Consider the following 144,179-nt stretch of genomic DNA (forward strand, 5'->3'; position numbering starts at 1 on the left):
CCTTCATGTCAGGTTCATCAAAGCAGGGGAAGGATTTCCTAGCATCTACTGGCTCCATCTGTGTAGTAGCCAGGTATCTACAAAAGACAGTTAAATAATTAACATGACCATTCTATGATGTTTGATTTGAGAATGTATCTAATTCTAATTTAGGAGGAAATGGATGTCGGGAATAACCAGAAGGATATTAAGCAAAAAAATGGTAACCTTATTTCCCGTTTTATTTTTGTTCTTTTCAACCGAATTAACAGCTAATGAGTTTAATAAATCAAAAGACTTAAGTTTTTTCTCATAAAACAAAACTGTCACGAGGTGAATTCAAAATGTGTTGGTTTTATTTTTACGACAGTGATAGGGTGAAGTTAGCACTAAGAGACACAAGCCCTGAATACAGTATTCTACCAGTATTATACAATTAAGTAATTCACATAAATAGACAGTCACAATTACTGCCAGTAGTCTAGTACTTACACAGGCTGGTCGCCCCGTTTGTAAGCGCTGTAGTAGAGACCCGCCAAGTCATCAGTCAGCGGGCCGACGAAACTCATAGACACCTCGTACTTCTCTCCCCTCTGTAATGGCTGACTCAAGAAAATAATCAGGAACTGTCTCTCCTTGTCCTCCTTCATACCCTGGGTCTGAACAATACGAAAATCGCTCGCTTGCAGGACTCGGACACTGTTTGGGTTAACAGTGAGTTTATTGATATGGAGAGTGATATTGTTTGTGTTGTTTACAACATTGACCAAGATTTTAACGTTTCCTGAGAAAGTAAAATTTTCAGGGCTGGGTTGATATATATCTGGGAACAGCTCCAGGGTGTATAACTCTGGAAGAACAGATCGCGGCAGTCGGACATCTTTGAGAGAGCTTCCACCCGAGGATGCAGCTATGTTGTCATCCAGCCATTTCTCAATGATGTTGTAGTATTTGGTCATCCATTCAATGTTTGCTACCGTCTTCTCCATCACCTGATCAAAGGCGCGAGTCCCAGATCCCATGTCTGGGTACTTCTGTTTAAAATCTCTCAACTGAAAATATATATTGATTTTGTTAAAGAATTGTGTTTCATGGATCCATTGTTTTTGATAATTTTTAGGTTTTGAGTGTTTAGCCTTAATGATTGGTTAATACCTGTTAGTATGTAGAATTTTGATTGGTTTTATTAATAAGTTGTTGCAGATGATTCTGATTGATTTATACCTGTTATGTAGAATTTTGATTGGTTTTAACTTGAAGATGATTCTGATTGGTTAATACCTGTTGAAGATCTTGCTCTGTGTTAAAGGAATCCAGGACTCCATTCAGAAGATTCTTCAGGGCAAAGGCGGATGTCCCGTACCTACAGAAAATATATTAAGTCATTGTTCAGAAGAGCTACCAGTTTTCAGTTAAGGACAACAAGGGTCCAGCATTGACAACAATTCTTAGAAGTGATAAAAAAAAATTTTTGCAGACAAATTTATTCATCATTACATCTCCAAAAGCTGGTTAAAGTTAGCTTTCACAAAATTCCAGGCTAAATCTCGCCCAATAGAGTTCTGCGACACATAGATGATGACGTAAGTCCCGTCCTGTCGTCGGACTTCTGAGGAATCAAGGGACATGCTTAGGTATCTGAAAAACAAGGATGTTCCTATAATTAGTTTCTTACATAATTATGTAGATGTTCAGTCTCAAACTGATAATACTCTCATTTTCTTTATCCATTTTTTCTCTCTTTCGGATCCTTATCTTACATTTGATGCTATCACTCTCTCTCTTACTTGCTGAGAATCCAGGTTTGCTTTGTACAGGCCATGGCAGCCATCAGAGATCTACGTTCCGCGGCTACATTTGTCTCTTTGTATTGTTGGTACGCAAAGTTCCACTCCGCCTCCCCTCCCTCTGCAATGGCTGTACAGTACACAGCTGACTTCAGATCAGGATCCACTCTGAAAGATAAAGATGGATTTAAACAAACGTTAAACAAAGCAGATTATGGACTTAACATTCTGAAAATTGCATAAATTAAAATCAGCATGAAATTTCATTTTGGCTAGATTTTCATTCAAAGATACATTTCAAAACTCCCCCATTTCTCCCTACCTTCATCTTGTTGATGGGGTCGTTTATCCAGTCCGCGTACTTTCTAATCCTGAAACATTAGGACACTACCCCCCCCCCCCCCCCCATTCCTCCCTCTCTACCTCTTTTTGCTTGGGTCGTCTATCCAATTCTGATACATTTAGACACCCCCCCCCCTCCAATCCTCCCTACCAACCTCTTGTTTATGGGATCGTCCATCCAGTCCTGGTACATTCTGAGGGCCCCAGACATACAGCTCTCGATGTCATAGGAGCATGCCTCTCCCACCAGCAGTGACCGGGTATAACTACAACATAACGCACAATAACACCAGAGTATAGGCAATTCAATGCTTAAACACTATTAAGCCATTCATAAAGGCTGATTATCAAATTTTCAATTGTTTTGAGTATTACAGATAAAAAGTAAACCATTTATTCCACGGTACATGCTCGTTATACCAGATATGAATGTTTTTTACACAAAGTGACATCTACTTGGTTTAAATACAATGACTTCTACACAAAGGTCACCTACATTTCCAGATGTCCTGAGCCAGAGTTGTCCATTCCCAGTTTATCATATGGTTTCTTAATCAGAGTTTGCATGAAGTTCTACAAAATGATGAAATTATAACCATCCATACTTAAATACTTCATTAAACTGACCGTTTTAACAAGCTTTTCTGATTTGCAACTATTCCTTACACTAACAAAATAAAGGTAACCTTAGGAACCAAGGCCATGTTCAATTGATGCCACAACAATAAGCCATAGTGTGTTCAGTCATTTTAGTGTCCTGAATCAGCTTTGTTCAAAGTTTTAAGAAACAATTAGTTTCCTGTATCTACTGTCAGTGGAATCATCATATCTCATGGGGGACTAATGTTCGTGGCTTTCGTGGGTAACCCTTGTCCACGAATTTACATCCCCATGAACCTATACACAATCATTTGTATAATTATACTTATAAATATTATCCCGATTACGCAACCAACAAAATTATTTCCCGACAAACCAGGAAAACTTTGGTTACCCATGAACATTGACCTCCACGAATAAAAATGATTCTACAGTAAAATCTGTTCGCCATTACTGTACCTTAAATTTTCCATACAGGTTGCTTCTTGTCAACATTTTCTGTACATAAGAAAGCTCATGTCTCGCCGCATACCAAGGGACATAATCCATTTCTGATCCCAAATACTCCACCATCTTTAAGGCGACCTCCATATCAGCATCTCCAGATCTTTTAAAAAGAAAACATCAACGAAAGTTATTCGTTCTCTTTTAATTGTTGGAGAGTTAACTCACTGGTTGACCAATTAATTCATGATTTACTTACTTGGCCAAAGCCCAGGCATCATTAATTAATTGTCCCCTGTTAATTACATGAATACTCTGAAATAAGAAAAAGAAGCACATTAAAAATGGTTAAATGAGTGATTAATTTTAATTTTTCTTTTTTATTTCCTTTTAACATTAGAAAAAATTTCAAAATGAAGATGTAATTGTCTAAAATGTCCTAATGTCTAAATCTATCTGGAGAAAAACATTTTAATTAGAATCAAACAAAATCAATATTAATATAGAATTATATGAATATTTATCCTTAGTTTGGGATGTTTATTGTTTTTGAACTGTGAAAAAAATTAATAGGTTCTTCATATATAAATACCAACTATCAATATGATCTACTCAGATATGCTGATAAATGTTTTGAGCTGTTAACAAGATTTCAACGTACTGCTAAATGTTTAGATATGCTGCTTATTGTTTTGAGCTGTTATCCAGATATCAACTTACGGCATGATCTGTTTTGAGCTGTTGAACCAGTTTGAGCCAGTTGTTTTTATCATAGTTGACCCTGTAGTAACCATACTGTTGAACGTTTCCAATAATCCAGTCATTGGCATCGATCACACCTTGCCGTGGTAAATCTGTCAAATAACAAGGAAAACAGAGTGTTTTACATCACAGGTATGTACAGGAACCAACTAAAATAGAGGTACTGTGAGCAAGCTCATAATTGATACCCCCCGCTAAGAAAAAAATCATAACGCATGTATTTTTGCTTTTATAGAAAATATTAGATGAATCTATTTCACTGACAATTTTCTATAAATAACAACTGCTCTATTTTTTAAAACTGTTAATGCTAATAGGAGTAAACAAACCAATTTCTATCCTTTAATTCCATTTTATTTTAAGTTAACTGTTAATGCATGAGGACATTTGCATTCTTCCTTTAACAACCATGACTCAAATCAAACTCGAATCAAACGAAATCCACATGTCAAGCAGCCATTTAATATTTAAACATTTTGAATTATTGGTATACTGAGCCCGATTTTTTCCGAAATTTTTTTTCCACACATTTTTTTTTCCAAATAAAAATTTCATTGGGGCAGGCCTTCTCAGAGAAACGGGGATGAAAATCGAAAAATAATTTTATATGGCCTGAGAAGAGCAAGCTTTGTGTCAAATTTTAGATTCTAATATTTCCATTAATACAAGAAATGACACAGACAAAATTTAGCATTTTCGAAACAATGACCTTGAACTTCCTCAATTGACCTTGGGTCAAGGTCATGACACACCCTTACGTCATAAGCAATATTTGTGTGAAGTAAGAACATTCAATGCTTCTCCATAAGGAAGATATGGACCGGACACGAATTTGCATTTTTCTGCCAGTGACCTTGACCTTGCACGAATGACCTTGGGTGAAGGTCATTACACAACCTTAGGTCATAAGCAATCTTTGTGTGAAGTAAGAACTTCCAATGTCAATGTTTCTCTATAAGAAAAATATGGACCGGACATGAATTTTGCATTTTTTCTGCCAGTGACCTTGACCTTGCATGAATGACCTTAGGTCATGGTCATGACACACCCTTAGGTCATAAGCAATCTTTGTGTGAAGTAAGAACCTCCAATGTTTCTCCATAAGAAAGATATGGACCGGACACGATTGCACAGATAGACGGACAGATGGACAGAAGGACGGACGGACAAGGTGATTCCTATATACCCCCCCAAACTTTGTTTGCGGGGGGTATAATTAACACTTGTTCAGGAGTTTTATTTCTTTTTTTTGGGGGGGGGGGCATAATCACATCTATACTACTATATTAATATAATAGACTTGTATTTTTGGGCTTCAATACTGAGAAATCGGAAGAGTACTGTCCTTTGTTTTATATATTTTAAACATCATTGGTACTTGAAGATTACCAATATGTTTTCATTTTTTCTCAATCAAGCTTCGCTAATTAATAATCATTGAAAATTCCTTTGAAAAATCCGGAAATCATCTGGATTTTTTAGATTTTATGATCTTGCGCATGCGCAGTATATTCAGTTTAAGTTTCCACAATATCACATTTGCATGGATAAACCCAGAAACTATATTACAAACACGTGTAAATTTTCATTGAAAGATTGTCATATATTCTGGTCATTAAAAGAAATACGGGAGAAATACGGGAGATAAGTCTAACTCAGTGGATTTAATATGAAAAATCCCGAGAGTTCCGAATGTCAACATGGTGTGTAAATTCGAAGCGAGTAAAAATCGTTGGTGAAAAAGTGTTGAATTCTTCATCGATATGAATTAAATTTTTAGATGAAAGGTATTTACAGCCTCAAAATGGTTTGTTATGAATAATTTGACTGTTATTTTCAATGCAGCTTCATTAATTTTCTCCAAAATCGTATCCGAGTGATTCTGCGATTTTTTGCTACTTTACGGGTATATATGGGAGGCATTTTAATAACTGTGGTGAAGGCCTGTCCCGAAACACAGTTAGATTATTCTAACTATAAGCAGAGTGTAGTGAAATTAATAGCATTATTGTAGGCTAAAGCTTGGTTATGTAAATGTCAACAATACGGTGTATCGATGTATCTATTTCGTATATGCCCAATATCACCCAATGTCAACCTGTGCACGCACGGGTCAAAGTCTAGTCTATATAATGATAATAATGGTAACAATTAAATTGTCAAATTTTAAGGTGACTCCTATCATACACACTAAATCTGTAGCCATTGAATACTATATTAACACTGTCTCACCTTTCTGAGAGGTGTTGAACCAGTGAGCATTCGCCCAGTTCTGGTTGAAGTTTGCTTGTGATTTGGTCGTGTAAGTGAATGGAATCTGCCACAAGTACCTGTAATACACACAGTCAACAGAGGTTACAAAACTGTCCCCAAAAAAACAATGATACCAACATATATACACCAAACCAAACACAACAATTCCTGTACATGTATTCAGAAGGAAAATGTACCAGTCTATATGATTTATTTCAGAATAACAATATAAGTGGATATGACATTCATACTGTTCTGAATGATTAATCTCAAACTACAGCTCAAGTATACACCTCAAATTCATATTCTCTCTAGAATAATTCCACAAGTCTAACCGACACATCTCTCCACATAGCCGTCGCCTATACATGTACATTTAATTTACATACACATAGGTCAAGGTCACTCACCCAAAAGGAGAAGTATACTTCATTGGGTCCCTTGCTGTGGGGTTCTGTAAGAACCGCTTCTGTTGAACTCTGACCTGTCCATTGATGACTGTTACCATGACAACAGGATAGTTCATCTGTAGGGTCCAGGTGTCCATGACCTGTTTGACATCGGTCACTCTACCCCCGCCGTCCTGGACAGCTTGCTGTAAGTATAACATGTAACATGATCCCAGGTCAATATGATGAAGACACCACAGGCCAAAGGTTCATACAGAAATTACAAAACACCTTTAAACTGCCTAAAAACCAAACATATAATGGAAAGTACATATATGTAATCCAGTTTGGATTTATCTATTAAAAGTTTTTCAAATTATTTTGCATTCATGATTTTGTCACACCCTCATTTTTACTCCCCATTTTGAATTTTTTGAATTCTGAGTCAGTGATCTCAGGACAAAACATAACATCATGTCTACTTTGAGACTCTTTTGCATGACCATGTTACAAAACTATATTATTATTATAACATTGGGTCAAGGTTTCCATGGTTACCTGAGACATGGCGTTCCACAGATCATTGTGAGCAGCATTCCCATACTTCCTGTTGTCAAGGTAACGCTAGTCAAAGAAAATCAAACAGATTTTAAAACAACTGTATAAACATATAATTGTATGATACATCAACTACTAATTAATCTTCTTCTTTGCCATTAAGGTACTGCAAGTCTAGAAAACCATAAAGATTAAATATTACGAATTGCATGTTCATGTTTAATATATTCATTACTATCAAATAATTTGTTATGAACAGGTTTTTTAAAGAAAGCTTTATTTATATAACTACTCATATACGCAACATTCATTAAATTTACATTAAAGTTTTGAGGAATTAAAGAAAATACTGGTATTTAATAAGAAACAATTAAGATTTAGCCATCTAAATGTAAAATCAAACATAATTGAGCAGGTACATGTGCATGTAGACTGTGAGCATGCAATATCATTCCTAAAAAGATAATTACTAGTCTCTTTGACATTTGTTTTTTGTTTAATATTTGATTTTAATTAGATAAAAACTCACTTTTAGTCCATTTTTAAAAGTGTTATCGCCCAAGAACCACTGCATCATTCTGATGATGCTGCCACCCTGTGGTCAAGAAAGATCAGTTACCATAATAAATACCAGCACATTGTCCACTCTATAACTATATATATATATAAGGAGGCTGGAAGGTCAACAAATTAACCAACAGATCTACCTTAAACTTTTATAAATGAAGTTATAAGCTATAAACTTGTATTTGGTTAGAAAAAGTTCCATATATATTTGCTTTGAAATTTTATTATTTTCCTCAATCTTTATATAGAGTTCTTTTTCTTATGGAGATCAATATAGTCTAAAAATGGCAACGACCATCAAGCCCTCTTAAAGCAACAAACTATCAAATCACAGTCAATACCGTATATCCGGGGTTTTTTTTCGCACGTCACAAAATTTGCGAAAATGCCGAAAATCTGAAACATTTTTAATTTGTGTCAGTCATTTTTTGCGATTTAAAAAGTTCCTTACAGAAAATGACACTGGACATAATTTCTGCGTATTTAATAATTAGCGATCTAAAAGAGGTCGCGAAGAAAGCAAAAATTAGATCACCAAGAAAATTACCGGATATACGGTGTATCATTCCAATCTGATTGATGTCCAGGAAGAAAACAACACAGATATATAGTAATTAAGAATGTATCAGACAACCTTAATTTATTTGTCAGATGTTTGTCTGATATCTATTAGGAAAAAAATTTTAGCATTTAAAACCAATGATAACGTTAAGTTGAAAAATGACCTTGGAATAAGAGATGGTGTCAAAAATTTCATTGATTTCTGCGGGATTGTAGACTGGGGCGTAGATCGGATGTGAAGAAACCAGGCCATCGAATCCAAAAGCTGCCTGAACCTCCGCCACCGTAAACTGCTCAAACTGAAAATAAACAATAGACAAGTAAAACGACAGATAATAACTCAAACTGAAAGCAAACTATACATGTGGACATAACCAATTCCAACTGCTCAAATGGAAATTAAAAATATTGTTTAAGATGCAAAAATACGACTTATGGATAAGAATCTACAATAATAATGAATTGTGCCTTTCATAATTTAAAAGATTACTTTACCATTTTCCATTCTGGGTATTTATTGTCGGCTCCAAGGTATTCAACAAACGTGGCAAATCCCTCATTCAGCCATAGGTCGTCCCACCATTCCATTGTCACCAGATCACCGAACCACTGAATGCAAAAAATTCTCATGTTCATTCATATTTAAAGTAAAATATGATCATTCTAATATTCATTTAAAGCAAAAGTTCAGGACAAATTCACTTGATATACAGAAAAATATAACATAGGTCTTGAAATTCGAAGTTACAAAAACAAAACAAAAAAATCTCATTTTTTTTCAAAAACTTCAGACTCGGACTATTTTTCCATAGATTTCGGAAATGTATCTTTTTAAAAATGCAAATGGATCCGTTTGATTTTTTAAATTCAACTGTTTCAAGAAGGAAGGATGAGGATAATAAGAGATTGATCAAAGGTAAGACAAACAGAGCATCACCTGGTGGGCCAGTTCATGTGTGATGACGGTCACCACTCTCTGCTTATTGGTCTCCGAGGAGACGCCAGGCTGATACAACATGGCCGTCTCTCTGTAGGTGATCAGTCCCCAGTTCTCCATCGCCCCCGCAGCAAAGTCAGGGATAGCGATCATGTCTGGAAGATATGAAAGATGTAAAATTAAACTCACATCTCTATCTTCTAGAACATTTTTTTCTATTACTTCTACATCAGAGATTTTCTTCTCAGTGCATCTCTCTCTCTCTCTCTCTCTCTCTCTCTCTCTCTCTCTCTCTCTCTCTCTCTCTCTCTCTCTCTCTCTCTCATAACTTTCTTCAAATGAACACCTTGTTTTGGAAGTGGGAATGCAATGCCAAAGAACTCCTCATAATATGTAATGGTTGTCATGCCAACATCCAGGGCTAGCACTGTCTGGTTGTAGGCCTCCGGAGTGGACCAGGCTGAATACTGGAACGGTCCAACAAAACAAATCAAAACACAGAGACCCAACTAACCAAAGACTTAGAATATATGATAAAATAGATGTTAATTTAACAAACTAAAAACTCATTTAACACTCATTTTGTGAATGCCTCAGTCTGCAAAGTTTTATACCTTTTCTAAATAACAGTAAAACAAATGCATCACATCTGATAGATCCACATACTAATTTAAGCTCCTGGTGCAAGAGGTGAGTGTACAGTCTGAGAGTTTTCCTGGGTTTAATTCACTAAATTCTGACATAGAACAGAAATACTGATCCCCATTATAGCCTCTGTTTGGTGTTATACCTGGATATTGTTTCATGTTTACCTTGATGTTGTTTTTGGTGTTTACCTTGATGTCGTTTCATGTTTACCTTGATGTTGTTTTTGGTGTTTACCTTGATGTTGTTTCATGTTTACCTTGATGTTGTTTTTGGTGTTTACCTTGATGTTGTTTCATGTTTACCTTGATGTTGTTTTTGGTGTTTACCTTGATTTTGTTTCATGTTTACCTTGATCTTGTTTTTGGTGTTTACCTTGATCTTGTTTTTGGTGTTTACCTTGATGTTGTTTTTGTTGTTTACCTGGATGTTGATTTTGGCATTTACCTGGATGTTGTTTCATGTTTACCTTGATGTTATTTTTGGTGATGTCTGTCCTGGACACAAAGTCACAGACGATGATACAGACCAGGTAAGTGGACATCTTCTCCGACACCTGGTACACATCCTCCACAAACCCGTCACTGCTGTAACACAAAGGGCATGAAGGTCAAATAAAGACATCTACCAGTGACATCAATCTACTACACACCTACTATTGACTGAGGACACATCTAATAGTGACATCACTGATCTAGTACACATGTATCAGTGACTTCACTTATCTAGTACACATGTATCAGTGACTTCACTTATCTAGTACACATGTATCAGTGACATCACGTGTACACACCTACCAGTAATGTTATTGATCCTGTACATATCTATTAGTGACATCACTTATCTAGTGTCCAGCTATCATTGACATCACAGATCTAGTACACACATACCAGTGAAATCATGGTAAGACAACTACTTGTTACTACTCATCTATCAGTGACATCATTGGTCTAGTAAACAGCTAGCCATGACATCACTGATTTGTGTCATCTATGTACATGTCCCAGTGACATCATAATAAGACACTTACCTGTTCCGGTGCTCTATGATGGGCATGTTTGACAGCGAGATTTTATCTGGTTTGCGAGCCAGTGTGAGCTTGAAGCGGGCCTTCAAGTCTGGTTCATCGAAACAGGGGAAGGCTTTTCTGGCATCTGTAGGCTCCATCTGAGTTGTAGCCATGTATCTATAATAAAGTGAACAAATATTATCTAAGTCAACTGTAAATCAAATCTAACCATTTTTTTTTATCAGGAAAGGAATCTAATGGCTGAAACAGGAACTGCACCAACTATCCGCTGCTGTTCCATGCAGGTACAAAACCACAGGCAGAACAGCTTACCCCAACACAAGTTTTTAAAAAATTTCTTGATTTCATCATTGTTCATTTGTTTATAACTTTCACTACTGCTAAGTTTTTATCAATAACTGTTAAAGATGTGTGCTAAAATTACTTGTATAGCTATGACTGTGACTTACAAAATATTCCTTTTTACATCAATACATTAATCACTTCAAACTGAAGGAATATAGAAAAATTAACAGACAAATATCTCACACTTTTTGGTCGTCCCTCATGTAGGAGCTGAGATAGAGCCCTGTTAAATCGTCCGTCAGCTCGCCAACAAAGTTCATGGCCACGGTGTAGTTCTGTCCCCTCTGTAGGGACCCGTCCAGGTGAATGATGAGGAACTGTCGATCCTTGTCCTCCGACTGACCCGCCACCCTCGGGGCGGAGGATCCTGCGTTCTGATTGAACACCTGAATGTCACTGACCGTAAGCTTGTTCTTATGCATGGTGATATTCATCGTAGGTCCAACACACTCAAAACTGATCCTGATTCTACCGTAGAATTTGAATTGAGTCGGGTCCCCTGAATAAATGTCTGGCTTCAGGTAGATGTCGTACAGAGTCGGTATGTTGGAACGAGGCAGTCTGACGTCGGTCAGTTTTTGGACTGAGGAACCAGACCTCATTTTTTCAAGCCATGTTTTGATGGTGGCGTAGTTTGTTTCCATCCATGCTTTGTTGGCTTTGGTGTTCTCTATAGCTTCCTGGAAAGCCCTCTGACCAGTTCCTAAGTCCGGATGGGTACGGACGAAGTCCTCCAACTGTAACCAATAACACATGATGAACAAAGGGCAAAAACTGCTATGGTGTCAAACTTCAATGTTCATTCCAAATGTGTATGACGACAAAATTCAATTGAGATTTCATTAAATTCTGAAGAAATGTGTTGCCGAGTAGTTTTCAAATTATGGCCATTTTTTTAATATAGAAATGTTCAATACCTTCCTTGATAAAAACTCCTGGAATAGCTGGTAAATAAAAATCCCCCCTCAAAAGTATGTTGACTCTAATTTTGACCCAAAAATTCAATGATTATTTTCTCAGACCCATTGTGCTATGTCAGATGCTACCCCTGTCACTTGAGCTTTCAGCTCAGGTGAGCTAAAAATTGAGTCATCTTACATTACATGTATACATAAGGTCAACTATATATTCCTGACTGTCAGAACAATTTGAAATTTTTGGCATGAGAAACAAATTTTTTCTGACCAATTGTTGTACTATTTTACCTGTCTCAGTTGATGGCCAGTATTAAACGATTCTGTGACACCTTTAATCAATTGGGCAAACTTAAAAAACCCACTGCCAAATCTGCAAAACACAAGAATACATGATGATTTTTTTCAAATGTGAGCTGTACTCTTTAGGAATGATAATTCAGAATTCAGAATTCAAAAGAAAAGTGCTTTTCAGATTTGGACCTACTTTTGTCTTAAAGTCTCCCAGTTCTCTTGCATAAACTCCCATGCTATGTATCGACCAACCGAATTCCTTGACACATAAATGATGACATTGGTGACATCTTGACTGCGAATTTCATTTGGATCCAAGGAGAGTTTTAGGTAGCTTAAATATAAAATACAACACAATTGAAATCCTTCCAATTGTCAATAAACCAAATCTAAGGTTGTAAAAAAAAATAAGATAATGGTGAACAGTGTGAATTAACTCCCTGTGGCCAATATTCTTTTTTAATAATGGACATTAAAAAGGGCAAGAAAAATCATCTACACTACACATTGGCATTTACACTTAAAAAGAAACAGGCGCTGGCTATCAACACTGCAAAAGATACCTTGCATTTGAATGTGAGAGTGTGGCAAATCTAATCTCTTTATCTAGAGTGGAGATTATGATTCAGTGGTCATATGTGTTAAGTCAGTAGCCCACTGGTCACTGGTTTGAGCCCTGCTGTGGTCATTGTTGTCACTGTAGTGTGTTGTGTCTGTAGACAAGACACTAGTGCTTTATCTACATTATCTCAGTCCAACCAGCTACTATTGGGTACCAGTTTATGCTGGAAATTAACCGGCGATGGACTGGTGTCCAATCCAAGCGGATTCTGGACTGGTGTCCAATCCAAGCGGATTCTGGACTGATGTCCAATCCAGGCGGATTCTGGACTGGTATCCAATCCAGGCTGATTCTGGACTGGTGTCCAATCCAGGCGGATTCAATTACTCTTACCTGTTTAGCACCACGGAAACTGCAGATAAGCACCAGTCATTTATGCTTTCATGGCTGGGAGAAGTATTTAACTTTAACTTCTCTCTAAATCAAGAGCAGCCCAGAAAAGACATGAAGAGACAAAGTTGTTGGTGTGACACTTACTGACTTAGGAGCCAAGTTTGGGAGGAGCAGGAGAGTGCAGACAGGAGGAGGGACTTCTCCGAGGCCACAGTGGTCATCTTATATTGGTTATAGGCAAACTCCCACTCCCTCTGTCCCCCCTCTCTGATCCCCGTACAGTACACCACGTTCTTTATATCAGGGTCAATCCTACAACCAGGCAGACAGAATCTAATGTTAACACTTTGTTAGACACGTAGATCTAAGCATAGAGTTTATCAATAATAGGGAGTGGTAATTCACGTCACATAGCTCACAGTTTCTGCAGATAAAGTCCAATTCTTACTTGGTTATGGACAGAGAACTTTCAAAATATTATAATTTAATTCTGGTCGTAACGCGCTTTCTGATTGGCTAAAAAATTATTCTATATCGTAAAAAGAATGTTGCCTACATCACAGAAAGACTAACATCAAAAACATATCTGAATTTTGTACAATTTTACGTCATTTTATAGGTCAAATGACCGTTTTTATCTACAATGAAGAGTAAAAAAATTAAATTATAAGCAATGAATTCAATATTTATTAGTTTTACATGATATAAAATGGTTTGAAACAGTTTATAAAGTGTAAACTGCCTCAAACCATTTTATATCGTATGAAACAAATAAATATAGAATTTTCCTTAAATGAATATTTTCATTCGAAACTGAGCAACAATTTATTGAATTAATTTATCAAAATAAATTCAAATGATCCCACAATAGGAAAATTGTTTTTGAATAATTTTGTTTAAATACAACACTAAAAACACACACCATCAATAAACAAAAATGTATTTTCAAAAGAAAAAAAAAGTTATTCATCAACTTATCAGATAAAAAGACATCTGTGTACAATGATGAGGATTGACAGAGTTATTGCCCCTGACCTGTTTCTCTGTGGGTCTTCCATCCAGGCAGAGAACAGCCTGCTGGCCTCCGTCACACACGAGGGTATACCGTAACTGCAGGCTGCACGTCCCACCAATGAACGCAGCAAGCTAGAAAATTAACAAAATTTCAATCAAAGTACTGACAGTACTGAGAGTAGTTGCTGTCACACAAGAAGACAATATACCATAACTACATGAAGCTTGTCCTAATAGCAAACGCAACATTGAAATATCTCTGGATAATTTAAGGACAGACAGTACTTAGAGGCATCAAGTGTGGTCATAGAGATTATACATATACATCATCTCTTCATAAATTATCAGCCTGCTTTATTTTGTTGAAATGTAAGTGTACAGAGCTTACTCTGCTTGCAATGATTGTTCAGTAAATTCAACCGTCAATGTTTGGTATGAAATCCTCCACTGCTCTGAGCGACATTTCACTCTTAGGAATTCAGTAATTGCATAATCAAAAAGATTTTGTTTAGCAATCTTACGTTTCAATGTGAGTGGAATTGGAGTCGTCCAGTGTCAACTTCTTGAAGAGTTTACTCAACTTTTCCTTCATGAACATCTGCAGCAAAAAACACAGTTTACATATTCTACAATTTCAGTTGCGATCAAATCTATTGACATCCTTTAATATCAAAATAAGAATGAATGGAAAACTCTTATCTGAATAAGTGCAATTCACTGAAGTCTTCAATCAAATTAAAATGATCAGAATAAAAACATTTATTCAGTAAGTGGTAAACAAATATAATGGAAGGTTTTTCACTAATTTCTTACATTTAAATAGTTTTTCCTTACTTTTAATTAATTATCTTTTTTAAAATATCCGCAGTAAAAAATGCAAAAACAGCAAAGCCTTATTCATTCTTTAATTAATTTAACTGTATAACCATAAATTCATCAGATATAATGAATTACTTTTATAAAAAATCTAATAAACTTGTCCATAGCACTCTGCTTTAACCATGTTTTACTGTGCATTTTATTCTTTACACATTTAAATGCATACATGATATTGCTTACTCACCTGAAAGTCTCCGTAAGCCTCGGTCTCTCCGAGCATGTCGGAAAGGTATCCAACCTCGTTCATGGCGGACACCCATGGGACATAGTCGGACTCGGTGTCCAGGTACTCCAAACTGGGCAGGGCGACGCCCACCGACAGCTCCCCCGCCTTCACCAAATTCCATGCGTCATTGATTAACTGTGCCCTGTTGAGCAGGGGAATCCTCTGCAATGACATAAGGAGAAATATTGTTAATATGCATGTAAAAAATGATAGTAAGCTGATTCCAAAGAGCTTACAGGTAATATATAAAAATTAATATGGTTGGTATGTCATATTGTAATACTAGATTTTGTGAGAATCTTTCTCCCCTTATTTCAAACCTCAATGAATTATGAAACATTCTGTTTGTTCTCTTTTGATAAAAGTGAATAAATAAAATTGTGTAAACCTGTAAAAAATAAAAATATTTGAAAACTGGTGCCAACAAACTTCAATGTCTTCACACTAGTGAGGACAGTGATAAATAATATCCTGCATACAGCTGCTGTCTACATACCGTGTGTTGCTGCTTAAGCTGTGTCATTAGTGCCCTCCAGTTGTCTGTGTCGTAGTTCACACGGTAGAACCCGTACTGCTGGACATTACCCAGAATCCAATCCCCCTGGTTACTAGGATACATGCTGCCTTGGATATCTAAAATAAATAAAAACAATATCTGTTTGTCCTTCCTTCAATTAAAATCATTTTGGTGTTTTCTTTTTTTTTTTAAAAACAAAACTTTGTCAAAATTATTAATCTAGGATTTATAATCAGTGTCTTCGATAAATACATATTTACCAGGCTTAGACATCAGGATTAAACTTTCTCAAGACAAAGACAGAGTTAGCTATTTCATAATTTCTAAAAAAATCTAAGATTAGATTTTATAGCAAAACATCCTTAGTTGCTTTCGAAGGATTTTATTCACAGTTGAAGAAAATTTGTCCTTACCCAGTTCTGGTGACATGATCCAGTGTACATCAGAATTTGTAACATTAAAGTCCACATCTTTACTGGTCTTAAAGGTGAAGGGAATCTTCCACTGGTAGCTGTAGTAATTTATAACAAAATTACTGTATTTTTCGGGGCATATGTCGATGTGGGGCATAGGCCGAATTGCTAATTTTTAGACAAAATTCAAGAAAAATCCTTAGACTAGCCTAATTGGGGGATAAGCCGATTTTCAATCAATGATTACTATAGTGAAAGTATGACCGCTGATTAAGAAAGTCACCGTATTAAGTATATACTTTCAGAATATCGATGTAGAAAGTCAAAAGAGTAATTAAAGTTATTAAATTTGCTTAACATATATATTTTAAGCAATTTTTAAAAATTAATCTGTGTTTTGTGGCTGTTTGGTCTCTTCTGTATTCGTCGGTGTATCGTTGTGTATCGTAATTTTACATAGTGTAAATTTAATTGCAACACCAACCTCCGTGGTTCTGTCTGGTAGAACTAAGTATAATATTTTACCAAACCTTTTATATTTTATTAATAACTTATTGCTAAATCTCATTTAATCAAGTTATACTTTGAAAGCTACTTGTAAATACGGGGTATGGCGTCCATTAGCTCAACACGTGGTTTCATATTCAAATAGAGTTATCCCCCGTAATCGCTATGAATGAGAAAACGAAATACCAAACATAAAATATTTAATTTGTGTTCTTTCCATTAATTAATTAAATAGTGACTTGTCGTTATGCAGAGAAGTTGTCATGTTAAAAACACGGTTAATGCAATCAAGTGTAACGGTGTACACTAGGCTACGTGCCCCTAGGCTGTGTTTTAGTCACTGGTTTCACACCTTTGTATATACACACGACACCAGAATACCGTTATTTCATCCAACAGAAAATTAATTGTAAAAACACATAGCATTTGATTTATTCTACACCCAAGACCAGTGATTCCTACGAACGCAGACATGAAGAATTCACCAAAATTCCGTCATATTACATTCTACCCGGTTTCGTTTTCTTTTTTACTACGCAATAATAGTTTCCAGGGTTCATACACGAACGTGGGAAAAAAATTCTTTTGATTGGGATTGTAAAGAAATACCTTGTACAGTACTGTACATTTTATTACTCACGATGTCATTACAAAAATTATCAACGGGACAACTATCGAACAATAGTTCAAACGGATGAAAAAAATCCAACCCTCATAATAAATTGCTACAACAGTATAAAAACAGTGGATTTTATATTTTACTGTTAAATTTTTTTAACTTTGAGTCTAAGAATAGCCGATCCTGGGGGATAGGCCAGGGCTCGCTCATCGGAGGAAAAAAATACCGGCCTATGCCCCGAAAAATACGGTATATCACCTCATCTCTATTCTGCAAGAAAGTTAATGATTCAGTTGTTGACCGAAGTCAAGAAAGTTTCTTATGATTAAACCTGCTTCAAAATCTTTGACTGTTTGTAACTTACCCAGAAAAATCAACTGATGTTGTATAGATGTTTAAGAATGAAACTGAATTACTCCTTAATTCTTTCACCTGCTTATATCTTAATAGTGTTCCATGTTAAAGGTTCAATTCCACTCTTATGTATACAGAGCTAGCAACTGAGTATATATGAGGAACCATTATTACTCACTTAGGATGCTTATCCAATAGACATCAATTCTAGTCATACATTCTCTTTATACTCCATAAATAATTCTTACTTGAACTTTGAGACAAACTTTCCCGGGTCAGAGGAGGCGTCGTTGACAAGGAAACGCTTTTGTTGTACATGAACCGCTCCTGCTGAACTCTTGGTAACCTTGACAACCGGGTAGTTCATCTGGGAGATCCAGGTGTCCATGATGTCCTTGATGCTGGCAGGGTAGGTCACTCCTTCTATCTGGGCTCTCTGTCAGAAAAAAAAAATGAACGTATCTTGCATCTGGTGACCATGAACATACATAAAAACGTGTAATTTCTAGTATACTCTCTTAAAAAAAAGTCATTTATCTGTTGCTCTATATAAGAAAATGATCACATCTAGTCACCATTTACTCACAGAAATAATATGAATACAGGTTATAAAAATAACTTTTTTTCTAACATCAAGTTAATCATGCACAGACAGAAAAGAAATAAGCCTACAGCAAATACTAGTTTTAGATGAATTCAGCAATGGGCAAAATTGACAGACATATTGAAGGCACACACATTTCATCCATTAAGGGGGAAGGCGGTACTACAATTTGGTTTAATTTGTTGATAACATAGTAAAATTTATCTGTCAAACACTTTGAGTTTACCTGATCAAGGGCAGCAAACAGATCATCATGGAAAGCAGTGGAGTATTTCTTGCTCTGCAGGTAGTCCTTAAAAAGTCAAAATTCAACATGTACATTCCTTATTTTACGCATCAGTACTTAATTCCGCTAAAATTTAAATCATTTTCCATCATATTCCGACAATATACAATCACTATTATCATAGTTTCATGTGCTTTACATCTCTCCAAAAAAAAGCGAGATTTTAAAAATCACGAAATGTGCTTTTCGCAATTTTATGTGGATATTAATTCCGCCTGTTTAATTAGGTATCTGCACTAAGCATTGTCCTTCCGTCATTTTTTTTTTCTGTTCAGTTTCCTTTGTTGTAACATACAGAATATTTCATAGAGTATATATACACATCAGAGTAAATTACTAAGTTGACTAAATTCAGCCGTGGTTACCTGGAGACCTTTAAGGAACGTCTGTTCTCCCATAAAGAACCGCAGCATCCTAATTACCGAGCCCCCCTGTGTAAAACAATAATAATTTGTAGACACAATAACAATCTTTGAACACAGTATACACTTATACTGTCATGAAATAGTATCTTTTAATTCATTCAAAATCAGTTAACTGTTTCAGTTACTGTTAACCAACTATACTTTAGATGCAAGAAATCTCTGTGAAGTATGGCAAGTCTCAAACAATCAGTTCCCGTATATCCGGTAATTTTCGCAATGATCTAGTTTTCGCTTTTTTTGCGATCTCTTTCAAATCGCAAAATATTAATCAAAAAGACACTTTTAAATTCGCAAAAATGACTAACGCAAATTAAAAATGCTATGTTTTTCCCATTTTCGCAAATTTTGTGACATGCGAAAAAAAACGGATATACAGTATTACACTTAAGATACTTTCAATAAGACTTCTCTTCAAAAAAAAACTGTGATGGATATTGCCTTGACTGCAGTTTCAACAGATAAAGTACTGGCTAACCAATCAAGCTTTTAAGTGTAAACCAGCGCTGTATCTCTCTCTCTCTGATCTAACCTTGTTATAGATGATGAGTTGTATCTCTCTCTCATTAGCTCATGATCTAACCTTGTTATAGATGATGAGTTGTATCTCTCTCTCATTAGCTCATGATCTAACCTTGTTATAGATGATGAGTTGTATCTCTCTCTCATTAGCTCATGATCTTACCTTGTTATAGATGATGAGTTGTATCTCTCTCTCATTAGCTCATGATCTTACCTTGTTATAGATGATGAGTTGTATCTCTATCTCATTAGCTCATGATCTTTCCTTGTTATAGATGATGTGTTGTATCTCTCTCTCATTAGCTCATGATCTTACCTTGTTATAGATGATGAGTTGTATCTCTCTCTCATTAGCTCATGATCTTACCTTGTTATAGATGATGAGTTGTATCTCTATCTCATTAGTTCATGATCTAACCTTGTTATAGATGATGAGTTGTATCTCTCTCTCATTAGCTCATGATCTTACCTTGTTATAGATGATGAGTTGTATCTCTATCTCATTAGCTCATGATCTTTCCTTGTTATAGATGATGAGTTGTATCTCTCTCATTAGCTCATGATCTTAACTTGTTTTTGATGATGAGTTGTATCTCTCTCATTAGCTCATGATCTTACCTTGTTATAGATGATGAGTTGTATCTCTCCCTCATTAGCTCATGATCTTACCTTGTTTTTGATGATGAGTTGTATCTCTCTCATTAGCTCATGATCTTACCTTGTTATAGATGATGAGTTGTATCTCTCTCTCATTAGCTCATGATCTTACTTTGTTATAGATGATGAGTTGTATCTCTCCCTCATTAGCTCATGATCTTACCTTGTTTTTGATGATGAGTTGTATCTCTCTCATTAGCTCATGATCTTACCTTGTTATAGATGATGAGTTGTATCTCTCCCTCATTAGCTCATAATCTTACCTTGTTTTTGATGATGAGTTGTATCTCTCTCATTAGCTCATGATCTTACCTTGTTATAGATGATGAGTTGTATCTCTCCCTCATTAGCTCATGATCTTACGTTGTTATAGATGATGAGTTGTATCTCTCTCTCATTAGCTCATGATCTTACCTTGTTTTTGATGATGAGTTGTATCTCTCTCTCATTAGCTCATGATCTTACCTTGTTATAGATGACATGTTGTATCTCTCTCTAATTAGCTCATGATCTTACCTTGTTATAGATGATGTGTTGTATCTCTCTCTCATTAGCTCATGATCTTACCTTGTTATAGATGACGTGTTGTATCTCTCTCTAATTAGCTCATGATCTTACCTTGTTATAGATGATGTGTTGTATCTCTCCCTCATTAGCTCATGATCTTACCTTGTTATAGATGATGAGTTGTATCTCTCCCTCATTAGCTCATGATCTTACCTTGTTTTTGATGATGAGTTGTATCTCTCTCATTAGCTCATGATCTTACCTTGTTATAGATGATGAGTTGTATCTCTCCCTCATTAGCTCATGATCTTACCTTGTTTTTGATGATGAGTTGTATCTCTCTCATTAGCTCACGATCTTACCTTGTTATAGATGATGAGTTGTATCTCTCTCATTAGCTCATGATCTTACCTTGTTATAGATGATGAGTTGTATCTCTCCCTCATTAGCGCATGATCTTACCTTGTTATAGATGATGTGTTGTATCTCTCTCTCTGATCTTACCTTGTTATAGATGATGTGGTCAAAGATTTCATTGATCTGGTCGGGGCTCTCCACGGGGACATAGATGGGGTGAGAGGTCGTCAGACCATCCATGTCAAAGGCTTCAAACATCTCCGACACAGTGAACTTCTCCAGCTGCAAATGTAGACCAACATACAATGTATTATACCAAAGATAGGTCTAAATCTCAATATTCCATGGCAGATGTTGACCAAAAAAGTATTAAATCAAATATTACAGCAGCTGCTGGGATTTGATATTACTCTCAACCACTTTGCATATACCCCACTGAAATATTCTTATACTTTCTGTATGCATGTATAATTAATCTGTATATTAAACTTAATTTGATGTGATGGGAAAATACATTATGATTTACAACAGTTACTATTGTTGCAAACAGAGAAAGATGATATAGATATATGTGTTGCTTCTGATATAAAGAACTGTTAATTACATCTTAATTAGTTCAAAACCTTGAAAAAATTTAAAATATTTCAATCGATATCAATTCTTATAATCCTGTATTAAGAATAAAGAGATCTTAATTCAAACACATCCCAACAAATATTGCAATGCATGCCATCACAAAAATGTGATATGCCAAAAAGGCTGTTTAAAGTACAATCATGTAATTTACAGGAATTACAGTCAAGTCGTACCCAACCCGACTCGCACCCAAACCAACTCGTACCCAAATATTTGAGTACGACTTCACTAGTCAACTCGTACCCACGGGGAAAAATATACTTATACTAGGAAAATAAAATGAATGGCTTTTATTCGTATGTTGTTATGTTTTGTATATTATCGATAACATTAATATGCGAATTGTATAACAAATCTAAAAGAATTTGTTATAAAAATCTGGTATACTATAGTTCTGTACTTGAATGCGGACGGATCAAAGAATGATTATGCATGAGCAGGTTAACTATCATCAATTAAAATTAAAATTAATTGCTTTATGTGATTCCGTTCAACCGATCAACCAATGAGTTTGTCAGCACAAAATAAACATGCTGCTCATAATTAAGAAGAAACACACATTTTCATCACTTTTGGTAGATCAACATGGTTCGAGAGAGAGGTGTTTCCTGCAAGAAAATGGTAAGTAAATCACTATATTAGATATTGTTTTATAATTAAAACATATTTTTTTGAGTAATCAAATGGATTAGGCAACAGGCAAAGTTAATTTAAAGTTAAATAAAACATAATTAAAAAACATAACCTATGAATGAAAACTATTGTATTTTATTTTCCTAGTATAAATATATTTTTCCCGTGGGTACGAGTTGACTAGTGAAGTCGTACTCAAATATTTGGGTACGAGTTGGTTTGGGTGCGAGTCGGGTTGGGTACGACTTAACTTGACTCCATTTACAGGATTAATACGTGTATACAGTCTAGTTACCATCTTTAGCTCTGGGTGTACCAGGTCAGCTCCAAAGTACTCTATAAATGTGGCAAATCCCTCATTTAACCACAGGTCATCCCACCATCTCATGGTCACCAAGTTACCGAACCACTGAGAGAAAGAAATAGCCGTGCTATTGATGACGTAAGCTATATACATGTAGAAAGCCAATATTCATAATTGTCTTTCTAGCAACTTAATGATTTTTTTCTATGTTTATCTTAGAAAATTTGAAGCAATGCATTCAATTTTTTATCACAAAACAGTTCCTTACTTCATTATGACATACAATCATGATTGGATATTATAAAATGATCAAAGGGAAAATATGTCACATCTATTCACCTAACTTCTATGTATCTTGTATAGTCAGCTTGAAATGTGGGGAAAACCCGTGTTGATACATACAAACAACACTTGTATACAACAGGAATGGGTGGTTTCTGTCTTTGACAACAGTGACAGATTCTGATCATGCCTTGAGTCAATCTTTGACAAATGTTCACTCTTGAAAAATCAGAGCCTTCATCTCCAGACAGGTCGCTGGACAACATGAATCTAAGTCATTGATTATAAAGAGCAAAAGTTCTAAATGACAATAAATTAACATTTTTTTAAATCCAGGATATTGTATGAATGCACAGGTTTTCTCTTCCTAACTTTCATAACTATCGAATGATGAATGGAGTGTTGCAAAGAAACTTGTACTTGATTGAGATGTATTTTGATGTGAAGGTATATGATTGATTTGACTTGTGTGGCCCTTTAACCTTTACACTCTGACCCCATGTGAGAGTTCAAGAGTGAAAACTTATGTAACCCTTTAACCTTTAACCCTGAACTGATGTGAGCCTTCAGGAGTGATGAAATGTGTATTCCTTTGACATTAAGCCTTTGCCATGATGTGGGAGTTTGTGTGACCCTTTGACTTATAACTTCTAACCCAATGTGAGAGTTCATAAGTGATGACTTTAGCGATCCTTTAACCTCTGACCTAATTTGAGAGTTCATGAGGTGATGACTTTAGTGACCCTTGAACCTTTTATCTCTGGCCTGATGTCAGAGTTCATGAGTGATGACTTGGGTGACACTTAAAAAATTTAACCTCTGACCTGATGTAATGGCTAATGAGTGATTTGTGTGACCCTTTAACCTCTGACCTGATGTGAGAGTTCGTGAGTGATGACTTGTGTGACCCTCTGTCTGCTGGCCTCGGAGGAGATCTCTTTGTTGTACAGCATGGCCGTCTCTCTGTAGGTGATCAGTCCCCAGTTCTCCATAGCTCCCAGGGGGTAGTCCGGAATAGCTATCATCTCTACAGAATATAAATAAATATAAGTGTGTGTTGTTGTCTACAAGAGATAAAATAGATCAATAATTATCTCTACTGAATAAAATGAAATTATTGTTGTTTCGAAGGAGTGAAAGGGATTTACAGCTTTTATATCTACCAAAATCATAATTAAAAATCTAGAAATTTTATGATTCAGAAAGAAAATCTGGCCCCTGAATCCTGAATAATAGTCTTAAAGAAAAACCATCTCTACATAAACATACAGTGTAAATAAATAAATCTTTTAAAAAAAAATGGCATCCTCCCATCACAAGCAATATAGTGTATAGTGGTGAGCAACAATCATCAATACATTACAGAGACAACTTTGTAGATATCTGAGTCAGTTCCCCTAGTAAATTACAGTACAACAAGTGAATTCATATTCAATTTGCTTTCATTGATTCCTTAAAAACAAGCACCATCCTCATCCAATTATGTAGATTCCAATGAAAACGAAAATTATTAATACCTGCGTAAAACCAGAGGAATCACATTTTGTGGATTTTAAAAACTTGTTCTTAATTTTTGGACAGATGTAAATTAAACAAAAAAAATTGGTACTCACAATTTTATATCCTCGCAATTTGATGCAAAATTGTGAAATCACAAAATTAAATAATTGCATAAAATAATGAATCTTCAGTAGCCCGCTTAAATATGATCTGGATCAATAATACAGAAGTCTAGATAGTGTGGTACCTTGTTTAGGGAGAGGAAACTCGATGTTAAAGAAGTCTTCATACTTCTGAATGATGGACACTCCGACATTCAGCGCTTCCTCCGTCTCGTTGTAGGCGGCGGGCTGTGCCCAGGCCAGGTAAGGCTGTAAAGGTCAAAGTTCATGTTACCTGTATAATTTAACTACAATAATATGGTGAGTAATTCATTTATTTTATTTGCAATTCTGATTTTTACATCTTAACAAGCACCTGTTTATTGCAATTCAGATTTTTTCATCTTACCAAGCACCTGTTGACTGAAAATCAGGTTTTTTAAACCATTTGCTAATAGTCAGATTGTATCTTTATTTTTTTTAAAGCATTTGTGTGCCATCAATTTAAATTTGCCCGTCAACAACGAGGGTAAAAGGGGCAAAAGTATACTGGGGCAAAATTAAGAACAGGGTAAAAATAAAAGGAGACGAATATTTGCCTGCATAAAGTATTTAATGACTCACTTTTCCATTGGTGAATGTTCCTTGTCGTGACTGAAACTGCGACACTACAAAGGCGACCAGGTAGGTCGACATCTTTGGAGAAGTGTGGTACACATCCTCCTCTTCTGTCGAGCTTAAAAATTATATTCAAGACAAATGATTAATCATCACTCTGTAAATTCAACCTTTTTTCAAGTAATATCAAGTGTAGAATATACTCCCTAGACATTGTAAATCATAATTCACTTGGCAATTAAAGCAAGTTGGCAGCTGAACATTCTTCATATTTGTTAAGTATGGTGGATTATTGTGGACGTGGGATTTACAGTAAAACATGGTTATAATGTGTTATATGCGTATATTTGCATTTGCAAATATGCTTCCTTATATGAATCTATAGAAAAGCGAAAACGTTCAATTCTGTATGAGCGTTTTCGTGACGTCACAATGATAACTGCATGCGCTTATCTCTTGACGTTTGCAATAATATAAACGTAAAAACACCGTTATATTAATGATTCTGAACGGTTTGCCATTCTCAAACGTAAATATAAGTGATAAACAGCAATGTTAAAAAGTTCACAGGATTTGATCACGTGACCAACCAAGTTTATATCCCAGTGAACTTTTTAAATTGCTGTTTATTTCTTTAAAATCGTTATATCCGTCAAGTTTACATATAATATAGATACTGGGAATGAAAATCACTTCACTGTTAGTGTCAATTCATCATAAGCGTGTTTGCTATAACTGTGTTTTACTTTACTTAATTTCATTTCATTACAGAAATTTATTTCATAAACATTTGTTCAGAATGTCATAAAGTAGACATGGTAGTTTTGAACATCTTTATGTTTTAGAACACAATGCCAAGCTCATTGATACTATTGAATGCATACCTTGAAAATTGAAATTCAATTGAAACTGATTGGAAGAGAAATATTGATGGAATAAAATGTGAAAGGGTTCACCATAAATCTCAAGAATATAACCATTTATAGTCTGCTCAAAGTTATTGCTTCCATCACTTTTTGATGATTTTTAATAAAAATACACATACCTGTGAAAGGAATACAATTGAAATCGATGAAAGGGAATATAACCAAGATATCTTCATTGGACAATTATCATTTTTCACTCATTAAAGTTCACAGAAACAAAAACAAATTCTTACGGAGATTTATAATGGGAAAAGTTTACATTTTTTCTCCATTCGGAAGTACTCGGGATACCTCGCGCAATATTTCAACGTTATCATCCGGGCTTATTAATGCCTGATGCAATGCAAAATTCCCGTAGACTTTTTATTTTGTGATTTTTATTGAAACCTGAAGCGGTAGAGGGGGCGTTTCAAAACAGATAGTCTGGACATTTTTGATATTAGTGGATGAACATATTTAGTTTGAGCACAAAGGTATTTATGATTATCGAAATATCAAGCAAAATGTGGTGGAAGCAAAAACTACGGACAGAGTATAGACCATTTCTACTTTCAAATCTTTGGAAATCTGCATAAATTTCCTGTGAATGCATGTACCCATGACTCATGGTCTCCCGTATATTCATATTGGACAGGGACGTCCATCCTTTCGGGCGGATTATTTTCACGGAGAAGTTGGCCTTGAACCCTGGCTCGTCAAAACAAGGGAACGCCTTCCTGGCATCTGTTGGCTGAAACTGAGTGGTCGCCAAATATCTGTCACAGAATTAAAAGTATATTAATTAGTACATCTGTCTATTAACCATTATTTCAACCTTTTTATATGAAACACAGTTAGGTCATGTTATGTCATTTTGGATGGTTGATACAATATAATAATTGGTTTGTCAAGAGTCGAAATTCATGTATCTCAGCTGAGATTAACCAGACTACGTTCAAAAAAAGATACAAGAAGGAAAGAGTTTATTTAAGTAGCCTTAATAGAGCCTAAATGAATAATTTATGTAATTCAGTAGCCTAAATGAATATGCCTTCCCATAAAACACAGAATATTGTTAACGCTGAAAGCAGGATGCAAGAGTAATTCCACTTGATCTTTCATCATCAAGCTGCCGCTGTACGTTACGTATCCTATACCCAGTTATTGACCTCGAGGTTCTCGGTATAACGTTATAGGCCTAATAACCATGGTAATATAGACATATTGCAGAATCTTTTTCTGTATCGTTAATCGATCGAGACCCATTTCCGAAGCTCAATAACTTTAGGCATTCCAACTGTCCTAAGTTCGCGGGAGCAATGGCCGAGTGGACAGAAGACAGCGTGCATTCGACCACGTCACACAGCTGCAGCAGTAATTCAACATCCGGTGGCCTTTCAACGTTGGCGCGCATGTAGCATCCGCGACAATTTTTTTCTTCTTTCAGCAAAGTACAGGATTCATAAGAGTATCATCGCACTTCGAACTAACAACTATTTTTATTAACAATTAACGAAATAAATTAATTAATTAATTAACAATTAACTACTATTAACAATTAACAACTATTTGAACTAACAAATAGTATATTATAGGTACCTACTTGATAAATGTTATATAGAGGTGCTATTTTTATTTACAAACTCTTTTCTGACAGCTAAATGAATATATTACAAGACCTTAATTGTGAAATGAAATTATGATTGCAAGAAATGAAAATAAAAACATCTTCGGATTTTACAAACATTTTTTTTTTTACAATTAATATTGCTCGTGTGGATGTCATTGCGACATTTCACTATCTGCCGAGCTTACAAAAAACGCTTGGTTTTTAGGAAAATATAATACTATTACAAGTACGTCTGAATTCAATCCTATTCAGGGGCTGATATGACGATCACTCACGATTTTTACATCTTTTTTTTTTGCATTATTATATAGGCCTCGAAAAAGTCTTTTAGAAAGGCACTTTATTAACATCGTCTTTTCGCATTGCATCGTGTTTTGGAAAAGAAAGAGATTAAACAATGGAAATGCTAAAGGGAGTTACAGTGGATAAAAAGATTGGGTGATCCAAGACAGTGACTGATGTTTAATGCGGAAATATTATAACAGAGAGAGAGAGAGAGAGAGAGAGAGAGAGAGAGAGAGAGAGAGAGAGAGAGAGAGAGAGGGGGAGGGGGAGGGGGGAGGGGGTATTTATTTGGAGAAAAGATTTTACTATCCAGCACTATACCTGTTTCAAATTGTTTTGTGTCTTTAACATTGTTCCATTTCAAATCTATATTCAGCAAGTATGTGCAATCAAATTAAAAGTCTTTTATTAAATCATTGCTAATGAAAGTCATCCAAAATTTAAGAGAAAGAGGGCATAGTAGAAATAAAGTGCAGCAGTTAATCTGTGTTATCCTGTGTATCCAGACCATAAATTTGATGAGTAAAAGTAAGCTAATTATAAGAGTCGCCCAACTATCTTTTATTCTTTAATTAAAGTTTGTAAAAGGATCGTGGAAGACTATTTAAGATTTTTAATACATTTCCGATGAGATAAAAATTACGTTAAACAAAACAAATAATATATATTTCTTTTACTGATATTATTAATATGGAGAATTGAAAAAAAAATCCCATCTTATTTAGATTTAAGGTTTTCTTGAAACATCAACAATTACTAGTATACCATATGCACTAATATTTTGAAAGTATTATCCGATGATAACGATGAATCCTTTGTTGCGTCATCTCAAACAAGGAAACTTTTTTTAGTGCTACGTACTTGCTAGAGAAAAAGGATGTTTTCTTCTTTTGCAGGAAATTGACTTAAAATTTTGGTAAAACCCAGCAGCTTTCGGGGGCTTGGCCCCCCCCCCCCCCCCCGAGCCCCCAGCAGGGATTTGCCCTGGACTCACTGGGGTCCTCAGACCCCGACCGTTTCCTTTTCCATTCTGGCTAGTCGCCTGTTTATCATTACCTTCTTTACCCGTTGATGTAGGAACTACGTCTGCTACAATTATTTTTCTAAGTTTGTAGAATACATTTATCATTACCTTGTCTGGCCGCCGTGGCTGTAGGAACTGAGATAGAGTCCCTTCATGTCGTTCTTCAGTGGTCCCCGAAAGTCCATGCTGAGTTCGTAAGTCCTGCTGGTTTGTAGAAATTCATTCAACCGAAAGGTCAGAAACTGGCGTTGTGGGTCGAATTCAGGTACAGGGAGCGTTCTTTTAGAATCAGCAATTGCTCCGAATTTAACGTTACTAATAGTAAGCATATTGCCATGCAGAATTACTTTATTCGTGGGCGTTTTGCATTCTATTTTTATTTTCACATTTCCTTCGAAAGAGAATGAATCTGGATTTCCGTTAAACATATTCGGTTTGATAGTCACATCATACTCCAGCGGTATGACGTCATTTGGCAAGCGGAAGTCCACAGACACAGGTGGTGGTGTCGATGATGGCGTTGACGTGCTTAATAACGTCACTGGTAGTTTGGTCGTCCATGTTGGACATGTTGCAGGAGCTTGAGTTGGACATACAGTACCTGTCGTATTGTTCAAAAAACAAACATTACACTGTATAAGATTTGTGTTGAGCGAGATAGAAAAAATACATGGACATGGAGAAAAGGAACAAAAGACTCTGCATAAGAAAGGGTCATTGCATGTCGGACACCCACGGCATATTCGGTCTTATTCTCTTTTGAGAAGTAGTAGCCTACATGTATATAACTTCTCAAACGAGATTCGGTCTCGCTACACTTACCCGTGGGAGGTAAGAGAAGCGGGACCGACCGTGGGATTCCGACGATGAGAAAGGGCTTGTTAGTGGGGGGGGGGGGGCTGAATGGTCCATAAGTTACTGACCTTTTTTTATGATGTGTACACATCTATTGCATTTTATCTTTATATTGGGAGAGGAAGGTCTAAATTATGGAACTTGTGCCCAATCCCAATTGTATTTTTGTTCAATAAAGATGTGTTATAATCAAATCATGTAACTTGTCTTGACTCGCTATGAATCTAGTACATGAAAATCACTAATTAAAATTTTCTTAGCTCAGCATAGTTTACATTTTGGATAAGTGAAAATCTCGTGCATTTTTTTCTAAATTGCAGTTCAGATGAACATCATGTATACTGTAAAACTCATCAAACTTTATATGTTTGGATCTGAGGTAGAATCGATTATGCCCACGTGACCTTGTCATGTCTCGTTATATTAAGGTGGTACATGGGACATCCCCATGTTGTGTCGTACTATTAGTCGAAATAAAGAATAAAATCAAGTGTAGTTCAATTCTATAAATAGTCTCTTTCCCGAAATTGTTAACTAAGCTTAACAGCGTAGAGCAGTGGGTTAGAGAGTTCACTACAAATCTGTAAGCCATGAGTTGGAACCCAGCTGGGGATTTTAAAATTTTCACTTTTCAGAAAGTTTCTAAAACGTATTTTTGGGGGGTAAATATTGTATTGTAAAATTTTAAAATTCTAAACTGGTGGAAGTATCTAATTATAATTTACTTAATCCACATCAAAAATATTGGCAGATGTCCCATACTACCTCAGATGTCAGGTTGAACTACATTTATGACCATGTGAACTGAAAATACATGTACCTAACGAACCAATACGTTGATAAAATTCATTATTTGTGATAGAATTCCCAAGTTGTCATTGACAATCTGCTCTTGATACGACAGCTAGATCAGAGAGGCGAGTGTGGAGCGTGGGATATCGGGGTATCCTTCTGAATGTATTGATACTCTGGAATCGGCTGGAGACCCAGTTTTTTTTAACACTTGACAAATATTCTCTATTGATAAGGTAATCCTTACACACAGAATTCGAGGAGACTTTGATAACGGTGATCTAAATCACCGAGAAGTCTGATAACTTGGAGAGCGCTGCTCAGGGCTTACACACAGTTCCACGGAGACCGGCATCGCGCTCTATATATGCCATTGTCCTTACGAATTACGATATAGGATTGGGGTAGGGGTGACAGTTCCCACAAGAAAAAATCCTATAGCTTTCAAAATGTTGAAAGTGTCTTTAAAATCTGTAATATTTACACGTACATATGTAGCTAGAGTGCCGCGCTTGGTGCATAAAAAATTGTGTTCGAATCACTGTTCGGACGCATTTATTTGAGCACCATAAAATGACAGACACGTGACACCAGAGCAAGCCTGCAAGCAGAGTCTACTTGTTTGGGTCAGTGATGAATCAAACCTTTCTACGTAAATATTAAAGTGTTTCTCATTCAGAGACTCTTGTAGACATCATTGCTCAAATAGACATGGTGCACTTCTGGCATGTTTCATTACATTGTACATCACTAAAAATTAAGGATGTGTCGATTGTCGAAAAGAAGTTTATCTATCAAATTTAAAGCATGTTAATGAATATATTAGTATTCACTAGACTAAGTATTCGACACCGTATCCATATAATGTACATGTATGTCCACAAGAGCCACCCATAGACACTCCACATAGAATATAATGCTCTCCATACTACGAGTACTCTACCACGGAGAGCACATACATGTAAATCCGTGTACTTTTCCTAGATGGGGACAGTCTATAGACTGGGCTACTTTGTATCTATTTACTACAGATTGTTGTTTTAAACACGTCCAATTCTGGCTTTAGACATTCTTTATGATAACCATATCCACTAACACGTTCAGAAATTCTTTTGAAATGGTCGGTGCTTCGTATCTATATGTGACCTTGACTTTAAACTGCAAACTTCTAGCACACCTAATACCCATATCTTAAATAAACTCCGGCACACGAGCTGCAAAGACCGACAGATTGGTTGTTTACTTTAATCTTCTGACGACGAACTTTGATTTGTATAGTTCTAACAACAGTACTTTATTTTGAAAATCAGGCTCAAAATCTTATAAAGAAATCCTTGACCTTTTGAAACGTATCGACCGATAAAAGAAGATTTCACGTTGATGGGGACGGCATATAATGGCGCACGACATTGGTCGTCTCCATTTTATGTAATGCAATTTTTTGCTCTATAAACATATACGAAAGTGTTTATTTTAGTTTAACATTTTTTTTTTACTTTCATCAAAGTCGCAATCTATTAACGACAAAAGAGACAGCGCTTTTCTTGAGTCCATATTACTTTGTTGGGTATGACGACAATGGTTGAACTTCACACCGAGAGTCAGCTGAGTGTTGCAATGTATACACCTCTCTATTACAATATACACACTTTATTCATGTATGAATGTGTTTATTTTAGTTAAAGGTTTATTTTTTTTTACTTTTATCGAGGTTGCAATCTATTTACGACTATGGAGACAATGCTTTTTTTAAAACGTTAACACCGAGGGCCATATGAGAGTGTTACAATGGCTTTATGCGGACACCTTTCTACTGCAGGTGCGCTCTCTACTCTATATACTGGGACAAGATGTACAGGGAGATAACACAGAATCTTTTATTCTGAGTTGGGTCTCCTTTTCACGCCGTTATCATTCCTTATTCATTCCATTGAATAGTTTTTGCATTAGATAAGGGCAGGGAGGTTACTGTGGGCCAGAATGAAATATTTCTAAAGTTCACCGTACCTATAACGAAGATGTGTGATCAAGTTTTTAAGTCTGTGAATTTATCTTACATCACTAGTATGTATATATGCGAAATAATTCCGGATCAAATGTCCATTCAATTTATCTACATAGGCGTCAAAACCAACTTTTTTTTGCAAAGTTAAACGTAACCATAACGCCCCCCCCCCCCCCCCCGTTCAATTTGCTTCTGACGCCACTGCAACAAGAATAAATCCATATTCAAACAGAATGTGCAAATTCTAACAAAGTTGATGCATACTGATTGCTGAATGAGAATGGAAACATTATTCAGTGTCCGTTGTCCCAGTGTGAAATAAATGTGATATCTTAGAATTGTTTAAGGTGTCCGCCTTATGTACTTGTAGTTCTGTTTAACTCAATCTAATTAAGATTAGACGTTAGATTTGCTAGCTTACTCGCTACACAAACGGTGTTTGTGTGGCGAGTAAGCGAGCGAATTTAACGTATAATCTTAATTAGATTGGTTTAACTACATATAGTAGAGAAGTGCTATTGACCAAAAAAATTAAGATGGCTCGATGGTCGTGGTCAATTTTAGACTGTTGTTATCGCCTTTAGAAGAAGAGCTTTGTGTAAAAATATAGGTAGATATTCATATTGTAAAGCTATACTTACTTAATCATATATTAATTATGACCAAAACATATCATAATTAAAAATCTGATTAGCAACATATTGATGACAAAGCCTCTTATTTAAAAAGGACCAGTCTTAGGAATGGAACTGTTATTATTGTTGAATTTTTTTTTGTGTATACTTACAAACTTTGTTTTGGTCCAGTTTCCCTGATTCCGCCAAAGCCTCGCAATCACTTTTGAGTTTTTCCGCTGAGACACTTGTGACCTGTGGGTCATCGTTCGTCGTCTGTAAATTGTCCTTCTGCACAAAGTACACAATCGCCGCCACTCCGGCCACCAGAATTAACGCCAGGAAGACAAGGATAAATCCAGTGGTCACCCGAACGAAACATCCGGCCTCCTTCCGGCGGTATTCCGGTTCAAGCATTTCCGGAGAATTGAATTTTTGCAGCTCGTAGGTAGCCATATAACGAACCGCGACCTCTTAAATAACCCCCTGAAGCTTTATTGCAATGTTTCAGTAGATTGAGCCAATGAAGAAACGATTTATCAAAGAGCACCCGGAATCCGGAATCCAGTTCAGTAGGGGGATGCCCCTGCTCTCTGTATCTTGCGACTACAGATTGATGAGATCCCGACCCATTGTGATCATCTACTGCACTGCGTGCTTGGATCACCGATAGAAATAACAGGTATATACCCCTAGATTATATCCCCAGGCGTGGATACAAAAGACTATAGCAATCAACAACCGTACTGATAAAACGCGGAGTCCCTTCTATGTGCAGACAAGGTAAACGGACGAACTTTAAAAACCGAAATCCGGAATCATGTCAACAGAGCCATTTGGTAAATAAGCCCTTTTTTGAAAAAACAAATCGTACTTAATAAATGAAAACGTAAATCGCGTCTACATTACAAGTAAACATCCCTTTATTCAAAGAATGCAACAAATATTAGTATCATTTTTTCCATTTTTTTTTCACCTTGAAATCTAAATTTAGCATAGGAATAAAGAGTAAAATGCTAAGCTTGAATTTCTTTTTACTCTACCCGAAAATGAAAACAGTTTAAATGCGCAGATATTTATGTGGTCTCATCCTTTTAGGCATGTACGCAATTAATGAAGAGCGGCAAACATCAGCTGGTGTCAAATATCAATTCATGGTACAGTAGTGTCGTAAATTCATGGAAATGTTAGAAGGCATGTTTTCAGTTTAAATTCAATGTCTTTTAAGATCGTGATTTTTTTTTCATTATTCATCAGTTTAAAGCATGAAAGTGGTCGTTCACATGGTAAGATACGTTTTCCTAGACACGCTGTGTTAGATAACTATGAAAAATAAATTAAGCGATTTTCTAGTATCACCGAAAATTGAGTTAGTTAGATAAGTTTAGGACATTCTCAGTTTTGGATGCACAGACCCGGGGATGCAGTTAATCTGTTAATTGGAAGTTGGTGGGTTGTTTCCCGACCCTTTCCGCAGACCATCGAGTAAGTTAAATCATATGATTTTTTTATGCAATTTAATTGCTACAATTAACTTACTTTTACTTTTCCAAATGTCACCAATATTTTACTTCCTGTTGTTGCTACCCTTTTCCTTACTGTCGCTGTTTTTTTATTTTATTTTATTCATTTTGCTTTTTTTAAAGGTTTTGGGAAGGTTTCTTTGTTAGTTTGTTTTCTCTTTTTTGAGGGGGGTGGGGTGGTCTAATATATATTGTCACTCTTTTTGTCTGTTTATTCATTCCTTTTTTAGCGCTAATTTAAGATTAGGTAAGCAGGCACGTGGGGGGGGGGGGGGGGGTCTGGCGTAGTATATAACTTCAATTTCAATCCTAATTTCCTTATTTTCATTTTAATTTTTTACATCCTCCAAAAAAAGTGGGGGGGGGGCAACTCCATGATATTTCAATTTATTATATGTAAATTTTAAATAATTAGTTGCTGCGAGAAAAAGTGGGGCGGCCAGCCCCCCCCCCCCCCCCCCCCCCGATGCTACGTGCCTGGTAAGTAAAGACCACCAACAGCAGCCTACCTGCCGGGACTCGTCCTATTCAGTGTATATCTTCTCGAGTGTTCACCTCAGGTAACGGACCATTTGACCTAGATCCATCTTTTTCTGCTTTAAAAAATGTATTGTAACGATAAGCATGGGCGGGATGCCTTGATTACTATTAATATAGTGTGACCTACTGGACCCCCCTCCCCCTGGTCTGTCAGAAAAGGATGAAATTAGGAATGTCAAGGAGTAATCGAGTACTCGACTACCGAATATCGACTTAAAATATTTCTAAAGTAATATATTTAGTGTAGAAAACTCTTTACAATTACAGCATTGGTTGTTCCGCAATAGAGAAACTAGCGTTAACTTGTAGTTGAAAGTGCAAGTGATGCCGCGCCTAATTACGTCGGGGTCTACTTTTTTTCCCCATGTACGATCTACGGGCTTTCAAACCGCAATGCTTCAACTCGGTGTCATGCTGTTTGAGGGCTAAGCCTCCTTTCTAAAACATTCTCGAAGCAGAATCTAAAAATCTGTTTCGCAGATGGAGCAAACGGATTTGACAGTCTCTCCTGGGGGGGGGGGGGGTAACTTTAGGTCTTCCGATGCGGGGGGTCGGACACCAGTAACTCCAATGCATGGTAATGGTCTCCTGAGTTGTTCTGACTGTCTCTGCAATAGCGGTTTGGGACAGCCTGCTTGGAGCATCCCTCTATGGGACGTTCACGTTTATCATTAGATAATTGGGTCCTTGAAAAGTAGCTCTGAAATTTGACTAAATGTTAGATTCTTTTCAGGATTAAAGATAAGGATTTTCTAGGGCAAGAATTGTAGGGATACTCGACATCATCCTTTTCACTCACCGACAGTTAAAAAATCAATCCGATATACATACCTAATTTTGTTAAAGTCAGTTTGATGCAGAAATAGATGAATGGAAATGGAATATAAAGTAGAAACGAAAATATTGGAGCAGTCGCTACGTGTAAAATCATTATGGGTACTGTATTGTTGTCCAACATTTAAATCTGAACACCAGAGTCAGACACCTATACATCTTTACATCAGGGTAAAATGCGCTTTGAAATTTAAAAAAAAAACCACCCATCAGCTTTTTTCGTTTCTTATTTTTGTGTCAGTTGTGATGAGATGGTTGATATTGATATCCTGTCCCTTTTATACGAGTTGTTTTAAAAACGAGTATTGTAATATGCAGAACAGTCAGACTTAAATGTAACTGTATCATATTCGCATTAAATCTCATTTTGAAAAGCCTATCGCTGTACATTCAGTGATCTTATCAATGATATTAGCGACGTATTTCACTATTTTACATTGTATATGATAAAATGAGTTTGTTTAAAATTTTGTTAGAATATTTAGGATAATTTGGACAGCGAACTGACCATATATTACCAGCTATTCGCTAATCCAGTTATGATGAGTGACTTTAATCATAGTGTTTTTTTTTTAAATCAATCGTGAAATTGTATCATGTTGGTCCTTCTTCGGAGCTTACAACGTTTGTTTATTTTTTATGAAAAGATTCATTTCAAAGAAATATTTTCTTCACATTTATCCAACTCTGTGCCTTTGTGAATGCTCTGTATGACTGAATACTGATACCGCCTATTTGTATCCCGGAAAACGCTCCGTCATCAAAGTTATGTCTCTCCAATCTCTTACCTGAAGATTTTATGCTGAGAATTCAAGGACCTAAACTCCTAAACGACAAACAATTCGACCAAACCCAAAATATTATTTTTCTGTATTTGTTGCAAAGGAGTTAATTTCTCTCAACGAAAGTTGATAATGATTCTACTTGTATATACATGTAGTTAATTATTATCACACGTGCCACATGCAATATACACGTGGACGTTGCGAGGCTTGTCTGTTTATTACTGAATTGGTAGAGTAAAAGCCCTGTCACACCAAGTTGCGTCCCAACGGCGTGTTCATGGCGTTGTAAAATTCATGGAATCGCCGTAGGATCGCAAGAAAAAATCAGAAAAAATGTGCCGTTTTATTTGTAAATTTTACAACTGGAGAATTTACGGCGTCCTGACGGCGACCGGGGCGTTCTTACAGAGCTCCCACGGCGTGTAACTGCGTTTTCACCGAGTTCTATTTGGCGATTGACTGCGCTCTCGCTGAGTCTCCGCCGAGCGCTCATGACGTGCTAGGAGTTTTTACCGCGCGTCCACGGCGTGCTCTGCGCGCTGACTGCGTGCACAAGACATTCTTTACTTCTTGGTAGGTTAATATTAATTTGTACAATTGTATGGGAAACAAATAAAAATTTACAACTAGTAGATAAATGATTAAAAAATTCTTTTGTTTTTATAAAAAGGTTTTAGAATGAATTATAAAGACATATATTTAACATATATGCAGGTAAGTAAACAATAGAAACTCGTCTCGATTCCTCTTCTTTCACTCGCATGTCAGACGTCACGTGACTCGGTCTCCTGGAAACATAGCAATGCGAGGAGAGTCCTTAGATGGAAGAATTTTTTTTGGACCACAGTTATGGCTTATGTAAATAAAGCCAACATCAGGAGAATAGAGTTATAGCCACTATATTTTAAATAATGGACAGATTTCTTGTGTAAATCACAAACTTTGAAGTCTCATACAAAGGGGATCAACATTGCGTGAGTTATATATAATCAGTACCCCTTACATCTAAACATACATTCGCAATATTTTTCATTTCGGCAAATGACTGTTATATATATATGTCATTAAAAAGTAAGACATTGCACGACCATGACTAAGCGAAATGTTTAGCAACAAAAGCTCCCGGATTGCCTTCAATAAATTAGGGAAAACAAAACACATTTCACGAATAAAGTAGCTCTAGTCTCGATGATAAACATTTGATAAATACAATTTTATATACGAGAACTTGTTTGAGTTTCATTGATATATGTAGATTTGTTATACTTTCATGTTAAATACTGAAATCTGATTGGTTAAGACGCAGTTAATAATATTTATTGTTATACTTTCATGTTAAATACTGAAATCTGATTGGTTAAGACGCAGTTAATAATATTTACTATTACCCTCAGCGTTAGCAACGCACTTGGCAACGGGTAACATTAAAAAATGTTACATGCGCGAAAATTATGCGCGTACGGTTCGCTGTAGAATTCACGTTATTCCTATATAAAAGCAGTAAAATTTTCTTAAAAATTTTAAAAAAGACATTCAGTATAACAAAATAAATAGTGCCTGTTTGGGAGGATAACAGTTGAAATTGACACCCCTCGAAAACCATTGTCAACCTCCGCTTCGCGTCAGTTGACAATGGTTTTCTCGGGGTGTCAATTTCAACTGTTACCCTCCCAAACAGGCACTATTTATATACTATTACCCTCAGCGTTAGCAACGCACTTGGCAACGGGTAACATTAAAAAATGTTACATGCGCGAAAATTATGCGCGTACGGTTCGCTGTAGAATTCACGTTATTCCTATATAAAAGCAGTAAAATTTTCTTTAAAATTTTAAAAAAGACATTCAGTATAACAAAATAAATAGTGCCTGTTTGGGAGGATAACAGTTGAAATTGACACCCCTCGAAAACCATTGTCAACCTCCGCTTCGCGTCGGTTGACAATGGTTTTCTCGGGGTGTCAATTTCAACTGTTACCCTCCCAAACAGGCACTATTTATATAATATTAGCGACTGATGCAACACGCCAATATGCACCAAGGGTTGTCGCCATTTTTTAAAGTGCTCTATGTACCTTAAATTGTTATTGTTTTATTTTAGACTAGTTGATATAACATATATTTTTACCTATTTGTTTAAAGTGTTCGCACTCTTTGGCAGTTTATGACGTAAGAAATTACGCAATTAATTTCATTATTTATCAAAACCATTCAAAAATTGACATTTTTCTTATCTTTTTTTGAATGTAAAATATAGTGCGACACTTTGAACAAGGAAAATATTTTTGTCCCCTTTGATGGACACACCTCTGATGAAAATGTTTTGTTTGTTCGAGCATGCGCTCAATGTCTTCTAAAAGAAAACCTGTTTAAAAACAAGCCGAAAAATGACGAGAAAACTTTGTGATGTCATTTCTAAGTTGTGGGCATTTGGATCAAAAGGAAAATTATACAATAACTTTACATGTATATGTGTACAATGAAAACAAAGAATTACAGAAAAATGGAAAAATGATGATGTTTATTTTAGGGGGCCATTTTATAGTCCCATTTTATATATATATATATATATATATATATATATATATATATATATATATATATATATATATATATATATATATATATATATATATATATATATATATATATATATATATATATATATATATATATATATATATATATATATATATATATATATATATATATATATATATATATATAGTCCTTTACTTATTTAATGCAAAACATAGGCTGTGTCTGCCGCCCAAATCTTTTCAATGTTATATTGAATAAAATATCGTTTAATAAAAAGAATTCCCTCCGTTGGTCCCTGAACATTCACACATATTCGTTGATGATAACGGTTGCATTCAGACGTGATAATTTTGTCGGATATTGTTACGAGTATGGCGAGTTATAAGGAAGATAAGAACTTTTAATCTACCTATTGAGTGTCAATTAGATTTATTTGATAAAATTGTTGTACTAGTTTTATTGTATGCATGCGAAGTTTGGGGTTATGAAAATATTGAGATTATTGAACGTGTCCATTTAAAATATTTGAAACATATACTTAATCTGAAAAGTTGTACACCTAGTTACATGGTATATGGTGAAACTGGACGATTTCCTCTGTATATAACCATTTTTACTAGAATGATTCATTCTGGGCCAACATAATCAATAGCAGTGAAAACAAGTTAAGCAAAATCATATATATGTATGTACGTATTCTTTTTGATAAGGGACAAATATTAAATCCATGGCTATGCTCTTCAAAAAATGTTTTAGATAAATGTGGGCTTTCAAATTCATGGTGTGATCATGAATCGTACCATTATAACTCCAGTTGGATTAAGACAACTATTAACCAAAGGTTAAGAGATCAATTTTTACAAAAATGGCATAACGATATTCAGGAATCGACTAAGGGTGTTATATATAGAATTTATAAAACAAATTTTGAATGTGAACGCTACTTACTCTTGTTACCCAGTAAATTAAGAAAAATATTAGTTAAGTTTAGAACTACAAATCATCATCTTCCGGTTGAAATAGGAAGGTGGGGTATTGTTGAAAGAAGTAAACGTTATTGTTATTTGTGTAATTGTAACAAAATTGGTGATGAATTTCAAGTTATATTAGAATGCAAGGCATTAAGTAAATTACGAAGTCAGTTTTTAGATACATATTACTGTTCTTCTCCTAACACTAAAAAGTTTTATGAAATCATGTCTTCAGTCAATTATATCACATTAAGAAAACTGTGTTTCTTTATTTCAAAAATTAATCATACCCCACTTACTTTCTTGAACTTTACAACTATATTGTATATATGTAAATATGTTTGTTCTTCTTATGTACCTCTTGTACCATTATATGGTGTTGAGTGAAAATAAACTGAACTGAACTGAACTGAACTTCACGTTCAAACCCATGCGGACGCAGTTTCTTATGACGTACATGTATATTAAACATTTAAATTGAAGTTCTTAACAAATGTTAATTGTAAAAGACAATATGTCGTTTTTAGATAATAAGTGGCGGCCGCCAAATAATTATCTGGCGGCCGCCAGATAAAATATTTTTCCTACGTGGCACCAACGGGCTTCCGTAGCATTCCAATTTGAGTTGCATTATTATAATTATAATCTGATTACTCTAGTTTTTTTCCTTGGCCATGAAGACGGACTCATGCCGTCAGACAGACATTCATATGTTAACATGCAGATTGATCTAGATTTTGAATGATGTAAAATGTTTTATTAACTTATAAGTATACAAAGTTACAATGTAACTTAATCAGTTCAAAGCAAAAGACATCAAACATGCAGATAGCATACATGTCCACGTTTCAGACTTAATGTACCGCTTGGAATCCAGAGAGTAATTAACCATATTAAAGAAGAAGGCTGGTCTTTACATTACGTCCCATCAGACCTATCTTGAAATGTCTTTTGACATCAACTATTCTTTAGTAAAGAAAATCTTCCGAAACCATTATCTTTAAAACTGGAATATTTTCTATTAGTGATATCTTTATCCGGGGCCCCCTTTTCTTAAGGAGATTCATTTCGTATAAAATTGCCATGATCATCGATCCTTCTAAACTCGGAGACACGCGCGGCGGTGCACTTGCACATGTATCTTGGTATGAGGTCGAGTTGTTTCCGTTTGAGCCCCGCTTATGTCGTACCTACGTCATCATCTGGTCGATATCAACTGGGACCCTCAAAAGATTCTATCACAAAACAAGCCAAATTCATAATGAAGATTGTTGCACTTTTATTTTTTTCAGTGGGGTGGGTGGGGATCATGTGTTATTTTTGAAACCCAAAGGTTGTCTTGATTTTCGATTTAAAAAACACTGTCTTTTAAAAAAAAATGAGATTCAGAAGTAAAATTTTAAGCACGTGCTTACGGTGCGCCACCTGGCGTGATACGTTACCGGCTATGGTTTTGCTCACGTCACTATGTCATCAATTGAAAGCACTGTATTAGACAGTTCAGTGGCTTCAGTGCAAATACAAACCTCATGTTTTTCAAAAGGAGAGGCGCGAACGAATTTAGTCTTAGTTAAGTTTAACATGTAGCTGATTTCATCGATATCAGTCTATAATTGATTAATTTTATGCTTATTTATTTTGATTTTTTCTATCGAGTTTGTGACCTTGGTACTTCCAATGTGCCAGGACACAGAAATAAAAAACTTCCGGGTTCATTCTTAGTTGGTCAAAGGTTCAGACAAATTAATTAGAATGTGACTTAATGTAAACAACTTACGGTATCTACACCTATAGCATCATTCAGCAAATACCGGGTTTTCCAGGTAGACAGAGGCATGGGATTGTCGTGGACTAAAAGGTGTGCAACGCAGGTTTAATGTCAGGGAGGATGTCACAGGTGCTTGAGGACAGGATCCCATCCCCCATCCCGAAGTATCTAGAACCCCCGAACTTAACTTCTACATTTTATTAAAATATCCATTTATGATATACATGTATAATATCTAATCTAATTTATACCTTCATTTCACAAAAATACTTACAACAAACATTATCACACCCCATCTATTTATGGGGTATGATTTTTTTCTTCAAAATACTTAATCATGCATTCTCTTTTAATTCGGGATTGGGGGAGGGGTCCTGTCCTCAGGCGCCTGTGGGAAAATTGGACCTCAAGAGATGGCACTATACAGTAGAGCGGGCATACTCTAAAACCTGGCATGGTCTTGCCCCAATGTCCTGGCCTGGCCTCACTTTTGGCCTCTAATTTGGCTTGATACCCAATTTTGGCCTGACCTCAAACGTGGCCTCTCTAAAAATTCTTTGCCTCAATTTTTTATAGATTTTTACTAGACTTTGACCCGTGCAGGCACGGGTTGACATTGCATATGATAACTGGTATTTACAAAAAAGATACATCGAAACACCGTATATTATTGACATTTGCATAACCAAACTTGAAGCCTACAACAATGTTTAGGCTATTAATTTCACTACACTCTGCTGAGTTGGAATAATCTAACTGTGTCTCGGGAAAGGCCTTCACCACAGTTAAAATGCCTCCCATATTCCCGTAATGTAGCAGAAAATTGCAGAATCGCTCCAAAACGATTTTGGAGAAAATAGAGACAAAGATAACATTTTATTTATGTCTCTGGAGAAAATTAATAAAGTTGCATTGAAAATAACAGTCAAATTGTTTACAACAAACCATGTTGAAGCTGTAAATACCTTTCTTTAAAAACTTTAATTCTATAATTGCAGAATTTAATACATTTTTCAACAACGTTTTTTACACACTATGTTGACATTCGAAACTCTCGGGATTTTTTAATAAATGCACCGTGTAAGAGTTATCTCCCGTGTTTTCTTTGATGAACAGAAAATTTTCCAATGAAAATTAACACGCATTTGTTTTATCGTATCCAAGTTTACCCATGCAAATGTGATATTGTGGAAACATAAAATAAAGAGCCTCCCGTGGTTTAGTGTGAATGTAATGCGCATGCGCAAGATTGTAAAATCCAAAACATTCAGATGATTTCCGGAATTTTTTGAAGAAGTTTCGTTGATTATTAATTAACGAAGCTTGATTTAGAAAAAATAAAAACAAATTGGTAATCTTCAAGTACCAATGATGTTTAAAATATATAAAACAAAAGACAGTACTCTTCCGATTTATCGGTATTAAAGCTTAAAAATTCGAGTCTATTATTTTAATATAGTAGTATAGATTTACCTATTTGATTTCTTTCATTAAGTTATTTTCATTAACACATTAAATATCACACTAGATGGCTTTAAGGGTCTTATAATGATAATTATTTTGAAACATACCAGTATATAACTACAGATATGAGTGATTAATTCTCATAGAATTTGATTCAGTCTCTTTTTAAATTCCAATTTTTATTTTTTTCTCTGAGAAACTAAAAATTCAAAGCTTTTTTAATGTTTGAGGAAACATAATCATACGGAAATACATACAACTGATAAATGTACATGTGACCTGACTGATCAACGGCGTTACAATTAATGAATATAAACAATCATGACATATGCTTTTCCCATTACCAAGGAATGGATTATGCCCAATACTAAAGCTAAAGCTATCAGCTATAAAATTCAGAGCCCCCCCCCCCCCCAGTCCTCGTAATTCAAAGAGTAGATGAATTGATATTAGAACAACAAAGTAAAAAAATAATAAGAGACTGGCCTGATTGAAGGAACAATAAACATCCCAAACATTTGTAAACTGGTTCATAGCAGCAAATTTCTATCCCTGTGTAAATTCTGTATTTACTGTCATCCGGTAAATTCAAAATTTACAAGATGACATACCTGTTAACACCGATCAAACATATGGAGGGTAATCGTGTTAAAAAATCTAGGTCTGTAAACTTGTAAATCCGAAAATGCAATCGTGTTGGCGTGTGAGCCTTAGTCTGACTGTGTGTAATTCTGATCGTGTAACTTATAAAACTCAGGCCACAAACACTTAAGGATTTGACGCATTTCCTCGCATGATGCACATTTGCAGCTTAATTGTTTTTGTTAGTTAATTTAACCCGAACTTTGCACATTTTCAATCCGTAGTTTTTGCATTTTTATCTTCATGCTCGGATATAGCACGTCTGACATGTTACAAGTTTGTCGAATTTTGACATTACCTTATTTGGCAAATGGTTGCTACGTGAAAAGGCATGGGCATGGCGTAATCGCTGGAATGGACCAAAGAAGACAAATTCAAGATATAAATGCAGAACCTACAGATGGCAAATGCGTATAATAGTGACAGGTTACATGTAAATAACAAACTGCAATTTACAGCTGCAAGTGCATCTGTACGAAGAATTAGAGTGTTTACCCGTGTTTTATAGGTTACAGGATCAGAATTACTAGAACTCACATTCATTTAGTTACAGGATCAGAATTACTAGTACTCACATTCATATAAGTTACAGGATCAGAATTACTAGTACTCACATTCATATAGGTTACAGGATCAGAATTACTAGAACGCACATTCATAATGTTAGAGGATCAGAATAACTAGTACTCACATTCATATAAGTATCAGGATCAGAATTACTAGTACTCACATTCATATAGGTTACAGGATCAGAATTACTAGTACTCACATTCATATAGGTTACAGGATCAGAATTACTAGTACTCACATTCATAGGTTACAGGATCAGAATTACTAGTACTCACATTCATATAGGTTACAGGATCAGAATTACTAGTACTCACATTCATATAGGTTACAGGATCAGAATTACTAGTACTCACATTCATATATATATATAGGTTACAGGATCAGAATTACTAGTACTCACATTCATATAGGTTACAGGATCAGAATTACTAGTACTCACATTCATATAGGTTACAGGATCAGAATTTCTAGTACGCACATTCATAATGTTAGAGGATCAGAATAACTAGTACTCACATTCATATAAGTATCAGGATCAGAATTACTAGTACTCACATTCATATAGGTAACAGGATCAGAATTACTAGTACTCACATTCATATAAGTTACAGGATCAGAATTACTAGTACTCACATTCATATAGGTTACAGGATCAGAATTACTAGAACGCACATTCATAATGTTAGAGGATTTGAATAACTAGTACTCACATTCATATAAGTATCAGGATCAGAATTACTAGTACTCACATTCATATAGGTTACAGGATCAGAATTACTAGTACTCACATTCATATAGGTTACAGGATCAGAATTACTAGTACTCACATTCATAGGTTACAGGATCAGAATTACTATAACTCACATTCATATAGGTTACAGGATCAGAATTACTAGTACTCACATTCATATAGGTTACAGGATCAGAATTACTAGTACTCACATTCATATATATATATAGGTTACAGGATCAGAATTACTAGTACTCACATTCATATAGGTTACAGGATCAGAATTACTAGTACTCACATTCATATTCAGACTTGCACAACAACTCGATTGCATATTTGGATTTACAAGTTTGCGTGTCTGGATTTTTGAATATGATTACCCTCCATACAAGCCCAAATTTCCCTCCCGAACAGAAAATCGATATCACCCTCTTCAGTCGCTAATATGCGGGTCGGATTCATTGCCTGCACTACCGTTTGACTTTTCTCATGGATTTGTGATTGACTACAAGAATACTTTGTGTTGAACGAAGTTTAAAATGATACACACTTGATTTCTCGATTTAACAATGATATACACAAGTAAAGTTTGAATTGTTTTAATTGACTGTATATAGTTTTTTCTCTCATCAACAGATGCTTGGGTGCAATAAGAATTCGCTCCATATACCATGATATACTTGCAAAAGTAGATCTCAGTTCAATTCAATTTTCGTATTGCAGAAGATGCGTTGGTCATACGTCTTGTATAAGTTTTGTTTCATGATTATAATTATGATAGAACAATACAGACAAAATGGACGGTCATGGTCAGTCTTTACAAATCATGTCAGACACATGCATGTAATTATACTTGTGTTATTAACAGTATTTGAAATTGCGCGGAGAATGTCATACAGTTTAATGATGAATAGTAATGAACAGCTTCACGTTGGTCGATGTAAATTCAGGTCAGAGGGGCGTGACCGAGTCTAGCCTCCTTACTGCGGAGAGATTGTCAATGTGTATTTATTGGTATTTAATTAAACTGTCTAGTGAAAGACAGGTGTTGACTAGGAGTAAAGTATGTGAAAGCTTGTGATCCCCAATGTGTTAAAGATGCTGGAGAAAATGTGAGAACAATGTTGGCAAATATTCTATGTAAATCTAAAGAACGGGGATACTGTGTGTATCTGTTAATGAATAAATACAGCCAAAAGTTTAGTCAATTTAAACAATTTGAAGATTTCAAAATTGACACGAAGCAGAGTTGACACGTTTTCTTTTTTAAGATACAGTATTCCGTTAAGAAGGTTCGATGGTCGAGGCCATTTTTAGACTGAATTGTTCTCCTTTACAAAGAGAACTCTGTATGAAATATAGGAAATACCCAAATTTTTAACGTAAGAAATAATGATATTTTCTTTACTAACTAATGATATAAAGGTAATCAAATCATATCTTAAAATTGTTGGCAGATCTGTTGGTTAGACCATCCAAACTCCTTAAGAAAGACATTTTTAGATATCCTCCATGCGAAGAATCGGGAATGGAAAGAGGGTTGGTGGTGGAAGATGATTACCAAAATTGTCTCCTTGCAAACTAAAACTTCCCTCGTGTGTGTTCCTTTTTATGAAATATTTTATATTGGCGAAACATGTGTTTTACAAACCTTCTTGAGTATCCATAATTGTTTAAATAATCAATTAATTAAGGTGGCTCTATACACCACTTTTTGATGACGCAGTACGCAAAAAAGTAAATCTGGAAGCATGCAATTCCGGTACTGGCTGATTTAAACTGAGGCAAATTGTATGGGAACCGCTTTTTTTTTTAAAATTCTTAAATGAATAGATTTAATTTGATAATTGGAAAATCTATTGCTTACAAGTAATGTGGTATGTGACACCTTCACGTTGTGTGGTATTATTTATCGAAATAAACAATAAAATCAAGTATAATTTTTAAAGAGTTTCTTTACCATCAACGATATGTTGCACCGTAGCGCAATTGGTTAGTGGGTTCACTACAAACCAAAAATTTTAAAACGTATTTTTTGATTTAATACCGTGAAAGAAAATTTTAAACCGGTGAAAATATTTCAATTATAATATACTTTAATACACATTAATATCGACACCTAACGAGGATGAGAGGGTTGCTTTGAATTTCTCTCAGGTTGGGATAATACATAAATCCCATTAGCCTAGTCAATGTTCCCCTTTATTTATTTGACTTAGTTTTGCATTAAAGCGAATATATTCACTTATACAGGGCAAAGTCTATAATGAAATATGTATGTATTTATCATTCCAACATTATATTTAGGAAATTTTCTTCAACTCAGAAATGAAATTTAAGTCCCCAAGGTGTTTAAGCTTTGGGACTTAGGAACGATAACCCTTACCCGAGGAACTTTCATACCAAATGAAATTTGAAATATTTTTTGTGTTTATTTGCAATGGTTTTCATTCAATTTTTTACGTCACATTTATTAAAATACATTTTCTTATAACATCAAGCAACTTTTTCAGATGATTTGTCAACAGAGTAAGAAAATATGAAAAATTATGTTTTGGGAAAATACAAAAAAAAATTGCAATAATAACATTTTTGAATGTTAAGAAGTGTAATATTTTTTTTTTGTGTCCGAAGGAAATATCCATCATATGACAAACTCTCAATTTGTTAATTGCTGTCTTTTTAAAAAATATTTTACAAAAAAGCGAAAAAACATTAAAAAATTCTTTAAAAATACCTATAGTATCCCTATTATCATTTTAATATTTGATAAGTATATGTTTTGTGGTCTTCTATTGAGATTTGGAATAAATTGTAGGTGTATAGAGCCACCTTAATTAATCAAAACATGACTCTACGATGAAATAAAGTTATCTCCCGTTCGTGCGTAACTGTTCAGGTTTGATGCAGATATATTAGCCCCCCCCCCTTTTTTTTTTTAAATGGGTCGACAGAATCTGTCGTTACAGTTAAATTGCCTCAGCTGATTTTAAACATTCCTGTTGGTAAATTTCATTTATTTCTGAGGTTATACATATAATGGTTGACCTTTTTACTGATCATCGTTAATTGGCATCACAGTCAAAACATGAAATACTTTGGATCGATGTGTTCGAGTAGTCATACCTTGGGATTGTAGTTCAAAGGGTGTTTATAAAGTACATATCAAATGTTTCTTACAGTCATGATCAATATGTTTGAAACAATTCATTGTAAAATCTTGTTTTTCAAATTGAATCGATTAAGAATTTAAAAGATGGATGAGATACACAGAAAGCCATCAATTTATACAGTTCAAATTAGTCCAACAGCTTATTCTGTGTATGTTGTAATTTCAAAGAAACAATTCCTAAGTAATTTTTTCTTCAATACTGTGCCTTGTTGATATGGAATTTCGGAATTGTTTCATATATTTTAGAATACAATGGAAGATCGATAAATTAGATTTACGACTCACTATCATTGAACAGAATAAACTTAATTCAGTCTTCTCTATTTGGAAGCTTTGTTGGAAACTTCTCTCGGAATCTAAAACGGAGCACTGCTAAGACCTTCACGTTGGGATCGATAGACACGAGACGTCACGTCACGTGCGTGACTGAGAGGCGGAAGTGGATTAAGAGTATAAGAACCTGATCGTGCTAACGCCATTACTTTGTCATCTATCTGTTTTTTACGAAAACAAGTGAGCTCCACACGTGCTTATAGAGTAATGATCCCCAGAGGGATCATAGGTCCGATGGGTCGGCGATATTATCTTCAAACCATTGTACATCCTGAACAAAACAATTTTTTTCTGATATGAGAGAGATTGTTGAATTGTAGGGGTGGGTGCTGGGTTCATCGATTACCCGAGTGTGAAGAGTGGTAAAAAACCCCCACCAAAATGTAAAGAATTGTTCTCTCTCCCGGCACGTTAACCTTGTCATGTTTTCTCATTAGAGGGCACAGATCTTCAGAGGGCTATACACACGGAATGTATCTATCAATTTCTGTCGCTTGATAAAATCAAATTTGCATGCTAGTGAGGGAAACAATGTATAAAAAGTGCCTGTTTGGGGGGGGGGGGGGGGGAGGGGGTAACTGTTGAAATTGACCCTCCCAAACAGGCACTATTTATTTTATTATACTGAATGTCTTAGAAAATTTTACTGCTTTTATACAGAAATTAAGTGATTTCTACGGTGAACCGTACGCGCATAATTTACGCGCATGTAACAATTCGTTTTATTATACTTTCATGTTAAATACTCAAATCTGATTGGTTTAGACGCAGTTGATAATCCGTTCTATTACCCTCAGCGTTAGCAATAGACTTAGCAACGGGTAACACAACGAATTGTCGCATGCGCGTAAACTATGCGCGTACGGTTCGCCAAAAAAATTCACGTCATTCATTTATAAAAGTAGTAAAGTTTCTTCAAAACTAAGACATTCAGTATAATAAACGCTTCGCGTCGGTTGACAATAGTTTTCTCGGGTGTCAATTTCAACTCTTACCCTCCTAAACAGGCACTATTTATATAGTGTTATCCGTTGCCAAATGTGTTGTTAACGCAGAGGGTAATAGAACGGATTATCAACTGCGTCTAAACCAATCAGATTTCAGTATTCACTTTCGTAATAAATTTGTTTGTGTGTTTTATCTATTTTACCAAATGCATCAAACTTCGTTGCCATTTCAACGCTTGGTCTCGTGCTTACTCTCGTGGCCTCGAGGTTGATATTCTCAGTCCAAAATACACCGGTCATTACCTCAATGCCGGACCAAATGCTGATGTGTAATTAACCTCTTTATCGACCAGGGAGTAGAAGATGTCGGTTTGTTCAGGCTGCGGATTAAACAGGTCAATCTGTAAAACGTACACTAACTACATTTGTATGACGTATCTTCTATGATTAGACACAAATCACACAATGAAGAATAAAGAGGAAAGGAAGGATATGCAATGATGTCATGGCTTCATTCTATATATCAAACGGACAAAACAACGTAGAACCAGCCACGAGGGAACGTGAATTGTATTTCTCGTGCAGCTGTTGACTCCAGATTGCGCGTTGTTTATCTGGTAGACATGAATGCCATTCCGTGGACATCAATCTGGAACCAGAAAAAGCGATGACGTACATCGTGATCCCGTCATCAATGTCGGTCAGTCAGCCCATTAACAACGCAGAAGGAATTCATTACTATACAGTTAATTCTGCTGCCGTTGTTTTTCTTTGAAATAATTAATTCTCCTTTTGAACCCGTATAGCTACATAATGATTCCTTGAACTGGTCTCTCTTTCATGTTGCAAGCAGCTATCCCTATTGCACCAATCATAAGCTCTTCAGAGTGCACGAACACGGACGTACATGAAAACATGTAACCGTCATTGAATCAAAGTACCTCTATGTAGCCCGAGGCCTGTAACAATTCTTTCTGCAACCTTATCAGTGTATGAATGTTTACCTATGATTGGTTCACGGTAGTCATTTTAGTATTTTTTTATCTCATTTAGGAGAAGGAATCTGCATAAAGATAAAGGAAAATACTCAAATTTAAAAAAAAAAGGGGGGGGGAGGATTAAGTAAGTACAAATCCCCATAGGGTTAAGTCGTAAAACACAATTTCAAATTTGACTTTTTTCCAAATTAATAAATCTATCTAATAATGTTATATTTCAAGTTTGCAAAAGCATAATTTCTACCTGTATACATGCAGTTTTGAATATCTTAACGTTAACAAACGGTAAAAAAAAATATTACCTTAAGGTTCTCCGATCCTCAGCTTTTAAGTATTTTTGGTTCATCATTAAAATGTTATCTGTCCTTGAAACTTTATGAATGATATAAAATCAAAAACAAATTGTTAGATGGTATCCATGCATTTTACAAAGAAGTTATTGCAAATTGGTCCACGATGGATATAATGGAATAAATATGCAAGTTGAGATAAAAAAAAAGAAGAGAAGAAGTTGTACCCATGCATCGGTAGCTCGAACCCCTATACTCTGATCTGTTTTAACCCCTCAGTCATTTCTGAATCAGTCACAATAAATTAAGTGCACTGTGCGACTTTGGGCACGAATTTACGAACTTTTATTATTTTTCTACAACGCTCAACTATTGGGGTAGAAAATGATATTTTTGACGTATAGTAAGTCATCTCTCCTTGTTTTTGTTGATTGAAACGGGATTGTTTTCTATTAGACCTTATGGAGGTTTTGTTTCGTAGACCTCAGTTTAAATCAATTAACATACTTGTATTATATACAAGTGTTACAAATCAATGTTATGTTAAATATAAATAATTTAAAATATCAAAAAAAAAATGATCAGTTTTGTTGATATTACATGTATAATATCATTGTTCAGTATCTAAGCCGTCCTTATAGAGGCATTTTACACTCCTCTTCCACCCATATTCTTTAAAAGTTCAGATCAACTATATTTTACTTTACTAAATAATGATTTATTACTAAACAAGTGATCGATATTTGGAATTTTAAGGTAGATCTGATGGTTAATTGGTTGACCACCAAGCCCCCCTAAGGTAATTAATTATTTCTTTTGTTAAATGAAACAGAAAATCTGCTTTACAATCTATATATCACAAAGGTTTAGATTACATTCGGAATAATCATATCGTGTCGTCTGTTAGCAACTAAATTTCATTCGGGAAGAATAATTGCTGAATGATAATTCTCACATTCTATTGTTTTCACATCGATCGGCATAACCTCGTAAACAGTGTAACATGTATTGACATGACGTCATGCATAACATTTTCTCTACCTCTTCATGTAATTATCTAAATGATGAAACATATGTGTACATAAATAAACTAATGTAGATATTTCTTATATGGCAGGCACAGTCTTTGACCTCAATTTTTTTACCAATGCAGAAGAAATGTGTAAATTAAGTCATATTGCTATACGAGATGAAAGTTTACATATAAATAACAGACAAGAAATCCAGGTCCATTCAAGGTTTCGATCAAAAGTGGAATCTGGTGCGTATAAATATGCGTGCTCTATTTTAAAACGATCGAGCATCACCCGTTTTCTAAATAATTCAGTTGAAATTAATTTAAATGGCAGAAACAAATTACAGTGGATTAATCAAGATTATGATTAGATAAAATGTTCCATGCGTAAGCGAAAATTATATATTGTATCGATCATTATTGACCGATAGACATTGTTCCTAAATCAATAATGTTATTTTATTCATAACCCGATACACACTTGAACACATGAATTAAAGCAATTCAAAGCCGTTCAATTATTTTTCCATAATTTATTGCAAAATATCAATACATAACAACGATCACGAAAATTTAAATCAATTTTAAAACAAAACAATGAGTAAAACTCTTTATTTATCTACAAATATATTAAATTAGATTTAATCAGGTAAATAAATATAATAAACAAAACAAAACCGTATAACGATCAAATCATTGCAACAGATAATATCATTTTGTAAAACTTCCATACGTCATCCTTAAAAATGTCGACACAAGATCAATGAAGATTTTCAAACTGGCATAATATCATTGATGTGCCAAGCAAATAGATCTAAGTGTTCGTATTACTTTACTGGTTGGGTATTTTAATGACGCGAAAAAAATGTGATTCCTGCATCACAAATTAAAGTATCCGCGTGGGATTTATTATAATTATAGAAGTGCTTCATGCAGTGCGTTTATCTTCTTAACATTACCCGAGGCTAAAAATTATGCGTGTTCTTTGTTTCGAAAATTAATAAATACCCCCCATGCAGATATTTCTCTTTTATAGTAAATATGACAATGTCCGGTCCAACAAAACAACAAGAGTACTAAGACTGATACGTTTTGTCAGGTGTACATGTGTCCAATTACATGTACTACCAAGGACAGAGAGTGAATTACCAGTATAGCTACAGCTTTCTCAAAGTTCTGATTATGAAAAAGTAGAAATCATGACGGAATAATAAAAAGTCAATTTGCTGTAATAAACAAAGTCGATTTTTAAACTGGGTGTATAGTCCGAACAGAGAGAGAGAGAGAAAACCTATTCAAGAAATTTCAATCTTTTTTACATCCTATTTCCCCGCCGGACATTGATGGATTAGCCTTCCTTAATTAAGTTGGCGGTATGGACCGAATAGAGCGGGTACGTTGTTAATGATGGCAGAATATCGATCGCAAGGGAAGCAGACGGACTCGTTTTTTCCGGATTTTCTGAGACCTGATCAACAATATCGATTTTGGTCGTCTGTGCCACTCAGTTTGATGGAATTCTGCTCCGAACTTCTAGCGAAATCTACACTAGGGGATGCACATTCTAGAGAAAATCCGTAAGGGGGCGTTGAAAAACATGCACATAAATAACCTCGAACGTATAATAGCCATTTCTTTGAACCAAATTTGGCTATGCTGTTCAAAAAAAGCGATGCATACATTATACTTATTTTTTTCTCTCCTTGAATTTTCTTATGGTTAAACAAAATGTTGATAGTTACAAAATTTAGTTAAAAGGCAAAAGTTTTTTAACTTAAATATTGTTCAAAGAAACGGCTTTGAATAAATTGCACTCTGCAAAAACAATGAACACCAAATGTATATCGATTATTGCACCTGTCATTTGACCCAATTCACACTGAACAGGTAAAGCTGTTAACATGTTGTCTGGTGGGAAATCAGGGATTGTCAAAGCAGCGTTTTAAGCTTTGATTAACAGAATCCACAAATAAGTCGTCTATTGTAAACACAGACATACTGTACAGGTGTAAAATGTACATATAAACTGTACATATATATTGTACTGTCATACTGTACAACTGGATTCTAACGCTGAGAACCCAAGAGCCAGTTTCATCTAATCGCCACATCCTAAACGCCAATTCTCTTTTGCCACAAGCTCGCTATCTAACAGACACAATACAAGAATACATTCTAAGCACACTGTATCTCGCATCTATAGGTCAAAATCTTGTTCGAGTCGATCTCTCATCGCAGGGACTATATTTATAAATACATGAAAGAGAAACGTTGCCTGACTTTGAAGTTATATACACGGTGAGTAAGACTTCAGTTCAGCAAAGATCTCCGTGAAAAAGCCCGGATCACTGTTTATCCGCAGCATGTTGCTGCTCTGTTTGTTCACAATGGAAAGACATCGGTCCCAAAACCTGTCTTTGTCTGTCTCCACTAGGAAGGGTTTCAGTGGGTAGCTGATCTCGTTACCCATGTAGCTGTAGGACAGGTACAGGCACGTGAGCACCATGGCCTGAAGGTCCTGCTCTGTTACCAGGTCAGCGTGGCTGCTGTCCCGAACCAACATGAAGACGAACACGACATTGGCAGGATTGATGAATCCTACATCCTGCCAGCCTTGTAGGAGCAAGGATCGGTCCACCGTCCGCAGCCACATGATGAGGTCACAACCCTCGAAAGTCTTTATCTTTCTACATTTCTTGCACAGGTACTCCCCTAAACACTTGAGGAGTTCCGAGGTGGAGGCTTGGATGATGGTGCGTTTGGCGGGACTGGTGGTGATCTTCTCGGATTTCTCGGACGTTTTCCTCGGTGGGACATTCTCGTCGGTGCCCGGTTTGATGTCGTAGAGCGACAGTGACTTTGGGATGTTTCTGTTCAGGTGATCAATGTTCGAGTTATTGTCAAGTTTACCCGGCACAATGGAAGCGTTGGATCGTAGAAGGAAGTTCTTGTCTTTTTTCTTACTCCCGTTCACCGAGAATTTTTTCCAGCTAAGTCCACTCAGAAACACCGTGTGCTTCTTGTACATCTTTTCCCGCGATTGAGAAGACTGTGCATTCTTAGCATTGTTCAGAATTTCGTATCCGAAGTTCTGTAAATGAAAGTCCTCATAGAGAGGTTTTCTGGGTTTCGGCGTGAACGACATTACAGTGCCCATATTGATGATATCCACTGATAAATATAAACTTAAGGCTGATCAAAGAAATTTGGTCAAGGTGGCCCTTCACCCACCCAAATCACTTCCTCTCACAGCCCTGCATACATCCTAAGACTGAATCCATCAGAAAATAAATATCTACACAAGGACCTATACACAGGGCTTGTTCCAGGGATTCCTTGTCTCCGAGTTCACAGAATATCGATTGCCACCCATACTTGCTGAATCTCATTATTATAATGCGCTCCGTGACATCATTGCCATGGAAACATCAATAGTCTTGCAGAGAAGGAACAGTCTCCGTAATTGAGTCATGCGCAGTGAGGCTTGTCGTTTTGTCGACGTAGTACCAATAATCGATGATCTAATGGAATTGGTCACGATGAGGGCTGCAGCGCCGGAGACAGATCGATTCAGACACTGACTCAGTAGTATACAGTTTATAGCAGTGTACAGAGTACATAACGTGTTTACAACTCAAGGAATTTAAATCAATCGATCCCAACGTTAACAATCATCAAAATACTTCACAAATATTTAAGATATTGACAATAATTACATATTTGTCAAGAAATTTAAATCAATCGATATCAATTAAGAATAATCAAAGTACTTCATAAATATACTATCAGTAATTACATATATGTATTAATCAAGAAATTTAAATCAATCGATATCAAGAATAATCAAAATACTTCATAAATATACTATCAGAAATTACATATACGTATTAATCAAGAAATTTAAATCAATCGACTAAAAAAACCCAATTAAAAAACTTCACAAATATTTAATCGGGGGCACGTTTGAATTGTAACGAATAAACTGCAACTAAGGAGTGAAAGTTTAGAAGACTTATAACCAGAAAACAATAATTTTAAAAGACAATGATTTTAAAGATAATAATTTCAAAGCCTGTGATTATAATTATCACACCTGTACTGTAATACAAGAAACATGGACAAATGACTTTTCATCAATTATTTTAAAGGTGCTCATTTCATAAGTATCTTCACGTGTAACACATGGGAAAATATATATGCCTTGAATTCCATCAAAACATTAAAAAAAAACGGCGACTTTATCAATATTTTCACAAGAATTGATTGTTTCGATTATTTACAAAACTATCCGCTCATAGTAAAAAGTGCAGTCCAATTTTTGGACGGCAGGAAACCGGATTTGCAAATACATGTATAATATTGGTTGCCTAAATATGAAACGGACCACACAAACTCTCAAATAATGTTCAATAGCATGATTTATGTAAAACTCTGTTTATATTAAGAAAAGGAATAATTATCGGTATACGCAAAACAAATTATAGTTCATAGATAGTTGATAAATTGTGTTCAAATTGATGAAATGAATACAGTCGTCCGATTTTAATCATATTCACATATTCCACCAATAAATCATATTAGTAATGAAATCGTGAGCCTGGAGTACAGAATATAATCCGCCGAATCAAAGATTTAGTCCGCCGCTTATACATATTTACGGCGATTTACAGTATAAAGTCACCAAGTTTTCTACTTGCACATTGTAATAGGGATGACAGAATGACAAGCGAGGTTCTAGAAAAAAAAATCCAAACGGGGGGGGGGGGGGGGGGGGGGGCTGAGAGGAGGTTCGAGTGATAATTTTGCTTACCAGAGGGATTTGATCCTAATTCATGTTAACTTTATTATGTGAATTTGATAAGTTTGATTATTTCAAAAGGGGGAAGGTCGATCCGAACCCCCCTACCCCCGATCCGCACATGTGTATGTATAATACGCCGGAAATTCATTTCCACAATATATATTACATAACATACTCCACCAGCTCGAATTCACCAGGGAAACATAATACAGTTCATTTATCTGTTACCATGGTTACTGTCACAAAATAGGTTACAAAATATATACCAAGGAGGTTCCTCGTTTTAAAGAAAAAGAAAACGTTTCATTTAGATCCTTCTCCTTTTATTAGAAAGATTCAACGTAGCGGATACATTAAAAAGGTATGTATATCGCATACTTTGTCCACAATAATAAATGTACTTAATATATTATATGAAACAGTGGGTACAAGTGCTAGTACCAGAATTGACATACGGTATATAGAAAAATTAGGCACTGCATTTGATATGTGAATTAAGCTACAGATTTTAATACATAGAACATGTATATACAATTGGTACAAGTTACAAGAAAATCGATTTCTTTAAAATCTAAAAAAGTAAAATTTTATTGTTTACAATATCATAAATGTTTGTCCAAAAATATAAACAAAAGTAATTATTATCGCCTTTCTTTCAAAACAAAGGACTCTCAGAATAGCTGTTATAAAAAGTGTCTTCACGTACTTTCCTATATACATGTGTGCAGTTTAAGCTTTCTTCTTCTATATAGAGACATACAAATAAACCAAATTCCTTTTTCCCCCTTAATACTCATTTCTAATCATGTCTAAAATTCCTATTCGTTAATGTCTTTTTCCTTTTTTCTATTGTAATAAACCCTAAGGATAAATCTACTTCAAGGCAAGCATGTGGTTAATACATGTATACATTCACAGCAGATACAGTATTGAAGCCCTTAACTTCCAATACACACAAGCAGATATACAAGTTCTGCAAAATCCCAAGTATGAAGGAGACCAAAAAGTATAGCACTGATATTTGCCAATATATTAAACAAAGTGTAAAAAAAAAAAATAACTCTATGGATAATGTGCCTCTACTAGACAGGCTAGACGGCCAAAGAACCCAGCCATGACTTGCTCTGATTGATTAATAGGGATGATTGTAAGGCCATTTATAGACTGTATCAACCTCCTTATGATGAAGATCTAGATCTCTGTATGAAGATACAGAAAAAATAATCTAAATATTTTTTAGTTTGGATTTTATCTTTACCGATAAAAAGTTTATGCCATAAATATCATTTAAAATTTCTTGGTAAATCTGATGGTTTATTTATTGACATTCCAGATTCCTTAACACACAAATACTGGTAAAAAACAACAGATGGTTGAATACTGGTTGAGGTCATGGTGGTTTTGGTGAACCTATATCTGTCTGAATCTCTCCTTAAATGCATTTTTCATGATACTCTATTTCAAAAATGAGGAACCAGTCAGATGGATTTGGATTGAAATAAAATGAAAATGAATATAATTATTAAAGCAAAAATTGCTTGTTGGGTTGAATAATATAAAGTTAAATCCTATTAACAAAATAATTTGTAAACTTTTAATTCTATTAAAATAAAATCTATAAAAAAATAGCATTGCCATAAATCTGATTAAGCTCAAACAGATGAATAAGCCTTTAGAAAAGAATAATCATCTTTTCACTTTTAAATCTGTTAGAATTCCCGTTATTTATGCTATTTAAAAAAGAGTGTTTTTTACATAGCACCTTTGGGCTACAGATCTTTTAACAACATCAGACATTTCACAGCAGGATATCAGAGGAAATGCGGGCGGCAAAACTCCATTCATCACAGCACGCAGGGAATTATGGGAGGCAAGGGGAACCATGGGAGACATGCCCCCCAGAACTTGTTCAACAAGGCAGCAATTTAACAAAATGCATCAAAAATATGCCGCAGTTCTACTCTGTATAGACATATAACTGTACAATAGAAAATAACCTTTATAAAATCCATCAACAAATAACAAATAAAGCACAAAAAAATCCAACAGCATATCTGACAGTTCCTGCAGTCACATTGAGAGAAGGATAGGCATTTGCCATTAGTTGATAATTCCCTCAGGAATATTTTCCTTTGAATCGATCGAGCAACAATGCCAAAAAATATAGAAGCAATTTCAGACGTAAATACATTAATTCCACTCCCAACTTCCCTGAAGAGAAAAAAAACTCTCTGTATGCAACTCAGCAGAAACTGTTATCAGATTGACATGGAATAAATGGAATGGATATGCAGCATTCACAGATCAAAGCAGTCAACAATATGGTGGAAAACAATAGCAAAGCAGGAAAAACAGATCAAAATATGCATCAAAGACGAGATGAAAAAATGCATCATAACTACATGTCTTTTTGTACATTGTGATAAAAATGCAAAAAATAGATGATTAGTTTGCTAAATGTATAATTATAAATATATCTATATAAACATATATAATAACAGTACAGTTAGCCACCCTCTCATTGCAAGGGAAGATAACCCAGCACTGATCAATATAAGACTCCAACAATATATCTAATGAAATGGCAGATTATAAGATCCTGAAATTCTTCGATAGAATCATTTCCCAATCAAGGTGCAAAAATTACCTATCATACAATCCTACTCTTTCAACAAAAGCTAAAAGTTCAAAGTGTGTTCATATTCAAGGTGTGTTCCCATGTGGAATCAAGAGATAAATAGGTGTTTGACTTCAAGGTGTTACAGAGAGTAAACCAGCCTTCTCCTGACTGTATTAACATCATCACAGCCCAGAGGGTGTCTTCATATGGAATCAATGTATATATAAATAAGACAAATGTAGATATATGTCAACAGAATGTGTACAGTAACACTGAATCAGTGGCTTACATTAGATTGTGCACTTAACACGTAATCTTATTTAGGATTTCTGCAAAAAATGTGATTTCAAATTAACATAGAATATTTGATTGTACAAATGAATTACATACACATAACATAGAACAGCTATAAATAATACCAATAGGAGAAATCTTAAATAAACAAATATAAAATCTTAATCTTAAAATATTCTTTCACATCACACATAGTATTGATTGTAACATGCATATGTATCAAGCACTGATCTTGCTCAAAAAAATTCCTCAATCAAGATACCGGTAGTTCTAGCTATTGTAACTATTTTAAGAGAAAAACCCCAATATTTTCAGCTGTTTTAAAGGTAAATTAATGTCAACATGTAAATAAAGAATAGAACATTCTCAGAAAATTCAGACAAGTTTGACAGTAAATTAGAAGCTGCACATCTGTCCCTTATTGTAGGGGTCACTCTTTGGTTTACTTAGAACTTACAAGTAATGCCTGAAATAGACACTGACTTGTTTCTACATAGATCAATGAATTATAGTGGTCTCCAATATACTAGGATCCCGACCGTTTACACATGATTTCTAAACTTGGTTTCATCTTATACCACTGGTTTGATAAAGATCAACTATTCTGAACCACTGATGTGTTTCTTCATCGTTTCCTTGTCAAGGAATAGTTATTTTTGTTTGTGACCTGATATGATTATCCATCAGCGTATTGCATTAAAACTGTACTGTAACAAAGGTCAGAGTTCTATCCAGATTTCTACCCATAGATCCATGTTAAGATAATAGCCCTCTGATAGGATGAAGGGAAGTGAGTGGAATATATGGTGACTATCCATAACCCAAGAACCTTGAGAATGGCAACCTCCTGGATGTTTCACCCCCAGGATGATTCACCCCAGGATGTTTGACCCCAAGTGTAATGAGGTGTTTATCATTAGGACTCTGGCCACATCAGAGCAATGTCATTTCCCTCCTTCTTAAATGTGGCTCCTCCATTCACTGCAGTCGGTCGCACTATAACTGTACGCCTCTTGCTTCCCAGCATGCAATGCACTGGTTTATTGATGGTTACCTTTATTTCTCTGCCCATCCTAAAGAAACAAAAACAACTTTGTAAAGTCTTGTGCATTAATAATGTATTAAAAGAAAAAAGCTACTGTAATTTTATCAATATTCATGGACATCAATTTTCATGGAATTTCTGAAAATTACAGTTTCAAGGATATGTACATCTGTGGCCAATGATTCTATCAAATTGAATAAAAAATGTTTGTAGAAATAAAATAATATAATACCTTTGTAACCACTCTCCCTTAAGCCTAACTAATTGTTGCCTAATTTTGACAGTGACAACAAAATTTGCCCAAATCTCCCCCCCCCCCCCCACACACACCCTTGCCTACCTCTGACAATGACTACACCCCCCCCAACCCCCACAATGCTGCTCCTCTAACAGTTACTACACAGGGTGCCCAACACCCCCCCCCCCCTACAAGAAACACACACAATGCTGCCTACCTCTGACAGTGACTACACAGGGTGCCCAACACCTCACCCACCCTCTCCTCCCTGGTTAGGTTCTGTAGACAGAGAACTAGGTCGTTCTCATCGGAGAGGTGGATGATGACCAGCTGATCACTGCCCGGGGTCAAGGACACTCCAGTTACCTGGCAACACATAACAATAACAAGTGAGCAAAGGAGAAAAATGTATAGGAAAAAATATCATTATACATGTATAAATTTTGGTACATTATGAATTTATCTTTGTAAAAAAAATGAAAAAAAATTTCCTCTTGAGAAATATATAGATTTTTAATTAAATCTTTGAAATGATAGATTTATAAGTCAGTAGCCATTTTTCTATGCAGGGGATAATGCTGTGTACATCAATTAAAGTTGTTTTTCCAATACCTAAGGTTTTCCTCCATCAATGATTGGTGCTGAGAGCTAAATAAACTCTGCATGTGTTAGACAGACAATTTGATGTGTTTTTTTCATAAAGGATGTTTTTCATTTTCTTGCATTGTTTACCACCATTACTATTCCCAAAAGTTAAGGTGATGACTCTAAACCATTAACTACATGATTGTATAAACTATTATTTAGTAAAGAATTGCATTAAAAGTGAAATAAAAGATCTTTCTGATAATCCTCACCAATAACATTGTGACCCTTACTGATTCCTTTACATGTATATGATAATCCCTTTGTATTACCAATCATATATAATCCCTCTGTATTACAAAAAATATGTTGGCTCCTTTGTCAGGCCTTACTATTGATCTAATATCTAAACAATCTTATACTGACCCATTTATGTATTCCCTTACCATTGACATACATGTACTAATCATTTTAACCCTGCAGTTATATCATGTTACCCTTACCATTGGTCTAAAGATCCCTATGTATAACTATTTTATACTGATCCCTTTAACATATTTTCCCTTACGATAAATACACTGACCCCATCTTAAAATTCCTTGTCATCAATATTCTGATCTCATTGTTATCCCTTTTAATTGATATACAGATCCTTTTAATATATAATCCTTTACTGTACATATATGTGTATCCCTGTGTACTGGTATCCCTTTAAAGTATCCCTTACATAGATAAACTGATCCCTTTAAAGTATCCCTTACATAAATGAACTGCTCTAATACTATTCCCTATTATTGATACACCAATCCCCTTATACTATTCCTTACCATTGATATGCTGATCCCTTAATCCTTTCCTTTACCACTGATAATAAGATGACCCTTTTTATAGAATCCCTTACCATAGATACACTCCCTTTATACTATCCTTTAACATAGATATACGATCCCAATGTATTATCCCTTACCATATAAAGGATGATCCCTTTGTGACCCCTTTACATAATTCCTCACCATATATACATCCATATGTTGATCCCTTTGTTATTATTTAATTACCATTGATATCATGATCCCTTAGTATGATCCTTTGTCATTGTTATACTGATCCCTTAATTCTGTCCCTTACAATGGTTAAACAGATCCCTTTGTATTATCCTTACCATTGCTATACTTATCCCTTTTTTGTCTGTTTTTATTGATATACTGAGTTTCCTTTAACTAATTCCTTACCATACATATGCTGATAACTTTGATATTACTTACCATTGATATAGGGATCCCTTTTTTCATTGCTTTGTACTTTTTCTTGGGATCCAGTTTGTAGATCAACTTGTCTGTGATAACAATGGCGCGATCAGCAGGCTTATTGTTCTTGTTGAACTGTCATAAGAAATAATTCAACATCAAACACTTAGGTTACCCTGATTACTACACACAAAACAAGTCAACAGTAAACACTTAGGTTACCCTGATTACTACACACAAAACAAGTCAACATCAAACACTTACGTTACCATGATTACTACACACAAAACAAGTCAACATTAAACACTTAGGTTACCCTGATTACTACACACAAAACAAGTCAACATCAAACACTTAGGTTACCATGATTACTACACACAAATCATGTCAACATTAAACACTTAGGTTACCCTGATTACTACACACAAAACAAGTCAACATCAAACACTTAGGTTACCCTGATTACTACACATAAAACAAGTCAACATCAAACACTTAGGTTACCCTGATTACTACACACAAAACAAGTCAACATCAAACACTTAGGTTACCCTGATTACTACACATAAAACAAGTCAACATTAAACACTTAGGTTACCCTGATTACAACACATAAAACAAGTCAACATTAAACACTAACTAGGTTACCACGATTACAACACAAATAAAATTAATTTGACATCAAACACTTTGGCTACCTCAATATCCTATTACACTAACTCAATCTCTTCCACAGTATCATTTACGACTTATGCAGTTAATGCTATTAAAAACACTCTATTCCTGTCTCCATGAATTATTTAAGCATTTCTATAGACTAACTTTAATTCAACTAAACTGGTTCCCAATGACATATTTTTTGGAGAAGCTCCTGTAGATATTTTAAAATTTCACAGAACACTTGAGCCAGAACCATAAATGACAACAGAATTATATTAGTCCTGCAATATATGCATGGCAATGCCAATGAAAGGTCAAATGGATGAAGAGCAATACTAGTACTTACCTTTTTGACATGGCAAGAGAACAAGACCTTGGAGAATTGATCGTGCGATTTCAGGGAGTTCATCTTCGTCACAAAATCAGCCGTGTTGCTGTTATCCTTGGACTGTAAGTTAACCAACAACGAATTAAGAAAACTTGTAAACACGTTTAACACAGAATTTAACATCAAACTAAGAATTAATCTTTAACACAAAGATCAAATGTGGGCATCAATTCTCATGGATAACGTGAAAATTACAGCTACCTTTGTGTACATTGTGTACTTTGTGTACAATTACCTTGTGATACTTTTAGTTAATTCATGATCAAATATGATCCCATTGATGTGAAATTTTGTTAGATATTGTGCTTCATTGAAAGTTTGAATTTGTGAATTGATTCAACAATGAAATCCATGAAAATTGAATAAACATTGATTAAGCACAATATGAATAATCAAATAAATAAATAATACATGTACTATTATTATATTCAAATTTGAACAGAGTTAAATCAAGATAAATGATGTATTACCCAATTGCAAGAACACAATTAACAAATGAAAATTCTGGAAAAGTTGTTTCTGTAAATCATCATTTCTTATTCTTCAGGGGTCAAAAGGTTAATCACTGATTGGACAGAGGTCACAATTGAGTGTGAACGTTCAGTGTAAGATTATCTAAACCAAACTTGGAGTGTCCAAACCGTTAGAAAGGACTGATCAGACAGTTACAAGATATTTACAGTGAAATTGCACAGAGAAACAAATCTTTACAGGGAAACCCCCTGGGACAGAAAATATAACAATATATAGGATTTCTGCACAACACAATATTTATACACAAAGGAAATAGTATAACATGTAATGAAATTTAAGATAATTACCAATTAAAATAAATAAATGTTTAACTATATAAATGATAATAAAGCACTCAAAACAACTTGGATAGTAAGGCTTGATTAAACTTAATTTTCTAAATTACAATCAATGTTTCTTATTTCTTTTATTTTAAGTACCGTGCTATCTTAATAAATATATATTAAAAAAAATATCTTTTATTATACAACAAAGAGTATATATATGCTGAAAGAGTTTCTGTCACTTAGCCTGCATCTAGGATAGAACTGGTGACAGTATTGATATTGTGATATAAAGTTATACTTCTACATGTGCTAGTACCTTATGACTACACTGGATCTAGTACATGTGGCTAGAATTTCACCTTATATAGAACATGCAATTTCTTATAAGTCTTAAATTTATACATCAATGTACATAATCGAACCCAAAAGCCATAAACTTAATCAAATATTTCAGTAAATCAGTATAATCAAGAAGCTGCAATAAGAATAGAGTGCCTCATAATTATTGTAAACAGGGCTATTTTTGCCCTTCAACACCTACAGCCAGTCTTGAATACATCCAGACACAGTTGTGTTTAAAGAATGATAATAAGGGACATTGAATTTGCCCGGTTTTAAATTCACCCGCTAACAAAGAGGACAAAAGGGGACAAAAATAAAATGGAGGTGAATATTTCCCTGTATACAGTACCACATTTTTGTAGTATACTACCATATATAAATATATTAAATTTTCTGTAGACAAGAAAATCATTCTTGATATAAGTGAAAACAAAAAAGAATCAGAATTTGTGTAGTGATCCCAATAGTGAACTAGTGTATACAGGGTAATATTCACCTCCATTTTATTTTTGCTCCTTTAACTCTCGTTGTCAGTGGACCAATTTTTGAAGCAATTGGAGATTGTTAAAGAGAGATAATTTGATACATAGGAATTCACTCAGTGTACAAATTATCTCTCTTAAAACCATCTCCGACCTGCAGCCATGTACGAAAACTCTAAATTATCCAGATTTTATTTATTCCTACCATAAATCTTCCTTTTCTATAGAAAAATTTAATTAGTCTTCTAGTGTTAATATTAGGATTAGTTTTCAACAAATTGCTTGACTTAGTGGTTCTATGGAATCTACTTTACATGAAGTTTCGAGCCACTGATGCTTGTACCAGTATAACCCTTAATGTTTTTCTAAAATTTAATCTCAAATTGTATATTTATCCCATCATATCCATTGTGGGCAAATTTGCGATAAATTTGTAAAATGAATGGATTAACCATCAATTTTTCATTTTCAACTGTCTTTGTCTGTGATAACATAATGAATCAATTTTGAACCCTAAAACCCAATAATTTCATAAAACATATCTATCATAAAGCCCTTCGGATTAGACCATGCCTGACCGAAATTATCACCTCATAATACTCAAAGAATGATTCTTTATTCCTTGAATAAATTCTTTTTTATTTCATTTATAAAATTCGAAGAATAAATAATATTTTTCTGATGAAAAAACACTTTGAGGGTTGGAGAACCTTTAACACAACTGTGTCTGGGAAAATTCTAGATGGGGTTGAAACAGTTTGCAAGTGAAAAAGACCAAAAATAACATTGGGCAATTTTTTTTTAACCCTGTTTACAGTAATTAATTACTAATTAATGATTTGTGTTAATATTGTAATAGAGTTTGTTGTTACTTGTGTCTAGTGGTCACTACAGTAAAACATGGTTATAGCGAACACACTTATAATGAATTGATGCTTACAGCGAAGCGATTTTCATTCCCCGAGACTTCATTTATTGTAGACTTGATGGATATAACGAATTACGCTTATAATGAAGCAAAATTGTCCTTCCCTGGCACTTCGTTATAAGCATGTTTTACTGTACATAGGATTGAATTTAGAAGAATAAGGGCAGACTATTAGATGTGACAAGTTCTGTCTACTGTAGCCCTAAAACTGGTCACTATATCTCTACTTCTAACATCTACTACTACAGTCTAAGGTGATTCAATAAATTAATTCCATTAAGATGGTTATTGTTATGGCTTCAGGCTATTCAAATCTTAAGAGAAATGAAGTTCTAACCCATTCAAGAAATGCCTGATACTGGTCCTCAATATATACATTATTTACATAGGGCTGCATAGATCAGGCCCCGGGACCATTAAACTTAGACAAGCTCACTTTTGATCTTGGTCTCATTTTTCTGCCATATATTCCTTTTGTAAAAGTGAGACTGAGATCAAAAGTGAGCTTGTCTAAGTTTTATGGTCCCAGGGCCAGGTCTCGAGATGTGTAAATTGATTTACACAGAGCTGAAAATAGTTCCTACTTTATCAAAATTTCAATTTTGACATAAACATGACTTCTAGATTGTTTTAAATCTTAGCCATTTTTATACACAATGTTTGTCATATCATTTGTTTTATAATAAACTTAAGGTGAATCTCGATATCTTGAACTTCATGGGACTGTGATTAAAGTTCGAAAGATTAAGAGTTTGAGGGATCAAAGGTGTTAAAAAAAAAAAACAGCACCCAGGTTTTTTCTAGAAATCAAGAAAATAGAGAGATCGGAGTTCGAGAGAACAAGAGTATTGAATTTTCTTAGTTACATAGAGGAAAAAATTGAACCGTGATTTCACTTGACAAGAAATCAAGAACCTCGAGAGATTGAGTGTCGCCTGTATTACAAATATCAGATTCTAAGGTACGCCATAATACTCAGGTAGACAAGAGTTAATAACTTTAAGGACTTCCTGCCTTTCACACCTGACAATTAAATGGCCATCCCACCTCATAATTACTTTTCTGCACATCTTCATAATAAAAGAGTCATCAGTTTATTGATACATGAATTGAGACATGCAGGATGCCAGATATTAACACCTACATGATATTTTTTACACCTGTGTGATTACAGCAGCTAATAATGTGACACCGGAAGGAACACATCTATAATTTTATTCGATAATGAATTGATATGTCATGGAGCAGGTGCCTGCTTTTTGGCGTTCTCTTGTAAAATTGTCATATGCTATGAATACTCGGATGTATAATTTAAAGAAGATGGCTAGAATGTTTGTGTATTTGCAATTTATTTTGGAAGTTTCAGAGTAATATTGTACTCATATCATATCTATCATGAAATGAAAAAAAATCTCTTTTTAAAAAATTATATTAATCTTTGATTAAGTAAGTTTCTAAAATCTACAAGTAAATAACAAAAGCATTTTGTGGGTGTGTTGATATTTCTATTGACATAATGAGCCTACGTGCATTGCTGCGAATACTGTGTCCTAGCCAACTACGCTTACTATCATCCACTATATAATATCTTCATAAACAGACCAGTAGTCTGAACCAGTAGCTAGTTCTTATCTAGATTTTGATGTAAACTTGGGTATATGTATTTGTGTTGATACTTCTTTGATACAACAAACATTTATTTGACCCAGGAGTTGAGGTAATAATGATACAATGTAAAGAAAATGTTTCATCATGATATAATTGTATCAAATGCACATTACAACTTAAAAATGAAACATTATATAAATTTATCATGTATCACTATATAACTATTTTAATATACATTATCTAAATGTATCATATCTAACTGATGCATCATAAAATTAGCTGTATCATGATATAATAACTATCATGATGATATGACTTTACCATCTAATATGATATAACTGTATCATATTAAGACTTGATATCATCTGACGGTATCATGAAATGACTTTATCATGATAAAACTTGATATCATCTAACGGTATCATGAAATGACTACCATGATATAACTGTATCATGATATGACTTGATATCATTTAACAGTATCATGATAATTGTCTTTACCATGATACATGATTTAACTGAATCTAAAACAAAAAACATCTGTATCATATCAATTGACAGCTATGATACACTGGACAGTGGATGTGGTTGTGTGATTATTAAGACAGCAGCAAGTCTCTTGGGACTTGATATCATCTAACAGTATCATGATATGACTCCACCATGATACATGATATAACTGAATCTAAAACAAAAAAACATCTGTATCCTGTCACATTTCATTGACAGCTATAATGTGATTGTGTGATTATTAAGACAGCACCAAGCCTCTAGCCATACCCACTCGTGCCTATTATTATCATGTACCATACCTCTGTGCCGGCCTGCAGGGGAACAAAATCATACATCAAGACTCACATTATAACTCTCATGAATATAATTACTATGATATCACCCCAATAATGCCCCTGAAATCTTAAAATCCAAATGCTTTAACTTTGTAACATTCATAACTAGTAAATATAAATTCAAATCAACATTCGTTATCATCATGACTAATATTAATGATCAAATATCTAAAGATTTAAAACATTAAATCTCTTTAAAAATTATTACAAATACAGTCAATTTGCATACCAGCTCATTCTGTTTATACTGAAAAAGGGTGTGTATGAGAAAAATTATAGACTTATTCAAACGAATTGATGGAGGGAATATGTGTATTCTATAACGTTGTCTCCCTGGAACATGATACAGGGTTTCACAGGTGTAATAAATGATTATGAATCATATAAATTGAATAGATAAGTGAAAAATAAACAATTACTTCATCTACAAAGATTTTAAACCATCCTACTGCAGATGATGAATTAGTCACCCCTACATAGTTGTTAGATATATAAGGTCATTTAACTGACAGTAAGCTGGATGAGTTACCGTAGAGATATAAATTATCAAAATATATTTCATATATATATCTAATTCATATAGCATTAGTATTTACTTTAGTAAATAACAGATACTTGAGTCCTCGACTCCATTATAGCAAAATACAGACTACAATAACATTAATGGATAAAAAAGAAATTCAGCTGAAAGTTCAATCAAGAGAAATAAAAATTAAATAAAGGTAAAAGTTCAATGTAGAGGAAAAAAACCAAGTTAACTTTTTTAACATTTACCGATAGACAACTGAGAATATAAAAATGATATGGATCTAGAAAGTTGAATGTCATCAGTTTGTCAATCCTTACAGGGACAAAATAGGTCAAGGAAAGACAAGTGTCTGGTCCCGACCACAGCACAACTTGTGGCTCATAGGATGTAATGATTAATAACATGAGACCCACGAAGCGGATTACCCCCTACCGCAAGAAATGTTCATTGAATGTGTCATTAATCAAGTTAACTCACTTGCTCACAGCCTTTTACTGTAAACTCATAAATGAAATTTAAGTGTAGCTATATACTTGTCTAATGATAATGAATGAAAAAACTATTTAGAGATATAGTTCACCAATAATATATAGGTTTTGATATATAACAATACTTAAGAATTATGCAATGCATAGATTCTGAGGATTTCTATCAGTTTTTACTTACATGTAGACTTAACACTAGTATGCTATTTTATGCATAAAATTCATTAACAAAATGGTTGTCAAAATCTAAGGGAAAAGTCTCTTCTCCCATTAACTGAGTAATGATTCCTAATTTGTTTCAACGTTTTCTGGAGAAAAAAAAGCATTAACTTTCATCGGACTCTGCAAGCACTTCATGAACTGGTCATGATTCTCTGCATGCAGTTGTCAAACTATGACGTAGACAGTTTCATTTGTTTTTCTAATATTGCAAGGTGATTCAGCTATTAGTGGTCACTTTAACAAACACAAAATGCGCAGTTATTCACAAATATTTGAAAAGCATAATGTTTTGAATTAACACCTACTCCTGTTAATTAATATTCATGGATTGAATTGTGCTCAATAGTAATAACATATATTTCTACTATCAGTAGTTTAATATGTATTTTAAAATGAAAAAACAGCAGATGTTTGTGAAACACCTATGCCCCCCTCCCTTGGAGATCTCTGCAAAAAAATGAACAGAAACTGCAAATAACTTGATCTTTGTATTCATATGATAAATCTGTATACAAAATTTCATTTCAGTAGAAGCAACCTCTGCAAGGAAAATGAACGGAAACTTTATAATAATTGAAATTGTTCAAAGTCCAAGGGGAATAGCTCTTATAAAAAATTGCTCTATTGTATCCAAAATCAAACTTAATCTAGATAATCATGTGATAAATCTGTATACCAAATTTAATTTCTGAATCAGTAGGTGCAACCTCTGCAAAGAAAATGAACAGAAACTGCAAATGATTGGAATTTTTCAAAGTCCAAGGGGCATAACTCTGTCAAAAATTGCTCGTTGTACCCAAAATCAAACTTGACCCAATATACATATGATAAATCTGCATACCAAATTTCAAAGGGGGGGGGGGGCATAATAATATTTTTCAACTTGTTTATCAGAGATTAAACCACCCAAGGAGACCAGTTCAATAAATTGAGATAAAATATATGCACATTAATCTTATATAATAGGCATGTTTTCTAATCCAAGAAAACTATTGAACACAAAAAAGGCAGCACCAAAACTGAATCTGTTCATGCTTCAAATAAATTGGACACAGGAATTTTTAGAAATCAGGGTTCTGAACCTATGTGGCCTTACCATTGCAAGGTAATTTCCTTCCCACTTCCTGCGAGAGCCCCAGTCTGACCTTCGACCCCCGATGGCTGCTGCCGCCAAGACCTTTAATCTCAGCATGGGCCATTCCGGCTTTGGGATGTCCTTCAGAATCATGTTTGCTCTCCATCTAATAGTAAAATTGCATTTCATTATACCAGCAGATTTTAACTTTATCTTAAATATAAAAATTCTATATTCCATATGTATAGTTGAGAGTCACAACACTTTTTTTTTGCTATGTATTTTCACCTCAATTAATCATCTACAAGTTTTCTCATTGAGAATTCAATACAGACTCGGAGAAAACAAGGTTTGATTGTATTTTTTTTTATTAAATTGTTAGTGATGTTGACTCACAGATTGTGACCCAACAGGAAACCTCAGGACCAGATTCTTGACCAGACAGGAAATGGTCTTGAGGATTGACCCAATACATGTACATACCTTCCATGAACTTTCTGTAAAAGTTGGAAAAGCCCCTGTAGCCTGGATGGTGGGCGTGGCCATTCCACACTCTTCCCATAATCCCTCATTTTCTTTACATTCCTACAAATGTTATTGACTCAGTGTTTGAGTTAGTTAAACATACGATTTACATCCAGCTTATAGTAGTTTCACAAAACTAAACATGGAACAGACTATTTTCTTTCAAATTTCATTTCTACAAATGTCATTTACGCACCATTTGAATTTACTAAACACAAGACTTACATCCAGCTTAAAGTGTTTATTTATAACAGAAAACTGAACAGATTGAGAATGTAGTCACCTGAATTTGTCCACCAGATTCTTGATGTACTGTCTTATCTTGTATTTCTTGAAGCGGTTCATTATCAGGTATATTGCCCTCATCTTTTTGGCCCTTCTTCTGGCATTGCCCCCACGCCACATCTTAAAGACAGGTTATTTATCAATATCAATGACCCCCTTGCGCTAACGTCCTTACCAACGAAAGATATTAATATAAGTTGTAGAACTTGTTAATCAATCGTTGTAAAATAAATAAATGTTTATATATTATGTTAAATCAAGGTACTACATGTATAATACTGGTCTAAGATCGGTTCATATGTATCAATTATTTAAGTTATCAAAGTAATGTATTTTTATCTTAAGCCTTAATTAGCAAAACATATAGTCTCGTGAAAGAAAACATGTATAAAATGAATTCGCAATAGTTATCATTACGAATTTGTTATAAGGATATAATGAATTACGGATATAACGAAGTAAATCCATTGGTTCCTAGGACTTCGCTATAACTGAGTTTTACTGACTATTGACTAATTGACTATTTCAAAATTTGCAATCATTTATTATTTCCAATGATTTTTCTTAATCAAAGTTCTGTAAAAGTACTATATTTGGCATGCACAATATTTGGCAGAAATTGAATTCTCAATAAGTTAGTGTGGATTTGAATTCATTAGCATATTCACAATTTCTAAGCGCAACTATTCTTAATATACATATGGGTATATCCCTCTAACTATTTTTAGAATCGGTAGGACAACAAAGTAGTGCCTTTAAGCAAAATAGTCCCTGTACTTGCAGAGTGTATATACATTTACTGGGACATTTTAAATCAGAATGCTTGACACATGTCTGAAAAGAGGATTTGCAATTTTAAAAATAAGTGTCAAAATTGAATTATCATTTGAAGAAAAGAAATGAAATTGTTTGATGTACACCCTCTCCAAAACTGAGAAATTCCCTACTTTTACTTTCATTTTCAGAGTTTTTCAATACAGACGCATTTTGCCGGAAAACGAATCTGACCTCAAACCATGAAATTTTAACAGGAAAGAGACAATTTGATGAGCTTTCATTCAAGAGGTCCCTCGTTGCTGAACGAAAATTAGGGCCGGAGCTATGAACCATAACGTTAACATTACCGCCTATGGAAAATGCATTAGTGGACTATACCCATATATGCATGGCATTTATCACTGCACTGGACTATAAAAGGAAGCCTCTTTCTGCCAAAAATGTTAAATAGAACGCACGGCCAAATGTAATACAATTACAGTAGTGACAGTACTGTCATACTCTGATGAATGATAAAAATAACAATATGATGTTTGTAGCACCTCACACATTGCCTCATCCTCATTGATGACGCAAACACTGTTTGTTAGTTGATTAACTCTGACGCAAAATCTTGTTTTGTTTGGGTTTTTTTGTTAATCACTCTGACATTACAAGTCAGTCACACAGCAATTAAGTCTATGTTTTGTAAGAGTCTGCCAGACCTCTCCCCAGACATCTTTATGATGGGTACTAAGTACACCTGATGGTACTAGTACACCTGATGGTACTAAGTACACCTGATGGTACTAGTACACCTGATGCAGGGATAAATGTTAATGCAGGGATTACATTATGACAAAATTAAATGCCAACGAAATTGTATTTGGTTTTAAAAAAATGTAATTTTAAGTGTCTGGAGTATGCTGCTAATAATTTATTGACCATTAGTTATCTATACTTGAATCATCTCATGACCAGTAGGAGAACCATAGAAACCTGCAGGATTTTTGTTTGATTAAATCATCACAATCTCTAATTTTCTTTCTATCCTTATGATTTTCTTCTGTTCAATTAACTAATGTAAACCAACTTTCATTCACGGCGACATTATCTCGCGTTTTAGGCGAGACAAACTGGTTCATGAAGACTACTTATTACTTACTTACTACGCTATATCTAGACCCCTATTGTTATAACAACAATACGACAACGGCTGGTTTGCAATGAGAAATATTCACATCGACAATGCTCTTTCTTGTGAATTTCTTAACATTTTTTTGCTTGCAAATAAAAGTTGATTTAAGTAACTTGTATGGAGAACTGCATTCTTTGTCATTTTTAATTTCAAAAATGACTTGCTTACAAGTCATTATAAACTAAAAATTGAAGCCATATCCTATTGATCGAATGTTTAAAATCATCTGAAGAAAATACGAAAATCAAAATGACTTTTGCACAGTCAAGTTTCCAATAATTGGAACCATTAGCCCTCTGTATATTTAGAATGCTTCAAATGTTGCTTGCACCTTCTGAAGAAAGAGGCCAAATGAAATTGTAATGAACATGTACGTCAAGTGTTTAATAACCAAGAAAATAAAGTCATGACCAACTGTACAGATAAAATGTTATTTGTACCTTCTGCAGAAACAGGACAATGGTGGGGATCTTCTGTGACCTAGTTTCCTCGATGGAGAAGAGGGTTTGTGGGGAGCGGATAAAGACCTTGGATTTCCCGTACTTGACATCCCCCTCATGACCCAGGACCTGGAGGATCCTCTTACAGCCGTCAATGTCTGTCCCCGCAAAGGTCGGCCAGGTGTGGGGGGTGGTGCACTTGTACCTGTAAACAGAAGACAGACAATTATCATACAATATATAAAGCACCAATTTAGAAACTGAAAATTTAAGAATATTAGTACAGATTTCATGCAGATATTTATTTCTCCTGTGTAATACGGAATCAATGGTAACTGTACTGTGGGAGTCCATCAACGTCATTATAATTGTTCGTTACCTTTGGAGGAACCTGACATATGAGATCCTGAAGGCGAAGCCAGCACGTCGGACGCGGACATTCTCCATTAGCCCCAGGTAACTCACTTGATGTCGTACTCGCTCGTCGTTGAACGCGCTCGCGGATTTGATCTCGTTTGGCTTGATGCACCGCACATAGTGAGGTTCCTGTTAACACACAGATTTTTGTTATTGATAAATGATTAGAACTTCTTCATTGTAAAAACTTTATCTTTTAGCTAAATATTCTTTCTGCGTCTTTTCATTAATTTGTTACATAATTACTGTTGGTTCATAACTTTTTTTTTTTACATTAATTTAATTTATTGACTTTATTGTTAACAAAACACAATTTATGACTAAATCTATGCCTGGAAGTAAAACACAGGGCCAGTGTCTACCAATCAAACTATTAAAAGCTGTCAATCCTCAAAGAAAAAACCTGAGTTGTCTTCTATTTTTTTTTATTTGGCAGCATTTGATCAGATTTTGCAGTGCCCTGAAAACTCAACATAATATTTGTTTGCCCTTTTGCATAAATAAATATCCTATTCTTTTCTCACTAGACTAAATCATTGGGACAGGTGTTATATATTGTCTGAGAAACTCAAAATAATATTTGTTGGGCCCTTATGCATGAAACAATTAATTAATACATGTAGTACAGGTGTTATAATCACAGGTGGGGGATACAAGGCCCTCCTGATCAATGACGCAGGTACATCATGTACATAATCAACACTCATTATGATAATAAATAAAGCTATTATAGCATAATAACACAGCTTACAGGTGTACAACCTGTGAGGTATTGGAGATTCCATTTTTCAAATTTATTATTAAGTAAACATATTGTTATGACAAAGACTAGAGAAATGCTGCAGCTAATATCCTCCAATATACTACAAAATGTCAAAAAATATTAATATACAGAAAAGTAATAAATGTACCCATAACTGTTGAATTTGAACAGGTGAGAAAAAAACATGGCTTTTAGATATTCTTAAATGTTATACTTGTTTAAAACCATATACGGAGTAGATATCAAGTCTCTGGTTGAACTAAACCAGTAGCGTAACTGTGTGTGTTGCCTGTTTCACTTTTCGAAACCTAGATCAGGTCTTTCCACAGATATCTCCAATGTATTTCCAGTCAAGATCTAGTAAATGATTCCAGAGTGTCTTTTTGGAGCTTAAACCATAATGACATCCTAATTGATTTAAAAATCTTTTTCCAATACTTTACGGCTTTAAAGGAATTAAGTAGAAAATTAAACAATTTCTTGACATTCTATGTTAAATTATGGGAAAAGTAAACTCGATACCAATATTCAATTTGACATCATTTTAAAGAAGAGTTCAAGAGCTTGTTTAATTCCGTTTTGGGGGAGACTGTAGGCATTCTAGAGATATCTTATTAGTAAAAAATGGACAAAACTCCAAAATTTGCTCTTTATTTCCTTCATATTTCATAGAAAATGATGATTTAAAAAATTATTTTTAATTGTTTTAACCATAAATTTTAGCCCTGGTACACCCTATCAAACAAAGCTATTGTTATAAAGCAATATTGAAAGAATTTATATCTTAAATTTTATAAACCTGTTGGCACCTTTCATTTACTAGATCTTGACCTTAAGGTGCCTCACTACACCTTGAAATAGTTTCTCAAATCAGCAGAAAATTACTCGATTGTGATAGAAAGCATGATGGATAAGAAGTATATATGTCAAATAGGCAAAAAAATGTGCAATTTTTAATAAAAAATGATATTTTCAAATATTTCATTCAGTAAACATAAACAAAAGCCCCAGGTGGATTCGAACTCATGACCTGCGGTTCACAAGCCTGATTCTTTAACCACTGAGCTATGACGATATACATCTGAATCGATTGATACAGTTTTCACAAAACATTTAAATCGCCATCTTGTGACGTAGAGTCTTAAAAAGTATAAGTCTCGGTGTAGTGAAGAACCTTAAATGTCATATTTTTACATTCTTTGCTCTTTGTGTTCTTTGCTTATTTGTGTACCTAAGTTGCTTAACTATTGGTGTCGTGCCTACAGTTGCTTTGCTACTGCATGTTTTTGGCTTGTTCATGCCACTATTCAGTGGGGTTTTTTTTGGCTTGCTCATGTGGCTTAGTTGCTTTCTTTTTTTTGTCTTCTGGTCTTACTCATCTGGTTATAGTTGCTTTGTTATTGTGTGATTTTTGGCTTGATATTAAAATGTGACTGAGTTGCTTTGCTATTGGTGTTTTTGGCTTGCTTATGTGGTTATAGTTGCTTTACTAATGAGTGGTTTTGGCTTACTAGTATTTCTATAGTTGCTTTACTAATGAGTAGTTTTGGCTTACTAGTATTTCTATAGTTGCTTTACTAATGAGTGGTTTTGGCTTACTAGTATTTCTATAGTTGCTTTACTAATGAGTAGTTTTGGCTTACTAGTATTTCTATAGTTGCTTTACTAATGAGTGGTTTTGGCTTACTAGTATTTCTATAGTTGCTTTACTAATGAGTGGTTTTGGCTTACTAGTATTTGTACAGTTGCTCTGCTGTTGGTGTTTTTTTGGCTTGCTTGTGTGGCTGAGTTGCTTTGCTACACCAGAGAGTACCTACCTTGGTTGCCAGGTTGTCGACCAGCGCTATGATGGAGTTCTTGAAGTTGGTGCCGGCTGTGATTGGTCGCTTGGTGGTCTCTGTAATGTTCTGGGCACCCTCAGGCCACATCAGCTGCAGGATATCCTCCTCACTACAACCAATCAAAACAACCATTGGAAAACAGTCATCTCAAAACAACCAATCAGATACAGCCACTCAAAACAACCATTGAAAAACAGTTGCCTAAAAACAACCAATCAGAAGCAGTCACTCATAAAACTAATCAGCGACAGTTGCCTAAAAACAACCAATTAGAAGCAGTCACTCATAAAAATAATCAGCAACAGTCATCTCAAAACAACCAATCAGAAACAGTCACTCAAAACAACCACTGAAAAAAAGTCACCCCAATACAACTTATCAGAAACAGCCACATAAAACTGATCAGGAACAATCACCTTAAAACAACTAGTTAGAAACTGTTTGGTTTTTAACTGTTTGGTTTTTAAGGACAACAGTTTTTCTAAGGTTAGGTAAATTATTGTATGATGTTATTGAAACTTCATGGAGAAAACCACTTTCCATGCAGGCCTACTAGGTTTAAAATTACTGCTGCAATATTGGCCACATTTAATCAAAATGATAATTAGAAGTTGAAATATGAAGCAATTATCCTGTCCTATCTTGTATCGCTCCTGAACAACAAATCTTATTTAAAACAAAAACATTTCTTCCTTTTTTCGTGAAGGCATATTAAAAACAGTGCTTACCTGTTAAAGAGAAGTCTCTTGAAGTCTTGGAACAGCGAGTCCCTGTTTTTGTCAATGAATCCGGGCACCTGGTATGTGACCTGACCAGCGTAATGCTTGATTCTGAAATCCCTGGCATGCTCTAACGTCTTGTCTGAAGGGTTCAGCTAAAAACAGAAAAAACACAAGAGTGCTCAAATACAGCAGGATTATGTGCTGTCTCAGTATCAGAATTACAAGGAATGATATTATATACTGTATACAGGGTTATTTTCACCCTATGTTATTTTCGCCCTTTTTCACTTGCAAACAGTTTCGCTCTGTCTTGAATATGTCCAGACAAAGTTGTGAATAAAGAATGATAGTTTGAGACATAGGAATTCGCCTAGTCTTAAATTCACCCTCTGACAAAAAGGGTGAAAAAGGCGAAAATAAAACGGGGGCGAATACTTTCCGGTATACAGTATAACAGATGTGTATAAGTAGTCTTGTTTTCAGGTTTCATTTAATAACAGAATAAATAGTTGTGGCTAAATTTACTGCCTATGTATCAAAGGAATGATACACTTGTATCATTCTGGTTAAAACCATCCCCCTTCTCCTTACACTCATCAGGGTCTGACAAGTATCGATAGGAGGTTGTCTTCACATGACCTTTACTTCTGACCAATCAGGGAAGGGTTTTTCACTGCTTTAGAAAACTTATTGGAACTCTTTACAAGAAAATAGAAAAATTAATTCATGCTTGTTTTCTATGTAACCTCCAGTATCTCTCATAAAATAAATAAAGGCAAGTCTGTGATTGGTTGAGGTATATATAGATTTTATGCAAATGTAAAGGTCATGAATATGACCTTATATATCGATACTTATCAGACCCTGAAAAGTGTAAGGAGTGAGGGGTGATTTTAATCAGATTGCATGTGTTTGTGCATAGTGAACTATGATTTAAAAGCGTCAGTCTAAGGCAATTATAAATGATTTTCATTCAGATTGAGCGGTACGTTGGTTGCCATGAGTGGGCTGTCTTACCGATCGACAAGTGAAGTGTTCATGCTTTGCCAGCTTTTGTGCCATGGCTGTCAGGAACATCTACAATGATAATGAATTATAAATGTACTCATCCTATCAGTTTGTTTACAGTCTAATGCAACTTCTAAACACATTAATCAAATTTTTTTTATTAAAAAGACAGTCACCTAATTCCAATGGGACATTTGCAATACTTGTCAAGTCAGCTATAAATTACAAGTACAAATGAGGGAAATCAGGATACTATACAAATCCAAATGCACAAATTTTATTACAAATCTTAAGCCATAGCTCATATGCCTTCCCAGAGTCGAATCTTTGATCACACCTAATTGCCAGGGAGTTCCATTTTCTACAACCAGTATCCTCATCTTCATCACTGCATTAATATTCTATAATATCTTTAAAGTTAATCAACCATAAAATCCACTTTCTGTGGTCACTGACCTCATCGGTGACCTTTCCTACGCTCAGACACGCTTCGTCGAGGATGGCCAGCACCCCTTTGTGTTGGGCCTCGATCAGGTCGACGATGATTTTGTTGTTGAAGTAGTCGATGTGCTGCCATTGGATGCCCTCGCGCTGGTACTCCTCCTGCTCCTGCTTGAGAACCAGTTCAATGAACAGCTGCTGCAGCTTCTCATTACAGTAGTTGATGCACAACTGCTCAAAACTGCAGGGAGAAAAAAATGTCAGAAAATGTAAGATCTAAATACAATTAAAAAAAAATTAAGGTATAAAAGCAAATACATGTAACTTCACAGCTTCTCTTGCTGTAAGTGATGTATACATCTGCTCAAATTTAGTTTTTTAATTTTTAGTTTGTGCATTAATTAGTTGGTCATTTTTGTGGTTTATTCACACTTTAAAATCTTGTTTTTAAAATAAGTATATTATGTATACAAGGCATATAAAGTAAGAAATCTTAACATGTTTTCCTGAAAAGGGGAATAAATCAATATCTTATGTTAACCTAAAAAAGAGAATGAGTTATTCTCCTTTTACTTACGATAAGAAAAATTTCATCAATATGGCAACATTTCACCAATTTGAACGTTCAATAACCTACATGTAGTTTTTAAACAAAAATTAAATCATTATGGTTAAGGGTTCATAGTGTATTTATCATTAATTAACTCCATTAATTAATAGCCTCTACCTGTTGTTATCAAAGATTTCGAATCCATAGATATCTAACACTCCGATGACTGTATTTTTGCCGACATACGCGATTCCACTGGCCTTTGGATCAATGGCTTCGTTGGTTTTACCAACGATCCAGGTGAACATTCGGTCGTACATCGCCTGCAAAATCAACAACTTGTTTTTACTATGTCATTTTCATACAGTAAAATAATTACCTGATAAAAAAGTTTGTTAGTCTGAGAACAATAATGAACCACATGTACATATGAACTATGGCTAACATCATACCCCAAATAACCTAGTAAGTTGGACAAAGTATGAAAAGCATCTCTATGAGTGCAGCAGTGTGCTATTTATTGAAAATTTTTTTGGATTCATTTAAGCACTAGTTTTTATAGTCATCAAAACAAAATTCTTAAAATAAGATTTGCAAAAAAAGATCTAATAAATGTTCCTGCTTTGTAATCAAACTTTGAAAATTTCACATACATAAAAAGATAGTATTACAGCAGTTTTCACTAATCACCCTAGAGAAACACATGACAGTTACCTTGGCGAAGGCATCGCGGGCATAAACAGCATCAGACACCGTCAGCTGTTTCTCTACGACCTGACCCCCTGCAGCGATGACCCGCGAACACAGGGCTTTCCTCAGATTCTCCTTGGTAACAGACAACAATTCTGCAATGTTCCCTAGCAACTTTTCGTCAGACACTCCTGCATGATCATGATCGTCAGCGGCCACATAGTCCATGTTACCCTACAGTAATCAAAACATCAACATCATTGACTTGGGTAATTCAACCTTATAAAATATAATAAAGGCTCAAAGAGCTAGGCCCACAAAGGGTCAAAATCAGTCCTGTAAAATGCCCAAAATTAAACAAAAGTTTTGAATGATGAGTTATTTTCTGCTTTAAAGATTGCCTAGGTATTATACTTTTTATTATCTGATTTTGACCCTTCGTGGGCCTAGCTCTTTAATGATTCGTTTAGAATCTAATTTCATTGTTACGGGTCACCCATGAAATAAGCATGAGTTTAACCAGCATGAATATTAGTAATTTTTTTTAGCTGTATGCCAGATATTTCATAATTACATGTATAATAATTACATACTTATTAGAACATTTACCAAATGCAAGATAGCTGCTACAATTTTCCAGAGAGCTTCAGCATGAGCAAAGGAGAATCCCATGACCTTGAGAGCGTTCATCACGGAGCGGTAATCATCCCGGTCGTGGACCGTGGCACACTGAAACCCACAAAAAACAGTCCATTACATGTGTTCATAATTGTACAATATAATAATTACATAAAAACATTTTGTTGCACTGTATAAATGCAAATTAAGTGTGCGTCTAATTTAACAATTTTCAATTCATTTAAAATGTTAACCTATCTATTATATGCAGTTACCGGTATATATTTTAAATTGTTACACATACAAACCAAAGATGAACCTTATAATATTGATTTTTATATTTAATTCTATACTATAAATTAAAATACAAGACTATATAGTAGTGTACTTAATTTAGTTTGATAAAACGACAATATTTTCATTTGTCTCTATATGGTCAATTTGTACAACAAAGGGTATCAATTTTGAAGTAATGAGAAACAGATTTGGTACGGTAATAGAGAAAATCTTAACTTTGAAAAATGGAGAAACAGTTTTCACTGAATTTGATTTGATTGATCCAATTGTTTAATGGTATTTTTTTCTGCAAGCTTATTATTAGACCTCTGGACTAGTTTACTGATATAAACAAAAGGTTTCAAGCCCCGTTATAAATAGGAATTTATCAGTGTGCTTTCATTTAGTCATATCTTGAGCATGAAATAGAAGAGTTACTTAAGTGTTTATCTACACTGTTCACTTAAAAGTTTAATAGCTGCTTCAAACATATGCTTACACATTTGTCTGTCAGCAAGTTAAAAATGCTTTTTATCTGACAAAATCTGTCTAACATATTTAAGCAACATCTAATATGATCACATTCAAGTACATAGTCTTAATAACCACAATTAAGCTGCTACAACCATGCACTTGCAAACACCAAAAAACCACTCCAGAAATGAATGATGTGTCGAAAATACTGAGATTAAAAAGATGTCATCAGTTTTAGTAAAATGAGTGACACAGCCTGTATTCATTCATCATGATGGCTTGACTCTGTTATCGGTATAAATACATACTTGTATTTTCACCCTAGCTGTTCTAGAGTAAATATATGAGTTATATAATGCTTACATGTACATATTTCTAATGTTCAATGTATATACACCATACACTAAATATACTGATTAATAGCAAACAGTATAACATGTACATGGATATCACATCTTATACAATAATACTTCTTTAATATTTTGATTGTTAGAAAAAAAAACAACAGCCTATTTATTAAGGTAATAAGAAAATAATATGAATTGAAAAGGTATATGATGACATAAACACTGGAGATTTTAGGTTCATCAATTTATTAATTGATTTGATGTAGTGCTTATTTACAATGTAATATTTTCTAATATTTTTTTGCTATTGTGTGATGTTTAACATCCCAGTAAGATATTTATTATCAATGAAGACATCAAATAATGACTCGTGTAGCACAGTCTTATTGCCTGGAATTATACCATTGCCAATAAATTCATATAAATGTAGCACACCAGGCACACAGTGTAACTGGACACTACAGTTATAACACACTCTATAACAGACCCTGTGTTGTAACAGCAGCCTAACTCTATGTTGTATAACATATTGCAGTAACAGATCACCTCATGACCGTGTTGTAATACAATATAACTTGATACCATTACCACTGTAATATACTAGAGATATCACACAACTATACTAACCAGATATACCACTGTAAGTGACCAATAAATGTACAGTGTTTTATGTACTAACTGGATACCACTGTATGAGGACTTTCCTCGATACATGTAGTGTTGCAGCACATTTTGCTGGGTACCACAAACATAGCAAGGATACGTATAAAACAATATGTTGAATATTTTCACTGTAAATAAAGTACAGCATCACCACATCATTTTGCAAAAGAACTTGAAGACTAATCTATAATAAATGCTAATTTTACATCCACTTAACTGTGTTTTAAAAAATTACCAGTAAAATACATGTATATCAAACGATACTGAAATGGTCTGCATGCAATCAGAGATGAAAAACAGAGTTTGCGAATTTTTTTTGAGAATTATTGTGAAAAACTAAAAACATTTACAATGTTGATAGGAGTTCTTTTGTAAAATACACCCATTGCTTCTCAAGTACAACATGTATCGATACAAGCAACCTATAAATATAACACATCCTATAATCTCTATATATATATATTACATGAAACAGGATCCCACAGTTATAGCAAACCCTATTTCAGTACAGTATAGCTGCTGTATACATGAATATAAGTACATGTATAAGTATAGTACACTCTAGAGTATACTATATAAATATATACTATATACCGGTATTAATATACGTTACTTGGTAACATGCATTTTGAAGGCAATTGAACAGTATATAACCTCTCTAGGTCTTTAAATACTATTAAGCTATAAAGATTTTAAAAATTAAGGTGGTATAGGACACCTCCATATTAATTGTTACATACTTCCTACTGAAATAAACAATAAAATCAATTATAATTTTAAAATGTTGTTTTCCCAAAATTGTTACTTTAACAGCAAAGCGCAATTAGAGTAATAACTCAAATCTGGGGGTTATGAGTTAAAATCCTCCTGGGGCTTCTAAAATTTTTATCTTTCAAAACTTTTAAAATATATTTTATTAAGTATTTGGTCAAATATTGCAAAATTTGAAAATTTATTTTGTTTCTCATGTACTTTTATCCTGATCACATTAATATCGAAAGGTGTCCCATACCACTATAAGTCTTCAAATTGGTGAAGTAGTAAAATTTGTTCAGTAACTGTGAAAAACCCTTCATATTAGCATGCTAGGGATCTTTATTTGTAACATAAAATTCCTATTAATCTGGTTTGGACTTAGAGAGGATATACTGATTTTCACTTGGAATAATTGATGTCCATGTACATATAATGATCTAACTCTCACTTTTACATATATATATATATATACCATTATACTATACTTACATTTTTAATCTAGAAATGATTTTGAAATACATTATTTATACTATAAAATATCATGCACCTATATTGTAAAAGACAAATACTGAATCAGTTTATAAATCTATAGGACACAGCCTGACATAGCCAAACAATAGTGAAGAAAAAGAACAGACATTATAAGTTTTATGTACCTGGTAATCATGTGAAAATAAATGGGGTGAATAGCTGACTCAATCATTTTTTAAGTTTCAGTCTTCGTCTATTCTTTTTAAATCAAACACTTCCCTCTTATCTATATTCACAATACCAATAGAGAACTTCAAGTTGAAAAATAATCTCTCTCTCTCTCTCTCTCTCTCTCTCTCTCTCTCTCAAATTGTAAACAAATTAAGTCAGGATATGAATGAAACCAGTTTTACCACACCCACACACAATTAGTTACAGGCAGTCACACATTATATTTATATTGAATCATGTTCAATTAAGCACAGGATGCATTGGGTCGGTCATTAATAGCAACCCCAAGGCAATCATTAATACTGGTTTTAATTTCAATTTAAAAAAATAGGTTGACTTTTCTAGAAAATGGGTGTAAAGATTCATTCTACCATGAGAAATAAAGAAAAACCCTTTACTGGCAAACATCATCAAACAACCCTCCCAATTAAAATAACAATAATTATGATTCTGTTTAAGAAAAATTGTTTTCCTTATTGTAGATAGAATTTACATGTACACTTCTAAGTCCAATACCTTTGAACTAAGAAAATCTAATATCAGAAAATTTCTTTTGCAAAAATTGTAAACAAATATAAAATGTTATTTTTTTTCATCTCAAAAGAAATTCAACTGAATTCACACAAGGAAATGCCTTGTACTATTCTTGCTGTTCTGAATCTGACTTTAATTAACAAATGTACTTCATTTGTACTAATTATTTTGTGGGCTAGATGCTGGGTGGTTCAAGGAAGTAACAACAAGAGGATGACCTCACACCGACAAACACAGGTTACCTTGCCTTCAGGACTTCCCTAACAAACACAGCAAACATACAGAGTTCAAAGGGGGTTTCATTTCATAACTTTAAAGATTTATAAATAATCATCTTTTGTTATCATTACATGTAACTTTGACTCTCAGTCTCAAAAAAGGCTCCTTTATGCATAACACACATAACATATAACATTTTGTGTTTTCTTTAGTGTAAATCAAAGAGTAAATATGATCTTTTTTGATATGAGTGCTTTTGTACATTATAAATAATACATTTATTATGCAATGAAGAGACAGACAGACAGACAGCCTCACAGATTAAACTGTCCATACAATACAAACAATTCACATTTAACAGGACGAAAACTATGAATAAATTCTATCATATGCTCTTATAATTGGCTGAAAATGTAAAAAATTTTGTCTACGTTTCTCTTCCTCCATCAAATTCTATAAAACACTACCGAACTAGGAAGAAATTCAATTTGTCCTATCTATACCTATTTGTTATATAAAGGGAAATCAAATAAAATCAAATCAAAAGTTCAGAGAGAACAGTAACACACCTTTGGATCCCCTCCCTGGTTCACATAGAAGTACTTCCCTGGGTCACGGACCAGTTTGTACTCTTTTAATTTTTCATCCTTGGCGCCATACAGAAGCTGGTAAAACGAGTGGAAGTTCCTCTCGCCTGTCTGCTGGTGGACAACACGGGACTGAAAAAGACAACAAACAATCAGTGACAACTAACACTGACAACAAACCATTAATGACAACTAACACTGACAACAAACCATCAGTGACAACTAACACTGACAACAAACCATCAGTGACAACAAACACTGACAACAAACCATCAGTGACAACAAACACTGACAACAAACCATCAGTGACAACAAACACTGACAACAAACCATCAGTGACAACTAACACTGACAACAAACCATCAGTGACAACTAACACTGACAACAAACCATCAGTGACAACTAAAAAAGACAACAAACCATCAGTGACAACTAAAAAAGACAACAAACCATCAGTGACAACTAAAAAAGACAACAAACCATCAGTGACAACTAAAAAAGACAACTAAAAATGAGAGCTATCCAGTTTTCAAAGACAACAGAAAATCTATGACAGCTATACAGACAACAGCAAGTTTATGATAGCTATCCAAAGACAATAACAAATCTATGATGTCTATCCAAACACAACAAAAAATCTATGACAGCTATCCAAACACAACAACAAATCTATGACAAGTATCCAAAAGACTACAACAAATCTTGACTTTGACAGCTATCCAAAGATGTCAACAAATCTAAGATAACTGCCCAAATGTCATCAACAAATCTATAACAGCTTCTATGAAGAGAACAACAGCACCACAGCAAGATCTATTTGATTGGGATCATTTAATTGGGTAAACATGGCAACAAAATAACATGGCTATACCAAGAAGAGAACAGTAAAATGCAAAATTGATCTGTGATAGCTATCCTGAATAAAACAGTGACATAAAACACTGTGTCATCTAGACTGAAAGACAACAAAAAATGACAACTAAATCTGTGACAGTCAACTCAAAGACTACAACAAAATGACAACAGGGTATCTAAAAGTAACCAAACAGCAACAACTGTTTACAAATCAAGACAACATTATTAGTATCTGGTGACTAACTTTATTTGTATGTCTGTAGCTAGTAGAACATTGAACTACCAAATAGACACTACAGACCAATCAGTAATTCAAATTTTTAAGAGTAAGCTCCTTCATTCCCAAATAAGAATGCATCTCAAAAGGAACTATAAGAAACATGTAAGTATCCTCACTCATTTAAAAGGAAAATGTTTGAATTGTTATATGTGCAATATACCGTAGTAAAGTTGGAAAATGTATAAAAAGTTCGGAAAAATATCCTATTGACTTTAAAAATTAAAATAAAAATAAAAACTTTAATATGTATTCAATTGAAAAATACAAATATTTTAAAGTCACAGAGTATTACAGAGTATATTAAAATGCAATATAGTCTGAAGTCTTTATTGCTCAATGCTCAAGGCTAATTTAAAGGATATTTCACTTTATCAGTCTAAAGATCTTTTTAAACCCGAGATATGATACAATTTTAATTGGCGTGTATAATAGTATCGGCTATTTCCTGTTTCCTTGCTTACAACATAATGTTATGAACTGAATTTACTTACCTTTTCCAACAAGTAATTATTAATATGCCCTCCGATTGGATCCCCTTTAAAGTCGAAATTGATATCCATGTATTTTCCAAACCGACTAGAGTTATCGTTCCTGTTTGTTTTAGCATTTCCAAATGCCTCCAGAATTACATTGGATTTGACCAAGACATCCTTCACTCTACAAAACAATGTGTTACTTTAGTCAGTACATATATTTACTGACTGCTTCCAAAAGACGTTATACTGTGAAATCATTAAAATTCGTGGGGACCAATTTTTGTGGATTGGTTTACTTTTATAGGTTCCTGGGACGTAATTTTGACTATTCTTTTATACCAACATAAGGACATATGATTTTTTAACACTTATCTATTAATTTGTGGAGGATGTAAATTCGTGGATGAGAGGTACCCACGAATTCCACAAAAATTGAGCCACCACGAAATTTAATGATTCCACAGTAATTGTGTTATATGTTTTTTAAGATATCAATTGTCATTTGATACCTACAGCAGTTTAATCTAATATAAATTTAGGAAAAATATTTGAAAAAGGAAAACTGAGCTGCTTAACCCCAAACTTACCATATTGGGAGTAAATTTCAATTACTGTAGCAGTTGGTAATTGAATTTTGGGATTTATTTTTCTTTTTAACAAATCATATAATAGATAAACATGTATAAATAAATAAAGTAGTTGTTTGTGAGCATATTCATGAAGTAATTTAAGGAAAGCTGCTTGGTTTGATCAGTAGATCATCATGCAATGTACGAGGCTGAAGTTCAAGATCTTAGAAATTTACATAAATCAGGATTTGAGATCAATATCAAGTAAAAGAATGTGATATAAAATAGAGCATGAGAATTTCACAGATATAAAAAAAATTAACACTCCACTTTTAGAATTTTACTTCCTGTTCCCATTCCCCTTTCTTGAGGATCATACAGGGTACTTATTTATTCAATTCTCAAATCTTAAATAATACTTTTTCGAGTTCTGAATGACCAATCAGAAAATTAAGAAAGCGCTCCAGTTGGATTAAAGGTGAAAATCAAGAAATGTTTAAATAGGGTTGAGAAAAAAGTGTCAAGTTTGAGACAGCTTCAAGAAAGAAAATGAACTCTCTAGAACCTGTTTCATTCTTCGATGGCCTTGAGAGATTTAACAGCATTGAGTCATGCATGCTGAGATATGTATAGCTGCTGTGTTATATATGTTATGTAATGACTACTCCACCTTTCTATTTCATTTTGACTGTAAAATCACCAATAAAGCATGTTGTTATAAATGTTATACAAAATTATTCCAACCTCATAAGACTTCCCTTTTAGTCCATGAAATATGTACATAATATAATAATTTTATATACCCCGGTAAAGCAATGCATTGTATTAATTGTACATAAAGTATTTAAAATCAATTTATCTGACATTTTATTTTTTTCTGTGGGGGGGGGGGGGTGTTAGGTGGGAGGGGGTGTCTGGACAATTACCTCTCGACTTCCTTCTGGCCGCCCACATTGGTTACCGCGGCAATGTACCTCATAATGATTTTGGAGGCCTCTGTTTTCCCTGCCCCTGATTCACCTTAAACAGTTAATAGAAAAATAATAATAGTAAAATTCTGCCGTTACATACATGCATGATAAGCACATGTGATTTACAATTCTATAAAAAAAAACTTTAAAAACCATCTTGAGTTAGTCATGACTATTGATACAGTAGTGAAGTAAAAAGATTTATTGTCAAAGTTCGAACTATACAGAACGATAAGCAAACAAAGATTTAGGACTCCAATGCCAGTACATTTTTTCAAATTCTGTGTGTTATGTCACTAGTCCTAACCATTTTTGAGTATACATCATTCATTCTTTTGTGCTCAATTTAAACCTGTTTTAAAATGAGTTCTTTAGAAAGATCCAAAACACAAATCTTTTTTTGTAGGGCGAATCTTTAAAAATATGTAGCTGCAGAATTTCAAACTAAAGAAGAATAATATATCAAACAGTAAAACTGAACATACCGAGATGACAATTTATATTTCTGATAAATTAAATACACATATAAGACTTGTGAGATAAATTGAATACACATATAAGACTTGTGAGATAAATTGAATACACATATAAGACTTGTGAGATAAATTGAATACACATATAAGACTTATGTGAGATAACAATAAACAATGTATGTGTCTCAACTAAGATGACTATGTTTGTATCTCATGTGACATGACAATGTGTGTGTCTCATGTGAGATGACAATGTATGTGTCTCATGTGAGATGACAATGTGTGTCTCATGTGAGATGACAATGTATATGTCTCACTCATAATGATAATATAGAAGTGTTCTCCCTGATTTGATGATGACAATATTTTAATAGGATAATAAACTGCATGTCAGTGTCTCACCTGAGATGACAATACAGGTGTCACGGCTTTGTCTCTTCATCGTTTTATACGCCGAGTCAGCCACTGCAAAGATGTGTGGCGGCCTCTCGTAGATCTCGCGGCCCTTGTACTCGTCCACATAGGTCTGGTCGTAGATGTTGACCGTCTTGTAAGGGTTGACAGACACCACCACCTCTCCAATGTACGTGTAAATCTTGTTCTTTGAGTATCTAAACATCAACAACAGAATCAGTAGAGGAATGTCAGGCATCAGGTGCAAATGAATTTTCATTCATGTCAATAAACATTGTAATGACACTGAAAGCCTTAAAGGTAATATATGCATGTTGTAATGCCTGCTTACTCTGCAATCACTTTTAGTGCAAAAGTACAACATGTACAAGACAAAGAATTTTTTTTTATACTAATTTTTAACTGTCTCTTTGTACAATGTATATATATGAGAGTCATGTAATTTAACCTTCAAAGTTAATGCTCTAGCTCTCCAATAAAAAAGATTTAAGATCAAGCTTCTTCAAGGGCAACTGCTTTCTATCATATTACACATTAAAACGCTGAAAAAGGTCATTTGTGTCCTTTAAAATGGATTCCTTAATGACAGACTAAGCGAGGGTCAGGAGTATAGAGTGTGTACCTACAACTGTAGTACAACTACTGTGATACATTCAAGACATCAACTGTTAAGGCAGACAAGAGTTTACTATTTGTCCAATTGAATGGTCGCATACTTAGTCTAGTATTTATAACAAAATGAAATAAATTGGCAAAACAATCTATCCATACAATTACATGTACAGGGAACATTAAATGCAGTATGTTTGCATACATTCTGAACACTTGCTTGATTAAAACAGGCATCTTACAACTACCAGTTACATCGAGTTCATAACGCCATGATTGAAGCTGAAGGTATTTATGGTGCAATTTGTAGGAATTTATTGATTGAATGACTGATGCCCATTGATAAAAGATCTAGTAATAGAAAGATGGTGGTCTGATTTGATCCTATATAATGTATTAGGTAGATTTAGGATGATGGAGCACCACGGTTTATAAAGTACATGTCTATAGGCAAATGTGGGATTTGATTCCTAGCACTTGATGTACAGATAGCTACAGGTAAATAAAAATATAATTATAGTGTATTAGATGGGCAAAGGTGTGATTTGAAGCCTATATAATGTACAGGTAGAGAGGTATAGATAGTATCAACAGGTACAGCAAACTTAAATCAGTTAGTGGTCTGTTAGAACCGACTCCGTTCAATACAAGTCTCGTACAGGTGGGCCTCAGGTGTAACATAAAGACAGAAATAACCGAGTGTTATTGATCTATCTGATAGATAATGTGCCAGAAAACAATCAGGAGATGGGTTCTAGATGGCTGTACGCCGTGTAAAACATTTACAGGCCCCTGATCCCCGACACCAACCGCTTCACGGATAGTCCCCGACTCTGATACACAAACATGGAGAAATCACAAGTTAATCATGACCATTAAACATGTTAAGTTCTTGAAATTCTAACTTTACTTTTCAGAAAACTTAGGCAATAATATTCTCTGCAGCTCTTCTTGCAACACACATAAGTTGGGGTTTATACATGAAGATGAGGAGGTTTAATCATTTTGTTCAAGATTCTGTGTTATTTTCTCTCAATATTACATGCATGGGAGTTGATACATGTACATAAAGAAAAAGAAGATAAAGAAAAAGAAGAAGATAAAATCATATTCTAGATGCTTTCATGTTATATAGCATGATGTACATGGAAAAGGAAGGGGGAGTATGTAAAATACCAGTCTCTCTATGGAACAGATCTGCTTCATTAACAAGGGTTAAAGATCTGTAGACTGTGTTTCTGTGTTTACTCTCTGTGGGTCTGAGAATTCCTAGTAAGTGAGGCGGGACACTACAAATGTTCCCTAACCAACACTTCCTCTTCTCTGTTTGGTCGTCAACATAGATAAGAAGCTTATGTCATACCTACATTACTGTATACACCTATATGTATAACCACCTCCTTATCAACACACATCTACCCGATATAAGCACAGCACTGCAAAATACAAAGAAGTGGATCTATTTACTTTTGGGGTATCTTTAGTCTGAATTTTCTTTTTTTCCACAATGAACCGTGTTTACATTTCTCGTGGATCCTCCGCCTTGTGTTCCGGCGGTAGAAGATAAACTTCTGAGAACTCCCTATCAAACAATCAACTATCAATGTATTCTTAGAAGTCTGAGTCATCGTCAAGGCCATGTAGCCAAATTACTTGATTTTCTAAAGCAGCTAAATCTTTTTTTATCTTTCCTTATTACATGTAGGCATATTCAACAGCGAAAGTTCTACAAAATTTACTTGACAAACTGGAAGTCAAAGTGCAGATCTACAAATGTAGGCACATATCTGTACAAAAGCAGATTTTCTCTTATCTTTTGTTATTTTTTTCAACAACATTCATGAAAAAAATTGGACAAACTAGACATATGCATGCTGCAAGTCACATTACAGATATAAATACAAATGTATGCTCTATAATTAGGTTGCTCTCTGGAAACTGGTTAATTTGTCATGTTGATCATGTTAATATACGGAAATCATTCATGTATGTAATTGAAGTTGACTTTACAGACGTAATTGCCCCATCAAAAGAATGTTTGAAAAAAAGTGTTAAGAGATCTTGCATGTCCTTGTAAAGCCAAAACTGTCAACACAGACACTTGAACAAAATGCAGGTCTACAAAGATCCACCAGTGTTTGTGAATGATTACGCCAGGCAAGTATGTACCTCTAGTACACATCCTCAACAACACTGACTCACTTCCTATTGCAGTGCTTGGGAAACAAGTACTTTTACATTGTTTTAATGAAACATTTTGATCTCCCCATACTTATAGCTGTAACACACTTAAACATTAACATGTATAGATCAAGATCCAATGGTTAAATAACAAGATGAAGATAATGATGCTGTCTCAAGTTTATAGTGATTTGTGAGTTCTAGCTAGAAAAGATATCACTCTATGTCATACAAAGTGACACTGCTCTAGATTCAAATCTTCAAACTCACAAGGAAGTCATCTCTGCATTCAAAGTTTCCTCAATGCCTTTAAAGTTACCTAAATGAAACTCAAACAACTGTCACCAGTGGGACCCAAATGCATGACCTGTTCCACATATCAACTCTGCTCCACTCAATAACCATCCCTTTTGCAGAGTCTTCAAACATTTACATGCATGTAATAATGCTTGTAAACTAAAAGGGCATTGATATATTTTATTTTTAATATGAATAATGTTTAATACATATGCTGCAGATTTAGTATAAAATGAATTTTACATTTCACAACTAAGTGTGAAATCTAAACATAAATACATATCAATCATATTGGTGAATAGCATGCACATTATCTTAGAAGTTCAACATACTATGTTCAAATCACATGCAATTACTAAAATAACTAATGGGCTAGCATATTACACACCACACAATGTATACCCAAATTCTGCATTTGCAAAGAAATTCACAATAATGAATTATTGACTACCCCCCCCCCCTTTCCCCTCTCATTCTTTCTCAAATCTGGGATAGTCATCAATCAATAATGGCAATTAATGTCAGATAATTACACAGAGATGTCCTAAGTAGTGTACGCATGTGTGGTGTACAACTAACCACATATAGTTATGATGAGTCGTATATGATCTTCATATCCTGAGGATGTCTTGAGTTAGGAACAATTAAAGTCAGAGTGTATTACAGTATTTATGCACTTTAAGCAAATGTGTCATGCTTTAAGTGTGGCTACACACAAATGTTCATGTTGGACATGAAAGTTACACCAACAGCTTTAAATACACTGACAGGGGTTTCAATATACAGTTTTCGTAAAATTGTTAATCTCTTAGGGATAGAAATTGAAGACATATATATCATAATGCTGTGTTTCATTGCAAATTGCTTGTTGTCATCATTAAAAAAGAATATTTTAGCCACCAAATTCAAGAAAAAATCCCAAAATTTTCAATGTTTTTTTTTTATTCTCTAAAAAGAATGTTTAGAGAGGCCTGAGGTTCTGTCATGCCTATATGTAATATGATACCCCTCTGTACTATAGGGCCTATAGGGTGACATGGTTGAAGGCGTGGTCACGAGTGGAGAAAGATTTAAAGCACGCACGACTGACAATCCACCCACAACAGATGTGAAAAACACGTGGAATTCTTACTACGATTCTATAGTGCCCGGCTTTTTGGACAGCGCATAAAAACGAAAGCAGACGAAAAAATCAAAAGAGTTGACAAGTTGTCCAATCTCTGGATCCACTCACCTTAGTTTTAAATTTTCCATAAATGCATCCAGTGTTAGGTCATGAAGGAGGACGAAGTCCCCAACCCCGAACTCGGGGCCCTCGTGAATACTCCCAGCCATCTTTAAAAGTATTCCTGATCGAAATTCACATCGTTTTTTTTCTAAGAATATAACAATAATCACCCACTGATCGCGGATCGCGGCTCGGATGTCACTTCAGGCGTACGTGTAATGATTCGTTCAAATAATACAATGTAGTAACTCGTACCGAGCGCACTTTGAACTTCAGTATGTTATAGTCGAATCTTTTGTTTGAATCTCAAATAGAGAATTTTAGATATAAACTTCTCTTAACCGGTCGTGCAAGTTTTATAATTAGACCACCATCCCGGATTTAAACATATTTGCCTTGAGAGCACATGCACGGATCTAAAAAAAAGAAGGGGGATCCCCGCCTAGAAAATTCGATTCAAATTTATTACTTTGATTCACTTTTTAAAAAATTCTGAAATAAGCCTCGGAGCCCCCCCCCCCCCCTCCTCCCTGGAAACAAAATTATCCCTCGAATCCCCATCCCCTGGAAAAAATTTCTGGATCCGCGCTCGCAGTACAACATTTGGGGGTGGGTGGATTAGGGTGGGGGGGGGGGGGGGGGGGGGCTACAGCTGCATAATGTGACCCTAAGCCTTCCACACCTTTATGAAGCTTACACTATATGTTATTTGGAAGAAAAGTATATATTCGATATATATGTGCTTTTATTTATATCGTGAGAACTACTTATATATATATTTTTTTAGATATAAATTAGTTCGTACAGAAAAGGGCGACATATTTTTAACCAATAAAAAATTCCGCCAAAAATAATTTCTGTAAAAACTAAAAAAAAACCAAGTACATTATATATTTTAAGAAATGTCTTTTGAATTGTCTACCGAAAGACAAGTTTAGGACCTGCCAAGTCCATTTGGACTTTGAAATTTTCATTTTCTTGGCTGCTTTTCTGAGCTTAAATATAAATATATAAATGTAATATTGTACAAAAAAATGTACGTTATGTCTGTATTTCTAATATGAGTTTCACTGAATTAAGCTAAGCCAAAGATCGTTTTAAATTGTGCAATGTCCCGGGATTATTGTCTATATGCTGCATAATTACTTATCAGATTTTCGGAACCTATAGGCCTATATGTCCTGTCACGTTCAGGTTAATTCAAAATTTACAACATGGCAGTGCAATGTCGGAGCAAAGAAGAATTACACCCGTTCGGCTTTAAAGTTCTTATTTCAGTAGCTTAATATTGAAAATAATGATAATTAGTGGCGAAAATCCGTCTTAGCTGCTCTTCATTGTGAACTGCAGATAGAGCCTCTAAATTAATACGCACCAAATGCTAACGGAAGCGGATGCATAACTGATTACATAAATATGTCATATTCTTTAAAAGACATACAAAGTTTTTCGAGGAGGAAATGTGTCCGCAGCTGTCGTCCACGACAAAATTAATATACTTTATTTAGAAGAACATTTTCAAAGAGTTATCCCTATATTAACTCCAACTTTGTACGTTGATCTGGTAGTCAACTTGTTAACCAACGTGAATCTACACTTTATTCATTTCTTTCGCAACGGTTCTTCAAAACACCCATTTAATTGGCACAATAATTTTAAGTAACAAAAAAAAAAAAAAAAAAAAAAAAAAAAAAAATAAATAAATATAGATCTCCTTTTCAACAGAGCCTGGTCCTTCAGTCTTCCCACAACTGTTTATTCAAAAATAAGATTTGGTGTTATCATAACACCAAATTTTATTTTTAAATAAACATTTGTGGGAAAACACTTCTCTGATCAAACTCACAAACTTACACTGTGGAAAGCTACGTTGAAAACATCGACTACCTCAGTAAATTTTGCTAATTTTAACTTCAGATGATCCAAAAAATAACACGCAAACTTATTTTATTTCAACTCAATATTTATTGACACACATACATATAAATATACATTTTTGATCTTTATAGTTTAAAAAACCAAATAGAATTGCAAATCAAATAACGGGGCTGCGTAATATTTAAAAAATTTCAGAAGCAGAAGCGGAAAAAATTTTCATGCATTTCAATGCATCTAGAGTTGTCTTTCTTCTGTAATCCCGATCTCAGACGTCACATTCTGTAGAAAAAAAGAGCCTCAATTAAGTGATAAGCAACATGCAAAAGTTTTGAAATAATTAAAATACTGAAAAGAAGAGACCTTTAGGTCAAATCTCTCACTCAATTAAGACCAAAAAGTACCAGTACATGTATTTCACTGACATCAATATGTTTTGGCAAATACAAACACGTTTTAATGCAATGAGTAACACTGTTCCGAGAATATACAAGAGTTACTCATATTTCTTCGTACTCAATAATATATTTCTCAAAATGTCTCTATAAGCCATGGACACCTGAGGTTGTAATAGGACACAGACCACAATTATTTTTCCCTCTTATTCCTTTATACAAAAATAAATCATATAAAAAATTCCACCGGCTCAAATGAGTTCAAATACAGCATACCTATAGAATGACACAAGTCCAACAACATATCCAAACTGCAGGAAAATCAATCGAGAGGGGACTGAGATATGGCCCCTAAAATAACCCCTACCATGAAAAATTCACTTTTACTTTGGAATTTGTGTAAACATTGGCCTCCTCACATCCTTTCTATAGCGCCTGTAAAGATAATTTTTCAAAATTTTTTCCTGTCTGTATTTTTTTTCAAACCTTCTTCTTTCCATCCATGCCACAAAAGGAACCAAATTCGACCATTTAGTACCCCTAGGAATTTTTGAAATAATACATACATTTTTAGAATGGAACTACTTGCGTAAAAATAGTGGTATGTGACCAATAGCCGGGGGGAGGGGGGGGGGGGGCAATGACGATAAGCTCTCATTGTCTACAAAGTGCTCTCATGGCTTGCGCCTCTGATAGCCTCTGACAACTAAGTCTAACTCCTACCCTGCTCGTGTTGTTTGTAACAAGCCCGGTGGAACCTGTAATACTGATAGGAGAAGGGCCAAAGGCTAGTGATCTGGCGCCTGAAAACCAGTGCTATCTAAGAGAAGGAAAACCCTGATTCCATACCTCCAGTGCCTTGTGGCCATAACCACATGTGGCAAAGGTTGGTAAAAGAAAACACCGATATAAAAAGCCAAATGGCTGGATTGTGCTTAATATCCAGGGATGGAAAACAATCTAGGAAAGAAAGTCTTAAAACCAAATCACCTTTCCTGGAGGTCTTTAGAAGTTTGTGTAAGGCCGACAACCCAACCTAGGAAAACAAATTGTCAGCAACAAACCAAAATCAGTATACATTGGGCCAGATTGGACCTTCTTCAAGAGGAAGAATGAGGCTGTGCAACGAAAGCCGAAAGGAAGCTGCAGGACTGATTTCATTTCTGACACCCAGGAAAGCCGTCAGATTTCGTATATACTTGGAACACCAGAACAATGCACGAAGCCGAAAAAACAGCGAGTGAAATAAAGCGCTACAACATCTGTCTCTTAGGACTGAGTGAGACGAGGGGAGACTTAACACTAGAGAAACGCAGCTGTTTTCCGGACACACTAAGGAGGGAGCCCCCAGACTGAAGGCGTAGGACTGATGAAATCCCTGGAGTCACATAGAGCCCTTTTTGGATGGGAACCTGTTAATTCCAGGTTTATAACAGCGAAGTTCAGCACAACGAATTGCAAGATCAAACGAAACATCATCCAATGCTACGCAACCACCGATGACGTTGATAATGAAAAGAAAGATACGTTCTACCAGCTTGATAAAGCCGGGAAGAACGACATGACGATACTTATGGGCGATTTCATTGTTAAGATTGGAGCCGACAACACTGGCCACGATGAAGTCATGGGCACTCGAGGATTAGGCCTCATGAAGGAGAATGGTGAAAGATTTGCTAACCTGTGCCCTCTTAACCAGCTTGTGATAGGAGGAAGCATCTTATCTCACAAACAAATCTATAACGCCACCTGGAGATCACCAGATCATATAACAGAGAATCGACCACATCTGCATAAGCAAGAAATTTTGTAGAGCATGGAAAGAAATCAGGATAATGAGAGGAGCAGATAATCCATCAGCCCACTATCTACTGATAATAGCAGTTAGACTAAGAAAGTTTAATAACACAATAAACAAGATGACAAAGTACAATGCCAGTCTCCTCAAGACCAAGAAAGTGAGATGTGACGTGGTACTTGTGAAAAAGTCCTTGGAAGAAGAGAGACTCGACACAGAGAGTTGATATCTGCAGACACAATGAAGAAAATTGATGTGAAGGAGAAGAAAGTGGCTCTAAACGATAGCCGGCAAAAGCAAAAGCTCGGGAGGGTATACAACCACAGACAAAGAAGTTAAGAAAAGCATCCGGAAAGATAAACGAGAGGATATCGACAATCTAGACAAACAAGCGGAAAAAGTAGCAGGACAGGGAAACTCTCCAAAAAGCTCTCAAACAAGTTTCAACAGACAAACAAGCCAGTAAAAGACAAAAATGGGAACCCTTTTGCGACAACTGATGAACATCTGAAGAGATGGGTAGAACACTGACATACAACCAGCCGACACGGACCTTCCGATCAACTGTTTCATTCCAACAAAGACAGATCATGAAGGCAATATGATCTGGAACAGTGCCGTCAGAGCAGCCTAGAGTCTAGAGCCTAGAGCCTTGTGTTCGTTGGAGGACTGTTGTTGGTCAAATACATTTCTAAGTAAGTAAGTAAATAAATTAGTAAGTAAGTAAGTAACTAAGTACCTGACGTTTATAACTTTTCCTTTAAAAAATAGTAAAAAACAATCGATTTAAAGAGGCTGAGAAATCAGCACATAAACAATTAGATCTGCCTTGTTATCATATAGCAAAGTTACAACACCTCAGACCTGTAGTTAAATAAAGAATTTTAAAATAAGAATGTTTCCTTTTTCTTCTTTAAAATTGTTTAGACTTTGGCCCCTGGACAGTACTTGTATTCCTTTGTACCTTTCTATTATAAGCACCCCCCCCCCCCGGTTGAGGTTTATTACGATTGGACAATTGTATGACAATTTCTTTAAGATTTTTCAGGTATTGGGGTTCTGGAGAAAGATTCCATCCAGTATTCAACGTTTTTTTTTGTTTTTTTTAAAAATATCTCTTCTATATAAAACATGATCAATCATTTGAAGAATTTAAAATCCTTTTAAATTATGTATCATGATTTGTTCAAAGTTTGAAAACATGAAGAAGTTACAATCGGACCAATAAACGCAGGACAGAGGGAAAGATGGGGGTAAACGCTGGACAAAATATATTTAACAGGAAAAACTCACCAGAGCGTAGAGCTTCAATTGAAAAAATAATTTAAACAAAAAATAAGTAAATTTACTGTCCTTTTTCTGTAATTCATTCATTCAATAATCTGATGTTTAGATGTGGAGGCAGTTTTTCTAAATATATTATCTAAACATGATAAAAAATTACCAGTTTTCCAAAACTTGAAATCAAAATATTTAAAATATATGTTATTAATGATGTTAACATGTACCAGCAGGGTCGTATTTGCGTAGTCCTCTAATGTTGTTCTCCTCCACATATTTTTGTATCATCTGTTTCACATTCTCAGCGGGATCCTTTGACAGGGTAAAGATCACGTGATAGCGGTACATGACGGGGTTACACGTGGGCGGGTTTTCAGGATCATCAGAGTACTTGTTGTACCAGTATACATTAATCGCGCTGAACGGCTCCTCCTCCGTCAGACGATGTTCAACGATTGTTCTACCCGCGACGCCTAAAACAACCAAAAGACAAACTGTCATGTATTGAACCTGGCCCAGAATACTTGTACTTATTTGGCTGGATGGTTGTAGTCAATTTTAGATCATGTTAATTTCCTTGAAAGGAAGAGCTCTGCATACAAAAATAGGAAAGTGTTAAAATTTTAAACTTTAAAATTTGCATTACTAAACAAAGTTTATAGTGAAAAATATCATATCCAATCTTATTTTAGAAAAAAAATGGTTAAATAAAACGTGAAAAATACTAACAATCTTTTCCAAATGTCACCTCTATCCAGTCGTGGTTGCCCATACTTCCCATACTTTCCACCACAAAGTTTGTCAATTTGTAGCAGCCCTTTCTGCAATCAACGATCAAACATATGGCAGCATATAATATCAACTTTACATAATCTTATTGCGCACAAAATTGCATAATTGATGGCAATGTTTAAATAGAAAAATAAGATAGTTAACGGTTTTGTCCTTGACAATATTGATAACTTTAATTGCAAGTTATTTCGCCTAATTTCTTTTTTTTTGTATTGTTTCTTTTTGTTGTTTTTTTTTGGGGGGGGGGGGGGGGTGGGGCTGGGGGTGGGGTTGATAAATATAGAGGTGAACAGTCAGAAACCACCCTTATATTATTCACAAACTGTCATAGACTTCTGGATTTTCAGACAAACTTCTATGGGATTTGACAATATCCATAAGCAAATAAAAATTGTTTGTAAATATTTCGTCGTTAAATTGCATAGAAAAAAATATTTCAATATTTGATATTTCATAGTTCATCTGCATAAGTTTGATTTGATAAGAGTAGCAAATTCTTACTCATTGTGTCTGATCTCATAATTGGTCGACTTTGCCTCGGATCCTATCTCATAACGCACAAAGACATAGTGGTCCACAGCCTCGGGGTGATTGGTCTTATACACATAGACTCCGTCAGGGTGAAGGATGGCATAGGACTGAAATATACCAAGGCCGTTCAGTTATCAACATATGCTTTGATCCCCCCCCCCCCCAAAAAAAAAACCCTCAAGTTTTTACTTAAGTTTGATGACAAATATTTGCTAAGTATTATCAGCAGTTGCTTTTATGATAAAGTTTATAACACTCAATATACTTTGCACAAGATATATATACTATTAAAAGAATTGGAAGTTATTTCTGACATAGATAATGAAAATAAAACATATTTTACAGGTTGAAAAAAAAACCCCAGAACTTAAGGTAGTCCATCCATAACTAAGGCAAATTTAACAATTTGCATTGATCTATACTACATCAAATGTGCATTTTAAAGTTATTATGAGGCTGACATAAACCAAACTCGGGAGTATGTATGAAGTCAAAACTTGTCCGCGGGATCCTTTGACAGGGTAAAGATCACGTGATAGCGGTACATGACGGGGTTACACGTGGGCGGGTTTTCAGGATCATCAGAGTACTTGTTGTACCAGTATACATTAATCGCGCTGAACGGCTCCTCCTCCGTCAGACGATGTTCAACGATTGTTCTACCCGCGACGCCTAAAACAACCAAAAGACAAACTGTCATGTATTGAACCTGGCCCAGAATACTTGTACTTATTTGGCTGGATGGTTGTAGTCAATTTTAGATCATGTTAATTTCCTTGAAAGGAAGAGCTCTGCATACAAAAATAGGAAAGTGTTAAAATTTTAAACTTTAAAATTTGCATTACTAAACAAAGTTTATAGTGAAAAATATCATATCCAATCTTATTTTAGAAAAAAAATGGTTAAATAAAACGTGAAAAATACTAACAATCTTTTCCAAATGTCACCTCTATCCAGTCGTGGTTGCCCATACTTCCCATACTTTCCACCACAAAGTTTGTCAATTTGTAGCAGCCCTTTCTGCAATCAACGATCAAACATATGGCAGCATATAATATCAACTTTACATAATCTTATTGCGCACAAAATTGCATAATTGATGGCAATGTTTAAATAGAAAAATAAGATAGTTAACGGTTTTGTCCTTGACAATATTGATAACTTTAATTGCAAGTTATTTCGCCTAATTTCTTTTTTTTTGTATTGTTTCTTTTTGTTGTTTTTTTTTTTGGGGGGGGGGGTGGGGCTGGGGGTGGGGTTGATAAATATAGAGGTGAACAGTCAGAAACCACCCTTATATTATTCACAAACTGTCATAGACTTCTGGATTTTCAGACAAACTTCTATGGGATTTGACAATATCCATAAGCAAATAAAAATTGTTTGTAAATATTTCGTCGTTAAATTGCATAGAAAAAAATATTTCAATATTTGATATTTCATAGTTCATCTGCATAAGTTTGATTTGATAAGAGTAGCAAATTCTTACTCATTGTGTCTGATCTCATAATTGGTCGACTTTGCCTCGGATCCTATCTCATAACGCACAAAGACATAGTGGTCCACAGCCTCGGGGTGATTGGTCTTATACACATAGACTCCGTCAGGGTGAAGGATGGCATAGGACTGAAATATACCAAGGCCGTTCAGTTATCAACATATGCTTTGATCCCCCCCCCCCCCAAAAAAAAACCCTCAAGTTTTTACTTAAGTTTGATGACAAATATTTGCTAAGTATTATCAGCAGTTGCTTTTATGATAAAGTTTATAACACTCAATATACTTTGCACAAGATATATATACTATTAAAAGAATTGGAAGTTATTTCTGACATAGATAATGAAAATAAAACATATTTTACAGGTTGAAAAAAAAAACCCAGAACTTAAGGTAGTCCATCCATAACTAAGGCAAATTTAACAATTTGCATTGATCTATACTACATCAAATGTGCATTTTAAAGTTATTATGAGGCTGACATAAACCAAACTCGGGAGTATGTATGAAGTCAAAACTTGTCCGCCCTTTAGGAAAATGAAAAAAAAAAACTTTTTCTGAAATTATGTATGGAAAATAATGATTTATTTTAGCATATTCCATGAAAGAGAAAGCTTCTCCAACTTTTTACCAAGAGAAATGTGAGAAATTTACTTGTACTTAAAATATAATTGAAAATGCAGACTTCAATGTTAACTTCAACATATGGTATATTTGTTATTACTAGTATTCAACTTTTTTTTTTTTAATTTCAAAGGTGAATCTTTATTCTTTAATAAACCCCTTAAGATCACACTAAAATATTAATTATCAAACTTACAATTTATTAGATATGAAATATAATAGTTATGGATGGACTACCTTAAACCTTCATATATGTAAAAGTTGAAATATAGTACTTGATGACATGAATGTTGTAATATTAATTTCACTCAGCGAAAAAAATCACAACTATAGAGATTTCAAAAATGTATATAGATATAAGAATTACAAAACCAACCTGTGTGACCATATGTACTGCGAACCCCAATAACAACAGATGGTTGACGCTCCCCATTTTAGATGTACCACTTCGCCGAATAGTAAGATGCGGTTAAAATTGTATATACTGTTGCAACTCCTTGAGGACCGCCTATATTACAGAAAAATATCGGTTTTCTTAAAAAAATTGATAGTATATGCAGCTGTTATCAAATAGAAAGAAATAAATTGACTCAGTGAAGTAAAACCCGATCTTAATGGCCTTTGCAAACAAATGGCTGCAACAAATGGTTTTGTAAAAGTTCATGGTTTTAGCTAACTAGAGTTGAAAGCTTAAGGGAGCTTTTCCGATCACTTTTTGTCGAGCGTCCGTCCGTCTGTCTATAATTTTTTTTACAATTTATACTTCTTCTTCAGAACAACTGGTCCAATTTCAACCAAAAATGGCGCAAAGCATCATAAAATGAGGGGAATTTCAAGGACAGATAATTAAGAATTATTGAAATTTGCCGTTCTTTTTTTTTTTTTTTTTTTTTTTTTTTACAAAAAATCTTCTTCTCAAAAACCATTTGGCCAGAAAAGCTGGGGTTTGAGTGGAGCCATAATGAGGGGGGAGGGTAGTGGTGAATTTTTACATAGAAATATGTGAAGGTGTCCCAAGCCACAATAAAAGATGTTGAATATTTCTGAAATGAAGAGTATGGATGACACCTCTCCCCTTTCCCATCTCAAACAGAAGATCCAAACATATAAGAGTCTTAAATAAAACAGCACGATGTTGAATAATTTTTATCGACTGATAAATAGTTATGGTACCCATACTTTTTTCTATTGACAACAGTTTGATCATCCATAGGATTATAGCAACATTAGAAAAAGAGAGAGAAAGCGAGCGAGCGAGAGAGAGAGAGAGAGAGAGCGATGTGTTCAAACACTGATTTACATTGATCTTGTTATTTTTTTAGTATACCTGTCTGAATCATAATTTATGTTCGGAGAAAAATATCAGACTTATGTTCTCATAGCAGCTGGTAAATTTTAAATCGATAACCTGTTACATTAAAAGTTTAAAATCAAAATGTGTTTTCCCCTATTAATATATGCTATTATATCTTTATTCTGATAAAAATTAAAACAGCAAACGAGGGCAGCTTTTCTTCTTCTCGATTTAGTCCTTGAGACCTTACTTACACTTATTACGGTGTCTTACACCATCGCTGTAAACCCATGGCCCCACGATCATTGCGATGACAATACCGCGACGGTGTATCGCGGAAGGATAAAACACCATCACGGGGTCATGGGAAAATACTGGATCCGCACTGGCCGTAGTGTACTTTCTCTAGCTATCCTGAATCTAGGTTTAAAGGACCTCACTAACATTTGCATTTTGTGTTTTTACCTAAAATAAATAACATATGTTATTATTTTATCGTATTAAATTAATTTTGAAATCTAAAGGAATATTCAGACAGGAAGCATCGGATGGGTGGTGTGTGGGGGAGTCGGGGGGTTGGGCGAATTATGCAACATGATAAATGTCGCGCTTGTATAATTCAGGCATGAAGCATCTTTTTTGAAATTAATAGCATAATTATGATATTAATTTATCGTTTTAAATTACACTTGGAATCTGAAGGAATACTAGTTTATTCAGACACGAAGCATCAGAGGGGGTGGGGTGGGGAGGGGACAAATAATACAACATAATCAATGCTGCTTATATATAATTCAGGTACATAATATCGTTTTTGAAAGTGGGGGGGGGGGGGGGGTGGGGGTGGGCTCACCCAAAAAATCTTTACGAGCAAAACGAAAAAAAAAATCCTTCCCCCTAAAAAAACCCAATTTGTTAAATCATGATAATCCTAATCCGGGAGAAGGAGGGATAGTATACTTATGGTTTCAATTGAACTGTTAATCTTTTTTATATTACTTCTAGTTTTTTCATCCTCTTAAAAGTGGTAGGGACAACTCAATGAAAATTCAATTTCTATTTGTAAATTTTAGAAAAGTGTTTGCAGTTTGAAAATGTGGGACACCCAGCCCACTTTTCCTTTGAAGCTTTACATTGTACGTGTCTAAAAAAATAACACGAAGTTAGTGCGATAAACAAAATGAGAGAGTAAGTATTGATTAACGGTAGAAGCCCTTGAAGTGTACAGTTTGAATTTTATCTTTTCTTACGCTTATATGTCTTCCTGGAATGTTTTTTTATTTAAATTTTTGAATTTGTATAAGAAAAATGATAATGTTTGTGATTGGTACATGTATTATTTTTGGATAAGTATTCGGTTTTAAAAAAGACCTATTGAATTTTTCAGAAATTTGCGCAATGTTAAAAAAGCTTACATTAGGTTTGCAACACATGGTAGAATAGATAGCGGTATTGGTATGTAGAAATATCTTAGTGGTGTGGCTAAATCTTCTGATACACCGTCCAGCGATGGTACGTCCGATTTTCAAACTCGATTTTACACGCTATAAAGCAGATTAAATTGTCTGGCTCACGCATTTATTTTTCTTAAAAAATATATTAGTAAACCCCTTAAGTTTGTCTACAAGTTACCTACTTTATAAACTATAAGTTCACCGTGATGCTTACAGAACTTTTTCTGTCGTAAACCTTAACTCTAATAGATGTATAGGTAGATCAATTCTCTGTATTTTTTATATAATGTTGTCAAAATTTTAGTGTCTCAGAAATTTGACTTCTTCCTCTATACCTTTCTGTGTTTGGCATCATTAAAGAGATAAAAAAGAGCACTGATTATCAAAAAATAGAGACATGAGCAAGTTTTTCATACTAATGACTGCTGATCAGCTGTTAAAATGAAAAATAAGTATTACTAGTATATTACATAGTTTTCAGACTTTTCACACATGATACAGGGGTAATAACCCAACATTACCGAAAAAAGGGATGGTATAAAGTTATACTCATAGAATACTGAACATGAATTACAAACACTGCACCCATCTGTGTTTTTACTTTAAACTTTTCACATTAAGATAGGAAAACTTTAGGAAAAAAAGTATCTAATCAAATGTCTATTATACACCTAGTCCTAAAAGGTGCATTGCTAAATGATCGATATGTTGGTGATTACATTAATTTACTATGCAACTGTTAAATGTATTGTTGTAGCAGAATAATACACCAGATAGATTAATGAAATAAAAGGAAAACAGACGACTTAACTATTATCATACTAGTGAAGAGATATTTACCTCGCATTTTTTAGTAAATCAAAATTCCTTTGTAAGAGCGACATCTGGAGCTCCTGTTTTTTTATGAAGGCATGATCAACACCCCATTTTCCAGTTTCTATCTACTTTTACACTGATGTCAATCCCCCCCCCCCCCCCAATACATTTGTTTGCTGTTCTTAGTGTAAATTGTTAGCTATCCTACTGGTTAAAAAGTATATTTATAAAAATGATTTGCTTTCATTTCTTTTATTTAGAATTTAAAAAAAATAACAATCATTATCAATAGAAAAACGGGCAATTCTACGAATTCAGAGACATATATTATATAAGTTTAACAGCAAAGCAAAAGTCGATAGTAAGACGAACCTGCTGAAGTATCCATGTTTTTAATAAGTGCTCTCTCTTATACCTTTAATGATGAAAATAATCATTTTTCTGAATACAGTGAAATGTCGAGTTAATGATAAAGAAATCAAAATGATGTAAAAACTGGATCAATCTACTGGAAGGTTTACGACAGAAAATGTCATTAAACAAAATGATGATCTTATATTTGCTACTGTCCTTACACTCACTTCAAAAATAATATCTGTTACTTATATGACAGAAAGTAAAAGGTTTTATTATTCATGTCATTTTTCTCTTTTTTCTTTTAGAGATATGAATACTTGAAACACACAATTTCATTTGCTTTCCAATGTAGTATGTGTAAAATATTGTTTGAAAATCGGGTATACCATCGTTGAACGATGTATACGATACTTTAACCAAACCAAAGGCATATTTCTGCATTCAATACCTTTACTTGTTTTCCAATAATTATAAAAAAATCATACTTCATTATTTGTACCAGTAAACCGAGGAATATGCAAACCGACACGTGTTTAAACATTACACAAATTACTTTTGAATAGAATACGTTGTTTTTTTTTAAACCAACATTTTAACTAAAAGTCACATATACCAATTTCAAACATCATCCCTTTGTCTTGAAGAAATTTGAAAAACAAAATCCTGGAATGCATATATAGAAAGCGACGAGAAAGGTACAAATTAAACTGAACATTTCAATTTAAAAGCTACTGTTAAATTATCATAGTGTGGAGTCTTTTGTGTTTTTATGACACTGGATATCTAATAAATCAATGTCCAAAATATCATTTTGTTCATCCCATCGACTTACTGGTAAATCATTATATACCATAGAGTATTTATCTTTTAGATACAGAGAGGATATGTCCCAGTTTGATGTCTAATGCAAGAAAAGAAATTTATTGAAATCATTTCAAATCATCAATTCTTTTTATGAAAAATCTATTTATATTTCTCAAATTGAAAGTTTTCGTCTATATAGAATTAATTTGCTATGTGTTGATAGTACAAAAATCTGTTGCTTAATGAAATGTAATGAATTGAAAAATGCAGCTCATATTGATTTTAGCATTGTTTTTGGTTCGCTGTAGTACCTTTCAAATTTACCATGAACGTATGAAATTTATTCTTGTTACACGTGTTTTCAGTAAATACGGTATATACTTGTGCAAATTATAAACTTTTAAAACGATTTATTTATTGTTTAGTTAATAAGCCCACTTGTTAGGATTCCTAAAAAAAAGGAAGAATGTAAGTTTAAAATGGAAAATTACTAATCTGATTTCAACATATTTAAGTTGCATTTACATATTTGCTATCAAATGCACCTCTAAAAAGAAAACAAAATTAAAATCGTTTTTTGTTAGTTTTGACTAAAATCAATCGTAGGTTTCATTTACATAAGCAGTAAAATAAAAAATATATTTTAGAAGGTTTTTAAAATAACTCCGCAATATACATGCAACAGTTTGTGGCTCTTAAATTATAATATGATAAAACATCAAACAAAAGCTACTTCGAATCAATATGTAACATGTTGCCACCAAGTCTTTTTTTATCAGTAAAATGTTTGAGACTTTTGTTTTAGATATAAATGATGTCGATTAATTTGTAAAATGTAAATGTAGCGGTGTAACACTTGCAAAATATAAGAATTTACTCTTTGATAAAAAATAGAAATAATCTTTTTTTTTAAAAATATGTTTTAAAATGTTTGGCTTATAAAATGTAAGTAGAAGAGAAAAGGCATGCAGTTTTTGTGATAGCAATAATTTTGTCAATAATAAAATCAAAGAACTGAATCATGAAAGCTTGGCTCTATTGGTGTTTTTTTATGCATATTGTGTACTAAAGACTGAAAATATAGCTCTCTCTCTCTCTTTCTCTCTCTCTCTCCCTCTCTCTCTCATGCTTTTAATGCCGACAAAGCGTCAGAAAGCGACCAAATTTTGTAAGCTGCTATAAACAAAAATATGTCTGTCTAGTAGAAAAAAATTCAACAGTTGCTGCCTTGAATTTTGAAAGAAGCATTATATATTCAATCCCCATTTCTTCAACGCGCAGGAAAGTAGTTCATGGAAATTCATGTGCATTGTATTTGTCCAAAATGCAGCCTTGTTTTTAAAACACGTTATTAATAAGAAAACTTAAAAAGATAGACAATGCTCTCGAAATTAAAAAAAAAAGAAACAAAATACCAACACTTTTGACAAAACGTGGCTCTTAGTGTAACTATTTTGTAAAACGGAAGCTTTTACTTTGACGCTTGTTGGTTTTCTGTTTACTTTTGAAGTTGTGCTATTTATAGTAACATTGGCAATTTGCCTGCCTACAGCCAGGACTCTGCTTTCAGCAGAGCCCGGCTAAAAAATTTAAAATTTGTGGGACAAATGGGGCAAGCGCTGATTTTGGCGCGACAATTAAGAAGTGCATCCGATGTTTGTAAACAAAAAAAGGGACAAGACAGTATTTGCACATAATTATATACATGGAATACAGATAGGTTCAAACACATATGTCGGCAGAATATTGCACTTCGAGGGTAGCTAAATCATCGTATTGATAAAAAAACCAGCAATAATTATTTTATTATATGATTCAGCGATGAATTGATACAGATATATATTAAATTTTAATTTGAAGCCATTGCCGAACAAATTAAGAAACGCGATGTTTCATTGGACGATCTATTTTTAGTCCAATGTAGAGAAAATCAAATGTTATATTGACCTAGGTCACATGCAAGTGATTATAACGTTTTGTTTCTTCTGAGATAGTTGGATTTGAGCAAATCCGAAAGCTAGAAATTATTCACTCATAGAATAAAATATTTTATTTCCCGCAGTATATAAAGCAAGCAAGGACAATGTTTTAGCAAGTACATCAGTCGGTCATTATTTCCAGTCTGAATTGCTTTACACAGTCAGAAGCATCTGTGTCTAAAAACACACACAAGTCCCATCGTGGAGAATTGGCCGTTTATAGCAAATTATGCAATCTGCTTAAGTGTATAGAATGGCCTCCTCAATTGCAACTGTGCAATTCGTTCTACATTTATTATCATCTTGACTTGCATTTACTACAGTAAGGTCATATTTGTCTGCAATCTCATTTTTAAGTAAATTGCAAAACACACTAGATCCAGAAATTTCTTGTTTCAAAGTTACAGCAAGGAATAAAACGTTCAAAAGACAAGGCAGATGCTAGGTTACCAACAACAAAATCAGTTCTCCAAAACATCAAGGTTTTACCAATCTTGTGTATCGATGCTTTTAAAACAGCGCTTTCTCTGCAGCATTTTCTTTGGCTTTTGATCATTCTTAGTATAAAGTAAGTAGAACATGTAAGTTTCTTCAACAGAACACACTTCATTTGACTTTTGGCATTTGACCATGACAAGCAATCCATCTTACTGACTATCCGATATTAAAAAAACAGACCAGTTGGGTAAGGTAACTGTATAACAAATAGACATGGTAGCATGTCCATATCGGCTTGTTTCTTATTACATTAGTTTCTTCTGCCGGGGTAAGAACGGGGGGGGGGGGGGGGGTTCAGGACCATTGTTTTGTCATTTTTTTTGGTCCCCACATATAATGTATCAATTTACAAGAGTTTTCTCGAAGGCAATTAAACAACTTCAATTGCCTTACAGCTCAGGATATAAGTCTCATTCTTTTCGGATAGAGGCATGCACTGACCTTGCTGTAATAGGGCTTTCTACCGATGAAATCCAGAAATCAGGGCGCTGGAAATCTTCATCATATATCTCTTACATTCGCATACCAAATATTTAATTAATTTCATTTTTGAATGGGAGACATTATGGTTTATGGGATCTTTACTAATTAAACATGTGTTTTTTGGATGCTGTCATAAGACCGTGTGGGACAATTCTCACATTAGACAGGCAGGGCATCTCCCTGTGGCTCCAAGTGTATAGTGCATGAGCTCCAGTTAAGCCAGACACGCCAAAAGATTAAAACATTGAAACACTGTTGTTCGCTAAATGTGAACCTGTATGTTGTTTAAATTTGACCTTTGAATTTGCGCTAATATTTTATGCGTTTAGCTGCAATGTTGTATATACATGATTTTGGGGCCCTTTGCTTGGGGGCCCCTTGCCCATGTTGATATTTGATTGGACTTGATATTTGATTTTTACTTGTACTTCATATTAACAGCTGTGCCCACAACATTGTCACAGTATTAAAATAAAATTATCATATCAAACCTTTGTATTTGTTACACTTTTATAATATTGATCACCTTAAATTTATTGATGTCATATTGTACGTCTCCCCTGGTGAAATTCAAATATTATAGATACCATGAAATCTATTGAATACTTTGTTTTTCTCGCCTTTTCAAATAACATGGATACCTTGAAAATAATCAAAATTCTTTTGTTTGTCGTCAAAGCTAAAATACAAGTATGATAGATAACTTAAAAAATATTGGTTTTCTTGGGTGCCTCTGCTTTAATACAAATATTATAGATATTTTGAAACTTATTTATTTCTTTTTTATATCCCCTTAATCTTAAACCAAAAAGATAATCTTAACATTATTGCCCTTACGTATGTTTCCCTTGCTAAAATAGTAATATAATAGATTCATTGAAACTAACAGGAATTCCTTTACCCCCCGCCCCCGATAAAATTTAAATATTATAGATCCTTGAGAATAATTGGTTTGTTGTCAATCTGATATAAGTTTTTGATGTAAACATTCACACTCTTAATTTCAGAAATTTTAACATTTTTTAAATTGTTTCAAATTGTATTCAATAAACAATGTCATAAACCTTGACAATATCATTTGTTGCAGCCACGTGTTGCAACGACCATTAAGAGCGGGTTTTACTTCAATGAGTCCTCTTTTTTCTAATCATTGACTCTACCCTAACAGTTTTAGATACTATCGATTTCTTAAAGAATAGATTGAAGGTTTTCTCTTTTTCAATCGATTGGTATTTATTTGTATTATGGGAGGTCCTAAGCATTGCAACAGTATATAAAAATGTAAAGAAAATCATACAATTCAGCAAAGTAGTACACCTGAAATGGCGAGCACCAAACATCTGTTGTTACTCGGCCTGGCAGTTCTTATGGTCCCACAGGTACGTTTTGTTATTCATATATCAACATGTATATACATTTTTAAAATCTATATAGATATTATGATTTCATTCTTTGAGTGAAACTTGTACTTAATCATTTATTCCAACAAGTACTCTTTAGCAACTTTTACAAATAAAAAGGTTTTTGGTTAGCTTTATTTTACTTTCTATAAATAAATTTCATTTTAATTATCCTTTTCAAACATATCCCCAAATTCTTTTTAGTATGGTTAGTGCATTAACTGAGTCTTATTTAAAAAGCAGGTGTTGATAATACTTGGCAAAGATTTAAAATCAAACTTAAGTAAAAACTTAAGTTTTAAGTAAAAATCCAAGTTTAATTAGTTTTAGAAATCCAGATCTAGTGTTGACAACTGAACAGCCTTGGGTTTTTTTTCAGTCCTATGCCACCTTCCATCCTGACGGAGCGTTCGTGTATCTGACCAATCACCCCGAGTCTGTTGACCACTATGTCTACGCACATACTGGGCTTGGCAGCAAAGCAAAATCTACCAATTATGAAGTCAGATATAATGGGTAAGATTTTGTTACTGTTATAATCTACAAAATATATTTCAGGCATATTTAAAATGTTTGTATGTTGAAGTTATCTATTGTGTAAAGCTGTTTTATGATTAAGAAGTGCGGATGTGAAAAACAATGCAGAAGAATAACGAGATATCAAATATTGTAATATTTATCTCTATCCAATTAACTGACGATTTTTTTTCAAACAAAATGATTTATATTTGCTTATGGATTTTATTAAAATCAATGTTTGATTATTTAGACACGATATTGTTCACTGCAGTTTCGATTCAAAATTAAAAAAAAACATCAAAAGACCAAAGACAATTAATCTTACGCATTTGAATAGAAAATAAAATAAGTTATAAAATTTGTTAGTTTATCATTATCTGTAATTCATTTTTATCTTTGTTTTCATGGCTATTAAAATCAAGCATCGTTAACATACATCAAAAGAAATAGGAATAAAAAGTATGTTTCCTGTCGATGTTTTGTTTTTAAAATTGAGAAAGATTTACAGTTTGTAAATAATAGAATGTTAGTTACTTACTGTTTACCTCTATATTTCTTTACCCCCCCCCCTTCCCGAAAAAAACCCGATGCGAATTAAAATGTAAAATAAGTATCGAGTACAAAATCTTTATAAAATACATCTTTTTTTATATCATTCCCATCAATGATACAATTTTATAAACAATAAGATTTATTTAAGGTTGATATTAAATACATGTACATGCCTATGTTTGATCGTTGATTTCAGAAAAGTCTGTTACAACTTAACAAACTTTGTGGTGGAAAGTATGGGAAGTATGGGCAACCATGACTGGCTAGAAGTGACATTTGGGAAAGATTGTTCGTATTTTTCACCCTCTCTCTAAACGTTTTACTCCAGAAATATTCCAAGCTGAAATTTTCAAAAAAATGAAATTGAGAGAATACCTCTTTTCAACATTTTTTTTATTTTCTAAGACTTTTAGACAAAAATTATCAACTCAAGTACTCAAGTGTCTTTGGTTAAATAACCATAAAACGTCCGAACTCCAAAAATATGGAGGCTGGATGGTAAACAAATAATACATCAGATATATCTTAATAAATTACATATGATAATTTTGGATTTAAACTATATTCAGTAAAGAAAAAAAATATCTAAGGGTTTTGAAAACAGTCCTATTCATCGTAAGGAGATTAACATGGTCAAAAAATTGCGACGACCATTTAGTCATCGTAATACAAGTAGAGGTTCAATACATGATGGTTTGTTTGTTGGTTGTTTTAGGCGTCTCGGGTAGGTTAATCGTTGAACATCGTCTGACGGAAGAGGAGCCGTTCAGCGTGTGCAATGTATACTGGTACAACAAGTACTCAGATGATCCTGAAAACCCGCCCACGTGTACCCCCGCCACATACCGCTATCATGTGATATTTACCCTATCAAAGGATCCCGATGAGAATGTCAAGGAGATGATCAAAAAATATGTTAAGGACAACAACATTATGGATCTTCACAGACAGGACCCTTCTGGTATATGTTTACATTCATGATTGTATATACTTTTCAAATATTTTGATTTTTCATATCTTGAAAAATCGGTTATTTTCATTACATTAGGAAAGATTGTTAATATTTAAACATATAATTCTTGATTGCTTTAATCAAAGAAATGAAACAGAAATTCTAATTAAAAGTTAAAGTATTTTAATTTTTTTCTATCGGAGCTCTAAGCTTTGCTGAGATTTTCAGGTTATGTATATCTTGTCCAGTGGTTAGTCATCTTTTCTTCTATCTTGCGTTTAACGGTCCAACTGTAACCTTTTCATGTTTCCAAACTTTAACAAATCATACATAATTAAAGAGGTATTAATTTTCCTCAACTGATTTTTTTTTAATACAGAAAGTTTTATTTAGTGAAAGTGAAAACTTGGGATTTTTTTCTTCATAAGCACAACACTTGGTGGGGGAGGGGGGTGTACAAAGAAATAAAACAATTTAATTGTCCAATTTAAAATTTTAACTACAGGTCTATAGATTTGGTAATTATACTTTATAGCAACAAGCATTTTAAAAATGTGAAAATCTTCTTATTTTACCTCTGGGCCAATATTGAATGCAAAGATTTACATAGAAAATGAAGTAGTCAAATGTTCTCCATGTTTCTTCTCAAGCTCAGGTACCTGTGCTTTAAACTTTTCTCTTTATAAGTAAAGAATAGCGTAACAAAAGGGCTGAATGATCGCTGCCATTTATAAGCGATATTTGCATCCTTCAGATGGAGAGCTCTCTACAAAGATATAGGAAAATGTTGAAATTTTAAAAACAAAAATGTATGGATTTTTTTTCTCACTGAACAATTGTTTATGGCCAAAAATATCAAATTTTAAGGTTTAAGGCCGATCTGATGGTTCATTTGTCGACCAGTAAGCCTCCTTAGACACTGGTTTCATCAATATTCGTTGAATACCAATTTTCGTGGATTTCGTTGTTTAGTTGATCCACGAAATTACATTCATTGAGGTGCAATTTTTATTAACATTTTGTATTGATAGGGTCATTGGCCACGAATTTACGTATCCTTGAAACTGTGATTTTCACTTTATCCACGACAATTGATGCCCTTGAATATTAATGAAACCACAGTAGATGTTCTCTTCGTTTCCTATTTTTTGTCTTATTCCTAAATAACATACATCTATGTCCCACCGTAAATGTCGAATACTAATCTGAAGCAATATATACTGGTACCTACATTTCAAAACATCCGTTGCTAATGAACCTGAGGTTCTTTTTTTCTACAGAATGTGACGTCTAGTTCGAAATGAGAACGGGATTACAGAAGAAAGTCAACTCTGGATGCAGAGAAAAATGAAAACTCCACTTTTGTCCGCTTCTATTCTTTGAAATTGTATAAAATAACGCATCATCTTTATTTGATAAGCAATTATATTTGTTTCATTTATTTATAAAGATCAAAAATTTATATCTATATATGTGTCAATAAATACAGAGTTGAAATAAAAAATAAAGTTGGCATGTTATTTTTTGTAGTTGAAATTAGCAATTACTGAGCGTGAGTTACTTTTCATTATTCTTTTTTTTACATTCTTCTATTAAGTTTGATAAAAAAAGGACTGCGCTAAGTTAAAAAGAAAGATCTTGTTTGTTTTTGTTCAATTAAATCAAGGTGCCAATAGATGTTTTAAAGAACCGTTGCAACAAAAATCTACTACGAGGAGTTTCATGTTAGTTCAAAAGTTGACTACCAGACCAATGGGCAAACTTCAACATGATTAAATGTTCTTTAAATTAAGTACTGAGTATATAATAATTTCGTTGTGGACGACAGCTGATGACACATTGATCTCTTTGAAAACGTTGAGAAATTGTGACATTGTCCGGCGTTTTTATTGAATATCTTAAAAATATGTTAATTTCATATAATTAGTTATAAATCCGCTTTCATTTGGTGTGTTATGATTCACAGGATTTTTTCACATTTCTCTAAATACATGTTTTGGCTAAAATTTAAAATATTATCACCTATTTAAGTTAAAAAAATCTAAATTCATAATCTCATTACCAATTTTTATTATGATTTATCATGAATTTAATCTTCAGTTTTGAGATGATCCCATTTATATACGTCCGGCAACCACTGTACCCTGACTTGGTACGCTGTGGTACCCATTTCTCGTTTATCTTACCTATTTATTTTTAAATTGAAGGACAAACCATACGTCCTATACGGAGCATATACGTGTACTTCATCACATCTTAATTTTCACTGTTTCAGTGCATTTGAGAAGTTTAGCAGGTATAGAGGCTGGCCTTTGTCGAAATGGAAAGTATTATGGTATATTATGATTAAGTTTACAATTATAATATAAGTGATTAGTTAACGACTATGCATGTACTATACTATATACAGACAAACTTAAAATTTAATCATTGCTACCGAACTAGTGGTCTTTGTATGGTATTCAGAGAGTGTTACCAAGTGAAAAGTCCGATAACTTCAATTTATTTACTAGGCTTGTAATATACGAGCAATACATACAGAAATATCAAGTGTCATAAATTGCTTTCAAGCATATCAGAATTGTTTTAGAATGCGTAGTGTTTTATGAACTACTGTTTGGTTAATTTTTCTGTCCCAGGTTGAAATACAAAACCGAATGTACTTCATTGATTCTCAAATTACTGCTCGTTTAAAAAGATTCGATAGTCGTGACTATTTTTAGATTGTATTGATCTTCTTTAGAAAATAGGGTCTATATAAAACTTTAAACGGTAAAATATAAAAAATATGAATGTTTTCATTACTTGATATTAGTGAATGGCTAAATAAATAATATGCTGTAAGATGTAAGATCGGATGGTTAATGTGTTAATTCCACAGCTTCCTTAAGGCACTCCACTACACCTTTAAATAGTTTCTCAAATCAGCAGAAAATTACTTGATTTTGATAGAGAGCTTGATGGATAAGAAGTATATATGTCAAATAGGCAAAACAATGTGCAATTTTAGATAAAAATGATATTGTTAAAAATTTCATTCAGTAAACATAAACAAAAGCTACAGGCGGATTCGAACTCATGATCTGCGGTTCACAAGCCTGATACTTTAACCGCTGAGCTATGACGATACACAATTAAATTGATTGATACAAACAGTGTATCAAAAATTGTATCGTGTCACCTTATAAGTAGAATTATTGCTTTGGAGGGGGATGTGAGACTTTTCATTTGGATAAACTTATGGTGATTTAAATGGTTTCTAATTGTTTTCATAAGAACAAAACCATTTGTTGCAGCCACGTTTTGCCACAAACTTATGGTGATTTAAATGGTTTCTAATTGTTTTCATAAGAACAAAACCATTTGTTGCAGCCACGTTTTGCCACAGACATTAAAAGCGGAGTTTTACTCCACTAAGTTTATTTATGTCTACCTATTTGATAACAGCTGCACAAATTATCAATTATTTTTAGAATAAATATATCTTTTATTTTAATCGACTGATACATTATGGATTATGGGAGTTCCTTTACTAATTGCAAAAGTATATAAAAGTGTATAGCACAACTAACTATTCAGCAAATTAAAATGGCAAGCACCAAATATCTGTTGTTACTGGGCCTAGCAGGACTTATGACACAGGTACGTTTTGTAATCCTGTTTTCTATAGACACTTTTAAAGTTTATATATTAATGATTTTTTTTTCTGAATTGAATTTATATTTCAACATTCATGATATCAAATACCCTACATCCACCCTTAAAAATCTGAAGGCAAAGGTATTTTATTGTCTATATAAACATTTGTTTACTTAAAATTCATATTTAGCATATCCAGTGCATTGGTTGTTATTAACTTAATCATACAAGCAATACTGATAAAACTCGGCAAGGAATTGATACAATACTAAAATTAAGTAAAATCTCAACGTTCTTTTAAAAATCCACTCCATGAGTTGATAACTGAACACCTTGCTATATTTAAGTCCTATGCCAATAATCCCACATATGTTGCCTATGTGTATATGACCAATCACCCTGAGTCTGTGGACCACTATGTCAGCGTGCACAATAAGTATGGCTCCGAGGCAAAGTCTACAAATTATGAAACCAGATACAACGGGTAAGAGTTAGCTCTTTATTAACACCAAAACATTTTAATGAAATACTTTGATGTTGGAGTAATGTATAGTCTAAATATGTGTTATTGTAAAGATGTTAAGATCATATGAACATAATGCAAAATTGATGCGAAGTATGAAATATTGTTATTTTTTCATAGAAGGAATAATCAGAAGTAACAAATTAAAACGTTATAGTTCATTGCTGTTTGTTTAATAACTTAAGTCAATTTAAGCTTTTCTTTAAAAATAATTGCTAGATTATGAGCTAACGCAGATGAATAAAAAAATAATGACTGTTAAATTCAGTTGATTTGAGTGATTTTTATCGTTGTTTTCGTGACTTTTTCAATATTTGTTTTCTAAAAAATAAGAAGTTTTTTTTTTTTACATTTTGAGAATGATATAAGCTTGGTCACTGACTGTCTGTGTCTATATTTGCCACCCCAAACAAAAATAGCGAGGCAAATTAACATGCAAATAAAATGACCAAAACCTTAGTTATCTTAATTTTTTTTAAACATTGCCATTTTGGATAGGATTGTATGCACATTAAGATGTATTTCAAATTGATATTAAATACATGTTTGATCGCTGATTTCAGACAGGCCTGTTACAACTTAACAAACTATGTGGTGAAAGATATGGGAAGATTAGGCAACCACAAGTGGATAGAGTTGATATATGGGAAAGATTGTTCGTATTTTTCACCTTTTGTCCAAAAGTTTTACTCTAGAAAATTTCAAGTAAAATTTAAAAAAAATATATGAAATTAGGAGAATCTCTACGTTTTTTCTTTCTTTCTATTTCCAAAAATGTTCATCACTATTATAAACTCACGTTCATGCTTTTGATTAAATATCCATAAATCGTCAGTATTTATTTTTGTATAATTGTATGTGTCATCTAAGGGCCACGACCATTCAACTATCTGAATACAAGTATTTGGGGTTAAGGTTCTATAGATGATGCTTGTCTGTTGGTTGTTTTAGGCGTTACAGGTAGGATTATCAATGAGCACATAATGACAGAGGAAGAACCGTTCAGTGTTAGTAATGTATACTGGTACAACACGTACTCTGATGCGGAAAACCCGCCCAGGTGTACCCCCGCCATGTACAACTATCACGTGATTTTGACCCGGTCGAAGGATCCCGATGTGAATGTCAAGCAGATGATAAAAAAATATGTCAAGGAGCACAACATTAAAGGACTCTACAGACAGGATCCTTTTGGTATATGTTTTTAATATTTATATTGAACATTTGTCTAATATTTTGATTCTTTTCAATATATAATTTTTGATATCTTAGAAAAAAAAAGTAATTTTCATTACATTTAGAAAGATTGTTTATATCTAAACATCTAATTCTTGCATAATTTAATTACAGAAACACGACAAACATTCGAATGATAATCAGAAACATGTAATGTATCTCAAAACATATGTTGTTAATAATTTGTGATTCTTTTTTATTATACAGAATGTGATACCTAATCAGAAAATGAGATTACAGCAAACAGTCACCTTTCTATAGAAAACAAAAATTCTGCTTTTTTTTCGATTCTAAAATTATTCAACACTACAGCCACGTTATTCTATGGGTTCATTCAATTATAGAGACCAAAATTGTATATCAATATGTGTCAAAAATAAAGTGTTCAACTGACATGAGTTTGCGTTCTATTTTTTTTTTTGGCTCATCTGAAGTTAAAATAAGATTTTACTAAGATTGACGTCGTTTTCATCGAAGTGTTCCACGGTGAATATAACTTTTCGCAAATTATTTTAGTTACTTTTAATTTGTTGAAAAAAGGACCGCCTTCTGTTTAAATTTGGTCTCTTTAGTTTGTTGCTTTCAGAAATAAAATTATTTTGTCTCTGGGTGTTTTAAAGAGCTGTTGCAACAGAAATGTAAAAAATTTAAAGTTCATATTTGATTAAAAATTGACCACCAGACCAAAGGCGTAAGGTGATATGTAAAATTCAATGGGAAAATATTTCAAAATGTTCTTCATAGTAGAATTGATATTAATTTTGTTGTAAATAGCAGCTGTGGACCCATTTTTTCTTTTCGAAAAACTTTAAGAAAATGTATATTCATCGTTTTTTCCTCGTATATCTTAGGGATATGACATATAAATATTTAGGCTTGCATTAGCATTTTGTTTTTTTATAATTTAGAGGCTCTATGTGCATTTCACATTAAATAACTCGAGATTTACCAATATATACACCTAGAGGTGTTCGGGTGATAGGTGTCTGGTCCCCCGAAAAAAAAAATTGGATTCCCGCATGTCACCAGACACATTATCATAATCTCATCTATCAGCAATCAATCAACATTAGTTTCAATACTCGACACTTTAAAGCCAAATGAGTGTAATTTGAGTTTACTCCGTCAAAAATAAGGTCCGTAAATCTACTTACCATATATGCACAATATAGCCAGTCATACATTGACATTGTGCAGAGAACGATTAAGGATAAAAATATCTTTGGCTTTTTCATTGAGAATACAATTTTAAAAATACTAACTTACCGGGCAAAAGGTCGGAAAAACCACCAAGAATTAAAAGCCCAAACAAAGGCCGAATGGAGAGGTAAACTTGTTTTCATGAGTAAATTTAAAGCACATTTCTTTCTTTTTTTTCAAATTTGGTTAAACGTGTTTGTTTTTACCAAATGATTTTTGACGAATTTGTTTTATGGTCAAAAATGATATCGCCTTGCATGAACTGTACAACCTAGTTTTTAATGATTCACATCTAAAAATTAAAAATATATATATTTAGTAAGTCGGAATGCATATTTAACTGAAAAGTTGATGAAAAGTGTCTGTAATCTATCTTAAGCGTGTAAATATTTGTTTCTTATTTCGAATATTTTTAGCTTTTAACAACATGAAGATGATTTAAACATAAGCATTGTCGATTCTTTTTGTGTAGCTTAAAGGTGGCTTAAAAAGAAATTTGGACATTAAGGACCTATAAGTTGTCCTTAAAGGTGGCTTAAAGAATGTCTTTAAGCTACCTTTAAGCATATTTAAGCTATCTTTAAGGAGAACTTAAAGATAGTCATTCATCCTGTGATTTTAGCTCCGAAAAGAGCATGTTAATATACCCTGAATTTTTCAGAATTTACAGGTTTAAATGTTAATAAATAAGGAATAAAATATCAAGGATAATTATATAAAATTGAGCTACGCCTCGTGTGTCCTTAGAGGAAGATTTTATTTTCAATCGATTTTCCGTGGTTTGGTAGGTGAGCGTTGCCATGTCATTTCTTAATTCTCAATATTTTAGAATGCTGTTTTGAGTGTAATGTATTATAAAAATTATACTAGCCCAATGACAAAAGCAAATTATTTCCCAGTTGATGTGCTTTACTTTGATATTTAAGAAATACTTCCAATTGCCAGCAATAGAAATGCTAGCAGTTGTAGAAATGAAGCAAGATATGATGGTATTTTAATTTTAACAGCCGAGCAGCACTCGTTAGTAAGATAAACTTGTTCAAGTCTCTGTAATTTATAGTCAGAGCACTCTTTTATACCCTTTAATTTTGCCAGACACGAAAAGGTGGTGAGCAAATAGTCATATTCTGAATACGGTGACATTTCGACAAAATAATAAAAGAAGCAAAATAACATACAGACTTGATCTATTTTTAAACTTATTAGAAATAAGGATTACGACAGAAATATTATTTAAACAATATGATGGTCTATAAATTTCTAATTTTCTCACACTAACATTTCTTATTCATTTGACAGACAGAATGAAAGAGGTTTTCTTATGTATTAGTTTGTCTATTTCTTTTTAATGTACATGTAAATGTGTGAACCACACAATTTTAAATACCTTATAATGTGGTATGTGTAAACGTTGTTTGAAAATTGGGTGTACCTCCCTGGCCGATATATATCACAAAAATAAATCAAACCGAATTAGAATATTCCTAGTAAATCGTAAAATAAAATCGCTGCGAACAAAAGTTGGTTTATAATAGAGAATCTGAAAGCAATATGTGCTGCATTTTGTCATATCATATTTTTATTGCAAAAATTTATTGTCTGCTGTTTCAAATTTTTTACTGTAAAAGTTATTTAAAGGCCTATATTGACCAAATATTAAAAAAGAATGTCGCCCTTGTACCTGATACAATGTACAAATATAACGAACTGAAAAATGTAGCTCATATTGATTTTTTTTTCGCTTCAGGACATTTTAAAGTTCCGTAAATGTCAGAAATTTATTCATTCTATCTTTCTTTACAATGTATACTCTAAATAAGTTCCTGGTAAATATATACTCCCTCTTTACGTAATTATCAAATTTTATGTCATTGCAAGAATATATTTTGATGCTTATTTCCACGTATCCGCCAAAGCTCGTCCACCACCTTAATCTCTGTTTTACTGGTGTATCGAAAATGAAAGTAATTTCTAATAAATTTTAATAATATCACAATAAATCCTTATCAGGTAAAATCCAATCATGATTTACAGACATCATCTTACAGGTGCAGGCATTTTGTAGGTTATTGGCAAAATGTCTTTATTAATAAATATAGATAAAACATCAAGCAAAAGCTTGTTTATGTCGATATATTTACATTCAATGTTTATTTGCCCTTATGTTTGCATTAGAAATCTGCGACGTCAATTTTCTATGAATACACTTTGCTAATTCATGCACCATGACCACAGATACAAACGCCTTCACGCGTTTTCAGTGTTTTTTTTAATGTAAAATTAAATGAAACTTTCAATCTTACATAACCAATTTGAAATGTACTTTTGAAAAACAATCATCAATATATATATATAAATATATATATATATATATATATATATATATATATATATATATATATATATATATATATATATATATATATATATATATATATATATATATATATATGTATATACTCCTTAATAAAATAAGATTTTTTCCACAATAAAAAAAAATGCAATATATTTTTTGTTGCGAAAGCTAACTAAATACCATTTCAATATAGCTGTTCCATGTATCTTTTATATCCCTAACTTAAAGCGCAAGAAATGGCTTTAAAGCGGCGATACACAATTCATGTATTTTATACAAAACGACATCAGTATGATGCGCGGTAATCAATGTGCTTGCACCGCTTGGTGTGTCATAGGACTTACAACATCCAAAAATAAGCAATCGATGCTTAATAATACACATGTAACATGTTGCCATCAAGACTTTTATTTTAACTGCAGAACTTTTTCAAACTTTTATTTCTATATATAAATGATATTGATAGCTTTTATACGAAAGCCGAGAAGGATCATTCGAGATTCGAGATTCGAAATACGAGATTCGAAATACGAGATTCGAGATTCGAAACTCGAGATTCAATATCTAAATTAACTAATCAAATCATGGATCTGCAACCTGTATCCTAGCAACATCAAACTGTTCTAAATAAAGATCATTCGTACATGCTCTTTCTTACAAATAAATGTCTTAATAGCTCTTATATAGTGGTTATAAAATGGTTAAATCAACATTGATGAATTAACCCCACACGGTATAAACAATTAAATTAGAAATAACACTGTTGGCTTTGCGAATCTAACTGGTTTTGTTTGCCCTGTATGTATTTCCCCCCGAACAATTTTAACCCGAAGTGTATTCGCCCCAACTGTGTAAAAATCGGCTTGCGAAGAAAGATCTGTTTAATCTAAATGTTTTAGCTATGAAACGAAACTCAATGAAATAATCGACATGTCAAAATATAGGTTATGATAAAGTTTTAAACCATAGAAGATATAATGATTTACAACCTCAAAGACAAAAATCCAGATAAGAATAGTGTATTGTAGGGTATGGCAATGCCATTGTCGATATGAGAGAGAGAGAGAGAGAGAGAGAGACAGACAGACACAGAGAGAGTTTTGTAGTGTCAAATTCTGTTTGATTTAGAATTTGAAATTGATTTGATTTGTTACAAGCATATATAGACAATAATTAAGCCTCTAAAACGAGAAAAGAGAGGAGGTAGCTAGGTTAGGGCAGACCAACTAGCAAGCTTTAATTTTAACGGTGTTAGCGCACCTGTGATTTACATCGACTCTCTCTCTCTCTCTCTCTCTCTCTCTCTCTCTCTCTCTCTCTCTCTCATCACCTAGCATTTCCTTTTCCGTGAGGGGGTTTGGGTGATGTCTTTCATTAGCTAGCGAAAATGATAAAAAAAACCCTTAAATTTTCTTTTAATTGTGTGTGGATGTTGTACGCCAATAATCTGTTTTCAGTATATACATTTCAAGAGGGGGGGGGGCTATATAGTCCTAATTAATTTGTCAGTTATTCTGTCCCCACTTTGTTTTCTCTTCGTTTTCCAGGGTTTTTTTATTTGGCTCGGCAAATTAATATAAAAATTAGTTTTAAACGTACGACTCTTTTTCAATTCTAATCGGGTATGTCCTTTAGAAAAATCTTGAACCACACACATTTTAGCAAATAAAACGACAACTGTTTCATTTTTTTTATGGGGAGGGAGGTGGTGCCGGTAATGGACATGTATTGCTTGTGGCAGTTGTGCTATACTCTCATTTGTTATAATAGGTAATACTACATATTGATATAAAATGAAAGTTTCCAATTACACTGTACATAGCTTCTATCACGCATTTTGACCCGTGCGATAGTTTAAAACAATTTTCAAAGCATTTAATGTAATTCAACCGATCATTTTTGAAATTTAATTTTCTGGATCCCCGCCTGATACGTCCGCCTTCTTGTATATTAGAATTACATGTACGTTGACCATATGTACACATTAACTTAATCGGCTATGTTATCGGACGATAACATTTTTTATCAATGTTTTTGCAGGATATGTAACAAATAACAGCCTATTTGTGGGTTTTTGCACTGATTATTTGAGGTAATTTGCCGCCATCTTTTATGAATTCCACACACCACTCACAGTTTCTTTATTTGGTGTTCTGTGTGTATGGCGACAAATTGGTAAATTTGCACCACTCACCCATTGTAGCTTCATCCTGATTACATTTTATCTGGCTAAGTGTAATGTAGTAGTATATTAAATACACACATCTTTGTTTGCAGTGCTTATTTACATCTTTAGAGATTTACTTACAAAAAAAGTAAACATTTGTATGACTTATATGTAATTATTGTCAATTTTGGTGCGGTGAGGGTTGGGGGTAGGAAACTACAGAGAAACTTATCTTGGCTGTGAAACATATGCTTTTATTCTTTCTTGTTGATATATCAATGAATGAATTATAACAAAATATATGTACAACAATGAATTTTGAAATATTCATGCACAATCAAATAAAAGGTTTTACTGTTCTCTGTTTACTGTTACTGATCCCTACCTTTAATTGTAGAGAGTAGGTATCCTTCTATATTGAAAACAATTCCAAAAGTAAGACTCATAATAAGTTGTTTACTGAGGAAAAGGGAAAAAAATTGTATTTATTAATAATTCCGTATGATGTGATAATATCTCAATGATTTGTTTATAAGCATAATACTAGTGTATCACTGTATGCATACATAAAAACGATTAGTATAATGCTTATATTTATTAGTGAAACAGGACAGATTATTTATATTTAGATTATTTAGATACATGTACTAATCTTCATGCGGGGATCTAGAAAGGAGGGGGTAGGGGATCTGGACCCCCTCCTCGGGAAAATTGGAGCTTATTAAATTTACATAGTAATTTTTTTTAAAATTGGCCTAGGACCACCTACAGAAAAAATTAGCTCCGCTTATGAAGTTCTCTACCATAACCGCATTTTTACACAAAAGGGGTGAATAAACCCGGGTTTTAAACTATTACTGGTGGTGAAATACCTTAGGGTTCAAACGCATCAGGTGGAAATGCATTAGGGCAAACAAAATCACTTAGATCCGCAACGCACACTGCATTATTACTAGTCTACTTAGATATTCTGTGTAAAAGTAAATACAAATAATTATTTAGTTAGGTAGGGAGAAGTGAACATAGCATTTATTTGTATATAAGAGCATGTACGTATAATTTTTATTTAGAACAGTTTGATGTCGCTAGGATACATATTTTCAGATCCTTGATTTGATTGGTTAATTTAGATATTGAATCTCGAATTTCGAATCTCAAATCTCGTATTTCGAATCTCGTATTTCGAATCTCGAATCTCGAATGATCCTTCTCGGCTTTCGTACTTTTATTACCAATTTATTCACTGAAATTCAGGACAAAGAAAAAAAATAACAATTGCTAAAATATAAAAGTTTTTAATCTTAAATAAGAATAGATATAATTTTTATTTTTAAGGAGGCCGATTTGGGTTTTTTTGCAGAAAAAATACTATAGCAAAACTCTTTATTTTTTAACCATATGTAATTTAAACCAACTCTAGTTTATATGCGAAGGTTCATGAAAATCGACCGTCTGGTTCTTTTTAGGGACCATCTCAAAATAGAGGTACATTTACTTTAGGAATATATAGGAAACTGTCATTTTCCGCACATCAAAGCAGTTTTAAAAAATACTACAATAGCTTTTTTTCTCAAATTGTTATATATGATAAGTAATATCATTTCCTACCTTATATGTAAAAAACACAAAATTCTACCGTTGGTTTTTAGTGGGGGCCATCTCAAAATATTAAAATGCACCAAATTTTGCTATATATTTGGATCATCACAAATGATGATTGGTATAATGGATTCATTCCAAAAATGAGGAAAATATCCTCGAGGATAGCATCATTCTGTATATAAAATTTCAGCAGCGTACAATTTTTACTTTTTCTTTTATATTATTTCTTATAACGTACTCCTACAAAGCTTCATATTATCATAACGTCATAAAAGCGCAATGGCAATGCTCCCCTACCGCACAACGTAAAAATCGTGTTAAAAATAAAAATTTCCTTTAAAAATCTAAATATTTTTATCTGTATTTTGTTTATTGTGTTCAATTTTATAAATGATATCGAAAAAAATTCATAAGAAGTATAAAATAACTGTATTATATTAGAATGCGCAAAAACATGCGCAATGCAAACTAAAGTCGGCCTCCTTAAATCAAGTCGCATAGCAAAGGCAGAGTGTTGTAATGTTTTACCATCATTGGCTTATAGAGTTAAAGAAAAGAGCAAACTCGGTTTTGTGATACCAGTAATTTTGGCAATAATAGAGAAAATCTAGAATTTGTGGAACCAATGGGGCATGCATTGATTTTGTTGCAAAAAGGGATTCGCAATGAACTGCATCTGATATTTGTTAAGTAGCATTTACTGAGCAAGACAATCTTTGGACATATATAGTAGCACAATAGTACTGATAGTAGTTGGCAGCGGCAAACAAGTTCTTTTAGAAGATTAAACATTGAAGTACTGAAGAGTTCATGATTCAAAGACTACTCTGTAATATGACGGAACGCGCTTAGCTCTTGTTTTTTGTGTTACTTTAAATCCGTTCAATTTACATACTTAGCATGCGCAGAACTAGAGGGGCCCTTACTAACACTGTAACCCACAGTACACCTCTGTATATGGCACTGAGCAGCACTGCACGCAATTGTACAGACATTGATCAGCTGAAAACCTGGACCTGAAAAAGACAATCCCTTTGTAGAAAAGACAATGAAATAAATATCCCCGTGTATTACTCTCTGCTAAAATTCAATATTATAGATACCTTGAGATAACTGGGTATCACTGTGTATGTATTCTCTGCTAAAATTCAAATATTATAGATACTTCGATAATGGATGATCTCCTATGCTAAAATCACATAATATAGACAACTTGAGGTTAATGGTTATCATTTTATGTGGCTTCTTTGCTCAAATCAAAATATTATTATAATTTGTATAAAGTCACTTGTCATAAAATATGACGTCATAATTAACTCCGATGTCACGATCTGCATTTCTTTCGATTGTTCTCAGGGAATGTATCGAAACATAATAGAGGTGAATTTTATTGAACATTGGAAAACGGCTTGATTCCATTTACTTAAAAGCTGTTGTTATTACTGGTGAAACTAATATCAATATTTCAATACTGAGTACAAAAAATCAGCGATTTGAAAGCACTGTATTTGGTAAATAACTATCGATAAACTAATGGTAGGAGACTCCGCCTCCTACCTGAAAACTTATGAATTGAGTAATTAATATGCATGTAAAAACAGCTTGGTGCAAGTGAAAGATCAATACAATCTTAATATATTTTACGTGGAATTGGGAAAAAAAATAAGTACAAATGTGAATCATGCTGGGGGAAAACTACCATTTGACCAATTTTTTGTAAATTCGCGTTCTAAAGGTAAAAATGAGCCTAACTTTGATGATGGTGCAAACTGTTTTGGCAATATATCAAATGAATGAAATAATTATATGACCCCCCCCCCAGGAAGAACTGTAGAGAAAATTACTTATGGAAGGATTTTTTCATAAAATATTTTTGATTTTATGTCATTAATCACTTACACTGATTCAATTTTTAGAGATCATCTGTGTTAGGATACGCACTTCAAGAGTTCAAGAACATATGACATCACAAAAAATGCATCAACTATGGTGTTGGATGTCGCTGTTAATTTATGTGATTGAAATTTATAAACATTTGACCGTATAAAGTATTTTGTCGTTTATTAGAGAAGTATCGTTTACCAAAATGAATTTAACTTAGAACAGCCTTAACATAGTTGCGCTTTGCTAAAATTTAAATATACCTTGATATTAATGGGTATCATTTTTTTTATGTCTTTTCTGCTAGAAGTCAAATATTAGAGACATCTTGAGATTAACGGGTGTTAGTTAGTATCTTTCATTTGCTAAAATTAAAATATTATTGATACATGTACCTTAATGGGTATCATTGTGTATGTTTCTTCTACTAAAATTCAAATATCATAGATATCTTGAGATTAATTGGTATCATTTTGTATGTCTCCTTTGCTTAATGTGAAATAAAATATAGACATTTTTAAAATATTGTGCCCACTTTTATGTCTAACCGGCAAAGAGTATTACAGATAACTTGAAATTATTTAGTTTATTGGTCAATCTAAAATTGCTTATGTACCAGTTTTGTAAATTTGAAAATAAAAGACGCTTATGATAAGAATTGTTACTTTATTAACATGAAATGTTTTAATCGCTTCAAATTGTGTTACAAGAACAAAACATTTGTTTCAGTCAGGTTTTGCAACAGGCATAATAAAGTAGGCCTTTTTCCACAAAGGATCTTTTTGTCTAAGTATTTGATAACAGCTGCACAAATTATCTATTTCTAAGAATAACTTTTCTTATGTGTTTCAATCGACTTATATTTTTTGTATTATGGGCGGTCCTTATCTTATTTCAACAGTATATAAAAGTGTAAAGCATACCTTACTATTCGGCTAAGAAATACACCTGAAATGGCGAGCATTGATCATTTGTTGGTATTGTGCCTGGTAGTGAGTAAAATTAATATGTCATCATTCATGTCATCAAACACCGTTATAATTTCACTTAAAAATCTGAAGGTTAAAGTATTATACAGTCTAAATATGATATTCATTTACTTCAAATTTATATATTGCACATCTAGTGCATTGCTTGTATTAACTTAATCATACAGGTAAGTGTTGAAAACATTTGGCAAGGAATTAATATTAACTTATATAAAGACTAAAGATTTTTTTCTTTAAATCCAATTCATGAGTTGATAACTGATGTCCTTGATATATTTCAGTGCTATGGCGTCCTTTCCACCGATGCAAATATGTATGTGTGGCTGACCAATCATCCAAGGTCTGAAGACCAGTATGTCTCTGTACACTATACGATCGGCTCAGAGGGATGGTTTACCAATTATGAAACCAGATACGACGGGTAATAGTTTTTGTTATTAACAACAAAGCATATTTAATTAATATCTTTTATGTTGAAATATTGTCTTAATATGTGTTATTGTAAAGATGTTCGGATCAAATCAACATTTTGCAGAATATCAATAGTGTGAAATATCAAATACCGTTTGTATTATTTGTAGGCGGAATATTTACAAATAACAAATTGAAAACATTTTATTTCCTTAAGGATATATGGACTGTTTGATTAGTTAGGCATTTTATAGTTCAATGAAAACTTTTTTCAAAACTAAAATAGACAAACATGTACTATGATTCAAACGCAGTTGAATAAAACAAAATAATGACTGAGAAAAGGAGTTAATTTATCAATAACTTTGATTGATTTTTATCGTTGTTTTCATGACTTACCCTGCATCGTTAATATACATGTACATCTGAAGAAAGTGAGATAAAAAGTATTTTTTTCAATGGATTTTTTCAAAACATTGAGTTTTTTACAGTTTAAGAATGATATACGGTCGGCCACTGACTATTTTTGACTATATTTGTAATCATCCTCCATATCAAATAAGCTGGGCGGATTAAAAAGCAAATGAAGTGAACAAACCCTTAGCTAACTTATTTTTTTTAACTAAATATTGCGATCTTCTGTAGGATTGTATGCACATTAAGTTTTATTTAAGGTTGATATTAAATACATGGATATCTTTGACTTCTGATTTCAGAGAAGGCTGTTACAACGTAACACACTTTGTGGTGGAAAGTATGGGAAGTATAGGCAACCACCAGTGGTTAGAGATTACATTTGGGGAAGATTGTTCGTATTTTACGTTTTATCGAAAAGTTTTACTGTAGAAACATTTCAAGCTAAAATTGTGTTAAAATATAAAACAACAAGAATCCATTTGTTTTTTTTTTAATTTCCTAAAACTTATAGAAATATTATCAACTGGATGGTCCACAAATTATTCATTTTTCTTTTTTTAAAGTGGGATATTATTTACTATTAGCAATTGTTAGGAGTAATAGTAAGGAAATTCGAAATATTTAAAGTTTAAAATTTGAATATTTTTACTATTTTATATGCATATCTCTTCATCTTTAGATATTAACTCAGTCTAAATTGATCACGACCATTCAGCTCTATTATAACACTAGTATTTGGGGAAGAGCATAATACATGATGTTTTAGGTGTCTTAGGTAGACTTATCAATGAACACATAATGACGAAGGAGGAACCGTTCAGCGTATATAATGTTTACAGGTACAACAAACTCTCTTCTGGTTCTGAACACTGGCCAACGTGTATTCCGAACATGTACCGCTATCGCGTGATCTATACCATGTCAAAGTATCCCGATGAGAATGTCGAGGAGATGATCGAAAAATATGTTGAGGATAACAACATTAAAGCACTACACAGACAGGACACTTTTGGTATATGTTAACATTATTAAGTGTATATACCTTTCAAATATTTTAAAATTTTGTTTTTAATGATTGATGTTTGATATCTTGGAAAACCGGTTTTCATAATTTAAAAAAAAATTGTTTAGATTCAAACATCTGATTCTTAAAAAACTTAATCACAGAAATGAAACAGAACTTATAATGAAAAGTTTAGTATTTTTAAAAACATTTTTCCATCGCAGCTCTAAGCTTGAGTGAGATTTGCAGGTTATATAATTATATCTTGTCCAGCGTTTACTCATTTTCCCTTCTATCTTGCGTTTATCGGTCCAACTGTAACCTTTTTATGTTTCCAAACTTCTGATAAATCATATATAATTGGTAATAATATTATTCCATTGATTGGTCATTTTTTTTAATATAGAAAACATATTTTTAATATATGGTGAAAACTAGGTCGGGTTCTTTTTCTTCATAACCAAAACAATTGGGCAACCTTAAAAAAATTGTCATACAATGGCCCAATCGTTATAAACTTCAACTGTGGAGAGGGGGAATGCACAAAGTGATGACACTTTTTTAAATGTCCAATCTTTAAATCTAACTACCTGTCTATAGATTTTGTAATCATGCTATATAACAATAGGCAACAAGGTAAGTTTCACCCCTGGACCAATATTGAATGCAAAGATATACATAGATAATGAAGTAGTCAGGTGTTTTTTTCAATGTTTCTTTTTAAGCACAGGTACCTTATGGTATAAACTTTTCTTTTATTAAGTAAAAACTACTGTACCAAGAGGGCTGAATGATCGTTGCCATTTATATGCTATATTTGCATCCATTAGCTGTAGAGTTCTGTAAAAAAAATATAGAAAAATTTTGAAATTTAAAAAACAAAAATGTTTGGATTATTTCTATTCACTAAACATTTGTTCATGGCCAAACATGTCAAAATTAAAAGTTTAAGGCAGACCTGGTGGTAAATATGTTGACCAGTAGGCCTTTCTAGAGTTTCTCTTCTTTTCCATATTTTTGTCTTACTCCTAAATACCGTACGTCAAATAATATTCTGAAGCAATATATACTGGTACCTATAATTCAAATTATCCGTTGGTAATGAACATGAGATTCTTTTTTCTCTACAGAATGTGACGTTTAGTCCGAAATGAGAATGGGATTACAGAGGAAAGTCAACTCTAGATGCATAAAAAAATTGAAAATTCTGCTTCTGTCCGCTTCTATTCTTTAAAATTGTGTAAAATTATGCATCCTCTTTATTTGATAAGCAATTGAATTTGGTTCATTTATTTATAAAGATCAGAAATGTTTATCTATATATCTGTCAATAAATACAGAGTTGAAATAAAAAAGTTAGCGTGTTATTTGTTGGAGTGAAAATTAGGAGCAGAGTAACTTTACAGGAAAAATATTCTTTTTTACATTCTTCTTTTAAGTTTGAATAAAAAAGGACCATGCTAAGTTAAAAAAGAAGTCTTGTTTGTTTTTTTGTTAAATGAAATTATTGTACCAATGGGTGTTTTAAAGAACCGTTGCAACAAAAATCTACTAAGAGGAGATTCATGTTAGTTTAAAAGTTTACAACCAGATCAATGGATAGACTTCAACATGAAATAGTCGTCTTTTAAATAAAGTACTGATTATATAATAATTTCGTTGCATACGAAAGCTGCGAACACATTGATTTCTATAAAAATATTGAGAATTTGTGCCATTGTTCAGCGTTTTTACCGAATATTTAAAAAAGGTATTTTCATGCAATTACTCATAGGTCTGCTTTCATTTGGTGTGTTATAATTCAGAGGATTTTTTTTCACATTTCTCTAAATACAGGTTTTGGGTAAAATTTCAAAAAATTACCATCTACTCTAACTTATAAATATAACAGTTTTTTCAGCGTGTATCCAATTTTCGCTTTGTTCGCAACAATTCGCGGAGATTAAATCAGCATAAATTTGATACAAAGTTTTATTTTTGTAATAGAGTTCTCTCTTTCCTGATAAAGTAAAAAGGTAAGTAAAAGCACAGTGATTTGTGTTCAGTTAGTTTTGTCAGAGGTACAAATTGCGTAATCGGAGGACAAGCGCCAGATAATAAATTTGTAAGCCTCGTTGTTTATTTAATGATCCAATGACAATCTAATTAAAACAGTCGCGTTTAAATACAACAATAATAAATGAATTCCATTTGAACACATATGGTATAATCCAAGAATTAAAATAAACAAGGCATCCGTATTTCTAAAACAATATTTTAATATTGGTATGATTTGTATTATTGCCTTTTTTGATACAAATGGTAATTTCATAACTTGTGAAACGATTAATAACTCAAAGGTAAAAACAAATTATGTAGAATATGTAGGACTGAGGAACGCAATTTTTGAATATATAGGGAAATGTAATATGACACAAGTAAAACAAAAGATTCAGCCATATATACCAATGCCCCTAAAAGTCTTTTACAAAAGTAAAAAAATGATGTAAAGAAATGTACAATTTACGTACTAGAGAAAAGAATAAGCAAGTTACCTCGGTAATAAATTGGAGAGAAAAAGGATATGATATGAATGAATTTAACTGGGGAAATATATTTGAACTTCCATTTGAAGTTACTCTTGAATCTAAACTCCAATGGATGCAATATCAAATACGACATAGAATTGTTCCTACAAAAAATTACCGCTATACCATTAAGCTTAAGGACTCTCCTCTTTGTAGCTTTTGTAAATTAAACATTGAAACAATAGAGCATTTATTTACAAAATGCCCTGAAGTTAAGGATATATGGTATAGAATTGAAGAGCTGTTCTTAACAAAATATAATGTCTCTTTTGTTTTTGATAAAAGAAGCATACTTTTCGGTAAATACAACAATAATAGATTATACAGAGTTCAGAACCTATTGATACCTATTGTAAAACAATACATTTTTCCCTGTAAATTCAAACCTATCCAAAAACTTGACTTTTTTAGTTTAAGTATCATAATTGCTGACAGATTCCTTATTTAGAAATTTATGCTATTAAAAAACTGCAAATATTTAGAATATGAAAGAGATTGGAAAGCAATTTGTGATTTGCTGTAGGTAGCATACATATTAGCTATTATATAGAACTTAGGAACCCAATATCTATTACAGTTATTACTATAAGTAAAATATACATAGCTGATTTATGTTTGATGTACATGATGTGATTGCCTGTTTGTCTTTTTTCCCTCTTTTTTCTTTCTCTATCATATAACTCTTTAATTTTGCATAGTATTATGCTATGTATTAATTTTTCTTGTTCCATGTAAAATAGTAAAAGAGTTTCAATAAAATGTTTCAAAAAAAAAAACAAAACAACAACAACCCCCCCCCCCAAAAAAAAAAAAACCCGGTCATTTTCCTTACTGAAACCGATGTCTAATTATACCTGAGCTACTGGTATATGTAACGGTACATGAACTGTTTGCTTCTCTGAAAATAATTATCGGTAATTATTGATTAAAATAAACTCGTTTAGTACGATCACAACTTTTCAGTACAAGGGACGACAATTTAGATAATTTTCCCTTCTTACCTCAAAAGTTTAAACAATCGTGAATTATATAATGTGACTTTGAAATAGTGAAAAATTGATTTGCGTAAATTTTATATACCGTTCTAAGCTCTGATTCGCGGGGAAAAAACATGACGCGAAGAAAACCTGATATACGGTATATTAGTTAAAAATCTAAATTGATAATCGCATTACCAATTTTCATTATGATTTATCATGAATTTAATTTTTAGTTTTGAGATGACCCCACCTATACACGTCCGGCAACCAAAATATTGTACCACTGTACCCTGACTTGGTACACTGTGGTCCCCATTTCCCGTTTTTCTTACCTATTTATTTTTAAACTACAGGACAACCCATACGTCCTATACGGAGCATATACGTGCTCATCATATCTTAATTTCACTGTTTCAGTGCATTTGATACTGAGGTTTAGCAGGTATAGAGGCCAGATTTTATTGAAATGGAAAGAATTATTGTATACTATAGTACGTTTACCATAGGATAAAAGTAACTAGTTTACAGCTATACATGTTCCATACTATATACAAACAAATTTACTAATAAATCATTGCTACAGAAATACTTTGCAGTTGAATAAACACAACCAATCGCAAATAATAGAAAAACGAACAGTTGTACAAATTCATCAAAATATACCGGTTTAAAATAAAAAAAATTAACAACGAAGAAGCGCTCGTTAGTAAGAAAAATTTGTTCAAGTCTCCGTAATTTATAATCAGAAAAAGGTTTACCTAAGTATTGTTTTGTCTGTTTTTCCTTTTCCAAATATAAATGCGTGAACCATACAATTTCAAAAGCCTTATAATGTGGTATGTGTATATTTTGTTTGAAAATCGAGTGTACCATCTCCTGACGATGTATTACAAATTTTAACTACACCGAATCAGTATATTCCTAGGAAACTGCAAAATAAAATCGCTGCTAACAAAATTGGCTTACAATAAAGAATTTGAAAGCAATATGAGCTGCATTTTGTCATATCAGATTTTATTTTTTGGAAAATTGAAATTTTCAATTGAAATGACAAAGAAAAAGAAAAAAGTATTTAGTGTATTAACTACTGCTCTCATAGCTTTTTCAAATGAAAAAAATATCAATAGGCTTATATTGACCCAGAATTACATGTATAAATTGTCGTCCTTGGCTTCATTGATTTGCCATATGTTGATTGTACGAACATCTTTTACTCGATGTAACAACCGGCAAAATGTAGCTCATATTGAATTTATCATTTTTTCCCTCTAGTGAATTTCTAAATAACCGCGAATGTAAGAAATTTATTCTTTTCATCATTCTTTTTAATGTATACTGTAGATAAGTTCCAGAAAGATATATATTTCTTTTTTATGTAATTCTAATATCATTTCACCCAAGTATAAATTTTGATGGTTATTCTCACTGATTGGGATCAGCCAAACCTTGTCCATTGCCTTTTTTCAGTTTTGCTTTTTAGGGCTGGTGTATCGAAAATATTTTTTAGGTTTTAATTAATTTCACAATAGTTTATTTATATCATTTTACAGGTGTAAGCAGTTACCTGCGGGCATTTTGGAATTTTTGGGGAAAAAATGTCTTTATATACAAATATAGATAACAAATCAAATAAAAGCTTGTTCAAATAAATAGGTAACATATTGCAATCAAAATCTTTTTTTAGAAGATGAACTTTTCAGAGACTTTTATTTCCAAATAAAAATGATATGGATAGCTTTTACTGTTAATTTATTAGCTGAAATTCAGTTTTGGGAATCACCGGACAAGGACGATATATCATTTGCCAAAATACATACGTTTTTAATCTTTGATGAGAATAGAAATTATCTTTATTTTTATGTCTCATAACAATTGTATAGATAGTAATCATGGAACCTTTTGTAATCGTTGGATCATAAAGAAAAAGAGGAAAGGCGGTTTCTTTTGATACCGTTAATTTTGCCAATGATAGAAAAGAAATCTTGAATTTGTGGATTAACGGACATGCGTTGATTTTGGCGCAAAAAGGGATTTGTGAAGAACTGCATCTGATGTTTGTAAAACAAACGGAGCAAGACAATATTGGACATATATACACAGGGAAAAGTGGCTCGCATAATTTTCATGCGATTTCCTTTTCGCATGAAAATCATGCGCTAATCATGCGAAAATCAGACGAAAAGTTTCTCATGCGAATATCATGCGAATACGTTTGCATGATATTCGCATGAAAAATGTACAGTTTTCATGCGAATAATTTTTTGCATGTTTTTCATGCGATTATGTATTTGTATCAAATTCATATAAAATTTTTGCGAATTTCGCCTGAAAATTATATGATATGCATACAAAAAACTAATTGACAAATCAAGACATTCACTTTCAATTTCATTCAATAACTATTTTTTAATCAATTCATTGAATTGATAAAAACCCACATAATTGTCCTTATTTATCATTTACTCAAATTTTACACATATTTTAAATCGTCATCTATTTGTTGGAATTAATAAACAGTTTTAATATATGATCTGATTTATACTGATTCATCTATTGTGAATATCCAAATATAAAACATATGTCCACAGTAAAAATAAAAAAAATATCATCAATAATTAAGATGGTATGTTTATCTTTACATTTGCAAACATTGATGTAAATTGAATGAAAAATATGGAAAAAATAATACAAAGTACCAAGTTAGAAAATCAAGCATTCATATCAAAAATATGGTGGTGTTTATACATTAGAGTACATGGCTTTTGTATACATCAATGTCATTGATCTAGCTAATTCTGATTCAGTTTTACTTAACAATTAAATCATAAACAGAACATAAAATACTTCTCAAAATCTTTCTACAAAGCACTATCTATTTTACCGGTACATTAATAAACCAGCTCCAGAAATACTAAAAAATCATCAAAACATTAGTCAAAATATTTACACCTTGCATTTGCAAAACTGAATTTGTTTAATAAATAAACAGCATTCCTCTTGTGCTTCCAAAACTTCTTTCTCACTTCTTTCATCTCTTGCTCAACACAAACATTCAAATAGCCATCTTTCACACGGCATCCCTCACTCAAACAGTCATGCACTAAACTCAAAATACTGAGAACATCTGATACAGGTACCAAAAGAAATTCTTCTGAAATGGCAACTCTCTCAAGTTGTGACTCGGCTATTCTAGCGCTGTTCTGTAGCTTCACCTTCTGAATCTGGGCTAGTTCAATTCGAGCACCTTCTCTGGTGGAAATAAGCCATCCCTCTTGAAATATGCCAACTTCTTCCTACAATTTTTCTTTGATCATTAAATTTATATACATATTAAATCATAAACAATAAAATATTCACTCGTGATACAATCAGTTTGATATACATATTAAATAATATGCAAAAAAATAAGCAAAATCAACACTTTACTGGAAGGTGACATAGAATTTGATCAAAAATGAATTCTTTGTGTACTACATGGCATGCCTTAACAAAGAGTGAGTTGAAATTTGAGCAGCTGCCATTAATAATTGTTGAGAAATCTGTAACAATATCAAATTTGTGTATCCTTACGTACCGTATTGTCGTCAACATAGATCAAAACTGGCGTTCCTTTGTTGGCCAGCTGATCTGCTTTTGTTCTAACTGAGCGAAACTTGCTCCTTTTGGCCCCCGTGAAATTTACCGGTATGTTCCTTGATATGCATGTAGATGACAGCATTTGTATAGTGTCATCATCTACAGTCTCCCATACCAGTGATCCCCTCTCTCTGTTTATGGCTTTTCTAAGTTTCATGGAACTAGATGACGTATCCTCGGATGATGGCATGCCCAAAAATCCTCCTACTTCTTGGGAGTTGGAGGTTTTCTGCACTAGGTCTGATGCTTGCAACCTTTATGATTAATTTATGCAAATTTTGATCATTTACAGAAGTTGACAAGTCATTATAAAAGAATGTCATGTTGATTCCATAAAGCCCACATCTTGCCTATAAGCTAATTGTTTTATTAAAATGAATTTTCAATATGAAAACTTCAATAGCTGATAGAAAAGAATGTACATGGAAAATCATTATGATCCTTCAAGAAATACCAGAACATGTACAAACAAGTTCTCACCATTCTTCACCATTTGGGAAAAAACCACCTGTCAGGATGTGGTTCAGGACCTCCATTTCCGCAAAAGCAATGGCGGTGTCCCTGCTTCTAGCATGAGAATTCTGGTTAAACAGCTGGTCTCGAATGCGACCATGCATCTTTTCAAAAGCATCCTCTTTGTACGCATCCATCGGACCATGGTCCAGTATGTCATCTACCTAAAAAAAGCATGCACATACACATATTTTGGCTATATAAATATATAAGCTCTTACATAGCAGGATACAGGCAATAGGAGAGGTCTGTAAAGGAACATTTTTGTGTTTCCAAACATCAATTATAAAAGAGATTCGAATGGTGGGGTGGCAAGTGTCTGAGGAATCTGGCCATTATCAATACATGAGTTCCATGGGGCAAAAATTGTAATCTGTTTGGTAAAAAGAGACCTTCAGGCCTTTCATTTGTCAATTTTTATAATATTCAGTTTCATTCATAATGCATATTTTTCTCGACATATAATTATTGAAGCAAAGAAGAAGATTTTAAACCATACTAAACTTACTACATGAACAGAAAGATGCGTCTTGACCTTCTGCTGCAGGTGAGGAAAATAATTCCTGATTCCAAGCAAATAGGTATCAATTCGATCCTGTAGACTCTCCAAAGAATAATCACTAAACTCCTTTTTGCATGTAAGGATTTTACTGATCTGTCAATATAATGAAAAGTTTATAAGGAACTTTAATTTTTTCTTAAATTCAAAATTTTTAATAGATTAAATTGTTCCTATTTGAGAACTCATTTAGTGCGAACTATTTCACTAAATTTCATAATCAACTTCAGTTTACATGATTACAACTGTTGAAGACTTATAACCTCTGCAAGTTGACAAAGAAGGTCCACTTTTCGCCTTTCCAACCCTACCACAGCAAAATGAAAAGGTGCAATCTGAAGCTACAAAAGAATCCACATGTCATATTAATAAAGTTGTTATTACAATAAGTTTAGCATGTTATTTAAACTTGGAATGGAGATTGATTGCTTATAATTTTAGTGGACACAATATATTTCATAAATGTTGCAAGTAAGTAAATAAATTATACATATCAGGCTTATCAGGATGCTAATTCATAGATAAAATAAACACTAGCAATACCCCTGATTTAAATTAATGTAAATATACAATTTAAACAAAGTTGTCATTTAACTGGTAAAAAGGAATCCACCATTTACTATGTGTCCTTACATATGTTTTTATATCTTTTCCTTGGCGACTGTCAATGTATATAATTGTATCCCTTGATACTTTGGTCCCAAATGCACTTTGGTCACAAGACTCAATCAGCATGCAAAGCTGTTCCTGCTTCATTTCTGGTAACTCTTGAATGCAGGCTTTCAGTAAATGTTTTCCAATCCCAAGGTATAACCAATGGAGTATTCCCACTGGAATATCTCTAGATTAAAATCAAAATAAAACATAGGTAATCACATATTTTGTATATATACATCATAGCGGGGGTAATACTAATTAACGAGTATTGGCTCACAGATATCTTGGGTTTTTTTGGTCTATCTGTCAATGAACTCAGTATCTACCCAAGTTATGCGAGTATAACCTGGGTTGGGTCAGTTTAAGCTTTGAAGTCCATGAAGCGGATCATAAAAAAGTGTGAATTGCTCCAACCCAGGTTATACAAGTATAACTTGGATAGATATTATTGAGTTTATTCCTTAATTATCATTTAATTTTCTGTACAAAATGAGTTTGTTTTACTTTTAAAATGATATTAATGAGTTCAAAATTCAAACACAACGTCAAGTGGATTAGTAGGTTTTTGATGTTGGTACATTGTGATGTGTCTTGTGACATGCAAGCCAGGTTATACAAATTTAACAAAAATTTTCTATTTAATCAAATGCCGCGTTATTCCATGTGAAATGATTATATGCAATTTAATATTGTCTATATTGCAAATGAAACAGTCTCCAGAGAGATGGACGTCGCTAGAACAGAAACACACAAGAAAGATTGAGGCTTTGAATAAAGAAGACTGAAAATAACAACTTTGTTTCTTTTATATTTTTCAGTGTACAGTAAAACACGCTTATTACGAAGTGCTTGGAAAGGGAAATATGCTTCCTTGTAAGCATAATTCGTTAAATCCGCCCAGTTTACAATATAAATTAAGTCATGGGAAATGAAAATCAGTTCGGTGTAAGCGTCAATTCATTATAAGCGTGTTCGCTATAACAGTGTTTTACTGTATACATAACATTTATATATCAATGCAGTGAGGCAAGACAGTTTATAGAAATTTACAGGAAAAAAATGTCTGGTTATTTCAAAAATTACATTCAGGAATATCGTACAATATTTATGTAATAGTTTTCACAAAAAAATCATGGGAAATTTACATGATATTCGCATGAAACAACAATGAAACATAAGATATACATTTTCGCATGAATATCGTGCAAAATTTTAATCGTATGATATTCGCATGAAAATTATGTCAAAATCGCATGAAGTTTTCGCATGAAATTCATGCGTGTTACTTTTCGTCTCTTTCTCATGCGAAGAATTCGCATGAACTTCATGCGAATTTCATATGAGATTCATGCGAGCCACTTTTGCCTGTGTAGTAGTATAATAATACTGACAGTATTTGGAAGCGGTTAGCAAGTTCTTTGAGAAGATGACATATTGAAGAATTGAAGTGATCACAATCTAGAAAGTACTCTATGATATGACGGAGCGTGCGTGGCATTTTGTTGTTTGTGTTAAACATTAAATCCGTTAATATTAAATACTCAAGAACTAGATGGGGTCGGGGAAGGAGTGATCTGGACTGCCTATCCTAGATAAGACATCCTACAATGTGAACACTGATTTTATTGGTTATGACATAAACTTTCTCTGTGTGCATTTTGTCTTAAATAAGGCAACCTTCAGTATGCAAAGTGATTGATTGGTTATCACATACATTGTCCATCCTGAATATGGCCCGCACACAGTGTGTGTAACAGTTAATTCGCTACAACATAATGTCTCTTATTAAAATTTGGCAGCCTGTTGTACATGCTGTGGTTGATTGGTAGCAATATAAACTCTCTGTCTTAATTATGGCAGCCTACAGTGTATGCAGTAGTTGCTAAGCTATACTATAAACCTTCTCCTTAAAATAAAGCTGCCTAGAAGGTGTACACTGGCTGCTTGACTATCAGATGAACTCTCTGTCTTAAATGAGGCACCTTCCATATGTGCAGTGTTTGATTGACTGCAACATAAACTGTCCGTGTTAAATAAGACAGTCTAGAGTATGAGCACTGGTTGATAGGCTACAGCATATAAATTTCTTATCTTAATTTATGCAGCCTACAGTCACTACTGAATTCAAAACCCACTTATATTCCCAAAACTCGACCGACATCGTCTGGCAACTACTTTGTATTTTCTGTACCTTACTGTACTTTTTACTGACAATCACTGTATCTCACTGTACCCTACTGTGCATTTCTTTTTTCCAGCACTGTATCCAACTGTATGCCAATAAGCAGGCACTTACCAGCATGGTAACCCACTGTACTCCCCTGTACATAGCACTGATTAGCAATGTAACTCACCATAGGCCACTGTACAGTAACTGACTAACACTGTAACCTACTGTACGCCGCTGTAGAGTCACTGACCAGCACTGTAACCCACAGTACGCCACTGTACAGGCACTGACCAGTATTCTAACCTACTGTTCGCTAATGTTCATTCACTGACTAGCACTGTAACCTACTGTACGCCACTATAGAGTCACTGACCAGCACTGTAACCCACAGTACGCGACTGTACAGACACTGACCAGTACTGTAACCTACTGTACGCTAATGTACATTCACTGAGCAGAATGGTAAACGATGTATGCCACTGTAGATGCAAAAACCAGCATGACTGCCCACTGAGCGCATAATTATAAAAATCATATAATGAAAATTATATATGTTTCTTTTCTTAACTGACAGTCATTGCATTATAAGCATGAGAAAATACACCCTCAAATCAGCAAGGTTACAGAATTATTTCTCTTTAATTATGGCAAGCCCTCAGTAAGTTTGACCGGTGTGTTAGTTTCCTTTATCTCACTTATTTTGCTTCAACCACTACAAACGAGCAAATTAACAAAGAATCAACAAAATACATTCGTGCTTGTTCTCTTCGTTCAAATATTCTAGGATGACTACACACTAAATTACAAGCCTCTTTTGATGTTAAACTTAAAAATTTTTGGGTTGAAATTTTACATACT

The 144,179-nt window shown here is 33.8% G+C and overlaps 7 protein-coding genes and 1 long non-coding RNA gene across 13 annotated transcripts in view; 3 read left to right on the forward strand and 5 right to left on the reverse strand.

Annotated features, from left to right (window-relative positions):
* LOC105340635 (uncharacterized) overlaps positions 1 to 34,315 on the reverse strand; it is a 61,457-nt gene extending 27,142 nt beyond the window's left edge. The window contains exons 1-40 of one of the 3 annotated variants that reach the window (XM_066074057.1): positions 33,604 to 34,310; positions 29,273 to 29,765; positions 26,843 to 27,001; positions 25,327 to 25,438; positions 24,849 to 24,972; positions 23,974 to 24,128; positions 22,811 to 22,924; positions 21,394 to 21,528; positions 19,147 to 19,212; positions 18,722 to 18,787; positions 18,140 to 18,327; positions 16,412 to 16,509; positions 15,978 to 16,114; positions 15,440 to 15,643; positions 14,898 to 14,974; positions 14,398 to 14,508; positions 13,507 to 13,674; positions 12,601 to 12,741; positions 12,405 to 12,486; positions 11,383 to 11,936; positions 10,855 to 11,010; positions 10,294 to 10,411; positions 9,526 to 9,646; positions 9,180 to 9,334; positions 8,738 to 8,851; positions 8,407 to 8,541; positions 7,644 to 7,709; positions 7,115 to 7,180; positions 6,578 to 6,762; positions 6,147 to 6,244; positions 3,873 to 4,006; positions 3,412 to 3,467; positions 3,168 to 3,315; positions 2,605 to 2,681; positions 2,264 to 2,374; positions 1,767 to 1,934; positions 1,477 to 1,617; positions 1,261 to 1,342; positions 472 to 1,031; positions 1 to 77 (exon numbers count right to left, since the gene is read on the reverse strand). The exon at positions 1 to 77 is cut by the window's left edge and continues 79 nt beyond it. In XM_066074057.1, coding sequence (XP_065930129.1) covers positions 1 to 77; positions 472 to 1,031; positions 1,261 to 1,342; positions 1,477 to 1,617; positions 1,767 to 1,934; positions 2,264 to 2,374; positions 2,605 to 2,681; positions 3,168 to 3,315; positions 3,412 to 3,467; positions 3,873 to 4,006; positions 6,147 to 6,244; positions 6,578 to 6,762; positions 7,115 to 7,180; positions 7,644 to 7,709; positions 8,407 to 8,541; positions 8,738 to 8,851; positions 9,180 to 9,334; positions 9,526 to 9,646; positions 10,294 to 10,411; positions 10,855 to 11,010; positions 11,383 to 11,936; positions 12,405 to 12,486; positions 12,601 to 12,741; positions 13,507 to 13,674; positions 14,398 to 14,508; positions 14,898 to 14,974; positions 15,440 to 15,643; positions 15,978 to 16,114; positions 16,412 to 16,509; positions 18,140 to 18,327; positions 18,722 to 18,787; positions 19,147 to 19,212; positions 21,394 to 21,528; positions 22,811 to 22,924; positions 23,974 to 24,128; positions 24,849 to 24,972; positions 25,327 to 25,438; positions 26,843 to 27,001; positions 29,273 to 29,765; positions 33,604 to 33,886 — 6,235 coding nt within the window. In that variant the 5' untranslated portion in view covers positions 33,887 to 34,310. Of the gene's footprint in view, positions 78 to 471; positions 1,032 to 1,260; positions 1,343 to 1,476; positions 1,618 to 1,766; positions 1,935 to 2,263; positions 2,375 to 2,604; positions 2,682 to 3,167; positions 3,316 to 3,411; positions 3,468 to 3,872; positions 4,007 to 6,146; positions 6,245 to 6,577; positions 6,763 to 7,114; positions 7,181 to 7,643; positions 7,710 to 8,406; positions 8,542 to 8,737; positions 8,852 to 9,179; positions 9,335 to 9,525; positions 9,647 to 10,293; positions 10,412 to 10,854; positions 11,011 to 11,382; positions 11,937 to 12,404; positions 12,487 to 12,600; positions 12,742 to 13,506; positions 13,675 to 14,397; positions 14,509 to 14,897; positions 14,975 to 15,439; positions 15,644 to 15,977; positions 16,115 to 16,411; positions 16,510 to 18,139; positions 18,328 to 18,721; positions 18,788 to 19,146; positions 19,213 to 19,735; positions 19,746 to 21,393; positions 21,529 to 22,810; positions 22,925 to 23,973; positions 24,129 to 24,848; positions 24,973 to 25,326; positions 25,439 to 26,842; positions 27,002 to 29,272; positions 29,766 to 33,603 lie in introns of those variants that run through there. The other 2 variants (XM_066074058.1, XM_066074059.1) reach the window with 2 other exon arrangements.
* Positions 34,316 to 53,070: 18,755 nt separating this feature from the next.
* Positions 53,071 to 55,941, reverse strand: LOC105345740 (cyclin-dependent kinase 5 activator 1). The gene has a single exon (XM_011454018.4). The coding sequence runs from the start codon at positions 55,707 to 55,709 to the stop codon at positions 54,840 to 54,842; it is 870 nt and encodes a 289-aa protein (XP_011452320.2). The 5' UTR covers positions 55,710 to 55,941; the 3' UTR covers positions 53,071 to 54,839.
* A 2,678-nt stretch (positions 55,942 to 58,619) lies between these two features.
* Positions 58,620 to 95,137, reverse strand: LOC105345742 (unconventional myosin-Id). Of its 4 annotated transcripts, XM_034454231.2 has the most exons (23): positions 94,921 to 95,137; positions 90,588 to 90,796; positions 89,668 to 89,761; positions 89,412 to 89,429; positions 88,188 to 88,353; positions 86,544 to 86,693; positions 85,998 to 86,015; positions 81,995 to 82,114; positions 81,410 to 81,619; positions 80,873 to 81,018; positions 80,161 to 80,386; positions 79,714 to 79,773; positions 78,703 to 78,848; positions 77,951 to 78,083; positions 75,333 to 75,499; positions 74,954 to 75,158; positions 72,558 to 72,679; positions 72,233 to 72,334; positions 71,771 to 71,915; positions 64,389 to 64,490; positions 63,401 to 63,517; positions 61,768 to 61,916; positions 58,620 to 61,340 (listed from the first exon to the last, which is right to left on the reverse strand). In XM_034454231.2, exons 1-23 carry the CDS (start codon positions 95,019 to 95,021, stop codon positions 61,184 to 61,186), a joined length of 3,063 nt encoding a protein of 1,020 aa, XP_034310122.2. In that variant the 5' UTR covers positions 95,022 to 95,137; the 3' UTR covers positions 58,620 to 61,183. The 4 variants fall into 4 exon arrangements, with proteins under 4 accessions (XP_034310122.2, XP_065928797.1, XP_065928796.1 ...); XM_066072725.1 differs by lacking the exon at positions 89,412 to 89,429 and having other exon boundaries at positions 94,921 to 95,136; XM_066072724.1 differs by lacking the exon at positions 85,998 to 86,015 and having other exon boundaries at positions 94,921 to 95,136.
* A 1,866-nt stretch (positions 95,138 to 97,003) lies between these two features.
* On the reverse strand, positions 97,004 to 104,214 carry LOC105345744 (uncharacterized). The gene is made up of 9 exons (XM_066073484.1): positions 104,084 to 104,214; positions 103,076 to 103,212; positions 102,515 to 102,606; positions 102,084 to 102,258; positions 101,852 to 101,870; positions 101,557 to 101,693; positions 100,993 to 101,084; positions 100,491 to 100,736; positions 97,004 to 97,071 (listed from the first exon to the last, which is right to left on the reverse strand). The coding sequence occupies exons 1-9, from the start codon at positions 104,138 to 104,140 to the stop codon at positions 97,058 to 97,060; spliced, it is 969 nt and encodes a 322-aa protein (XP_065929556.1). The 5' UTR covers positions 104,141 to 104,214; the 3' UTR covers positions 97,004 to 97,057.
* Positions 104,215 to 112,650: 8,436 nt separating this feature from the next.
* On the forward strand, positions 112,651 to 116,295 carry LOC117683718 (uncharacterized). Its single transcript, XM_034453527.2, has 5 exons — positions 112,651 to 112,771; positions 113,172 to 113,308; positions 114,060 to 114,151; positions 114,579 to 114,824; positions 116,096 to 116,295. The coding sequence occupies exons 1-5, from the start codon at positions 112,715 to 112,717 to the stop codon at positions 116,107 to 116,109; spliced, it is 546 nt and encodes a 181-aa protein (XP_034309418.2). The 5' UTR covers positions 112,651 to 112,714; the 3' UTR covers positions 116,110 to 116,295.
* Positions 116,296 to 118,805: 2,510 nt separating this feature from the next.
* Positions 118,806 to 120,557, forward strand: LOC117683717 (uncharacterized). The gene is made up of 4 exons (XM_034453526.2): positions 118,806 to 118,938; positions 119,541 to 119,632; positions 119,929 to 120,171; positions 120,421 to 120,557. The coding sequence occupies exons 1-4, from the start codon at positions 118,841 to 118,843 to the stop codon at positions 120,432 to 120,434; spliced, it is 447 nt and encodes a 148-aa protein (XP_034309417.2). The 5' UTR covers positions 118,806 to 118,840; the 3' UTR covers positions 120,435 to 120,557.
* A 9,801-nt stretch (positions 120,558 to 130,358) lies between these two features.
* Positions 130,359 to 131,666, forward strand: LOC117683821 (uncharacterized). Its single transcript, XR_010710264.1, has 3 exons — positions 130,359 to 130,411; positions 130,690 to 130,829; positions 131,536 to 131,666. It is a non-coding gene; the product is annotated as an uncharacterized lncRNA (long non-coding RNA).
* Positions 131,667 to 137,879: 6,213 nt separating this feature from the next.
* Positions 137,880 to 141,369, reverse strand: LOC105339917 (uncharacterized). The gene is made up of 6 exons (XM_066074039.1): positions 141,128 to 141,369; positions 140,758 to 140,835; positions 140,444 to 140,590; positions 139,903 to 140,099; positions 139,361 to 139,676; positions 137,880 to 139,079 (listed from the first exon to the last, which is right to left on the reverse strand). Exons 1-6 carry the CDS (start codon positions 141,248 to 141,250, stop codon positions 138,717 to 138,719), a joined length of 1,224 nt encoding a protein of 407 aa, XP_065930111.1. The 5' UTR covers positions 141,251 to 141,369; the 3' UTR covers positions 137,880 to 138,716.
* Between the last annotated feature and the right edge of the window lie 2,810 nt (positions 141,370 to 144,179).

This window comes from Magallana gigas, chromosome 10, assembly GCF_963853765.1.
Source record: "Magallana gigas chromosome 10, xbMagGiga1.1, whole genome shotgun sequence".
In the NCBI taxonomy this organism is placed as follows: Eukaryota; Metazoa; Mollusca; class Bivalvia; order Ostreida; family Ostreidae; genus Magallana; species Magallana gigas.

Bases quoted from the DNA above. Each gene is read 5' to 3' on its own strand.
- LOC105345744 (XM_066073484.1), bottom strand. From the start codon at position 104,140: ATGGGGAGCGTCAACCATCTGTTGTTATTGGGGTTCGCAGTACATATG. The intron at 102,607-103,075 runs GTAAGAATTTGC...CGTTGATTGCAG, and splicing joins TATGAGATCAGACACAATGA to AAAGGGCTGCTACAAATTGA. The intron at 100,737-100,992 runs GTTAGTATTTTT...TGGTTGTTTTAG, and splicing joins GGTGACATTTGGAAAAGATT to GCGTCGCGGGTAGAACAATC.
- LOC105345742 (XM_034454231.2), bottom strand. From the start codon at position 95,021: ATGGCTGGGAGTATTCACGAGGGCCCCGAGTTCGGGGTTGGGGACTTC. The intron at 78,849-79,713 runs GTAAGACAGCCC...TTCTGTTTTTAG, and splicing joins AACACTTCACTTGTCGATCG to CTGAACCCTTCAGACAAGAC. The intron at 71,916-72,232 runs GTATGTACATGT...TTTTACTATTAG, and splicing joins TTACAGAAAGTTCATGGAAG to ATGGAGAGCAAACATGATTC.
- LOC117683718 (XM_034453527.2), top strand. From the start codon at position 112,715: ATGGCGAGCACCAAACATCTGTTGTTACTCGGCCTGGCAGTTCTTATG. The intron at 112,772-113,171 runs GTACGTTTTGTT...GTTTTTTTTCAG, and splicing joins CAGTTCTTATGGTCCCACAG to TCCTATGCCACCTTCCATCC. The intron at 114,152-114,578 runs GTTCGTATTTTT...TGGTTGTTTTAG, and splicing joins AGTGACATTTGGGAAAGATT to GCGTCTCGGGTAGGTTAATC.
- LOC117683717 (XM_034453526.2), top strand. From the start codon at position 118,841: ATGACCAATCACCCTGAGTCTGTGGACCACTATGTCAGCGTGCACAAT. The intron at 118,939-119,540 runs GTAAGAGTTAGC...CGCTGATTTCAG, and splicing joins TATGAAACCAGATACAACGG to ACAGGCCTGTTACAACTTAA. The intron at 119,633-119,928 runs GTTCGTATTTTT...TGGTTGTTTTAG, and splicing joins GTTGATATATGGGAAAGATT to GCGTTACAGGTAGGATTATC.
- LOC105345740 (XM_011454018.4), bottom strand. From the start codon at position 55,709: ATGGGCACTGTAATGTCGTTCACGCCGAAACCCAGAAAACCTCTCTAT.
- LOC105339917 (XM_066074039.1), bottom strand. From the start codon at position 141,250: ATGAAGCAGGAACAGCTTTGCATGCTGATTGAGTCTTGTGACCAAAGT. The intron at 140,591-140,757 runs GTTATAAGTCTT...TTATATTGACAG, and splicing joins TTCTTTGTCAACTTGCAGAG to ATCAGTAAAATCCTTACATG. The intron at 139,677-139,902 runs GTGAGAACTTGT...TTAATCATAAAG, and splicing joins TTCCCAAATGGTGAAGAATG to GTTGCAAGCATCAGACCTAG.